Source organism: Ciconia boyciana, chromosome 3, assembly GCF_034638445.1.
Source record: "Ciconia boyciana chromosome 3, ASM3463844v1, whole genome shotgun sequence".
Lineage (NCBI taxonomy): Eukaryota > Metazoa > Chordata > Aves > Ciconiiformes > Ciconiidae > Ciconia > Ciconia boyciana.
The window spans coordinates 63,410,580-63,512,300 of record NC_132936.1 but is presented as its reverse complement, the minus strand read 5'-3'; the positions used below and the strand labels follow the sequence as shown (position 1 = coordinate 63,512,300).

The following is a 101,721-nucleotide window of genomic DNA, read 5'->3' as shown; positions in this document are numbered from 1 at the left end:
TGTTTACTGACTCTGGGACAGATAGGCCAGAGGAGGAGAATCAAATTAATTTATATGTAATTCACGTCAGTGACTCCACCTCAAAAGCTACTCCAGATGGTATCCTAATGAACCCCATCCTTTTCTGAGCTGGAAAAGCCTGCTCTTCACACGTCAATATTTCTTCCTTATACCTTGATGCTGGCCAAAGCAAACAAGACCCACCTGTCCACGGTGTCTCTGATCACACGGAGAGAAAAACAAGTCCTTAATAGATTTTATTGATGAAAGGCTTCAGATGAAGGTAGAAAAATACTGCGTTAAAACAAGTGTGATCCAAACCTTATGGCTGACTTGAAAGTAAGACTGGTAACAACTATAGGGAAACTTTAACTCTGAGTAAAATCTAATGTACTTTATTGTACATATTGAATTAAAGCAAGCAGACCTGGAGCAAAAATAGAGTGACAGAATCTTAATAATCTGGGTTTTTTTTAAAGAGAGCAGGACGCTACAGCCATGTCCTTGTACACATATTTTAGTGATCATGACCTCAAGTTATCCATTAAATAACGTGGAACAGAGAGGTGCAGTCAGAGATTGTGCAACTATTAGATCCAGTAACATAATGCTAAATGTTTATGAACAACTCATGTTATCATAGGCGAATTACTGGCAGTATGGGACACTGTTCCTAGGTACACAGAATCAGTGTAGTTACAGTAAGTGATAGACAGAATGACCATGACCTGAGTTTGAACTGAAGAATTCATTTCTAAATAACCAAGAGCCAAATTATAACCCCACCTCATCCAGTGTTTGCAATGTCGCCGTCCACCATCAGGGCAGGAAAGCTGAAAAAGAGAAATAACTTGCACAGGTCAATAAAGACAGCACCAATTTTTATAAAGCTTACCACAGCTAACAGAGGAATGCTTCCCAGTGACTTGTGATGGATTATGAGATGTCATGGAGCCCAGCAGAGAAATAATTCCAGTATACCTTCTAAAAACTAACCTCTCGACACCGCAGACAAACAGCATCTCCTACTGAAGCCAAGGATAAGCATAACAGCATTACCCAGTGTTGTCTACCTGTGGATCAGACACAGCTAGAAGTGATCAGTCTTGGTGAAACAGAAACATAGCATATTGACAACAGTATGTTAATTTCTTTTTCAGTTTAGAAAAGAATTAAGAATTAGCAGAAGCACTTGTAGCCTCCATGTGTGAAAGTATTAAAATGCTTCTTGTAGCTATTATTACTATAAAGTTGTAAGTGAAATACTCCATTGTCTGTTCAGATATTCTCATGGCAGCAGTAAATTTCCACTACAAATATGCACAATATAAAAAATGCATTGTAACTACATGATTTTAACTTTGCTTATCCACCTCCATTTGCTGCTTCTAATGTTAAAGTTAATTTTGGTGAACTTATAGTCTAGTAGCTGTGCTGGTGTCAGGATGCGAGGCAGCAAGGAGTGTAGGAAGCAGTAATATCTTTTAATGTCGGAAAAAACAGTCAATCTTAGGAAAGCCCTTTGCAGAAAAAAAGGAGAATAAGTACTTGCATACAGTTGGTTGCCCAGCTCACGTACTGCAAAACATAATAACATAAAACATTAAAAAAAAAAAAAATAGAGTAGAGTACCTTAGAGATAGTCCTCAAGACCAAGTGATGACTTTTGTAACAGAAATTTTTGAACATTTACTTCTAAATGAGTGTTAGGAGTATGAGACAGACTTGAATTTATCAGAATCAAATACATGGAAACATTAAAGTCATTTTTTACAGGATGGTTATTTTTCTGTTCTGGAACTCACCTTGGTGTGTTTTCCAGCCATTTGAGATTTATTTTTGTACACTGAAAAAGGACTATTCAGTTATAGTTGTGGGGTTCTTTAAGGAAAAGGCATTGTTTTTTTCAGGCAAAACATTCTTAGTGATTCATGTCAAATTTATGAATGGTTTTGAAAAAATCTAAACCTCATTCTGCAACATTTATGAAAATCTTAGGCAAAATACAATACCGATAAGCAGTTTTAATCCCTTAGCATCAATGCCATTAAGTTGAGCAAGGAGAGTACAGTGAACTTTAGGCCTACGCCATTGCTAAGTGACTTACAGACTCTTTAGGATACACTCCCCCATACTTGTTAGAGACCTTTCTAACTTTTCCATATAGCATTTATTACTGTGCTGGCCAAGTGCTGCTATCTAATACCTAAAGCTCTCTCTTTTCTTTTTTCATTTTGTCTCCACTAAGAGCCAGAAATCTTGACTTAATGCTCTTTTCATTGAGGTCCAATGAAGTCAAATGGGGGCAGTGAGTTTGCTATACTACTACTAAAATCAATGGTGGTACATCAGTTTACATCTGCTGATCATGCATCCGCAGAGACAGAGATGTTCTGCATTTAGTTGTGAATTCAAACAGTCGTATTCTGTGGTTTTTTTCAGCGTGCCCTGCATGGAGGATCTCACACCACTTGACTGGGTTTGGTTGGGGCTGGAAGTCATCGGCTCTGCCCAGGAGAGATCATAGAGACAGTGATCCATATAGCTCCCACCTTGGCAGAAGTCAGGTGCACTGGCCCTGTAAAATCCCCAGTATCTTGGTTTGTCACCCACCTGACAAACTGTACAAAAATTGATCAAAAATGTACAAACCTTTGTTTTCTTCCCATCCCCTACTTGGTTAGTAGTTGTCTCCTCCAGTTTTCTCAGAGATGTTCTTACACTGAGTTGGCTGCAATAGCTAACCAAATTGTGAAAACACATTATAATTCATTCATGGAAACTTATTGTTCAAAAGAAGAATTATGCTTGCCTAAGTAGAAATCAAATAAATCTGACACTGAGATATAAAAGGGAAGAGCAAGCCGTAAAAACGTGGCCATTAATGGACAGTGATGTACTTCCTGGTAGCTAGACTGAAAGACAGAAAGCTTTGGCAGGTGTGGGTAAAAATACATGTGTGGGGCCTTTCATAATAGATGTCATTTAGCTATACTTCAAGAGTATCAGATGGCTGTATGTATAAGGACCAGAGCTATAAAAAAAACCCAAACTTAAGTTTGATCAATCATCATTACCTAGCAACAGGCTTAAACATTCATTTTGTTGAAGACTTTCTGAGCCTATCTTTAATGTTTCACTAGGCATGTTAGATGATTGTTTATTCATGTTAACATTAGCCCCTGTTTGCAGGGATTTTTCCAAGTTCAGTGTTAGACTAAACAAAAAGCAGGCACGAAACCTCTCGCATTTGAGGGTCATGCAACACGTAATGTAACCTTCTTGTGTTTTGCCAAGGGAGTCTTACAATGCCAGTTGTTTTCTGATGAGTCTTTTCTTACAGATCATTGCTCTTCTATCACTAAGGATGTGACCCGTACCCCTCCTTGATTTGCCAAGGCTCATCATTAGATAATATCTTGATGTTTTACAAACTTTTGCAATCACAGCACGTCCATGAAGCTAGGAGTAATTTTTATCCTATTATGTACATGAAGAGATGAAGTGCAAAGAAACTGATGTTTACAGTAGACACTAATTTAGGCAGCTAACTTGAGATGCCAGAATAATTCGTATTACAAAAGTACTGTATATAGTCAAAACATGATTGTCACTGGCTTCAGCTTCAAGTGCTGACTACCTGTAAAAATCAAGTCCTGGCATGCACCCAGAAAATTAGGAGCTCATGTTCAGTGAAAGCTTCAAAACCTGTGGTATGATATGACCCACCTAATATCATGCGGTAACAGATGCATATACAGCATGTTAAAAAGGAGGGAAAGGAGGAAAGGGACCTGTACAAGGGGCTCTATTTAGGTCATTAGTCCATGTGGGCAGCTGGGGCAACAAGGCTTGCAAGGCACAGAAGGAAGAAGCAGCAAAAATTGCAGATAAGAACAAAATGGACTACAGAGGGAGGGGAAAGGGGAGGGGGAGAAGAAAAGAGAGAGCTACTAACTTTCTCTTCACCAACCCTCGCCTGCATGAACAAAAAGTTACGCAGGCTGGTAGAGGCACATTTAAACAGCTAAACTTCCTGTTGCTGCCATCTGTTCCCTTTCAGTCTCACAGGTATTGTGCAGGAGGTGGCTAGCAAGCAGGAACTTGATAATAAATAAAAAGTCAAATTCAGACTCCAGTGCACCCTTACCTCCCCTTCAGTGATCCAAAAAGCATATTCAAATGACATACAGAAGCTACTGAGAAGATAAATGAAGCTCTTCTGCTGAAAAATCAGGCTGCCCAGCCACGTCTTCCTGAGACTGGGCAGCGGAGGGTGGGCACGAAAGGGCACAGCCTCTGACACCGGTAGTTTCTGCACTAGTTGAGTTGCTGTTCCTGCAGTGCCACGATACCAGTGATGCTCATACACAGCACTCCCTCTTCCTGCAGCAGCAAACAACTGTGGAAGCAAAGGCTGGCTCTGGCAGGTCCCCCCCCTTAAAAATGGCCCACAGTGCAGCAGCACTGGCATCTGCAGTCTGTTGGGGTTGCAAATGGACAATTAGAAACAATCAAACTTGTTCAATATTTCTAGGAAAACAGCATGTGCCTATTGTAGTCAAATCCCACATTTGTGAAAGGCAACAGAGAGTAGGCCATGAGAATGGAGGCTCCAAGAGATTGCTTATTGACACATAAGCTTTTCTTGGCAATGTTAGGTTTCAGTGGCTTCCAGTAGAGTAGCCACACTTCCAGAACAGAATGTGACCATTTCAAGACCTTCATTTCACCAAGAGTAGTCCCTCCTGTTCAGCCTCACGTCCCCCATGCCACCTTGCCAGGGCCATGCTTTCCTATCTCCCAAGCCCGCCCCAATCCCAAATTCCCAGGGAGATGTTGCAACCTGAGCCCCACAGGTCCCACTCAGGTCTCAGAGAAACCTCAGGGGAGCAGGAGCGGGAAGGCATGGCTCTCCACCAGTGCAGCCCACCAGCTGATGCACACAAACTGACCCAAAGCAGGTCAGTTCATCTCCCTGCTGGGATTATTTCTGGATGGACTCTCTTCCTTGGGCTCCACAGCAATACTAAAACTCTTACTGTTTGAAGATGTGGATGCCAGGGAATGAGCTGTGCTTTAAAAAGCAACAAGTTGCAGTTTGGCCACTGATGATTTGTAATTTGGCCATATTTAGGTATAGTTCCCCTGGTATGGTAAAAGATATATAAATGGGCAGTCAACTCCTCTTAAGTCTCTTCTACAAAGCATGTAAACACCAGAGCATTGTAAATAAAAGACAAGCAGAATTTTTTCGTTAGGAGAAAACAGTATCTTTTTAATCGGTCTTGTTCTCTTCTTGTTGAAGTAATGCGGTTGGATTTTTTTGAAAATATCCAGTCTGGGATAGACAAATCAAATTTTCAAAGATAAATGAAATTGCTAAAGTTTGGCAATGTTACACAAAATTGAAAAGAGGGCGAGAAACATCAGGCTATCTTAAAAACAGTCCAGTGCTGTTAGCTCCATCTGTACTTTGACCATAATAAACTTTTGTCTTTATTTTGTATGCTTCTTTCCATGAGCCTGGCTTTAACTTAATTCAAATGTGGTCATCTTTGCATAGGCTTTAACATAATTCAAATGCAGTCATCTTTGCATAGGCTTTAACTTAACTCAAATACAGTCATCTTTGCATATGCTAGTGGCTTTTGTCAGAATAGATTTATTATCTGCTTATCTTTTCTGAATATTTAATATTTACGTCATCCTGTTGGTGAGATTTTTCCAGCAGGCTGTAAACTGGAGTCAGACCAAGCGTGCAGCCGCTCAGCTGCTGGATTCACATGGGATGAGTCACTACCGTGCTGTATCTGCAGGCTCCACAGGTTCGTGATGAGGAAATAACTCCTGAGCAGGTACTGTCTCCGTGTCACGCAGGCTGAAATACGGTGAGCTGCTGATATGCTAGTCTGGGGTATTCTTTTGTTTCAAAGATGAATCTTCTATGGTTAGCACTGAAGATAATAGTTGTTTCTCTGCACAGATCACTGCGTTCTTTCTGTAGTGAACAGCAATGAGGTTTTGGTGGTGGCCGAGAGGATGATTTAAAAAGCCATTAATTCCCAATAGCTGAAAGAGAAGCATTGCTAGGGGGCAAAATGCTTTTCAGCCACAGCTGTGAATTCAGAGTAAGACTCTTTACTTTCTGTGAAGGTATTCCAGGGCCATGAGGATGCAGAATGATGAAGCTGGGATCGTACCTGCTTACTGCTCACTGCCTCCCCACTCCGCGTTCACCTTCGTATTGGAGGTGGCGTTCGGAGCCCACCAAATAGCTACAAACCAGCCACAGTCCTAAATTCACTCCTGTGGGACTGGTGGGTGCACGGGAGCACTGAAGAGGCACAGGGGACCTGCCTGGCTGCGTGGGTGCCTCCGCACCCGCTCTACAGCTCGGGGGATTCGCTTGCCCTGCCAGGGAGAGAGGCCAGGGGCTGCTCCTGCCCTCCGGGGAGCCCTGGCGCTGCTGTCTGCGGGAACAGCTTTTGCTACCGAGCGGAGGCAATAGACTGCGTTATGGCGTTACTTACTAGGGCTATCAAGTATGAAGACCCCTCCCCTCCCACCCCTGTGCAGAGATAGTTTCTTGGCTTTGGATGGATGTGTTTTGCTTTGTTGTAAAAACATTATTTTGTTGGAATCTCTTAGTCTGCTGTGCATTTCAGAGATTTGCATTTATCTTGGGGTTTGGATTTATAGTCCTGATCCTAAGCACGACACTTTGGGAAAGAGTACAAACATCACATTACTCTGTATAAACAGCTATTTTTACTTGGCAAGGAAAAGTGATGGTTTCCACTGAAAAGTAAGAATATAAACCATGGGAAAAGATCTAGAGGTCAATCATTTCATCCGTTCTTCTTTGAATTCCTCTGGTATAAACATGGGCTAATTTCAGATTGTCTTCAGTGGAATTGCACCAGGTTTGCAGCAATAGCATTCAGATTAGTAGTTGGCACATCTTCTCGTTTAACCCATATAATGAAATATTTATGTTGAATTAATAGCTCATTGGGAATTTGTGCATTGTCCCCCAGATTTCAAACATATGAATGGAAACTTAAGAAGATAATTTTTTGTAATGCTGTGCTTTTTTTCCTGAGGACTGCATAAATGGTGAGTGGAGTTACATACTTTCAAAATTATTCTCCAACCATGGAGCCATCTTAGAGCCTCCAGTAGTTTTAAATCCACGGTTCCCCTCACAGAGAGACAGTTTTTAAAGTGAACCATATGAAAATGAGAAAATTTCCTCTGTCTAATGGATACTGTAAAATTATATTTTCTGTCAAATGACCAAACTGCACCCATAGAAACGCAAGACAAAAGAATCACAGTAGAAATCAATGCTGTCCTGCCTTTCATTTTTTTTCATGGTAACAGTTCTCATTCCCAAGCCCCATTCTGTTCCTTCCCATTTCCAGTGTCCCTTTCACAGCCTTGCCTAAGCAGGACAGAATAATTTTTTAACACATTGTTCAAATGGGTTTGGTGTCTGGCGAAAGTGCTATTTCCATTCCCTTCTGTGCTGTTTTCTATTTTAATTGTTTTATGTTTTAAAAACAAACAAACAAGAAGTGTAGATGACCCAAGGTATGCTAGACAGAGTGACAACATCTCTTTTTCTTGGTTTTCCAAAACTCTAAAAACTAATTATTGCAGAAATTTAAAATTTGCAGAAAAGAAAGCTACAGCAGCAATTTTGTAGACAAGTTTTTACTTTGAATTTTGATGTGTAACTGCTTTACTATATTACAGACTTAAAAGACTGTTGAATACGGACTATTTATAAGTGCCCTGAGGTCTTGCAAAGATAGAGCTTGACATATTTCTCTTTGATATTATAAATAGCAAGTCTGAGAATATTTTCATGATCCACATCAGCATTAAGCCGCAAGAAAATGCCTGTTTGAAGCATCTGCACCAACAGCATGAAAGCTTGTTACCAAAGTGTTCCTTGTTGCTCTAAATCAGTTGACAATTTGGCCTGCTTAATTACTTAATTATCTTGATATCTTATAAACTGCCATTTTACATTCATTTCAGTAAACATACCGTTAAATACCACCCTTCCCGTGCTTGCAGCTTCCTGTGGTTCATTCCTTTCCAATGTGTATGGGTCCTGCAGTGCAAGCTGGTGCCTTCAGAGATAACAAAGGCTAAGTGCTATGCCCATGGGTGGTGTTTGGTAGAAGAGTGAAGGGCATCTCCAAAAATAGTCTATACATCCTGCTGTGCCCTCCAGCAGCTCTGGCCGTGGGCAGCCTCCTGCTGCCGTGGGGCTGCCAAAGGCACCTGCAGGACCCCACACCGGTCCTGTCCCTGCTGCAGGCAGTCACACTCACCAGCCAGCCCCAGACCACTCTCTCCTCTACGCTTTGCAAAGTACATGGTAGGCGTTTTGCAGACCTTGGCTCCGAGAGGATTTTGGTAGCAGCAGGAAGGCTGGCCAGCCCCACAGATGAGTCTTTTCTTTAGAGGTGAAGTCCAGGTGAGAGCCCAGCCACACTGATATCAGGGACAAAATTTACCTTTAGTGGTAGCAGGTCCTTTCTCTGCATTTTTTCTTTTTAAAATACATTTAATTATTTTAAAGTATATAGGCATTGCCAGTAGTCAGCTAGAGAGCAAACATGGCCTGCCCTAGGCACCTCTGCTCAAACCGGCTGCTCTCAGATTTGTTATCTGAGCTTCCCCTCCACCAGCATATTCCAGTGATAAGTGCACAGTGCAGGCACAGCGCCCGCAGACAAGATATGACTGTCATACAGCCATCTGAAAAATATAACCCTACAACATATCGTTTCGCATTATCGGGTTTTGACTCTTCCTCTTCATTTTATTTCATCTCCCTGAGGATTCCTAACCCTTCCAAAGTCCTCAGCAGGCTTAAAAAGAAGCAGGTTTCCTCCTGGAGAAATGTCACATGTGAGAGGAAGAATGGCAAGTTGTTCTTGCATTCTATTGCAAGTCAGAAACTGGAGGGAAACGCTCCCTGACTGGACTCAAAATCTGGTCATGAAGGGAAACAGAGCAAAAACCCGGACTTCATAGCTGGCTGCTGCCTGCCTACCTGCAGCAGAGCAGAGCTGTTCAGTGCAGGGGAAGGCTCCCCAGCCTCTTGGCCATGATTCTGGTAGCACTGGCATCCCAGAGGGTCCCCCAGGGGTTCGGCTGGTTGCTGCCATGCAGCTGTTTCTGAAACAAACACTTCAAGCAGAGCTGCCTTTCCCAGTTATCACCTTGAGATTTGGCCACCGAAGGAGAGGCACGGCAGGAGAGCAGTGTGTGTGCACGCATGCATGTCCTTTGACTAATTCCCCATAATGAGCTGGCTGCCAGACTTCTTTATAACTATGAGTTTTGTACAGAGTAAGGCAATATGGGTTTGTTCCCCTAAATTTTACTTTCCTATAAATGTATATGCCAAGATGGTAATTACCAAAGCCTAAACCGTCACTCCTCAAAGAGAAGTGCCTGGCTCCAAGGACGGCCCACAGCTATGAATCTCAAAAGGGTGAAAGCCTCTCTCAGAGACCAGTATTTGGGTGCCTAACATCTCTTTGACATTTCTCCAACTCTGAGCAATTGGACCTGACTCCTGTCCTCGACATATCCTCTTGACTCTCTCAAGTGGTCTCTCACTCAACCTCATGGTTGCTTCTGCACTTTTTTTAGTTGGCAAACTCTCTTCCTATAGCAAGGAAAACCTTGCATTGCAACACCCCAGTCCCTCTATGAGTGCAGCCTCAAGAAAAATAAAAGAACTGAGTTTGCATTCGTTTTGATTTTTGTGCACATAATACAATAAAGCAGCTAACCCAGGTCATGCAGCATAGTTTGCAAGAAGTAGTATCTTCATCTGCCTTGTTGCATAGGTCCCTGAGGCATCCAGCAGAACCAGCTGATGGTCACCATATTAACAGTCTTTTACGTTCAGCAGTATCACTGTTTTAAAAGGCTGGCTGGTCCTTTGTGGAGCAAAAAATTGATGCTCCTCATCTGTGACTCCAGTACAGCCAATAATAGGTGTTTACTTTAAACACCTTTTTAGTAGCTGTATCTTGCAAATAGCTGTTAACTGATTAGGCTGTTAGATGAAACCTGTTTGTTCAGTAGAGTAATCAGAACTAGGCTCGTAAATACACATCATGTCACTCTGTACACAATATACCTTTTCAAGGAAATCTTACATGCTGCTGTAACCTACCCATACTTACGTATTTTCCTATATTTTAGAAGCTTACAGAAGGGAGACTACATGGCGGTTTTTGTTCTACGCCTAGATAATCTTAGGCTGCTCACAATTGTGACCATAATGTTTAATCAAACAAGTAAATGTACTTCAAATTCATTCAATTTACCTATAAATAAGGCCCGTTAAACAAATATGACTGTTACAGCCATGATTTTGTTCTTAAGTGGGTGACAAAATAAACAGTTTGAGCTACTATTCACATTAACAGTTGCTGCTGAGACAAGGGGCCAAGAACGCTATTCATTGCACCCAACATCCTCCAGCAATGTGCCGGGGGCTTCTGGAGGCTGCTCTGGCTGTGGATTAAGTGCCTGTCCTCTCAAAATTACCCAGAACTGTTATGATGGTGAAGAGGCTCAACTGTCTTTTGAGATGGTCTTTAAAAGGAAGGGGTGCCACTCAATGAGCAGAAAACAAATGAGCATCAAGAGCAGACTTCTACCCAGCGTGAGGGGAGAAAGGTAGGAGGACAGGTTTTTAAAAGGATGCTTCTTCATATTTCCATTTTATTGAATTTTAAACTTTGTAATTAATCACGGAAGAGAAGTGTTCTGCTTTCTTGTTGAAAACTTCTTCAGTGTTTAGCTCGTTTGGACAGTTTGCCAAATGAGTTTTGACTTATTTTGTTTCCATTTCACGCGAAGCCACGCACTTGATCTCAGTTTGCTCAATAATTTGGCTGGAGTTTCTTCTTTCTGTTTAAGGAAAAAACAAAATCTCCTGAAAATAAGATTTTTTTTTAAAGAAAAACAGTTTCCAGGGGAGATCATATTTCTTCAAGCTAAACAGTTTCTCTGTCAGAGAACAACAGGGAAGTTGTTAATCTTTTAAATAGAAAAGAAAACTAGAGGTAGCACCTTAATTCTTTTTTATTGGCTTCATAGCCTGTTTTACCATATTTGTTTAATTTATTTACACATAACACAAATGAAGGTTGACATCTATGTGACACATTTATAACCTAAATAAGCTTAAAACTTTTATAATTATGTCCAGTATATACAGTTAAATCAGTGTTTAATTCTTTCTGCTGTGAAAACTGAAGATTTGAGTTAATAAAGATCCATCTGTCTGTGCTTCCTCTATCTGGGTGTAAATACACCAAAAGAAGGAATGACGGGCAGGAAAAGAAACATGAAGAGACTGACCAAAAGTGAAATATATGAAGTGATAGTTAAAGTGAGGTGGAAAAGAGCAGAGATGGTGTTAAACATTAGTAGACAGAAAAAGGGGGAAGAAAGAGGCATGCCAAACAGTAAATAAATATGCTCAAATTGTGTCCTGTACTCCCGAGAGTGCCTCTGGATGCACCTTCTCCCTGGCACTCAGGTGCCACTGCCTGGCACTGCTTGAAAATCCCTCTGTAAACACCAGCAGCTAGTTATAACCCTGTAGCTGTCAGGGTTCTGCAGGCTATAGTTTTTCATCTATATTCAGCTTCTATTTAGCTTCTACTGGCATGGTGTGCTTGTAATAACATTTGTTTTAAAATGGGAAAAAAAAAATTATTCTGTTGTGTTCTATCCAGAATAACCAGAGGCAGCAAAGTCCTGAAGCAAATAGGTTAAATTAGTACTGGCTGAATTGCCATGCCAGTATTGTTCTGACTTAAACAACCACGTTACACCATGACGATAATGCTACTGAATAGCATACGTTAATGTTCTTTATTTTTCACAATAATACTATTTTTCTGTTAACTAAAGGAAAACCAGATCTTTCAACAATGAATATTGCTTGCTAAATGCTTAAGTACTTTCATAAAATGGTTTTGTAACGAGACTCACAAAGGGACATGTTACTGCATACATGAGAGGACAGCCGGTATTTGTGTCCTCAGTTGCAGACTAAACCAATGTTCAGTCTGCTGAAATACTGGCTAAAAATAGTATTAACATAATAAATATACAAAACAATGCTAAACTACTAGCACTGAAATAAACTAGAGCCCGACAGAAAAGATATTTGCTTCTACAGCAGCTAATGCTTCAGATTAGTCAGGCTCTTCCATTACATTTTGGCAGCAAAAGGTCAGAAAAGTATTTTCTCCTCTTAGATCTTTTCCTAACATCATTGTTTACAGCTAGAGCCTACAAGAATTTTGCAGTAAGACTTGATCTGGTCAGGCAGTGCCATCTGCCTAAAAAATTGAGGGCTCGTGGAAACTCTTTGGTTTTGCCAGGCTGTGCAGCGGGTTCACTTATTGCTATCAGGACAGGGCTGGAGGAGGGAGGACTCCAACCAGTTTTGATGAAGAAGACTAGGACTGTTTAAACAGAAAATAACAAAAAAGACTTCTCATCTATACAAGACGTTGCCAGTGCAGGCCTGTGGGAGCCACTGCTGTTCTGGTGTGAGGACACCCCATTATACAGTTTATTTCATCAAATGAGATTCCCATTTCAAGGGAATTCTAAAGATAAAAGTGTCATTCTGTTAAAAGTATAATTACAAAATAGTTTCATCCTTCCTAAATAATGAAATGTGAATTTCCTATACATCCAAATAAATGAAGGCATTTACAGTTGCCCTTTTTTTTCCTCCCTGCAGCTCTCCCCATATGGAAAAGAAAAAAACAGTTGTAAATGTATCTCAACATTAGGAAAAACAGTACCTGTGCTGCATAGCTACGTGGATTTGAGACCTCAGTAAGGATGCAACTGTGCTGTGAATCTGTAAATGGCTCTTGCATAAGGAGCAGCTGGTCAAACAGTATCCGTGTTTCCATGTATATCTTCATGGTTTGTATTATTCTGGCCACAGTGGTTGGAAATTTGACAGTTATCATCTCAATATCACATTTTAAGCAGCTCCATACACCTACCAATTTCCTGATACTTTCTATGGCTACAGTAGACTTTTTGCTGGGATTCCTCATCATGCCTTGCAGCATGGTGCGCTCTGTTGAGCACTGCTGGTATTTTGGGGAGCTCTTCTGCAAGATCCACACGAGCACGGACATTATGCTGAGCACAGCTTCCATCTTCCATCTTTCCTTCATATCCATCGACCGCTACTATGCTGTGTGTGACCCTCTAAGATACAAATCAAAGATAAATACTTTTGTTATCCTGGTCATGATCTTTGTAAGTTGGATGGTCCCTGCTGCTTTTGCTTTTGGGATGATCTTCCTAAACCTAAACTTGCGAGAGGCAGAAGAGATTTATAATCACGTACATTGTGCAGGAGGATGCTTTGTCATTTTTAGTGAAACTTCGGGTATTGTGGCCTCCATAGTGTCTTTTTACATCCCTGGATTTGTTATGCTGTACATCTATAGGAAAATATATTCTATAGCCAAGAGGCAGGCAAGATCCATTGATGAAATTAGCCAAAAAAAGATGCGATTTGAAATGAAGCACCACATTTCATTCTGCAGAGAAAGGAAAGCTGCCAAGACATTAGGAATAATAATAGGAGTGTTTCTCATTTGCTGGAGTCCATTCTTCTTCTTTACAGCAACCAATCCATTTATGAATTATGTGATACCTCCTATTCTCATTGATGCTTTGGTTTGGTTTGGTTATTTAAATTCTACATTTAACCCAATTGTTTATGCGTTTTTTTATATGTGGTTTCGCAGGGCATTAAAGATGATTCTGTTTGGAAAAGTTTTTCAACAGGACTCTTCCAGGACTCATTTGTTTTTAGAGTAACATGCTTTAAGTGGTTGGATTCGTGGCTTTGAATTCTTGTCTGGAGGCTGAACTCCCAGATGCAAGAGCTGAAAATGAAGGAAACACCTACTTGTTTACTCATTTACCAAATCTGGTTCAAGCAGATAAGCAACTATTGCGCTTTACGTCTTCTTTCATTCCAGATTGTATGTAGTTTTTTGGTTATAGCTATTCATATGCAATGCACAGGAGAGCAAGGCTTAAGTTTTAAAAAAATTTACAGCAGTTTATATCCCCGCTCTTAATCATTAAGAAATTATTCCAATACAACAGATTAATTTCTTGAACAAGGTGTGTTTATATTGCAATATTTGTGTTTATTTATTGTCCTCTAGAGAGAGCAGAAAAGCCTTTCCTTTTGAATTTCTAGACATCTTTGAGTAATAACCCAAAGCTTTTAAGTTTTGTCCCTTCCCTTCAGTATGTGTACAGAGGTCAAAACAGGCCCATATACAGCCATAACAGGACACTCCATGGAGGGAAGATGGGACAGAGAAAAGTCGTGCTGCTCCTTCTGTTTCCACTTCAACTAGTGCTTGTCACTTATGAGTTTGTCACCTAAAGGCTTTGCTGCTTAATGAGATCAAAAGCATGTTTAATGAGATCAAAGATAAGGAAGAATACGATGTACAGAATGAAAAGCAACAGTGAAAAGCAACATTGAACCTGACAATGCCAGAAAATGATGCTTGTCTAATGAATGTTTCAATGTAAAGTATTCACCAATTTGCATCTTACAGAACATTTTTTTAGCTTGGACATATCGTTATTTTGTCTGATGGCAATGCTGTGACAGCTGGTAAGGAAAATATAGAGAGAATTGTTATAGAAATGCTATGGTTGGCCTGAAAGGAGGGTGCATGGGGCAGGGTGAATGTGAAAGCACCAGGAGGAGTGGCAGAAGAAGGGCTATGGGAATGTCTTGGGGTGATGGCACCTGGGTGAGTGGGCTGTCAAGGTTACATCTGTGTGCAGCTTCTCAGGACACCCAGACTGGGACATGAAGGACAGGCGAGTAAGTCAAAAACTAGCACATGGTCACCAGCTGAAGAAGACCCACAGGCTGTCCTTTTTTTAACCTATGACCTGGCTTTGCTAGAATTGACATATCACCAAACAGAAGGAAATAATACCTCTGGCCTGATCTTGTGACATCTGGTTGGACTATGGACTAGTCCTGGGAATGGACGGAAAAGGATTAGTACCTGAGAAGAGACTATGGAGAGAAACTGATGACTCTGTACTGAAGTAAGAGCTGTGCTCAAGAGTAAATGATGTCCTCCATTCACATGGATGAGATAAGTGCACATCGTATGTGTATCTTGTCTTTCTTTCCTGTGCCCTGTAGAGCACTGAAGCACTCTACATTGTAGAGCATAAAAATTGAATGATGCTACGTTTCAGCAGAGCAAAATCAGGATCTGAGATTGTCTCTTTTACTGTTTCATTGCCACCTTGTAAGTTTGCACTCTCCAAAATGACATAAAAAGGAACAATGAAATACACACCAAATGAGCACTAATCCTTGTTAGTGACAATATGACTACTTTAATACTTTATCTCACAGAAATAAAGTAAGTTAAGATAAAAGAAATCTATCTTTCTGATAAGTGAATGGTTACTTCTTTTCTTCATCCCCACTGAGGCTGGCCTGAGGTAGTTCATTTTCTCATGCTCAGTGTTACCTTCTGAAATGAACTGTGTGATCACTTGGACATCTTGATCTCTCTTGAATTAGCAGTTTCAGAAGTGCTTCCAGGGGATACCTCCTTTCTTCTGGTGGTGTTATAGATAGAAGGAAAGTGATCTTTCCCTATGAGGAATGTTGCCCATCTGAGGCTTTTTAAGTATATTTAGTAAGTTCAGCACATACTAAGATAGTCCCTTCAAAAAGTCAATGGAGGTGTTTCTTTCCCCTCATCTGCTGCCTATCTATCTCCCTGAAAATCTGGAAACATTACTGTTTTTCCAGAGAACTTCAGCTCTACCAGAGTTCATAAGTGGTCAGTCTCTCTTCATAACGTGTTCTGGCATCTTTCTGGTATTTTTTTCTGGTTGCAGAAGTCTGTGAACGAATATGATCCCAGCTTGCTTGCAGGATGGCCTCTACTTCAAATAGAGCACAGGCCTCTGAAACCTGTGCCTAGACCCTAGTGCAAAGCTAATCTACCTAAAACCATAAAAACCAGATCCATACTCCTGAAGGCTGATAGCCACCTAACCTAAATTTAGACATCTAAAAGTTAGGCACTACATCTGCTCTAGTCATTGGTAGCTCTCTTTATACTCACTGTAGAAAGCCAGTCACCTTCAGGCTGTTTTATCTCACCAGCTTATCCATTTTTAGGTAAGATTAATTGTTCCTGAAGATGCTCTTTCTCTTACTACCAAGAGGGACCTTCCAGTCACTAGAATACATTTTTTTATGACTTTAGATATAATATTTAGGTAGCTGAGATGAGGATTACTCAGCATAGCTGAATCCCACACTATGGAAAAACTGGGATGATTCTGGGACTCCAAAAATGCTTGCATCAAAGGCCAGTTTTCTGGAACTAGCAGTTAGATGTCTTCTCTAACTTGCTTGACTAGCAAGAGACCTGAAATGAGATTTTGGATCTAGGCAGTGATCCATGGAGCTACTACTGAAGGTTTGCCTGAATAGCTGCAGCTGGGAGAGGGTGTGGGATGGTGGATTGTGGAGTCCCAGAGAAACACATGCAGTTCCTTGATGTCCTGTCCTGGAGCACATCAGGAGGGAAGCAGGTCGAAAGTTGTCAGCAGGCAGTAGGTCATCCTGAGGAGGTGACCTGCCAGGGAGGGCAGATAGGGGAGACCTTGGGTTAGGGGAGTCTCAGACATCCCACGCATGCTGTGCAGAAGTTGGGAGGGTCTCGTGGTTTAACCCCAGCCAGCAGCTAAGCCCCACACAGCCACTCGCTCACTTCCCCCCGGTGGGATGGGGGACACAATCAGAAGTGTAAAAGTGAGAAAACTCTTGGGTTCAGATAAAGACAGTTTAATAGGTAAAGCAAAAACTGTGTGCGCAAGAAAAGCAAAATAAGGAATTCGTTCACTATTTCCCATCAGCAGGCAGTTCTTCTGCCTCTTCCAGGAAAGCAGGGCTCCATCTCGCCTAATGGTTATTTGGGAAGATGAACGCCATAACTCCAAATGTCACCCTTCCTCCATCTTCCCCCAAGGTTTTATTGCTGAGCACGATGCCATATGGTATGGAATAGCCCTTTGGTCAGCTGGGGTCAGCTGTCCCAGCTGTGTCCCCTCCCAGCTTCTTGTGCCCCCCCAGCCTACTCGCTGGTGGGGTGGGGTGAGAAGCAGAAAAGGCCTTGACTCTGTGCAAGCACTGCTCAGCAGGAACTAAAACATCCCTGTGTTATCAACACTGTTTTCAGCAGAAATCCAAAACATAGCCCCATACTAGCTACTATGAAGAAAATTAACTCTATCCCAGCCAAAGCCAGTAGAGACGGCATCCCGACATCACGGCTGCACAAGATCACTACAGCCTATTTAGTGTAAATGGAAATAGTAGAAGAAATTTTCAGTGTATAGACCACCAACTCTCCTGCAAGCTAGTCTAGCCAAGATGCCACCAGTGTTTATTCTCTGCATAATTGACAAGGGGCTTCCACACTGTCGTGGTTTAGCCCCAGCCAGGAACTAAGCACCACGCAGCCGCTCGCTCACTCCCCCCCGGTGGGATGGGGGAGAGAATCGGAAGAGCAAAAGTAAGAAAATTCGAGGGTTGAGATAAAGACAGTTTAATAGGGAAAGCAAAAGCCGCGCACGCAAACAAAGCAAAGCAAGGAATGCATTCACTCCTTCCCATGGGCAGGCAGGTGTTCAGCCATCTCCAGGAAAGCAGGGCTCCATCACGCGTAATGGTTACTTGGGAAGACAAACGCCATCACTCCAAATGTCCCCCCCTTCCTTCTTCTTCCCCAGCTTTATATACTGAGCATGACGTCATGTGGTATGGAATAGCCCTTTGGTCAGTTTGGATCAGCTGTCCTGGCTGTGTCCCCTCCCAGCTGCTTCTGCACCTGGCAGAGCATGGGAAGCTGAAAAGTCCTTGACTAGTGCAGCAACAACTAAACCATCTCTGTATTATCAACACTGTTTTCAGCACAAATCCAAAACATAGCCCCATACCAGCCACTATAAAGAAAATTAACTCAATCTCAGCTGAAACCAGGACACACACACAGACTGCTGGTGACCTTCATCCACACCTAGAAGGTGTTTCTCCTTGTTCTTAATAACCTACAAGTGTAAGTCAGTTTTGTGCATGGCCCAGCTCAGAAAGTTTCAGAAATAACTCTTTCCTCTGGTGTCCTATTACCTAAAGGTGGCACTTTCCCAAAGAGCCTCCTTGCCTTCTGTTTACAGAGTGCCTTCTCTGGCAAAGCAACTTTAATGAAGTCCCGGGTTACTTTCTCTCATCAGCTCTAATCACAGGCAGCACAAAGCTATTTCTCACTGTGAAGGAGATGTGCAAATGAGATGTGTTAATGAGGCCACAGGGTCCCTATTTGAACCCAAGATTTTGATGAACTGGGAGAACATAAGAAAAATGCCTCATGCTGTTGTCCGATCATTTAGGTCTGGTGAAGCAGAATGTACCTGACTGCAATCTCAAAGTGTCGTGTAAATTAAGTGCAAAGGGTATTGTTAAATTCCTTATCAACACATTTAATTAGTCACCTTATTAAACACTTCCCAGATGGCTACCTTTTGAAAAACAAATCAGTCTCCAGTGTGTGATTTCATATGTTTTAACTTCCCTGAAAACTTGTGCAAAGCAATTACTCCAGCATTATGAAAAGATTTGTTTTACCAGTAAACCCACCTCTGTTCATTTTGCCACCAGTGAGCACACTTTGCAACGTCACCTTCCTCGCATGCTTTGTACAAAACTGACAGTAAGTTTCAGAGTCACAGACTGCCACCTGACCGCTCTGCCTTAGTGCCTGTAGCTTGTGTTTTGGTGGTTGTAACACAGTGCTGCAGCCTGTGGGATGCTACCTGTTGTGGCCTCATGCATGGTGGTCCCACCTGCGGCAGAGCCTCACGGTCTGCCCCTCAGTCACCAGATGCAGCAGGACAGGGGGAGAAGAGGAGCACTGACTCTCCAGGCAGGGCCTTTCCAGAAGGTTCACAAGGAAAGCCTCACTCCAAAACAAGTATTTTAAACAGCTAGATAAAAACATACATTAGTGCAGTGTTCAAACAGAAAAACTGAGTGCTCAAACTGTGTAAATATTGCAAAGTGTATGGCTTTCCTTAAATCATTAACTCAACCAGGTTGTGCACATTGTGCACTCTCTGTCCTCTACAATGCATTAATACCCATTCAACAAGGAAGAAAATACTAGATACAGTCAAACATAAGATACTTAGTGTTCCACAAAAGGCTTTTACTTCTGTAGTTTTTCTGACCATCTTAGTTATCTACAATGCTACTTCCATACTACTGCATCTAAAGACCTAATTCAGAAAAAGACTATGCTTACCTGTAAGCACTTTTTTGACTAGTCTGTTTCCATCAGACATAGCCTAAATTTGATAAACTTCTGTGATGAAATGACTGGCCTGGTAGATGAGGGCAAAGCAGTGGTTATTGTCTACCTAGACTTCAGTAGGGCTTTCAACACCGTCTTGCATAAGATCTTCAGAGAGAAGGTAATGAATGGGCTGGATGAGCAGACAGTGAAGTGCATTGAAAACTGGCTGAATGGCCAGGCCCAGAGGGTGGTGATCATTGGCACAGAGTCTAGTTGGAGGCCAGCTACTAGTGGTGTACCCTGGAGTCAATACGGGGTCCAATCCTGTTTAACATCTTCATTAATGATCTGGATGATGCGGTAAAGTGTACCCTTCCAACCTCAACCATTCTGTGATTCGATGTAATTTAATTCCTATAATATTTCCTTCTTTGTAGGTTTTTTAATAAGATCTTTTCACCTTCATGCTGACACTTTAAATCCAACCAACTGCATGGGTAATTGAAAATTATTCTTTGTGATGACTATGCTATAGCCTTTGTAAAACAAATTCATTTCCTAAGAGATCAGATCCACAGCTAACTTAGGCAGTGGGAACTCCACAATCCATTCCTAGATGTCTGAACTTATTTTTCATAGGCATAGGAAAAGTCAGTCTCCTTAAATACTGAGTACTCACAGCATACTGATTAAAAGATATCTATCAGCTAAAGAGAGACCACTGAAAATAGAGTGCATCCTATGCCCTTTGGAATTTCTCAGTTACAAACAGGAGAAAACAATTCTTTGAGAAAATTTGAGCTTGTCTTTTGCTCTGTATTGCTGTGATTTCTGCTTTACTGAAGCCAGCCCAGAGGAATAAGAGCAGTTAGTAATATGTAACCAAATAGTTCTCTCCAATCAATAATTAAGAACAACATGGAAATAATGAGGTGCAACATGAAGGGAACTCATAGGCTGTAATAAAACTAAACTGTTTTACCAGTGAAAATAATGACTACAACAATTTTCTCTCCACACTGCCTTTGCAGTACAGCAGTGCTGCAAATTATGCAAATTATCATACGACTAATTCTCCAAGACAATTTATCATAGAATCATAAATTGTTTGGGTTGGAAGGGACTTTAAAGATCATCTAATTCCAACCCCCCTGCCATGGGCAGGGACATCTTCCACTAGACCAGGTTGCTCAAAGCTCTATCCAACCTGGCCTTGAACACTTCCAGGGATGGAACATCCACAACTTCTCTGGGCAACCTGTTCCAGTGCCTCACCACCCTCATAGTGAAGAATTTATTCCCGATATCTAATATAAATCTACCCTCTTTCACTTTAAAGCCATTACCCCTTGTCCTATCACTGCATGCCCTTGTAAAAAGTCCCTCTCCAGCTTTCCTATAGGCCCCCTTCAGGTACTGGAAGGCTGCTATAAGGTCTCCCCAGAGCCTTCTCTTCTCCAGGCCGAACAAACCCAACTCTCTCAGCCTGTCTTCATAGGAGAGGTGCTCCAGCCCTCTGATCATTTTGGTGGCCCTCCTCTGGACCCACTCCAACAGGTCCATGTCCTTCTTATGTTGGGAGCCCCAGAGCTGAATGTGGTACTCCAGGTGGGGTCTCATGAGAGCAGAGTAGAGGGGGAGAATCACCTCCCTTGACTGCTGGTCATGCTTCTTTTGATGCAGACCAGGATACAGGTGGCTTTCTGGGCTGCCAGCGCACATTGCTGGGTCATGTTGAGCTTCGCATCAACCAAGACGCCCTAGGTCCTTCTCCTCAGGGCTGCTCTCAATCCATTCTCTGCCCAGCCTGTACTTGTGCTTGGGATTGCCCCGACCCATGCACAGGACCTTGCACTTGGCCTTGTTGAACTTCATGATGTTCTCCCAGGCCCACCTCTCAAGCCTGTCAAGGTCCCTCTGGATGGCATCCCTTCCCTCCAGCGTGTTGACCACACCACACAGCTTGGTGTCGTTGGCAAACTTGCTGAGGGTGCACTTAATCCCACTGTCCATGTCACCGACAAAGATGTTAAACTGTGCCGGTCCCAATACCAACCCCTGAGGAACGCCACTCGTCACTGGTTTCCACTTGGACATTGAGCCGTTGAGCACAACTCTTTGAGTGTGACCATCCAGCCAATTCCTTATCCAACGAGTGGGCCATCCGTCAAATCCATGTCTCTCCAATTTAGAGACAGGATGTCGTGCGGGACAGTGTCAAATGCTTTGCACAAGTCCAGGTAGGTGACATCAGTTGCTCTTCCCTTATCCACCAGCACTCTAACTGCACCGTAGAAGGCCATCAAATTTCTCAGGCACAACTTGCCCTTAGTGAATCCATGTTGGCTATCACCAATCACCTCCTTATTTTCCATGTGCCTTAGCATGGTTTCCAGGAGGATCTGCTCCATGATCTTGCCAGGCACAGAAGTGAGACTGACTGGCCTGGAGTTCTCTGGGTCTTCCTTTTCCCCCTTTTTAAAAATGGGGGTTATGTTCCCCCTTTTCCAGTCAGTGGGAACTTCATAGGACTGCCATGTGCCATTTCTAAGGTCCTTTCTGTACTCTTGCTTTAACCCGGTTAAATAGTTTCTTTTACAAAGGTTTCATTTCCTGTACATTTGTTAGCAGGTTTTAGCCATTTCATTTCTAAGAGGTGAGGTGTCAAACTGTTCCCCCATCACTGTCTTCTGTCCCATGCTGAAGGAGGACCAACAGTGAGGCGCATGGGACACTGCTTTCTGAAGGTAATGCTTTTTGAAGTGTAGCCTCTACCCACAGATTTATTTATTTTTAAAATCTAATATAATCATATCTGCACAGATTTCTGCACAGATTTAAGTTTTAGTAACTTCTTTTAATAAAGGATCATCTGTATGAAGCTTGCATATCTCTCACTTGATTACTTAAAAATAAAGTTACTAGATATGCCTGCCTCAAAAATACTGACAGATCTCAAAGATAACATATGTCTGCTATACACAATAACAAAATTTTACTATTTTTGGAGTCTGTAAATGATTCTGATGTAGATAATCCCAGAGATTTGCATTTTATTTCCAACAGAAAATTTCCTTGTTTGTCTGTAAAGTAGCTGCCATAAAGGTAGACTCCTTTAAATGTTCTTGCTTTTCCCTTAATTCATTTTAAACCCCATGTTTATTTTCTGCCCTGTTCTTATGACATACTGTATATCGCATTCAATAAAAATCGAGTCTCTGCTGAATAACAGTCATTTACCCTTGGACTTGTAATGCATCTTCAGTACACCTGCATAAGAGTCAGCATTAGGTCTGAACATCCACCTCTGACCTCAGAGGACTCCATTTATCCACATTAATAGTGAATTAATTTTGTCTTTTCTTGTAAGAAAATAAATACTACCTTTCCTATTTTTTATTTTTTTTAATAAATAATAGATTGTCCAATAACAATGATAGATTGACCTAAATTAACACTTCTTTTTATCTGTTTCTGTAATGTATGGGGAAGTTTTTCTGTACATTATGTGAAAGCTCCATATACAGCCAGCATGACAGAAAGTGCTGTTTCAGCCCATTAAATTACAAGATGGTAATCTTCTTCAAGGTTATTAAATATTTCATTTCTAAGTTTCATTAGAAATGGTAATTATTAAAAAATGTGAAAGAGAGAATGTATTGGCTACTAAAATATATAAAAAACCATAGCATCTTTTCTTCACCTTTACCTTTAGCCTCTCCTTTCAAAGACTCTTTTTGATATGACTTTTATCTACCTTAAGTCTCCAAAATAGCTCACCTATACATGAGGCTAAATGAATTAATAGAGCAAACAAAAATAATAGTCTTGGGAATACAGAAACTTGGCTTTGTTTATCTCCTGTTGATGTAAACCCCTAAATTACATATATTTTTTTAACTCAAAATCTCCTGGGACTTAAATGTAATGTCATAAAAGAAAAATAAATTTCCACCTTTCATTAATCTGAGCCACGTTACAAAGGGGTCTGCCTTTCACAAACATTGCAGTTTTGCAGGACAATAACAAAACAGGAAAATGTCTACTTAAAGAATCTGTTGGTGGTATTACTAAAATAGATGCAAGTAGGGTTAGCCTATAAAACTGACTTACAAGCATTCTTTTTAATCCTTTGATGCTCTGTTTCTGTATTTTCTTCATTTCAGGGTGATACCTATTGGAAAAAGTCAATGGACCAAGCTGCTTCCCAAGTTCCTTTAAATTGCTGTGGAGAAGAGTATCTCTTTCTGCTTCTATTCCTAAATATGCTCTTATTCCTAAACAAGTTATCAGGAAAAGAGGTGGCAGAAATGGGTCTGGTTCTCCCCAGATAAATGAAGGCAATTTTCTGACCCTTGAAAATATTCACAAGTGTATTCATTTATAACTACTGCAGCTGGACCACAGTCTGTTACAGGAGGCAAGACTCAACCTATCTCCAATCCATTTCAGTTAGTGGAATTATAATGATAGAAAACAAGTGTATATGTAGGGAAAGAAAACAATATTTATCATACCTATTTTACAACTAATTTCCATCAGATGTGTTCATTGCTAGTACTTCATAATCCACAGCAGGTGAGTTTAGCATCATAAATAATTTAGAAAGGGGGATTTTGGCAGTTGATTTGTGACTCTTAAGATGAGAATTTAGGTGAATAGCCATTAACTGAAATCTCCAAGAAAGCTGAGGTATGTGAGCTCACAAAACATTTCTCCTATAGAAAAAAGATCAACATTCTAAGATTGAAGAGACGAATAAATCCTATACAGTATTTACATACTGAAGTGATCTTGAGGGATTTCTTTGTCTATGCATCCTTTTCTTCTACCACTTTAAAATTACTAACATTATGATATATATAAAATACAAGAACCGTATTTTACAAAATGCTCCAGGTACAATAGAATGCACAAAATAAAATTGATGGTATCGTGTAATTTAGTTAATTTAAGAGGCAATTAAGGTTACTTTCAACTGCTTTGTTTTAAATATTATTTGCAATTAACTTTATAATAGCTTCCAGTTATCAGATTTCATGTACCATTTCAGAAAAATAATGGGTTGCAGTTGGCCCCTTTTTAAGCCAAGAGAAAGTCTGCCTTTGAATTACTGCATTTCACTCAGTAATTTAATTCATGCTCTTGACTTACTTTATCTTGTATTCTCACATTAGGATTTGGAGTCTTTTGGAAACTCGTGAAAATTAAATCTGCCTGTGGAACTGCATCTCCAACAGAAAAATCTAATAAAGGATTGATTATGCTTTCTCCAGATATCTTGAGGGATTTGACTGATTGCTCTGAGCTTGGAAATACATCCTGTCCTGAGAGCTGTAGGTCACCAGGAATACGAGGGGTAATGTATCTATTCATAACATCAGCCTTCATTCTCACCATTTTAGGGAATCCGACCATAATCATTTCCATTTTGTATTTCAAGCAGCTTCATTCTCCCACCATTTTCCTCATCCTACCCATGGCCATCATGGATTTCCTTCTGGGCTTTGCCGTTATGCCCTACAGCACGGTGAGGTCTATGGAGAACTGCTGGTAGTTTGGGAACCATTCTGCAAAGTTCATTACAGTTTCGACCCGATGCTCTGCTTAGTTTCCATTTTCCACCTTTGTTCCATTGCTGTGGATCAGCTTTATGCAATCTGCCACCCTCTGCATGACGCCAGCACCATGACTGTCGTGGCCATAAACCAAACGTAGCCGTGTGCTGGTCACTGCACGCTGCTTTTGCTTTTGGTGTGGTTTTCTCAGAAGATTAAGCTTCTGGAATTGAGGGCTGTGAAACGTTGGTTACACGCTCAAGCTTGTGCCCTATTGTGTTCAACAAACTGCGGAGGGCTGTTTTATTTACAGTTGGTTCATTTGCTTCTGCTTGCATTATGATAGGAATTAATGTTAAAATTCTTACAGTCTCCCAAAGGCACACATGTGAGTTGAGCCAGGCACACAGGCACACAAAAAGTGATAAGAAAAATGAGCTTTCTAAGAATAAAGATAGGAAAGCTGCCAAGACTTTGCGTATAGTTATGCTGGGTTTCTTAATATGCTGGTTTACTTGTTTGTTTGCAATCTTAATTAATCCATTTTTAAATTTCTCTACTCCTTTACTGTTGTTTGATGCTCTAAACTGGCTTGGGTATTTAAATTCTTTCTGCAATCCATTAATATATGGCTTTTTCTATTCATGGTTTTGGAAAACATTTAAATGTATCTTAAAAGGCAAACTTTTTAACCCACATTTTTGTACAATAAAATTTTTATCTGAAGATCAGTCACAGTAATAGATTCTACTACTGACAGCAGCTCTAGGAATGAATAAGAAACAGTGGATTACTGGATATTCATGGTTCAGTAAAAGCCTGAAATGCACAATATGAATTTTATGAGTCAGTCCTGTAGAATTATCTCATCAAATATTCCTTTAATAAAATCAGACTCATTTTATATTATATTTATTTACCACTTGTGTCCACTTTTAATGCCTTGATAGTGTTTCAGAAGTTTAAGTCTTTCTAGAATCTCTTAATGCATGGGGTTTTTTTTATTTCAGAAAGTATTTACATACAGTCCATAAACTCAATATTTCACCTAATCTTGTATGCATGCAGCTAATCTTTCTTGAGTTCACCGTCAATGATCTCCTAAACTGAATACGTCCCAGGCTAATAGGGTGACAGTTTTTGTCACTCTTTTGTGACTGGGGCATTAGCAGATGTATAGAGTCTGCTGTTACTCTCAAGCAAATAGAATTTGAGTGTAATTTTGGATTGAAGTCAATCTTTTCTCCTGAAAACAACAGAATTGGGTTTTCAGCCCTTACCCTCCGTGTGCTTTGTACTTGGGGAGGAGTACTCGGGAACAAGAGTACAGCTCACACTCAGGTATGTGCTTGTCCTTTCTTTGTTTAGACATCAGGCTCCAGATGTTATAAAATATGCTTGCTGGCAGCCCACCCCATCATATTCACCCCACCACACTTTCAGGGTGAACTGGAGCCTCTAATGGAGGTCCTTGCCATGCTGAGCTCCCTCTGAAGTCAGTAAGAGTCACTGCCAGAGTTCACATCAGTTTCATGCTTAAAATAAGGTTGGCTGAATTGTCGTTACTGAATGCAGCTACTGCAGTCTTTTTATTGTGAATTGTACCTCTAACTTACCTTTCACAGTATGCATACAGTGTATACTCTACCCTTATTAACGTCTGACTACCAAAAAGTCACTCACATGTTTATTCACTTCTTGGCTTATCGCATCTATATTAGTATGCAATCTAATTGCACATGCCAGAGATAGCTGCTCATTTTCTTTGCTGAAAACTTTTTAATGGATCTGTGATAACACGAACACATTCTATTTTGGATCTGGAGAATCCCAGTTTCACCTCAACCCTGAAACACTTGAGACAGCAAGGAACTGGAAGGTGACAGACTTGTCTGGGGTGGTGTGTAAGGCTCTCACCTTTTGTAATAAGAAACATAAAACCCAAGGTCTTCGAGTTGACGCAGGTACCCTCCCTGTACACAGTTGCCACTAGCTGAACAGCCAGAGCAGAGAACAATAAAGCAGGGAACAATAAAATGGATGCAATAAAGACTTTAGGCACCTAGAAATTGGATAATACATCATCCCATATCATTGCTCAATGCATGCCCAGAGAGACCCCTGGATTAAACACGAGGGCAGCGGGAGTGGTGCTCAGGGAGAGCAAGAAAACTGAGCAGCAGGTTGCCTGCAGCCAATGGCCCAGCTCTGGAGAGCTGGATCTCTAATGCAGCCCAGCCCTGACTTACAGAGCCTGTGCTGTCGCCTCAGGTTTGTCTAGACTCATCTTAATCTGATTTTGCTCCTGCACTGCTTTCCTGGGGCCAGCTCTCTGGAAGGGCCGGTGAAGCAGAGGGCAACCTTTGCACACATTTCACACAACACCTTACTGCCCAGGGTACCACCTGGGATGCTATCAGGAACTTTCTGCTTCTCCTTTTGGAGATGAGCCACATGAAATACACAGTGTTTGGGGGTGATATGGAGAGTGCGTGGTGTGCTGGTGCTGGCAGGGAGAGGGGAGCTCCATGCCAGGTGATGGGGGACACGGCAGAGACGCTGTCGCAGCCAGCTGTGCCAGGTCACGTCTGCATGTGGCTCAACGTGGCTTCTTCAGAGAAACTTGCGTGCCATCAGATCTGTCTTTGCGTTAAAGCTAGTCCATGAGGGGTTTTTATTGAAAGCTAACAAATGCTAAATGTCCCTGACATCCTTCCAGCAGTGAAACCATGAGTCAGAGGACGGACCATAAAAAATTAGATATAACACTAGACTTGGAGGCAACTACAGATCCTTTTTAAGTGGCTTCAAAATGTTTGCTGCCAGCAGTATTTGCCATGGTGCTCAACTATTCTGTAGAGTGAGTTTTAATTCCTTCTGTTAGTTACATAAGAATGTGTAATGTTAATGTTAGGTGCCTAATTAAGTCTCTAAGTACACATTTAGGCATTTCTGAAAATTCTTCTACATATTAAATATCTAGCTGGTGACACATGATACAGCTGGAGACATTTTAAGTAATGATTAAATTACTTCATTAACATATAGCATAAATCATTCAGAGTCAGCCAAATACCTTACATCTCCTACAAAAACAACATTTCTTCCAGACTGCAAATCTTCAGGGAACAATCCTGAAGTATCTGTGAGGCTTCAGTGTGTCGTGTTCTTGTGTGTGTCCAGCGTGTGCCCTTGGATGTTAAAGGAGTATCTACTTCGTCAGTCTTGCTACCCAACTTGCAGCCTGCAGCTAGATCTTCTTCAGTAGTTCTTCTGGCCAAGGGGACTTGCAGATCTGTCAGACGGTGGGATTTGGTTCCTGAACGACTTTATGGCATGCCGTACTGTTCCACCTGCTGTTAAACTTGATGTTGGTGCTAAACAATGCACTGCTTTGCACAAAACCTAGGGCATCAGAGTAACAGGGATTTTTTGTGGACCACACCTGCTGGTGCAGAGGAGAACCTGAGTGTCTGTGGGTTTTGCTATAGCATATTAACCACATTCAGTTCAATGGGGTACACCATTTATGTTCAGATGCAAGATCTCTTAATTTCTTCCTCTCCTTAAATATCATGGTAAGTTGTTTTGTATTATTTTTTCTGAAACACATGCTCACGCACTAATCTATTTTTCTAAACTACACAGTGAACTGCTTTAGTATGAATTCTGGTCTATATCAAATCCAGACCACGTTCTTCTCCTCAGGGCAGCAGCCAGAACGGTTAGGACTTCTTGTATCTTTTTTACCGTGAATGATTCCAGCAAGAGCTAATGTTGCCCTCAGAGGATATATTTCCAATCCTGGATTCAGGAGGGAATTCAAGCTCCCACATCTAGGTGGGCATCTCAGTCTGAGAGCATCCCCATGGTCCTCTTCCTCTCTGGCACATCCTGGTTTGAACATGCAGGACAGCAAGACACACTTAAGAGCATCCCAGCCAGCTAATCCACACTCAGCCTCCCTCTTGCAATGCCTCTAACAGCAACATTCAGAGCTGTCTTCAAAGCCAGTGATTTTTATTCAAACAATTGCTATATTTTTATTCTTAAATAGTTTGTGGTCAGAATAGTTAAGTTCAGTATTTTTTTTTATCTTTTCTGTCACAGCCTAAACTGTGAGAAAGGATTTCCTACCCTCTTGTGGAGTCCACAGGCAAAGGCAGCTTTAAAGAAAAAAGTCGACAACTTCTATTATTAAGACAGGGGTAAAAAAAAAAAAAAGTTAAATCCTTGGGTTGCAAAAACACCAGCTGAAAACTTTTTGAGAAATAGAGTGATTTATTGCAAGCTCTGTGCTGATTTTTATGTTATATCTTCATACTGCAGAGCACTTAAGTATTTAGCATGAAGTCACTATATTGTGACTATGTGATATAACTATGGTTCTGAAGGCAGGCATGCTCTGGAGGTGAAGGAATTGAGCAATAACATAAAACATCCAAATGGCAATTCTCTGGAGACGCTGCAGTAGCATTTCCAAAATACATTATTCAAGATTTAAATTAAAGGTTTTGGTTTACAGGCATTAATTTTTCTATTCAAAATGGAAATACGTCAAAGAAGTCAGATAAGTTCAGGTAAATTAATGCTCAATAGTCAGCATCCAATTTTCAGTTATAATGTTTTTTTGGCAAAAAAACCCCACAACATTTTAATCAGCTTTAGTGAAAATTAAGTAAATGAAAGTAACTGTTCCAAGAAACTCCTGACAAAAGGGCATATACAGCTGTAACTGTAATATATTAAAAGTATGTGTTTATTCTTCCATTTACATAACCTAATCAAATCATCTTCCCACTGGATCGGTTGCGTGTCAGTCTTCATGGCTGCAGCAGCAACAGAGCATCGATGAAGCATTACAGAGAAAACTGGCATAGAAAAGAATGTGCGGTTTCTCAAGAGACAGCCATGAGTCTTTTTAGCTATATATAAACCAAGACCATTCCAGTTTTTCTTGTAAGAAAGGAGGAGTACTTTCACTTGTATTTTTAATTACACATTTCCACCAAAATGCAGGGTGGAGAAAAAGAGCACTCAAAGCAGCTTTGGATTTTAATGAGAGAAAGGATTTTTAAACACACAGAAAAATTAATCTGGTAGTGCTCTGGGGTGCAGACCGGAGCAAGATGGAGAGGCAGGGGAAGGGAGCCTTCTGAGGCAGGAGGGGAGAGGAAAACAGGCAAATATGGGTTTGGCTCTGATTGCTCCTGCTCCGTGCCTGCAAGCAGAGGCTATAGCCGCAGCCGCTCACAGGCGAGGCCAGCCGGGAGGGGGGCAGCTGGCCTGTGCCACCAGCCCACATCAGCATTTTCATACCAGGCAGCGAGGGACATCTGAGCTCCGTCCCGCACTCAGGGTCCTGCCCTCAGACACTTCAATGTCAGCGCCTGTGCGTGACCGAAGTGCACTGACACTGTGGGTACCCGACATCAGCAGAGCTAAGGGACAGATTTGTCGCCTCGTCCTTCAGCTCAGATGCCAAGTGACAGAAGTGACAGTCACAGCACTCGCCACTGTCACATTTGTCTCTAGACCTGATGTAACACTGTAATCATGATGGTTTAAAGATACTTCTGAAGATATAAAGATACCTTTTAAATAACTCAGGAGAGGCAAGATTTGACCCAAAGAAGGGATTGTGTGCTCAAGAAAATCTTTTACCCCAAAAAACTTTCTCCCCCAGATCTTGTTCTTTAATGTTCAAGCAATTTTGTTTTATCTGGTTTTCTTCCCCAGGACTGGCTGTGTTGCAATATTTTGGCAAATACTTCATGCTGCCAAATCATGACTTCATCCAGCCTTTGGAGCTCACAGCTGGTGACTTTGTTAAGATTTTAACATTGCTTTTGACTTTGTTAAGATTTTGGGGCCTAGAAATGCAAGATATAGTTAACAATTTAGGGCCTAGAAATGCAAGGTATGGGCTTTGCCCCTGTGCTACGCACATGTACACGGGTGGAACCGTCCTGTCCAAAACAGAGGGAAATATGTCTGTGTCTGCTTCCATCTGTCATCTCCAGCAATCCATTCTCCCACCAAGTTTCTGTCTGCTCCATGGTCAAAACTGACTTTTCCTCAGCGTCATGTTATGCCCCACAGCACAGCGAGCTCCATCAAATCGTGCTGGTACCTTGCGGCTCTCTCCTGCAAACTCTACACATCTTGTGATGCAGTTGTGTGTAGCACCTCGCCTTCCTGTCTGATTTCTCTCTCTTGACTGTAATCATACCGTCTCTGACGCATTGCATTACATCACCAAAATGACCATCCCCATGAGAGAAGTAATTTTCTTAGATAGCTAGTCAATTTTATTCTTGTTCACCTTTAGCATGGTTTTCTCAGGGTTAAATACTGACATTATTGGAGAATATTCGGCACCTATTGCCTGCAGAAGTTTATGTGTTTCTCTCATACTTAAAAAATGCTGAGGAGTCCCGGCTTCTCCCTTTGCTTCCTCTTTTCCAGGCACAGTGATGCTAGAGATACAAGTCCACATATTTTCTGTAGCAAGAAAACATTGCAGAAGAATTACTAAAATTCTCCATGTGTTGCAAGAATCAAAATTCCTTCAAGCAAGAACAAAGTAAAGGAAACACCATGCGTAATCATGGAAATTTGGGGGGTTTTTTGGTTGATTGGTTGGTTGGTTTTGTTGTTGTTCTTGGCTGCCTTTCTTGCAATAGTTGATCTTTTTATTAACTTCCTGGTGCCTAAGGGCTTGTGCAATGCCACCTTCTGGCTGGATTATTTCAGCTCTGCCTGCAGCCCTAACATTTACGTTTGTTTTTTCATTTGTTTCAAAAAACCTTTGAAAACGGTCATTGCAGGTGCAATATTCAGACTCTGCTATTTTCAGTGTACTCTACTGCCTTCCTGTAAAAACTTGGTTAACTAGTCACATTCTTTATAAATGAATTAGCAATTCCTGGAATTACTTTCAGAAATATTTCTATGGCTTCTTTTATCTTTACAGTATTTGCATATACTGTCAATACAGTAATAGGTAACCTATGGGTGGACTTACATTCAGCAAGATAATACAATATCCTAAAAAATGTTGTGTCCGAATGCTAGGAAAGGACCCAGCACACTGACTACATATACAGGATACATTTTCCAGATTCTCTGCTGTGCACACAGAGACACAAGCTATGTGGCCACAACACTGAAGAACTATTGTGTCCACAGGCCAGCGTGAACTCTCATGTTTAAGCCGCATGAGGAAATTATTTAGATATCATCATCTGAAAATTAGCACTCTTGTCATCCCGACCTATTAGCCAGACTTTCCAAACAAACCAGGGGAGGAGAATGGAGCCAAAATACTTTTTCCAGCTGAAAACACTCCAACGTCTTTATCTACTCACTGGACTCCAGACACAGTCTTACAAGTGCTGGTAAACCAACCTCAGCCTGCTTTTATAAACATAATTTTTCATTCTGTAACTGAAAAATATTTTAAATGTGGGTTGATTTAGGCTATGATGGTCTAGCCTCTGAACAACTGTCTCTCTCCATGTGCTGCACTGCACTGCTTATGAAAATAAGTTATCATCAAAATAGTAATCTATGAAGGTAGGTACATTCCCTCAGAGGAATTAAAGGTTAGATTTTTAAACAGGGAGTAAATCAAATATAAACAAAGAATCCCCCCATCATATTTGTCAAAGGTTTCACGGGCAAAGCTTCAGTTCTGCCTTCCCAGTGGTTACTGCACTGTGCCCCTTCCCGTGGCCAGGACGCCCAAGTGGTGGCTGGGTGCTGCCCTGCAGCTGCTCTGTCGTGTGAGTACGAAAGGAGGATGCTCCTGTTCGGTGGTGCAGGACATTCCAGAGCAGCTGGCCTTTCTAATATCGTTATGGGCAGAAAAGTGATTCTTGTCCCTCGTCGTGACAATTTAGCAGAAATCAATACCTCATTCAAGGAAGGCTACCAGCAGTGCAACGTTGCCAGGTCAGACGGGAAGAAAATGTGTTTCTACAGGGTTTGAAAGTGATGTTTGATGCCCATGGAGCAGCCCTGGACCAGAACACCCCCTCTAGTCTCACAGGCTCCACACCAGCTGAGCAAGGAAGAAATCGTGGGCAATTATATTGGCCATTTCTGCTTCCTTTGGTGGAAATTGCAGGGAGTGAGTGATATCTGCCCAGCCTGGGACCAGTGGTCTGGCTGCAGGTCAGTGCTTCTGCCTCGAACGATGGGGAGACCTGCTTTAATCTGCCATGTGCTCTCCTGCTCCTTGCCCAGGGGGGTTCAGCCACCTCTGCCTACTTTGTGCCACTAAAAAATTGCCCAGTATATAAAGGCAACTTTGCATGGGCCACATCCAGATGGTTGAAGGCCATTTGATGCTTTTCACAGGCTGGACTACTTGGGGGCTTGTATTTCAGTATAAACTCTTCATTCATTTTGTTCTGCCAGTGCCGTGTGGTACAACACCTTACTTCTCCCTCTCCCTTCCTTTTTTACGAGCTTAAAATATCTTAAGTTTCTACTTCTTCTTCTGAAACGTGAATTAACAGGCCCTATTAACATATTGCTTGTTTTGGCTAGATTATTCCCAGTTGCCATGTGTTTTGCTCACTGCAAACAACAGCAAAGGGAATTGGGAGCTCTGGGGAAGGGCTATGTCGGTTGTACCTGCAGCCCTCTTTTGCAGTCTTGGGATTACCTTTAACACCTGTTATTAATGAATTCTTCTGCAGAGAACTCTTGAACCAGAGTATGTCACATTCAACTTTTTTTTCTGTGTGTATTTTGACTTTTTCTGTCGTATCTTTTGCAATTCCTCTGCCACCTCACTAAACACTAATTCACTGAAAACTGCACTTTGGGGTCACATTCAGAAAACAGTTTGGACAGAAAAAAATTATGAGAGGGAATGTTTTGAAGATGATGAACTATTGGGATTTTTCGCTTTATTACAATACTAATAATTACAAATTTGACATAAGTGGAAAAAAAAGACAATTAAAGGAAAACAAGATCAATAAACTGAAAGAAAAACATTTTATTTTGGGTTAAGACAATCCTAGACTGAAACAAATATATGAGTTGTTAATTTAAAAGATAACAGACAAAATATTTGAATTTATTACTTCTTTTTATTAACTTCCTGAACTAAAATATCCTTTTTTTACTCCTTCTCTAATCCACAATCTCCTCAGTTTTAATCCTTCAGCTGACTTATTTGGACAAAGATGCTACAGATGGGGACCACACCAGGGAATTCTTCTCTCTCTGTCTTCACTTTCACTTTTAACACAGTTTAAGCTGCCACAGTTAACTTACAGAGGTACTGCTTCTAAAACTGCTTATATAGGTGTGTCCTACATGAGCACTTGAATGGACAGAACACAGACCAGTGTAACCAAGAGCAGGAAAACATAAAAGCAAAAGTTACATAAAAATGGGATGCAGCAGGTGGAACAATTTCTTGTGAGTGCTGTGGACAATAATTTTCCATAGTTACAAAACCGAAGGCCAAATGCTGCTACTTGTGTAAGAAATATGAAGAAAAAATACATACGGCACCCTATGGAGACCCCTTGTCTGCACAGAGGTGGGGTGCGCTACACCTAGCAGAATTTTAAGCTGGACTGGGTGAGTATTTACTCTATAAACATTTCCCCCACTCTGCAGTAATGATAAAACACTCATATATGATACGCCGACTTCTTCAGAGATGCTCGCTGCTCACAACTACAAGGGAGAGCAAAAGGCTGCACTATAGGCTATACGGCTGTAATACACGTGATGGCAGATTTGAGGTTTAGGTTCGCTAGCTCAGTGTAGGTCATTTTAGTAAGCCCATAGCCTTCTCATACTATTATATTCTATTTAGGGATCCCAGACCGACTCTTTTGGAAGCTGTGAGGAAAAATTTCACGGTAAAGGGGCGCTGATGATGACCTGCTTAGAAAGTCTGTAATCCTTTGAAACTGTCTTGTTCTATTTTAAGGAACTCAGACTTAGAAGTTACTTAGAGGAATTTAGATCTTAGAGGTTACGTGCAGCAGTTTCAAAGAAAAAAGATATTGGCTATGCATGTTTTCACTGCAGATCGAACCATATCAGATAGCGCACTTATCCTTCTATTTTTTTGTGTGTTTTCCTGTGGATTATGAGGCTGCATAGTACATTCAACAAAAGTTCAGTTTGAGACTATATCCAGCACTGTTGTCTGAAGAAGGAAGGGTAAAGAGAAGGAACATCTTGAGTATGATTGGCATTTTTTATTTTATGATAGCATTCTTACTTTTGAAGTTGATACACGTTAAAAAGCTCTTCTTGTTCCAAAGTATAAAGACCTGAACCGGTCTCTTTTCCCATGACCAGATGAGAAGAGGGGGGAAAAAATGCAAAGCGATTCCAACAAGTAATGTGTGCAGGAAGGGCAAGCTGAGATTGTTTTGTTACATGTTGTTCCCTTTAGGGGTGGTGATAATCCCTTCAGAAACATCACGATAGCTAGCTAGCTAAACAGGGTAAGTATTTTGACAAGGACGTGATTTTACTTGGAATTTGAATGACAAAGTACTTGGATGAGAATAATACTTTATTGCATATAAAATACAGGAAGAATGAAAACTAATGAAGAATGAAAACTAGTGTCAGAGCACCAAGGACAAAAAAACTATTGTTAATATCAAGAGCTAACCAAAAGCCTCTGACAATCTTAATGTAAATGATCACTTATTAAAATGTGGAAATAGGAAAAGAAGAAACAAGTCTCTTTGAAGTTTTGCAGCAAGTCTCCAGCTAAGCACAGTGTTTCAGAGAACTATGCCAAATTTATACCTTTTTGCACTGGGATTTTTAATAGTATGGAAATGTCACCTTAAATTGTTGTTGAAGCAAAAGTGAAAAAAATAAAAATATCTTGCTCTCGTAGGAGTTTTTACATCCCTACAGTAATAGCTGCTACTTGTGTCCTGACATAAAACAGAATGATAGGGAAACTGATGCTGCCTTTAGCTCTTTCTCATATTAAAAATTCAGTCTAAACAATTGCCTCAGCCTTATTCTAACAGCCTTATTCTCTCTGCTGGTCGTCAGCAGCCTTTGGCACAGAGCGCCTCAAAAACATCCAGAGGGAGGGAAGGGGACCTGGGCAGCAGGCAACTTCTTAACCGAAGAAACTCAAAGTAGGGAAGATGAAGGACAGCGGTCATATTGGAGAGCTTGTAAAAAACTAATTGCAGAGCAGGGATGAAGAAGAGAAGCTCTGAGAGATGTACCATCGGACGCCCATAAGGAGCCGGTATAAGCTCGCCCTGACTGAGCAGGAGACGAGAGTGGAGGATCTGAGCACCAGGAAAACTTTCACTGAGAAGTGAGAAGCTTGTTTTAAAACCCCATATCCTGTCTAAGATGAAAAATCCAGGATGTTGCTGAGTGATATTTGTCTCTGTAATGTCCATGTTAAAACAGACCGTTCCACTGCATCAAAGAAATATTGCAAAATCATCCAGGAGTGAAGGCTGCTGTATCCACATCTTCTGCCAGCTTATACTGTGGGATAGAAATGGGGACTGCTATGGGGGAAGCAAGGAAAATCCAGAGGTACTCGATGTACCTCCTTCTGGAGTGAAAGACATGGTTTTGGGGAGACTGAGGCTCAGGAGCAGGCAAGGGAGGCCTCCATGGGGTGACGGTCACTGATGCCCCAGATGAGCTGGCATTAGCTGCATCTTCTTGCAGGAACACCCGAAGAAAGAAAATTCACAGCAAACTCTGATATAAACCTTCAGAGATTCAACAGCAGCTGAGCATGTGTGCATTTAAACTTCTTAGAAAATGGCAATTTTTGCCAAATACACAACAGTCTCTCTATGCCCCTAAGGTATATCAGTCACCTATAGGGACTCTCTCTCCATCTGGTTTATATAAGATCTCACGCTTTCCATTCCGGCAGTAGACATGTACTTAGAAAAGGATTTCAGTGCACTGCAGTACAGCTCCCATTCTACAAAAAGAGATATATTGCCGTAAGTATTCCTGATTTAAAAGTTTATGGAAATACAGTTAAGAGATATTTGCTATTATGTTTTGTTGCTACTGGGAAGGATGGGAAAGGTGGAAATAATTTCCAGCTATTATACCAGTCATTTCAAGAACAAAAATCATATAGAAAAATGTCATGTATTTAAGTGTAGTTGTCTTACTGGTAAAAATCATACCCTTCAGTTATCTGATTTATTAAAAAGACTACTGGAATAATCCATTATAATCCATTAATATCATGTATTTCTTACAGTTCAAATTAAAAATTAAATAACTTAAAACTTAAATAGCAATTTCATAAGGAAAAAGCAGGGGTAATCTTTAGGGCATATAACAATATTTCTGTTTGCCTTACTGAATATTTACGGCATCAACACAATGGATATCCACATATATCCCCATAGCCAGAACACTAAAAAAAGAGCAACTTGCCCTGAGGGGTTTTCTTTTGCAATCAGATATTGCTTGTTTTAGAATAATCACTTCACAGCTTCTACTTAATAAAAAGAACCATAACTACATTGGAACTTAATTTCCAGGGAAATTCGCAAGAACCAGTGTACCATTATACCAGAGTCAGCTTTGAAATCCTTTAAGGAGCTTTGGCGTGCAATGCCTGTTACTTAGCACTGTTTTTCCATCTAAGGCAGACTTTCTCTTTATGGACTGCTTGCTCACACACCTCTGGATTTGCTGCATTTCCTGCACTACTCGTGGTATTGGCTGAAAGAACACCAAAATACAATATGAAAAATTATGCCACAAAAATTGAATACACTGATCTGGAGCTGCTTTACTTCAACAGAGATATCAAACAGATAAATCAGGCTCATTTTGTCGCTTGAAATATGAAAACTGTCCGATGGCTTTAATAAAAGTATTTGATTAAAAGACATCTCTCCTTCTAACCTGCCTTTTTATTACCTTTTTTTCAGGTTAGTCATTTGGCACCTCTGCTGGAAGGTGAATCCTTTTCCAGGCTTGTGGCAGAGCCAGGGGAGGCAGCGGGACCTGCGCAGGCTGGCATGAGCTCAGCCCAGGGCCCCAGTGCTGAGGGGGGGATGCTCGTCACCTTGTGCTACGAGGCGAACGGCTCCTGCTACAGGGTCTTACACCCCTTTGGGGTCCAGCTGGCCATTTATCTGGCCTGTGCCTTGGGCACGCTGATCACGGTGCTGGGGAACCTGCTTGTCATCATTGTCATTTCCCATTTCAAAGCCCTGCACACCCCCACCAACCTCCTGCTCCTCTCCCTCGCCCTTGCCAACCTCCTCCTGGGGCTGACCGTGCTGCCCTTCAGCACCATCCGGTCTGTAGAGAGCTGCTGGTATTTTGGAGATGACTTCTGTAGGCTGCACACCTTTCTGGACACACTCTTTTGCTCGACCTCCATATTTCATCTGTGTTTCATTTCCATTGATCGGCACTGTGCCATCTGTGACCCTTTGCTCTACCCCACCAAGTTCACCGTAAGAGTGGCCTGCATTTACATTGGGGTGGGGTGGGCAGTGCCTATGGCTTATACCTCTGTCTTCCTCTACACTAAAGCGATTGCAGAAGGACTGGGCCATTTTTTGCGAGATGTGCCCTGTGTTGGTAGCTGTCAGCTGCTGTTCAACAAGCTCTGGGGGTGGCTGAACTTCCCACTATTCTTCTTCCCTTGCCTCATAATGATAGTTTTGTATGTAAAAATATTTACTCGGGCTAACAAGCAAGCCAGGCTGATAAACAACATGAGTAGGAGTATCAGGTCTCAGCTACATGTAGGAGCATCCAAGAGTGAAAAGAAAGCAGCAAAGACTCTTGGGGTAGCTTTGGGAGTCTACCTCCTGTGCTGGTTGCCCTTTACTATTGACACCATGGCAGAGAGTCTTCTGGATTTCATTACCCCCCCAGTTCTGTTTGACATCCTAATTTGGTTTGCTTACTTCAATTCTGCCTGCAATCCCTTGATCTATGTATTTTCCTACCGTTGGTTCCGGAAAGCTGTGAAACTGGTCTTAACTCATGGGATCTTTTGTTCCAGGACATCTACAGTAGACTTGTACCAGGAATGACCAGAGCCTTCATGTGCACTGTAGAAAATATTGTAGGCTATATCATAGCATTTCTCATTAATATTCTCCAACATCCACTTAGCTAGTATTTCTCTTCTTATTTTCTAATTTTTTTAAAACAGCTGGCTTGAGCAGATCCCCAGTTTAAATAGACATGCCATTCTGTGACTCACCTTCCACAACATTTGTCCCAGCACAGCCTATAAGTCTTGCATTTTTTATGTGATGCCGACAAGCATTTGAAAATTGGCTGTAATCAGCTCCAAAGAGGACCCTGTCCATACTGTTCCTCAGGTATCCTGAAATAGTTGCTGCCTGTTTCTGAAGAGACTTTCTTCAGAGGCAATTCTCTAATTTTTACACAAAGCAGGTGGTGCTGATTTAAAAAGTTACATAGTGTGTATGTCGGTTTTTAAATACAAAAACGCATAAGGATGCAACTACAGGTGAAATCAAATGTCTACCTAAGCTAGTGGCCAACAGCAGATGAGACAGCAAGGTTACACTGGTATTTTTTACATTATTTTTCTAGCCCACAGGGACGTGCCCCTGAGCCAAAGGCTACATATGGGAGACACAATCCTGAATTCTTCAGTAGTGTCCACTGAAACCCGTGGAATCTTTGCCTGTTTGATCCGTGTGTGCAAGGTGGCTGCTCCATACCTCTGAACACCCTTTTTGCCTTGCTCCGTATCTTTTCTACTCCTGCTGCATGAAGGGAGTTAGAAGCGGGAAGAGGGAGGACAGGAACTGCACTGGGTAGTCCAACTCCAGATATCAGTAGGTATTATGATGTTTTATGTTTTGGTCTTTTAATTTCTTTTCCCTGACAATCCTAAAATTCTGTACGCTCTTTTGTTTGCTTGTTTCCAAAGAAATGAGTAGGTCTGCTTACAGACATAACATATGCTTACATCCTTGGGCTGAGCAAAAAATGTCAGCGTAGGTTCTCAGTTTTCTTTGGCTCTGTTTATGCACTTCCACGAGGCGAGGCCAATTTTAAAACTGTAGATGCTGACAAGTTGAGATCTCTGTTCAGCAGCAAGCTGCATGGTAAAATTTTGTACTATTTGTAAGGAAGTTATTTTCTACCTCACTGTTATGAACATTTTATCAGAAAAAAAATTAAACTGTAGTAAGCGGTAGTAACTCTTCTATAAAAAATTAACAAGCAGCTAAATAACAATTCTAATAATTTTGTCTTTTTCTGTTAATGGTATGTAAAACTATTATTAGGTTTGAAAGTCATTAACATTTTTAGTGCCTTCTAAAGAAAGTAATTCCGTCCTATAGTCAGCTGCATATTTTCTGAGTGACAAACACTAAATGAACAAACAGCTACAGAAAGCATGTAACTAATAGTAAGAAACCAGCAGATGCCCCATAGCCTACTGAAAAGAGTGGTCAATTTTTCACTAAGTGCAGTAGGCAAATGAATCAGGCCCTACATGTGTAAGAACAAAAGAAAGGAACTGCACAGCAGATACTCTGTAGGAAAACAGTGCAATACAGTGACTGTTGTAGCAGCTGCATATTTTAATGTATGCAATAAACTAAATGATAAAACTCTTTTCCCTCTTTTTTATCTTATTCCTATGTTTTTTGCAAGGCAAGAACAGTTTCCTCTACTAGTACAAATGAGCTACAGCCTTGGGATGTTGTAATCTGTTCTGACATCTGTTTATCTCAAATTCTTTTTAGTTTTGTCCGTAATCTTAAGACCCCAGTCAGAAAAAATATCAGTATTCAAAATATTTAAAGCTAAAGCATATGTCTGGAGGAAGGAGAAGAGAAAGAGGGCTTATGTGTTATTTTCAGGGATGTCCTGAATAGAGAGTGACCATAAAACGTTGGTGTTTTTAAACTCAGACATTTATGAAGCCTTATGCCTGTAGCTGGACTGTCATTCAATCTCACTTCATTCTCCCAGTGTCTGATATACCCCCAGTTTGCTATATTAATCTTCATTGTTTCTTAGGATAGAAGCCAAGGCTGCTTCTACTGTTTCTCTGTCTACTCATGCTGTAGCAGAAGCTAAAAACCTGACCCCTACTGCATACAGCCGTAGACTTTCTACATTAAAGGTACCAAACCCAGGAACCAGGCTAGAGATCGAAAGGCAGAATCAGATTCTTAGAAAAATTCAGGTGCCAAATTACCATAGAAATATATAGGAAAGCTGTGGTACATCTTGAAAGACCTGGAGAGTGGGATGAGTTTCAAGATTAAGACTCTTAAATTTAATGTTAATGGGTAGCTGTTTATAATGACGGTAAATGTCTAAGCACTGATTATAGCTACAGCCAGAATGGCTGTTTAAACTCAGGCTGTAGTCAGCGGATATTTAGGATATGAATCATTTGCCCAGTCCTACCTAAGGTGCCTTAGGGAACCCGAGATGTCCACATGGGGCTAGCACCCAGCACCAATGAAGCAGAAGCTGGGAACCAGCTCAAGCTGGTTCAATGAAGCAGCTGGGCATCGAAAATGGCACTAGATACCCATCTGTGGGGCATCAAGCTTAAGCAAGGCATATAATAGAAGTTTAGACATTTAGCTATGTAGAAATCTGCAAGTTTCAAACTGAGTCTTGTCCTAGGAGCATCTTAACAACATCTTTCATTGACACCTTTTGCTCTGAACTCATTGCAGCCAAAGCAATAGAGAAAGGGAATTTCCACCGAGTTTCTAGTTGTTTTTTGACATATTTTCTACCAGTCCTCAACAGATTACAGAAGGTATATGCCATGAATGTATTTAATTGGCTACTTCTTTTTTGAGTCCCATTGCATAACCTGTCTTTATAGTTTTCTTTTCTTCTGCGGAAGTGGATGAGCCTTATTCCCTTGATGGGTTACCACTGTCTATGCCACATTATCAGGCCTATGCCATAACATGGTGTGATTGTTGCTAGATCTCCTTTTTGGCTAAGCAGCAGGCTGGAATGATGGAGAGAGGGACAACCCAGACTACCAATATGTACAGTGACAGTGGCAGAGCAAACAAGTGAGAAGGAAAAGCTGCTAAAACTCTGGAGTAGCCACGATTGCCTTCCCGATTTTCTGACACTGCATTTCGCAACTATCATTAAGTGATGTTTTCCTCAGCTTTGTAACTCCCCCTCTGTCCCCTTGCCTTTGACATCTGTTTGGTTTACCCATCGAAATTCTGTTAGGATCCCTTTGTGTGTTTTTTTTCCTCCATGGTTACAAAAAGCAATGAAGGTAATTATGAATTGTAAAATGATGATGATGATGATGATGAGGCAGAGCTGTAAAGTGATGAAGAGTGATTGCACAACAACGACCTCATTTTCAAAATGACAACCAGTGGATTCTATCAGAGCTAGCTGCTGACCTCAAAGTCCATAAATTTTATTCTTTGTAATACATTTCCTTCTGTAGATTTGTATTTCTTCATCAGAACAAAATATTGCTATTAATTTTATGCCCCTTAGAACTCTTCATCATTTTAAAACGGTCTGGCTGAAGTTAGAAAGATTATGTATTTTCAGGTATTTCTTAATTAAAGACTGGGCTTTGAAATAATAATATCAGCTCATTTCACTAGTGCAGATGAAATTATATTATGGTCTTTGAAAATTAAACAGAAAGGCAAAGAAAGATTTGAAAATAAGTTGATAGTAAACTTAATTTTCTTTTTTTTTTCTTAGGAAACATTATCGATGTTGGGAACAGTATTTTTCTCTGTTTATTTAAAATCTATGTTATCATGTTAATTACTGTTGCTGGAGAGTAAGTACCACAGTAAATAACATGTACATGGTCAATACAGTTTTTTTTAACAAATAGGTTTTACAGGCCATTCTGCAATATAATTAACCCATAAGTTTGTTCAGGCTGGAAACCGTCATCCATCATAATTTTGTACAGCATCGGGTGTAATAGGAACCTAATCTCATTTCAGGTTCTGGAGCGGATATTTTAATTAAATTAGCAAATGGAGATGATGACGACAATAACAGGAATTCTTCCAGCTGGTGGAATGCACCAGTAACAACCACCTGGGAAGCTCTGCCAGGTGGTTTGTCATCAGTACCAAATACTGGCAGCATTGCTCTTGCTATCCAAAGTTAGAGGCACGCAAGCAAAATGTGATAGCAGAGAATGAAATTTGCCCATAAGGTAAATTACGCACCACTTAGGCACCGCACACGCCTTGGAAAGAGGACACTCATCAGGAATACAAGGCCAGGGTTGGGCTGCTTCCCCCTCATTTCATCATGTGTCATGCAGGCATGGGGAGCTGCACGGGAATGAGTACCTCGTTCCTGCGTTAGAGGTGGCCCTGACGCTTGTGGCACCCACCCTGCTGGGCCGGTGTGCCTGCCGGTTCGCTGCCAGGGCAGGAGCAGGAGGTGGGAGGCAGAAATAGAGAGTCAGGAAGTTGGGTCAGGTTCAGACACTGGGCTAGGGGGAAGGCGTGCCCTTTCAAAAATCACACTGCTGGTTTTGGTTTAATTTCCAATTCTTTCAAACATCAGATACCATACTGAGTACAGATCCTCAAACAGCGTGTGTTTGAAGTGACATCCCTTTTAGCTCACTTTTACATACAACAGGAATATAAATGGTGTATACTCTGACCTTCAGTTAGTGAATATCCAGAGCATCCTCCATGGTACACTGTACCTATGAATAGCAGGGTCTCAACATTTTCCCCTTTCTTTCCCCAGAGCTTTCCCTGTTTCATTTAATCAACTGAAATCTGATCGTGCTCCAAAAGCAACATGAAAGGTCCATAAGTAGATGAATATATGATTCCAAACTCAAACCCCAGGGTAACACTGGTGTGGGAGCTCTAGAAATAAGCCCATTAAATGAGCTTAGAGACAGAATTGTGTAGCAGCACTCCTCTTCACCATCTCTGACGACAACACTTAGAGATGACTGCTTTACAACTCCTGTCCATGGATTACGCACCATTGAAAACATTCTTATTTTCTAGCAAAGGAAAGCACGCAGAAACCGAAGGAATCCTCCTGTGTATCTAAAAGGGTGAAACAGAGCACCTTCTCCCAGCCAACAGCTTTTCTATAGGAGTTAACAAAAACCTTCCTAGGACATACCATGCTCTTAGCAGTATCTGATCAATAAATAGGACTTTCTGGCTGATCTCTTAACTGTATCTTCATAATTATTTTATATGATTATATTAAAGAGGCCATTTAAATATTTTCATAGTATGGGCAACACTTTAATGAAAAGTTTCTTTTATGATCCAGCTTTTCCTCCCAGGCTGCAGTATCTTTGCTGCAACCGGTTACTTTAAAGCATCGTATCACAAAGATTGTTAGTTATTGAACAATAAAAGGTGGATGCTGATGATAAGTGAGCTAATAGCAGGTGAGCACCAGCATTTTGTTCATAAAACATCCAGCATCACTAGGAAACTGTTTGGATACCTCTTTTCCATAGCATGAGAATGAACATTGATCAGTGATGACTGTGTATTACCTCCAAGCTACAAAAAAAAGTAACCAAGCAGGGATCTCTAGATAAAGTATTCTCACTGCCGAAGGGCTGTTTCTCAATATTTTTAATGGGAAGTACCTGTTTGAAATCAGATAGCAAAAGATGTATTTTTTTCTAGAGAAAAACTGACAGTGGGCTTAATCAACAGTTTATATGACAAACACTTGGAGATAAAAATCAAGGCGAGGCCTTAATTCAGAAGGGACGTGCACTATACTCTCATTAGTGCACTGTCTAGTGGGATCATCTTGGATCAGCTTCAGTATATTAACAGCACGGGGACAAAGCCCTGTGCATGTAGCAGCGCTAAAATCATTGCTAATCAAAGTAGCCTATTAAAACTAGAATGAAGATGTATACAGAGTTACATGAATGAAGATGAATACAGCGTTGCAGCGTATGTATACTGCAGCAACTAGGCATATCAGAATGTCTTTTCCTTAGTAACTTTAATTTATGAAAGTGGGAAAAGGGCATTTCCAAGCATCAATTAACATAAGAACTATATGTAGCCATACAAGTCTCGGAGGCTATGTTGTCTCTCCTTTCAGCATGCTTTAAGACACATCAAGAACCACCTATGTAAAGGGTAGTCTGTCTATTTCAGGCCTTTAACTTCACTCTATTGTGTTGGCAGTCTATTGGACTTTTCTATTAGTGTTATTTGGTTACCACGTCATTAAGGTTTCCACTGCTCCAGGTATTTCTAAATCTTAGCGATGACCGAAATCTGTGATGCGGCAGAAATAAACTTGCACTTCCCAACTTCTGCAGCTCTTCCCTAGCCAAGGCTGGGCTTTGCAGAGGAGACAGCGTTCCCAGCAATCAGGTGCTGCAGGCTCTGTGGTATTTAATGCACACGGGGGTATCCTACAGACGAAGCAGCCCAGCCCCAGGGCTCCAGGGAGCATCTGGTCCTGTAATTTTCCCTTTAAAACACTGGGGAAGGTGCAGAAGCACCCCAGCTGCTATGCAGGCGGCCTTGAGGCTCACCTGTCGCTTCTTCTCAGGCAGCTGGGTCAGGAGGAGACCGGGTTTCCCCACGTCTCTGCTCCCATCGCTCCTTGGTGCCGCAGCTACTGCTACCCTCGCAGCCACGCGTGGCCTGCTCCCCCGACGCGCCGAACCCAGGGCCGGCAGCCTTCATTTTCTGTCGCTCCTGGCATCACTTGCCCCTTCTCTCAACTAAATACTGTAAATCTCTTCGTTTAAAGGCACCTTTAATTTCCCACTCACTTTCTTCTAAGTGTTCATTCCCGTTTAGAGACAAAGTGACCAAAACTGAAGGCAGTGCTTCAAAGCAGGAAATTAAGGTAATAACATCGTATTTTCACTGTAATATTGATTCCTTACTCGTGTTTTCCCCTTAATTCCTGATACAACAGCATTTTTTCCTTAAACTACACTCTCCCCCACACACCATTTTTTCCACTCGCGCAGGGCTGCGGCTCCCGGAGCGGCCGGCGAGGGGCCGGAGCTGCCCCGTTCCCCCTGGGAGCGCCCGGGGCCTGTCAGCAGGCAGCTGCGGGCCGCAGGCCCGAGCGGCGCCGGCCGGCAGGGGCCCCGCCAGTAGCGCCAGGCAGCCCGGCCGCCGCCGGCCCCGCCCCGCCCCGCCCCGCTCGCTCGCTCAGCCGCCGGGCGGGGCGGCGGCGCGGCCCCTCCTCCCCCCGCCTCCGCCGTCACGGCGGGCCGGGGCGGGGTCGTGCCGGGGCCTGTCCGCCCCTCCCCGCCCCGCCGCCGCTGCCGCCTGCCGCGCCCAGCGGGAGCAGGTTCAGCCGGGGCTGGGTAAGGGCAGCGGGAGCTGCGCTGGGGCGCCGGGGGTGGCCGCCGCTCGCCCGGAGGAAGGGGTGGTCAGGGCGGTGTCCGGCCGGCCGGGAAGGGGCTGCCAGGCGGGGGGGAGCCTGTCAGAGGGCGGCGGGAGGGGCCGCAGCGGGCCGGGGCCGGGGCTGGGGCCGGAGCCGCAGCGCTCCGCGGGCCCTCGCCGGGGTCGGGGCCGCCCCCCCGGCGCGGCGCTGCCGCCCGGCCTGGGGCGAGCGGGGCGGCTGTGGGCGGGAGGCGGGTGACCGGGCCGTGGGGCGGCAGGGCGGAGGCCGCGGGGCCGAGGCCGCGGGGCGGGCGCGGTTTCGGAGTGGGGTCGGTTGTGTCACCGCCACCCCCTTTCCCCCACACCCCTCCCCGTGACATCCCCCTGATATCATGGCTTTGGGCTTGACGCTGACCGTGATGCTCCAAGGAGAGACTCGGGGCCTACAGCTGGTGTTTCACAGCAGCTTATGTCGACTTGTGGGGTGGGATGGTCACCTTCGCCGTATTGAAGCACTCTCCGTGCTATTCCAGATCGGAGGTGAGCAAAGCAGGAGGAAGGGAGATTATAAAAATCACCTATGTAAATAGCAAGCCTGGGCCTGGCGCGTCAGGCCCCTGGCCCAATGTTGTCACTGCTTTCCTGGTGAACCACTCGCAGCTATATCGGAAATTGGCACTTCTTGAAACTGTAGAAGGAAGTGGAAGGTTTCACTTCGCTTTGCGTGAAATGCAGTGCACTGCTTCTTAACTGAAGCTCAGTGATAAAATCCCACGGTACTTATTGCCAGAAGCGATGCGCTTATGTGTTGTGACCCCCTCCACTGATGAACAAGCCGTGCAAAGGCAGAGAGCTCTGCCAGCAGGGCAAGCGGAGCCCTCCTGACCGATCATCGTCCAGACGTGTGCTTTGCCAGCAGCGCAGCCCTTCTGCTTGGAGCTTGGGGTTTTGTGCAAGTGCTGTTAAGAAGGAAGAGAGGAGGAAAAAAAAAAGTTAAAGTATGTTAAAGTTAGAAGAAAGTGATGCTAAATGGTCGCGTTGTTATAAACTGTATTTTTGTTCCCTTCATGAAGACATCTCTTGTATCAGAATGTTAAGTAGTGCTCTTCTTGGTGGCTTACATTGAAGTGAAACTCTTTGGGGGGCGGGGGCAGAGGAGAAAAGGGACCACGAGCTATATGTAGTCATTAGCATCCTGGTATGCCGCAGAGAAACTCAGCATCCAGCTTAATCAGATTTTGTGCAAAGGTAACTTCTCCCTCTATGTACTTGATCTGAGCATTTGGTTCAAAATGAACAAGCTGCTGTAGGGAGATTTGGGTGAGAACACGTAGCGCACTAGATGTCCTGTGGTTCTGGTCCATCTTCATTTTCCCATGAGACGTTGTTTGTCTACCAGCAGCACAAGAAACTTGGCACTTCAAAACGGTCGTCTCGGGTCCATTTTCAGCCCTCCTGTTCCCTCCCCTCCCCAATAGTTCCAGTACCCAGCATTCCTTTTCCTATTCCTGCCTCATTGTCAGGCCTCTAAACGCTTTGTGCGCTCCTAGGAAACATATTTCCCTTACTTAAGGCATTTCCCCGAGAACTAATATGTTCTTTTAGGCTTGTGAAAGCTATGTGCTTCCTTCAGCTAGTTCATTATAAGTATCAGTGTGGATGAATTGGACAATGATAAGCATATTCTTTTTTTTTCAGCCATATAAGCTGAGCATTGGTGATGCATTAGGCCTAATAGTATTTCAGGCTTCCATAATTTAGTTTTCCACACTGGGCAGTTCTAAATGCCACTGCTTTAAATTACATCTTTGGACAGAATAATTTCTGGGGAAAATGACTGAAACACTGACCAGTGGCACAAACTAATAATTTTTTTTTCCTTTCTAAAAAAAATACTTCTAGCTGTTATACGCTGTAAGCTTGATTTTGGTATGTTTCAGCATGACTAATGTGGCAAGGCTGAGAGAATTGGGCAGAGTGGAATAGAAAATTACCTTTTGACATCTTTTATGTTAGTGTTGCTACGTTAGAGCAAATAAAGTTTTAAATAAACTTTGCTTGCATTTCCCTACCCTATATTGATTTAAGTTTGATTTCTACATGAAACTAGATGATAAAAGAAAATCTGGAAACTTTTTTTTTCTTTTAAGAAGGCAGGAAGGAATTAATTTTACTGCTATTTCGTTTACGTGTTTATTATGCTCCATAGTTGGTTTTGTATTATGGAAGCCCCTAGCCTGCCTTTGTGGGCCAGGATTCCAGCACATTAGGAGCTGTAAAAGCACAAAGTGGAAAAAGTGATCTCTGTTTCTAAATATTTTAGTGTAAGTATAAGGGGAAAAAATAGATAAATCCACAAAAAACTTAACCTCCCTCATCCCCACTAGAGAAAATAGTGGTAGATTTAGTGCTCACCTATATATTACTAAGTCAGTTGCTATGAGTCGGTTACGAGAACCCCTCAGGTGCTGTAGCAGGGAGTACTTATCTTACAGCATACCGTCTGCCCTTTATACCAAGAACTTTATTTTTTTTTTTAGATTAACTTTACCTGCTGCAAGGTTACTGCTAAAGTCAGCAGCAGGTGCTGTCTGAAGATGGTAATGTGCTTTTGGTTGCCTTAGGTAGGTGCCAGAATCACTCCATAGATGCACCTTGTCTCATCTCAGTATTTGGGTGGTAAAACCTACTGAGGTGAAATAGATTGAGCAATGTTATATTGCAGAAATCTTACTACTCCTGGCTGTTACCGTGATACAAATTTTCTGTAGCTAACATTGTGGCCAGCTGCAATTTTTTTTGCCAATTTTTTTCAGCAGTTCATCAATTTTGCCTGTATATTCACCCTGCTTGAAGGATTTTGCACTTTTTTTTGCCAGTAGTTTACAAAGGAAGTCACATTTAGGAGTTGTTTGGGAGAAGCTTTGTTTTTGTGGCCTTTATTTAGAAAAAAAATAATCACATACAAGAAAGCCCCATGACTTGTCTCTGGATACTTAAAGGCATAAAATCCTAATTCAGATCAGATTTACATTTTCAAGCATTTCTATGGAATGCAGCATGTACTTTTTGCTCTTCGAAAGTTAAGGATCCATGTAAACATTTCTAGGTTCTTATGCTAAAACACTGCTTAAACAGTAACATTATTGCTTAAGTGTTCTTATTCTAATGTATATGGGCTAGATTTATAGGAGAAGGAAAACTCTTAGAATATCTAAATGAGAAAATACAAAATAGATTAGGTGCTTATTAACTATAGCTGACTTCTGCTGCAAGATAGTTAGGTGACTGCTGCTGAGATCTGACATGTGCTGCGCTTGTCATGTCGCATCGTTTTGTCCTGATGGAGCTTTCAAGAATGGCACTGGGGAGCTGCTCGGTTGTGGAGTTCCCACTTTCTTGCCTCTACATTCGGCAGTGATCTGACTGGAAATAGCCAAGGGAGAAGTGGGTTTTTTTCCATGCCTGAGAAACACCTTTCTAGAAAACAAGTTGATGCTAAGGTTCATTTTTTGCTTGGGTATGGAGTGACAGTGTGATCCAGGAACCAGTTAATGCAGAAATTAGGACAAATACATAGCAAACCTTTGAATTCTTTAAACTTCATGTATGTACAGAGAGGTCTTTCTTCAGTGAGTGTCGATGAAGTGTTCTGATTCTTTATTTCATTTGTGCTAGTAGACTCAGTTAGCTGGACTTTCTTCAGTAGCTTGACAAGCTGAGTTGCCACTAGGTATACTCCCATTCAAAGACAGAGATGTTGAGCAGAAGATAAAAGGTACAATCAAAAGCTCACACCTGACTGAAACTTTTAGAGGAACTGAAGACTACCACAGATGAAGCTCTGTTCCAGTTTGAATGCGAAGTGTACTTCCCTCAACTGCAGCAGATTATTAACTTCCCATTTTAAAAGTTATGCAGGCAGTAATACCAAAATATGTCACAACAGAGTAGTTAAATGCTGTGGAACTGAAAAAGGGTAATTTCTATGGAAATTCAGAGTCTTGATGAATGCTCCTATCACCTTGGTGTGGAAGGAAATGCTTGGTGCACGTGTCTGTGTTGTTTCATGGTGGTTGAAACCCTTGACCTCGTCAAAGCAAAACTCCTGTTGACTTCCCAAGGGCTCAGCTATCTGTGTTTTCAGAGGAGTTTGAGCAACTTGGTGCTAACAAGCAAAGGGTATGTGAGTGGAAGTAGGGTGTTCGTTTGGTTCAGACACCCATGTTGCTGTGAGAACTAGGATGAGGAAGAAGTTCACACCACCGTTTAAAAAATAATAATAAACAAATACAAAAACTTCCTTCCGTTTGGGCTGTTCAGTTTGGGTTTTTTTGACTTGGGGAGTTTATGGTAAAGATGGGGAAGTGGTGAGAGCTGATGGCTGACCACTTACCTCTCTTTCTGTCTGTTACCCAGACCAGTAGCTTACCCTGTCACCAACCTGTATTATTAACATGCTCAGGAGTAGCATTGCTGGGGAAGGAATTTGTATGGAGTAAAACAGCTGTGAATTTACACTGCTATCCTACAAATTTACTATAAATCTCAATTGAAATATGTGTGTTGATACAAAGAATTGTATCAACAATTAGAGAGATCTACATGTGCAGATGAAAAGCTAAACTATACCCTGTGAACTTTGCAATCTATCATCTGAACATCTCTCATTGTGTTGTGTTTGGCTGCCCACCTACATAGCTAGAAAGTTGAAAAGCTCAGTCTTACGTATTGTACAATCTGTACATTTGTCAGTATAGTGCAGTGTAACTTGTTTAAAGATACTTATGGTTAGCTGTAGAAATTTTCAAGACAAAGAAAGTAAGTCAATCACTGCTTTTGTCAAGACTTGGATGAAGTATTCTGTGTATATCTTGATTGTAATGCTGTTGCTGAGAACAGTGTTACAGGCAGCTGTCTGGTGAATACAAATATGAAGGGAGAACAAACAATCATGAAGGACTAGTTCACTTAGTCTACATAAGGTAATTTGGTCTTTTGCTGTCTCTTCTCCTGAGCAGCTGCATTTTAATGTTTAACTTTTAACATTAAATATAATATTTAACTAAAAAGCATTTTTAGCCAGTGCTAGTGTTGTAGTTAGCATGCTACTAACGTGTCTAGAAATAGTCATAACTTTTAAAAGAAACAAACAATGTCAACAGTTCTGAGAAATCATCTTTTCAAACTAACTTCTTTTAGGTGATTTCTTTGGATTTTATGCCTACAATTGTATTGTCCACTAAATTGATAGAATTTCCTTACTTTTCCATTTATTGGTGTATTGACTTAGAGCCATTTATTCGCTACAAATTTTGCATGAGTTTGGTCTTACACTACAAATTCAATGTAATATTGCCTAGAGTTTCCAAAAAGATCAAGGGTTGTTATGCCAGCCTTGGACCAGTTAAGGGGGATTTAAGCTGGCTGGCTGACTGACTTCAGACTTTAGTCTGTGACCCAAAATAACTTGAATCTGCATGTGGTACAGACAGACAGGAAACAATACTGCAGAGAGCTAGCATGACTCGTGGGCAATTGCACAGCAAGTACGTAGAAGAGCGCAAATACACTCCCTGTCGCCTCATCTGCAATCAGGTTGTTCATTGCTAGGGGATGCTTCAGGGCCTGAAGACTCCAAGCAGGGTTTGGGACCCTGGTGCAGCAGCCATTTCAAAATTATGCAGGATTTGTCTTCACAGTAGCAGCAGCGTATTCATCCAGCATAGGTAATGTAACCTGCAGGGCAGCAGGGATGAGCCTGACCTCTATAATTACATCCCTGGTGAAGTTCTGGTGGGATGTGTATGACCAGTGCAATGTCTTGGCAGCTCCACTAGAGATCGTTTCATCTCATAGGGATATGAAAACACTCATGTTTTAAAACAACCAGGGTGTTGCTGCACTGTATTAATACAGGCATTTCTGACGGTGAAAGAAAATAATATTTGGCAACAAGGACTGTTAATTGGGGGGTTTTTGTTTGTTTTTTTTTTTTAAAAAAGTTCATAAAGACTTGAGTTTGCAAACTGTAGCACAGCTGGTATCACACTTGACAAATCAGTTGGCCTTTTCATTTCCTTCTTTTCTGTTTAAACATTTAAATGTGCTTTCTCTCTCTCTCCCTGAAGTTGAGTTTTAGCAGTGTTTGTTAACCAGAAGCTGACAGGCCTGACAGAAGAGGACGTTGCTTGGAAGGCATGTGGTTTGGGTTGAACAGTGGAAGTGTGGGGAACTGGTGAGGTTAAAATGAACCTGTGAAGGTGATGTGTAGGAGAGTGGAAAGAATAAAGTTAAGACTAAGCACAGCCAGCCTGAATGAAATTCTGGATTGAGTTGAATGCACGTATGCTTGATTAGTCTGCATTCTCACTGCAGAAAAGATAAATTGCCAGTTTTGATTTGTGCATATATCCTAAGCTATGTCTTGTTAATTTAGATTTAGAGTATCTTTGAGCTCGTGATGAAATTTGGTCTGTATGAATGGAAAGCAGGCTAAGACATCTGTAGTAGTTACATGCCACATGATTGTATATACGTGCTTTTAGGGCGAGTGTATTTGTGAGTATTTGTGTTGTCAGATTTTGACCTTTTTAGATCAGATAATAGTTTTGGGTGCAAATACACCCCTAAAATGTATTTGTGTACCCAATTTGTTGAAAAATGAGTTCGTATTGAGAAACACAGTGGCTGAAACAGGACAAAATGATAGTTCGTAGAATTCAGATGAAAGTGGATTACAACTAAAACTGAAATTGATACAGATGATTGGTGTTTAGAGGGAGCTGGGTGTCTCCTTCAATCTGGTATCTTGTGTGATATCTGCTGGGTTTTTTTCCAGTGGTTTATATATGCAGGGTTTTATTGGTGGGATGGGTGATTCACAGTATGGAAGTAACCATATAATTGGTTTGGGACATAATTCATCAGAGGATTTGGCACTGGCAGATTAAATGTACAGTTTTTTTCTAGAATGGCAACAAAGGAAAATGCATACTTTTTCTTTGCTTACAGTAGGGAAAACATGTAAGAAGTTTGACAAAGGATGTAGTTTCTGTGATGTAGCTGCTATAGAGTAATTGCAGATCTTAAGCCATGTGTATTACTAAGAATCTCAGTAAGAAGAGTTATTGTAGGAAATTCAAAAAGGACATCATATTCTTATTTAATACTTTTTAAAGAAAACTTTCCCTTAAATTCTGCCTTTGAAGTACTGTATTTTCAGAGAGGGCAAACATTACTATATGGAGTTTTCTTCAATCTTTTCCTATGTATTCTTCTTTAAGATGATGAAGACCTTTGTAAACCAATGATCAAGACATAACTCTGTTTTCGGGGGGGGGGGCATTTAGGTGTCCTGAATAGGTGGACAACTGTCTGACTTGTTCCCATCGTGGATGAACTTGACAGCGAATCTACTCAGCCATGTCGTACAGTGCGGGTTTTGGGGATCCTAATCAACTAGCCCAACGCATAACTTCTAACATCCAGAAGATCACGCAATGCTGTAAGTTGCATTTATGCATATTTTATATAAAACTTTAATAATGGTGGCACCCCCCATCTGAGGTTGGTTTCTCTGATTCATTCATCAGAATTCACTCTTTGTCTTCACCTGTTCATTTTACAGGTTTGTGGCACCCCACACAGGAGATCTGGTCCTTCATATGTATGGTTAAGTGTGATCTATCCTGGGGAAGTATAGTATCACTCTGTATTCACCAAATGAATAAATAATTAGCAAGATGTCTGCTGGTAATAAGCCAGTTTTGTCCTGGCCAGTTGTGTGGCACCTTAAGATGGTAGGTTGAGATATTTGCTGAGCAAGGATTGCATCAAATACTTGCTGGAGCTTGAATTGTTTAGCAGGGATGGAAGCTGTGGCCTTGCAACTTGCCCTTGGAAGTACATGCTAGATATGTAAATAAGAAAGTGCAAGTTTAATATACCTGTGCTTAGATTCATGCCACCTAACTGGGGTATTCAAGTTAGAGGTAAGTTAGGCTGCTGGGGTTTTCAGTCCTTTTCCCTTTCCCCTCCATTTTCCATTATATTTTTAGTATGTGTGTGTGTATATATAAAGCAAATACAACTTGATCTCACAAATTACACAAAGGATACTGTTCATCAGAAGGGAGCTAGCCATGAACAGCATATGGCTAGGTTTTGGCATGCATATTTTTAATGTTGTGCAGGATGTAGTGTGCATGCAGAAATGGGTATTTTATTATTAAAACTTCAGATGAATTCTGATCAGTTAAGTATGTCAGTTTTAATAAAAACTTTGATCTTTGTTTTACAAGACAAGTTTTAGGAGTTGGTATTTGTAGCACAGATTAATGGCACAGATTGGGCTTTTGCCTGTTTTTTCAGCTACATTTTATATTTTCTTCTGGAAAGAATTTCTTTAAATCTCAAGAGACAGGAAGAAAAATTGCAATTTTGCTTTATTGAAAAGTTTCTGTACATCAGAGTTGTATTTCCTCAACCTAAAATTAACAAACTGGCTTTGTAAAAGCCCTTATGCTTTATTTCCTAAAATCTGCTCAGTGAATTCACTCAGTCTCATGGCTTCTAACCTGGTCTTCCAGAGATGCCTACCAACCTGTGACAGACACCAAGGCTTCAAGATGTAAAAAACAAGTCTCAGTTGTCAGGTGAAAGCGTGAAGTGAAATCAGTGGTTGAAACTGGAGCATTGTGAAGACAGTTGCTGAACATAATTAACCATCTTGTGCTGGACTCGGCGAGTCCTTAGTCTCATCCTGCCTCTTCCATCTCCTCTCTTGCTTCTGCTGTGTCTCCCCTCCCCTTGTGACAAACAAGGTGTACTAAAAGCAAGCTGCTCAGGCTTAGATAGAAGGAGCCATGCCACAGGGGTTGCCTGCAATCCTGCTCTCCTTTCTGTTTTGAAATTTAGATGGCTAAAGTCTGAGCAATGGACAGGTGCTTCTGCCATTCCAAGACCCAAGTCCAAATCTGTCTTAGCCCTACTGCTGCATGGCTTCAGAAACAGGAGCTTTGCCTTCAAAAGCTCCGGCCAAGCGCTTTTCTAGGCCTGGTAGGTACACAGCTGGATTCCATTCCTCACTCTTCTATGAGGGTGAGGGATCTGACTGAACTGTAACCACTCAGTTACGCTTGTAGTCCATTCTCCTCTGGTAGATTTTTATGAGGATCTGGATCCTATGGGCGTGCTGAACATGTTTCCTGGACTGAGCTCTCTAAGGGCTTATGTACACTTTTCTAGCTGTTTTGTTCCCATGTGTAGTACCTGTCCAGCTTTCTGTTGGAAGGTGTGAGCTGCAAGAACTTCCAGGTCAAATGGGGAGAAACCTGCAAGCTTAGGGACCTGTAGAGCTAGTCAGCTGCTGAGCAGGTATCTCTTAGACTGCAATTTATGATCTTGGTTAAGGAGGGAAGGGGAGAGAAAGAGGAATCTTGACCCTAAATCCATGTTTTTCCTTTTAAGTAGTTGACTTGATTTTGCACTTCTGTCCAGAAATGCTTAGCATTTGTGAGATGTGTCAACACATTTGAAATCTTTTTGGTTAACCTGGAGTTGTATAGATATTCTGGTTTTCAGAATGAGATTAATAGAGTTAAGAGACTTTCATTACAGATTACTGAACCATTTCAGGAGGTCCCTCAAAACTAATTCACACTTCTGCTAACATGCAAGCAAACTGTGAATACTACTACAGAGATATAGAGGAGATACAGATTAGTTGAAAGGAAGCTGGCTCTTCCAGATAGAAGCTGGCCCTTTAACTTGTGGGAGAAATACAGAAGAACTTCCTGAATTCGACAACGCTGTGTGCTGCTGAGATTTCATAATACACCAGAGTTTTATAGGAAGCAGCACTGGTCGGAACAACAATCTTTACTGTAACATTTCTTCAAGGTTGAATTATTACACACACCCCCTCCAAGTAATAAATTTGATCTGGTTCTTGATTAACTGTTTTTAATATGCCATACTATGCCATATAAAAGATAAAATACATATATTAAATACCTCACATTTCATAATGCATCCACATGATGCTGCTGTTGTATTAATACTTGTGATCCTTACCTCCCTTTTTTCCTAGTTCATGTAGCCCACTATTACTGATGGACAAGCAAAGCTCATCTCTGTGCTGGTTTAGCACACCACTTCAATAATTAAATCAGTTGCAAGATAGTATTCTTTTTGGTTTGGGTTGTTCTGTGTAGTAATGGAGAGGACCTATATTTGTATCAGGTAACAGCTGTGTTAGCTTCGCACCCTTTTAACTTTAAAGAACATATTTTATTGAGCTGTTGATTGAACCATGCAGTTGGTTGTTATGTTGAAGATGTGTTAAGAGCTGTAAATTGCCTCTGCCTTGTCTGAACGGCTAGTGAACTACTACAGCAAATTCTACCTGTAGTGGGCTGTTTGAGTTTCTTTGGAGGAGACTGTGTTGGTGGGTCATTTTTAGGACCTTGACGATATAATTGAGCTAGCTAATGGGAAGCAGCGTACACTGCTGTCTGGACTCTGAGCTCTCTTGGAAACTTAAGCCAGGAGGGCACCTATATGTGTTTAGGATCCCAAACCCCAGAGCATTCTGTGAAAAGAAGGTTGTTTCAGCTGTTCTTTAAACAAGGATCTGTGCTCTGTTTTGCATTTCCAGCATTTCTGCAGACATAAGTGATTATAATATCACTTAGCAACATCTAGGGAATGGAGTCTACTTTCCTCAGCCTGAAACTCATGTTTTTCTTAGCAGCGACATCTCCAAGCTGAGATTTAGGGAACTAGTCTGTGGAGCGTTTCTCCGTGTCTTTTGTTAAAACTGTTCCACTGAGCAGCTGGAATTGCAAAACTTAAGGCTCTTCTTGACATCCCATGCAGAGTGGCAGGAGAGGGAGAGTTAGGCTCTCAGACCCAGTCCTCGTGTTCTTAGAGAATCCATGTGACTCTCTTTGAGCAGTGCTGTAAAACCTGGGGAGCCTGAATCACATGGGCTTGAATGAGCTGCAGTGTTGTGTGCTGAACCTCGGTGAGGTCAGCGATGCCTGCGAGCTGTGTCTAGCTGGTTTGGTTTCAGGTCTGTGTTAACAGTGATGAGAAGCAGATCTGTGAACAGCTAGGGAACCTTCAGATTTAAATAATAAAACCAAAGAAGTGTATAATGAGCTTTGGCACGGCTTAGACTTAGGCAGCTGCTAAATTTCTGTGTTACTAGAACACAACTAATGATTAAGATTTGAAAGTCTGTCTATCTGGAATCTGGTCCAAAGTAACTGTAATTCTCATTCCAGGCCTATCTTATATCTGATTATAAAATCTAGATGACACACATTGTGTTGGACTTTTGAAATGTGAATTTACAGGTGGTTGAGGTTTGTCCCTAGCTTTCTGAATATGAAGAACAGGACTATGGAGAACAGAATATAAGGAATGATGCAGGGTGTAGAGCTCCAACCTGTCTGGTCTTTGCAGAAGGAGAACCTATTATCAAGGTGTTTTAATCAGTGTTTACTGAAGGAGCAGTAGTTCCAGAACTGGGTTTCATAGGTTGCACTCTCACTTATGTGGCAGCTTAATGACAGCTGCTATTAACTTGAGAGAAATCTCAATGCCTTCCTTCAATATTTCCTTGAAATATTTCCTGTTGGTCACTTCTTTACAGCAACTGGATAAACAAGGAATTAATGTGATGCTCAGAAACAAGATGAGCTAGCAAAAAATATTTCTTTGTGACTGAACAAGTCCTGCCTGCTTACAAATCTGTATTTCTACCAGGCATGTCCATTTACCATACTAGGGATATGCCTAGGATGATGAGAACATTGAGTCCATATTGTGATATTTTTTTTCTTTTTATCTTCTCCTCCTCTTCTTGAAGAGCATATAGTGAATTGTACAAGAGGAAATCTGATCTTTCAACAAATTGAAAGATTAAAGTAGAATAAGTAAAACAAACAAAAAGCCTAATTTAAAAGCTTTAAAATATGTTAATTTCAGACTTCTTGCAACTGTGAAGATGAGGGGGAGCAGTTCTTTGAAACCTGACAATTTTCTGCATTTTAAAGAATTGATTCTCTGTGTGTAGCAAAAAGACAGAAAGCATTTTGTTTAAAAAGGTGTTCCCAAGAAGGAGCAAAATGGGAGTTGCAGTCATCTACAGGGACAACTCCACAGTTGCAACAGTAGGAAGGATATATACCTCTTCTCCCAGCTAACAAGTGATAGGACAAGAGGAAATGGCCTCAAGTTGCACCAGGGGAGGTTTAGACTGGATATTAGGAAATTTTACTTCACTGAAAGGGTTATCAAGCATTGGAACAGGCTGCCCAGGGAAGTGGTTGAGTCGCCATCCCTGGAGGTATTTAAAAGACATTTGGATGAGGTGCTTAAAAGGGCTTTGGATGAGGATGAGGGACATGGTATAGTGGTGGTCTTGGTAGTGTTAGGTTTACGGTTGGACTCGATGATCTTAAAGGTCTTTTCCAACCTATACGATTCTGTGATTCTGTTAGAGGAGTAGGGACCTCTTCTACTCAGCTGGAAAGATTTGACTCGTATCTCTGACAGGAACTGTGCAAGAAGAAGTAACCAGCCGTGGTTTTTCCTCCCCCCACATACTTCTTCTCAAGTCTCTGTGCCATGTGTGGGTCATTGAGAAAGCAGACTTGTATGCCTTCATTTTGCTTTGCTCCTAATATTTTCTTTGTAGCTACCGAATATGTCACTCTGCAATCCTCTAAGACAAGCCAGAACGATACACGCTAGATAAATAACTATCGTGTCTCCACTGGCACCTTAAGCAGGGCTTTGGGAGCTGTTGGTTTAGAACCAGTTTGGAATGCTGCCTTTTGCTTGGGAACACAGAACAAAGCCTGGCGTTGATAGTGTACATCCAGTCTTTCAGTTTTAGAGAATTTCTGGTTTGCAAACTGTAATTAAACAGTTACAGAACCTACGCTAACTGAAGTGAGGCATTCGTATTCCCTCCCTACCTCTCCCTTCTCAACTCCTTCAATTTATAAAGGTCATGGCAGGATTTGTGCAGTGGTAGTTGCAAAGTCAGTATGAATGGCATAATCTACCCTTGCTCAGTATTGGCAAGGTCAGTGATAGAGTATTTGGCTTGTTCATGTACACTGAAAATCAGCCCAGCTGCAGAAATATATGCTCTGCATACTGCAAGATAATAAAAATAAAATAAAATTCAGTAGCCACAATCCACATATGGCTAGAGGGAGTCTGCCTGGCTTTGAGAGCTTCTTTCTCATAAGGACTCTTGCTTTATGCTAACTTCCTCTTCTGTTCATTAAGGTAGCACAAACAGCAATTCATATAGAGCACATTCCCAGAAGGTCAACTCCAGCCAGCGGAAATCCCTCTGTCATGTGATACCTCTCCTGTGACAGCAAGTTTGTCCAGTTTCTGTTGTATCCCAGTTTTCTATAAGCAGTATTTTCACTGAATGTTGTTAAAATGGGAGTTGAATTACATCAATCATATGATTTTCCCTCTCACTTTATATAACTGTAGAAAATCATAAACACAGATTAAACCCTGAAGAATATTAGAGTTCTGATATATGCCTTTTTGTTGTGGTTTAAGCCCGATAGGTAGCTAAAATGTTCAGCTAAAACAAGCTGAAACATTCATGAAAAACTATGTCTGCAACTATGTTTACAACACCAACAGATTCGCATGATTGTTCTTTAGCTAAAGAACGACACAGATGGGCAAGTGAAAAGTAAGTGAAATCGCTGAGGTGTTGAAATCAGAGCCCATATGAAAACAAAATTCTGTTTTGTCTATATTTAAAGTGCGGTTTTGTACAGGTGTGGTTTTAAAGCAAATAGGCTTAACGTAGAGCTTTTTGACACTTAACAATGATATTGTCAGAAATTTCCAGTTAGTTGCAGTTAATCAGAAGTTAACTTTGTGGGAACATACTAGTTGGAACAAATCTTTTTTATTATTATTGTTGCTGTTGTCAGGAAGGTTTCTTGGATTTAGGATGAAGTTTCAGTAAAATCTGGAAAAGGATGGTTATTCAGGGATTTTAAGCACCTATTACAGTCCTCCGTGTTCCATTTTGTGGGCTTTTTCAAGGCTGAGGAATTGAACTTGAATCTGCTGTATCTGATTCATAACCTGAATGTGAAGGATAATAGGAGGAGGAATTTAGGTATTTTGGGTCTTTCTAAATGCCTGTCTTTCTGCAACAGGGTGAAGTCATCAAGCCCATAGTTCTTTTAGAAATAAATTATTTCTGAAAACTACAAGCGTGAATTATTTGCATGCTGTTCCTAAAGGCTTTGTTCTATGTAAAGTAGCATATATATTTAAGGTAGTGTGCGTCACAGATTTGTTTATTAATTTGGAGAGTTTTGTTAATATTTTTCTGTGTTTTTTCTTGTTTGTTAAAAATATTTTGGTTCTGTGGAAAATGACATATGGAAGAGTGTCTTATGTGGATGACATTGCACGAGAGGGACAGGGATTTATTTATGCTAGCAGCAGGATACAGTGAAAAATGGGTCTTCCATGTACACCCCAGCATGCTGTTTGTGTTAGTATGTGCAGAAAAGGCAGAATATTTCCTTTTCCTACACTGTTTTGCATTACCTTAGTTAACTAGTCTAGGCGAGGTGGGGACAAAAGAGCTCTGTAAATTAAGCCATCTTAGTTTGGAAACAGTTTAAATAATAGTTGTAAAACCACTGTGCAATTTACAAATAGCAAGGTGACCAGTGAAGACATCCACAATTTTGCCTGCAACTGTTGCTTTTGCTGATGGAACAAATATAAATGAACTCACCTAGACAACTTAACTTTTGCAAAACAGCCTGCATTTGCAGCAGAGAGGGGAAGGGATGTGGCCTGGGTCCTCATGCTCCTTCCTATCTCTAGAGAGTTACATTTCAGAGCCTCTCTAAGGTACTTAAAATGCCTATTCCAGTTCAGTTCTGTTGGATTTTCTTCCTTGTGGACAGGAGAAGAGGAGATTGTATGTCAGTTTGATTATCCAGAGAGCCCTCTATCAAAGCTCCTATAAAACTGCTGTGCAGGAGGCTGCACTCCAGTTAGGGCTCAGAATAAATCCAGGTCAGTGGTTGATTGTGAGTGACCCCCAGAGTAACAGCTACTTGCTTGTGTTGACCAGTCTGTGATGTGTTGCATGTCTTTGCTTCTGTGTTAGCTCCTGAGTTAGCTTCCTGTATTAATGACCTGACCTCTTAAAAAAATACAAGCTTTTTTCATGTAGGTGGATTGGGTTTATGGTGTTTGCGCAGCTAGTGTTTACTGCAGAATCATGATCATTTTCATAACTTAATAACCTACTGGTATTCTTTAGAGAAACGTTCACACTTTGGGGTTTCAGGGAGTTACTAGGGACATTTTAGGATATGAATATAGAGTGATTACAGAAGTGATTACAGCTTAATGACTTCCCCTTGGCTGAGCTGTAATAATTGATCACATGATCAGTTATTGTGCACTTAATATGTATTTAGTGTGCTCTGCACCTGCATTAGAAGAACAGGCACTACTTCAATCCTACTTCCCAGTGTCCTTGGAAGACCATTGTAAATGATAGTACTCTAGTATGAAATAATTACAGCTGCATTGAAAAAACTGAAAGCAAGTCTTGAACTCCAGACATTGTTACTGATGTGCCTGATCACTTGGGGACATGATTCTATTTAGAAATGCTAGAAGCTCTAGTAAAGTCCAACAGGAAAGGGTACAAGACTTGGTGTTTTCCCGCTCTTAAGTACTTACCAAGTCTTTAGTCTTTAGAGCTCTGAGAACAATCTTCATCCCCATCCTCATTTTATTTTCTCTTTCCCATGCATACTTCAGTTACTGTTTCTCTGTGCCAATGTATTATCCTGTTTTAGAATAATCAGTGTTATAGATTAAGAAAGAATAAAGCAAATCACTTAAAATCAAATCACTGAAGTTTTTAGATACTTAACTCCAATTAGGTGAGCAATTGCCTAATTCCAATTAGGGCATGGGGCTGCTTTTTACTAAGTTGGGGTCTTTTGATTGGTGTCCTGGATTTGATTCCTCTAGTGAACTGTCACTCTTGGTTAAAGTAGGGATAGCAAGGCATACAGCACAGCAACGTTGTAATTTGTTTAAAATCTTTAGTGAGTGTGAATGACACTAGTAGCTTTAAAGAGGTACTTACACTCATACAGAAAACTCCAGTCTGCTGGATTTATTGCAACTACATTAGGTTGCCGTATGTCACAGCTTTTATAAAAGATTGATCCAGGAATGTTTTCTGCAGCATCTGTCCATCTTTAGTCAGGTACTTTCAGTCGAAGTGCAGAAGGAGAACACATTGAATTGGATTTGAATAAATTGAGGAAGCCTGTTGTCCCCAGGCAAAAGCAGTTTGAACTGGTGTAGATTTTACAAATAATTCTTCTATTCCAGTAACCTGCTCTGAAGTGACTCTGGAGTTTATTAGATTCCACACAACTTACTCTGTAACTGGATGTGCTCTTTGTTGACTCACTTGTTCAGCTGGAAACAAGTAGGAGATTTCTTCATAGTTACCCAACCGGTGGCAGCATATGTAAGGTCTTTGACGGAGCATTTCTGAATGGTGACTGTGCTGGTGTTGTATACACTGCTTATTTGTCATAGAAAGCCATAGCTGAGCCCGAGACTCATGCAGAGCGGACTTTGCGTTTGGTGCGCACAAAGGAATGCTTTGCTGATTCTGTTCATTCTGCTTGGGCTCAGGAACTGGGAAGATGACTGAAAATCAATGGCTTTAAATCCCCATCGTTAGTTTTAGTCCTGTGAACCTCAGGCAGTTACTAAAACCCTATCTGTCCCTTTTTAAGTAAAAGATGGTGGCATGGGGGGACCCCTACCATTACAGTTAATATTCAGGAGCAACTGTAGCTGCTGGTTGGAACAGTGCTCTGCTTCTTCTTCTGTGACAGATATGAAGCCTTGCTGTTCCGTAAGGCAGGTTTCATTGTAGTTGCCCTGCCTGCTTGTCTTGTTCTTGTCCTCTGCAGTACAATGCCTCGGTGTTTGTTGCCTCTGTTGCTGTCAGTGTTTTTTCCAAGCACACCCAATGGGTGCCGCGTTTCCTGTGGAAGCATTAGACTGTAGCTTTATGAAACCGGGCCATGTGGTGGGTCTGGCTTGCTCTGTAGCACTGAAGGAAACTGCTGCTGCGTGGCTATAATGCAATCTTGTGTGATCCAAGTAAGAAGTGAGGTTCCAGGCTGCAAAGGGGTAATAAGCAGCACTCATTAAACATTTCCCCCTGCCCCCAGTTCATGCTTCTATGTTGTGGCCTTCTTTTTAGGACTCTGTGGGTTATGTGTTGATTCACCTCACTCTCCAGCTTGGTCATGGCCACTTGTGGGTTCAAAGTTTGTTTTTCCAAATGTTAAATAGAATGGAAGTTGAGATGGGAAGACAGCTGATTGTAGGTAACCTGGGAAAGCTTCTTTCCTGTAGCTGGAGTTACTGATGAGTGTTCCAAAGTAAGACCATCCTCAGTTTCCCTTGTCTCGTGCTAGGGATGAACGTGGTGCTTGGACACTTCTCAGCCCTGCCAGAGAAGGTGGGTGACCTGCAGTCCACTCTTCATTTCCCTCCTCTTAGTTAGTTCTTTGCCTTTCAAACATTAGGATTTTACTCAAGGGTTTGGGTTTTTTTTTACCTTTTCTTCTGCAAAAATACTGTGGTGTTACAGCCTGTACAGTGATTACTAATTCTCAGTTGGGGATAACTTTGTTTGCTCCTGTGTTCTTAGAGGCAAGAAGTTGTTTATGTTTTGGTCTTAATTGTATTAATTTATTTATTTGGATCTTTATTTTAAGTTTGAAACTTCCTCTGTGATTGTAAACTTTTTCATGTTCAAGGAGCAAAACCAGCAGTTATGTCAACATGGATTTACTTGTGGTAACAGAACAGCTTTGCAGAGGCAGCTGAAAAACAAGGGAAGATGAGGAGAAAGGAGATGAAACTTTCTTCTTTCCCAGCCAGCTAAAAGCCAGCTGTTAAGCAAGGATGGTGTGTGTGATCCAATATGAAATATGTTTTTATCTATGGAAAAAATAGTATGTATTGCAGATCTGGCAGGAACATGTTTCTCAAATACTCGTACCTGTTAAAAAATGTAAATATTTCCACTGTAAATCTCACTACTCCTCTAACTCATGCAGAGAAAAGGAGGCCTTTTATATGAGACAGTATTACTATTTTTTTCTGTGCCTTTTTTTTTTGTTCTCTTTAACTAGAGGGAGAGCTTCCACTGACTAGAAATGAAACCACTGTTTGGCTTAGTAAAAGTAAACATGAGCTGACTCTTAAATAATTTTCTCTGTAGGAATTCAGGTTAGGTCTTAATTGTTTCTCTGGCTCATCATTAACCGTGTCTGACCTGTTCCTGAGCATGTGACTGGTCTGAGAGTAACCAAGTAGCTTTCATCATCTAATAGTTATGTATTACGAGATCTAGATCAGGAATGCCGCAAAGACGAGTGAAAAGTCGTCTTACTAATATGGTATTGTTTCCTTCTAATACAAGACTCATTTTCAGGTGGAAGAAGTTAGATTCTTTTCTTTTGCATGTACAACAGCAGTTGCTGGGAGAAAATGCATTTTCCTTGCATGTTGTCATGCACCTTGCTTCCTGTACTGCCCAGTTCCCAAGGGTGACTTGCCTTCTGTGGTGGCTCATTGCCAGCCCACGGCTGTCAAGGTGCTGCTCCTGCAGGGTTGCTGTATGAGCCCTGAAAGAGCTGTTGATCTTCATTATATGCAAACATCTACCCTGATCTTCAGTGTAGAAGTGTCTGCAGGAGTTAGCACCCCTCTGAGAGAGGCAGTTGCCATATCCTGGTGACTTTGGTGAAGAATGCCTGTGTACACATGGTGTGTGCCCTTCTGCAGCTCCTGAGCAAAGTCCAGCAGCTAGCTGTACGCACCCAAGGAACCTGAGCTAAAGTGCAGATTTTGCACTGAAATGGATTAAAATCATGCACAAGATCCAGTCAGGCTCTGCTACAGAACTGGTAATGCCCAGAAGGACAGGAAGGACCTCTGGTAGTTGTATTACTCCTGTCTTTCAGAGCTCCTTGGGAAGTTGGAAGAATCGGGAAGTGGGGAAAAGAGAACCATAAAGGGTGAGGTAACCTAGGAACTCGTCAAAACCATGCTCTGATCTTTGGGCCCTGACTGTTACCAGTATGTTTACAGTGCAGAGATAGGACTTTGTGAGTTGGGCCTAAGTGTTTGGCTCTCTGGGACACTTGAGCATTAGTGATGGATTGAGAGGCACCAAAGCAGCTGCCAGGTGCCTTGATGTGCCAGCCTGAACTCCCTGCAGAGGGGTGAAAAGCTGGTTAAACAAGCGAGGCAGTGCCATTATAAATACCACCATCAGCAGTGAATCTGGGAACTTAGGGGCCTCTGTTTTATGAAAAGTAATCCCAGGTTTCCAGCAGTTTTGCTCTCCTTCAGTGCCAAGACCCTCTCCCTGCTTGTTTCCCAGATGGGTCAGTGGAAGGAGCCAGCAGAGATGTTTCTACAGTCTAATCTTCAGGAGGAGAGGCTAAGGCTACCCTGCTTTTCCCTTGAGGAAGGGAAGAGAGAGTGACTTTTATCTAAGAAGTTTTGAAGCCAGTTCTTGCTTTGAATCAAATTCTGTAAGATCTCTGTGTGTACGTGTGAGGGAACAAGACACTTTACCTCTTTGATCTGGGTGGTAATGTCTTAAAGCCTATTTTAAAGTTTGTTTTTATCAGTAAAACTGTACGAGTTCATGAGTCTGGACAAACATCTGGGGTTTAGGTGGTTTTGTGATTATATGTATAATATTATATCAAATGTTTGAGTAGTAGCTACAGCAAGAAATCTGTAAAAAAACAAACAAAAAAACCCAAACAAACAAACAAAAAAAACCACCCCAAACCAAGCCAAACCAAAAGAATTATAAGACTATATAAGAAATACATTTTTAGCCTGTATACACTCTAGCATGTTTATATTAATATGAAGGAGTACAAGGGATGGATTTCTTTAACTCATCAACCTGCAGGTATGTACTGTATATCAAAATTTCAGGAAGGTCAGCTTCTCTGCTTCCTGTGTTATACTGGTCCTACCAATTTGCTTTTGGCTTTTTAATGAAGACAGCTTCAAGAGTGCTGCTGAAGACTGTTGGCCACAATTTACTTTTACTGCTCCACCTTTTTTCTGCTTGCTTACTTGAATAAGCAATATTTCACTTTTCAATGCAGTATACTTCATATGAACAAAGAAAAGAGAAATGCTGTTTGTTTTCTGAATAATATCCTTATTGTGAAAGGTTAAGGTGGGAAATGCTAAATTACAGGAAGCCCAGAAAAATTGGTGTCAGTTCAGTCCTTGGGTTTTTCATTTTTTCCCCTTGAGGTTTGAAAGCCTGTTAGCATTTTGCTATTTTGATGCATACTTACAGACTTCTTGGTAACCTGTGTTTTAATTTTGTGCTGAATTCTTGAATCACAAGCCCTGAACTGGGATAAACTTCCCTCTGCCTGGAATTGTATAGCTGACCAGCTGCGTGGTGCTGGCTTTTAATTTCCCCTCAATTATCTACTTGTGTTCAGTTTTAGAAGTAGGATAAATAGCTAATTATTGCAATGCAAATATTTTAAGTATAGGCTTTGTTTCAGATAATTTTTCAAGTGAGAGCCTTTATTTAAAACACAAACCTGTATTTTCTTTATTTGCAGTTAAATAATATATCTCTAGGTGGCGGTAGGACACACCGGTACTACTGTCTGCAAAACAGCTGTTAACAGAGTGCTTGCAGTTTGTTTTGGGTTTTTTTTGTTTTGGTTTTTTTTTTTTTAGTTCTCCCTGCAAAAGTACGTACAGAATACCTGAGCACCTTGGCTCATGAGTCAGAAGGGAGAGTGCCTTGGAACAAATAAAGGATAATTTGTGTTCAGTTTTATAGATATTAAAACTTCACGCTGTTGAAGAGAACACCAGCCAGTTACCTTTTTGTTTGTTTGTTTTAAAACAAAGCATTACACTGAACATAAAAAGAAGGCTTAATTACCCAAAGTCAGTATTTATCAGTACATGTGCCCAGCTCCAGTTGCTGAGGAGCAGCACGGAGGACCTCCTGGCCTGGCAGGTAGGAGATCCCCACCGGGCAGGGAAGGGCTGGTGCTCGGTGGCAGGTGGTGGCTGTAGTCAAAATTCAGAAATTTTCACTTATGTTTTGCTGCTTTTCAGCTCAATTAAAATACAAGCTGCGTGAAACCCATCTTACAGTGCTGTTCCCCTCAGTAATTCTTTTAGTAGCTCATGTCCACTCAGTTCCCCCAAAGGCTTCTGTCTTGAAGTATTTGATTTTCACTTCATGCAAAACCTGGGTACTGACTTTCCCCTTTTTTTTGATACCTTCGTTACCTGGGTGTGCACAGAGGGAATTGGCTATAGCAGTCATCGACATGGTGACATTTCATAAAGCAGTGTAGAAAAATCCAATCTGGAGACTTGTTATGAAGCAAAGATTAGAATTAATATTATTACTAAAAATGTTCTAAGGAATTCCAGTTTTATCTAACTGCTTAACATAAGTCACAGCTAACTTTCTTCTTGTAACTGAAGTTCTGTCTGTTACAGATCTCTTCCATGGTATATGGAAAAATACTTTTTTTTTTTTAAATGTTTTTCTTCATTACTTAGAGATGCCTTTTACTGCAATTTTAACTGTATTTATGGAAAAAAAAGTGTGCTAGTAAAGTGAGGATCCCACGTACTATCATACCGTTGTATCTTCTACTGACTGTGTGGTATACCAGTCTGCCTGGGGAGGGCCACAGACATACAGGGAAGACAAGTCTACTCCTAGCTGAGGTCAAGCAAAAAGAAGTTATTTTGCATATGTATTCTTTCAGTTTAGAAGATGTGAGAGTGTTAAGCTGAGATAAGGCACGTCAAGGATATTAGTTTTGCAGTGTGATAAACTGCATATCCGTTAAGTGTCTGTCCATTTTTCTCCTTGCTTTCTCATGTGACAGTAAAATATATTATGCTGAAAATAAGGCTGAAATGGTGTCTCTTTTTGCAGTTCAAAACTAATATATTTTATGAAATACACTTAAAAATCACTGGTGGCGTGTATCCCACATTTAAAAATGTAAGGATCTCAAAATTACAATTTAAACCTGGATACCTGACTTTTTTTTTTTTTTTAATGTACTGTAAGCCCATTAATGCTTTCTTGCTGTCTCTTCATTAATGCACTGGTTCTGAAAAACTTGTATATGATAATGTCATGGCAGTCTTTCATATGGCTTTCCAAAATGACATGCATAAAATATGATTAAACTAGAATAAGAATTGTGCTTCTTATTTTAAAAATTAATATTAAAAGGCCTGATTTATACTTATTATGGTGGAACTATTAACTGATCTTTAAATTGCCTGTTTCTACCTAGACACTTGAATACATTCCCATGCTTTATAAGAAACCTTGGGCTTTCTCTTTGACTTGGCAAAAACCATTCACTAGTTGTTCTAGGACTTAAGTGGAGTCTTTGTAGTAGGTTGAAAAAGTTGAGTTTCAGTTTCTGTCAACTTTTATAGCTTTAGAATTGTCAAGCAAAAATGCAGAAAATTAAGTGGGAATTTTCTGTGCCCCATTAAAATTTCTCTTCCTCTACACAAACAGCTGCTGAAATACAGAGAATACTACATCAGCTTGGAACACCACAAGACACGCCTGAGCTGAGGCAACAGCTGTGAGTACTTCACATGAAAATGTTTAATTTTATTGCATTGTAAACAGTCTCCTGGTAGGTGCTGAGGTCGTTTTTTGTTAGGCAGAGTGCTTGATCTCACCAAGAAAAGTGAGTAGAGAGAAATGCTTGAAATGTAAATGTTGCAATGCCCTTTTTAAAATTAATCTTGGGTAGTCTTTGTAAACTAGACTCATCTGGTTTGCCCATGTACATTGCCTGCAGTATCCATACATCTATAAAACCTATGCTGTATGTCAGCAAAGGGAAAAGGGCAGGACCAGAAAGCAATATCACTATTTTAAAAACAAACACCTGCAGCCCTCCACCCCAGTCAACCCTTCTAATCTATCTGTATAAGTTTCACAAGGTAATGAATATATTGGGGGGCGGGGGGGGGGGAGTTGTGAGGCATGATATTGGGGGAGAGAGGGGGAATGTCTTTTTAGTGATGAAAGCTACAGTAAGGGATGACATTATAGAATAAACATGTGCCAGAAATACTAAAATAGCAGAAGTGAAATAAGGCTCCAAGGCAGATGCTGTGCTGTAGTTCAGTCACCTGAAGGTGGACTTTCATTAATATGCCACTGGCAGAGACAGTCAGCTGCTCTCCACTTCTCTGCACAGTCTAATGAACTGGTATGGTTTTTTCCATTAAACTCCTTTACCACATTAATCTCGGCATCATAAATGCATGTTAGCGACATGTTGTGCTGACTCTGTGGGTGAGAAAGTTGGCAGTCTTCAGTGTGGTTAATGCCACACTGTGGCTGTTGAATAGTAGGAGGAGGTGTGTATTGGACCAAAGACATCACATTCATTTTGTGTGAACAGCCAAATTGCTTAATAATAGCCCAAGTTCAGGGCCCATAACATTAGCCAGGTACAATCCACAGTGAATGTCCTACTGGAGACTGTGAATAGGTGAAGATCAACATACACAGTTTATGCAATAACCAGACAGGATCTAGGCATAAATTCACAACTAATCAGGATAGAAACTGTTGTGAAGGACACGTTCCGGTCCCTTTCTGGAGGTAGTATATATGATAAGCTTCCTTGAGTTTTCATCCGTCCCTTTTTCACTTGTCTGAACATTTGGGCCTTCTTTTCATGTTGGTATGTATCTGAAGAGTTATTTGATTATTTTAAATATTGATGTTGATTGTTTGCTAATAGCTTTCCAGATAAAACCTTTTTATATGCACTGAGGAGGAGGATGCAAAAGCAGGTAAAGAATTTGAGTTGCTCCAGGAAAAAAAAAATATGAAAATTGGTAAAGGAGTGTGTGATGATATCAGAAGTGGTGAGACAAAAAAACAAAAATAGCCTTGCTGTTGAAGAAAAGGCTTTTTTATTAAGCACTGTTAAGGCTATTGGTAAATAATGACATTTTCAGCTAAGTTTGCAGCTATTGTATCATGGGAGAATATACATCTCTTTCGATAAGCTTCCCAGTAACTATCAGGAATTGACCTTTCATGAACTATGGTATTGGAATTATTTTCAAGTCACAGTATGTTCTTCCACACAGGAAAAACTTGGTCTCTTCTACGGTTATTTTGAACTTGGAAATGACCAGGTGTTTCCAACTATTGATAGCCTCAAAAGGACTATGAAAAGCATGTTTAGATATTCATAATAACTGGAAATGTATTGCTGCACATTAGGAAAATAGAAGAAACCTCAAAAAAAAAAAAAAGGTGAGTAATGAGATGCTGTCACACTGAGGAACATACCTTCTTCAGCATCTGTCCCCCCTGGAATCTATGGTGTCACACCTTGTACAGTGAAGAACAGAATAAAGACAGCTTTGTGCACTTTAAGAGAAGCATTTACTACTGCTGCTTTTCTGAGAATCAGTGGCATTCAAACAAAGTAACCCAGTGGTCTCTAATTAAACTTTGCATTTGGTTTTAGGCAACAGAAGCAGCAATACACCAACCAGCTTGCCAAAGAAACTGACAAATACATTAAAGAGTTTGGATCTTTGCCTGCAACAAGTGAACAGGTATAAAACCAAAGAGCATGGCTTGTTTGACTATCATGTTGGCTCATGTACAGTATTTGAGTGACTTCTGTTCTGCATGCCTATTTTTGTGCTCCTCACCAGGCTTTCAAAGCACTGTTTAGTTAGTCAACACATTTGCACAACAGGGCACTTACAATATAAGAATATTTTGTTGCAGTCCAGACTTGTTCCAAAGTTGGTTTTATGTATCAGGAATTAGGTGGTTTGACTGAAAAGGGAGGAATCAAGGCAGTGCACTGTGCCTGTGATTTCAGGTAGCTGGGCACTTTGTAATCCATTGTGGTGATGCTAAGTCTGACTCCACAGGCACTCTGACTGCTTCCAGGGTCAAGGAATTGTGTGCCAAAACTGCTTGCAGGGCAGGTGGCCAGACTTGTTAACCCACTGTCCAAATAATTTGATTATGCGTAGTAGGTCTGTTCTACATCACTTAGATCAGCATATATGCTATGTTTGTCCGCAGGCTTTTTCTTTCTTAAGAGGAGTGGACAGGACTTGTTACTAAAACTACTTGTGCAGTCTTTAAACTGCTGCTTTCCCAGGTCTGTGTAAAATCTTGGCAGGAGGTGAAGTGGCTGTTGTCATTAGCATGCTCCTGTCTGACATCCTATGGTTTCTTATCCTAGTGAAATCTGTCGCTTAAATAGGGGAAGAGCAACAGGATCCCAGAAAACATGGGTTCAGGTTATTGTCACTCAAACAACTTGCCTGGTCTGTGGCTGGTTACCAAGGAGCCTTTAGGAAAATGAATTCTTCTGAAACACTGAATTCAAATGGCAGGCCATGATCCACACGTGCTCATCCTGATCAAGTTGTAAACTTCTAACAGAGGTGTTAAAACTTGGTCTTGGTATATAACCTCTAGTTCAGGCAAAGTATGTTTGGTTTTGGTTTTTTTTAATGGTTTCTCTGTTTCTTTATCTTGGAGCTGAAAAGTTGGCAGTGAGATGTTTTACTGTTTAATTTTACTCCTTTTATTATGAGCATCTTCATCAAAGCCACCTCCCAATGAAATGCATAAATAACAGATTGATGAATGGCAAATTATAGCCTCTCAGAAATTTGGAAGGAAGGGTTGATGTAATGTATATATTTAGGGAAATATGGTGGAGGCTTTCCTGAGTGCCCAGTATTCCTCTTCCCTCCCCTACATTTGGAAGAAAAAAAAAAAAAAGCCTGAAAGGCTAGAACAGGCAACTTTGTACCAGTTCTTAAGCACTTAAGGGAGGATGTGAACCCACTTCTGGATGCAGCTCAATATGTAATTCCAGCATTTATGTAAAATACATGTGAAGTGCCCTGTTCTTTCTTTTCTGCACTCTTCTCCCCCATTCAGTCACCTTTGCGTATTTTAGCATCCATGGTATCAAAATATTTCACACTTAAACAGTAGGTTTTATAATCAACAGATAACAAGGAAGGTAGAAGCTTTCTTGTCCCTGCTCATTTCCAGCTGTTAAATGAAACTAAATGCATTGGTTTCCTCTTTAAACGCCTGAAATTGTGGCAGGGTTATGTGATCCCAGAGGGAAGGAAGGTTTGTCCATGCAAATGGTTTTGTAGACAGCATTCCCTTACACCTGTTTGAAAAAAAGAGTATATGCCTTAGCATTGAGCAGCTTGGAAATGGCAGAGCCCTGAAAAGCTTGAGCTCATCTGACTTGGTAAAACTTTTTCTCCTGTAGCGTCAGAGAAAAATACAGAAAGACCGTCTTGTGGGGGAGTTTACCACAGCACTAACAAATTTCCAACGACTCCAAAGGCAAGCTGCTGAGAAAGAAAAAGACTTTGTAGCCAGAGTAAGAGCCAGCTCAAGGGTATCTGTAAGTATCAGAAAATGAGCCATTATACTCTGATTACAATGGTGTTGGTGGTATTCGATGTCAAACTTGCCTCCGTAATACTAGTTACAAAAGCTCATATCTAACTCCAAATACTGCAGAATGTGTGCAATATGATTATAAGTATATAATTATAAGCTTTCTTCGCTCACTTTTATGCATAGCTGAATTACACAGTTCATTTTATAGTAAAGGCTGAATTAAGGTGTAATGAACCCCCACTGAAAACTGTTACTTTTCCCTTGCTTTTGTCACACAAAGGCATGAACTTCCCCTGGGTTCATGCTGTAATCTTGCAAAAGCAATTTTTAGTAGATTTTGAAATGCTTTTGCTGGACCTTTAGATATAACAGATTTTTCCTACAGAGAAGAATCACTTGCCGGATTTCTACGCAGTATTACAGTGAAGAAGTGCTGAGGAGCTTGGGATCTTGAGCTTTTCCTTGTTAACATATCAATTTTGCCTTTTTACTCTGTGCCAAATACATGTTGCTGTACTTGTAAATTTTAGCAGGCAGTTACTGAGCTGAATGTTTTTGGTTGCATTTCAGCTTTATGCATGCATAAAGCAAAATTGGGATGAGAACATGTTAAATCATGTTTCAGTTTGAAGTTGAATTACTATAAACCTTGTAATATTGACTCATAGAAATGCTGACAGTGCTCCTTTCAGGGCCATAATGTTTTTATTTTTTTTTAAACACTGATCATGTAGGGTGGTGCTCCTGAAGATAGCTACAAAGAAGGAACACTTGTCTCTTGGGACAGGTAGGCTGAATTTGTTAATAAGTCTTAACCTAGCTCAGAATAATAAATGGCCTGCAGGGAAGCCAGCTGCCAATATTTTTTGTTTTTCTTTTTAATTTTTTTTCTGATTAATTGCCTTTTCTTGGAGGGAGTTGGGATAGATTGTTCAGTCAGGTTTTCTTCCATAGGGCAAGTGTAGAGAAGAGGCTTTTTGGTGGGATAGGTGGGAAGAGAAAGGAGCAGTTCACATCATCTCCCCCTTTTTTTCCCCATGCTTTGGCTTCAGTCATCTCCTTAAGCTGCCCCAAGTCTGTATCTGGGCTTTGTGAGAGCCAAACTTAGGTAAGCACAGTCCAACCTGTGAACAGAGTAAAACTGTTAAGCTGTGATAAAAGGGTCCAGTGTTTACTGGGATCTCCCATTGCTTTCATACTCTCCAAGAACTGCTTCTCAGTCTCAGATTATGTTTTGTTGGCTAGCTTGCTTTTGCCTCAGATGGATATAAACTCTGCAGTTTATAATTCAGAAGAAATTTTGCCCTTGTGTTCATAGTTGGAATTTCCAATCAGCTAACTCAGTGCTATGTGCAACTTTGCTACAGCAGCAGCTTCCTATACTAAAGGTGTGATTGTTAGACCTTCCCTGTTAGCTAGGCAGGCAAGGGTAAAATGTGCATTTTGTTAACTGATAATGTAAAGTATGTGCTATGTATTTCACTGTCGTTGTATGCTTCTAAGTTATTTCTCATCGTGCCTGTTCAATTCTGGGTGGGTATTTTTTTGTTTGATAGTCAACCACAAGCACAAGTGCAAGATGAGGAAATTACAGAAGATGACCTCCGTCTTATTGAGGAGAGGGAATCTTCCATTAGGCAGCTTGAGGTATGTACAAGTGGTTTTACAGCAGAATATGCTTTTAATGTTTCCAGAGAAAGAACATTTTATAGTGGCATGAGCTTTAATTGCAGACATTAATCTCAAGGGGTTAGGGTGTGGTTTTTTTCCTTCAAAACTACAAATATTGCTTTTAGATGGTATGTGAAACGTGCATTAGAAATCTACCGTATGAAAGCCATGTTTTGATACTGTGTTTAACTTCAGTGGTTCAGTTATGGAATAAGAGAGTGCTCATGTGATTGCATGAAAAAATAGATATCCTTTTTTTCCAACATAGTGGTCATATTATGTAACCTTTTTTAACAGTGACTATAAAAGAAGCAAATTCATAACTTTCCTCCCAGGTATTCCCAATGTATTGTTCAGCATCTTCATTTTGTAAACAGCTTTTTTGAACACTTCTGGAAATACTGAGATGCTATATTTCATTCAGACTTCTGTAATTAAGGGCTTGTCAAACAAGTTAAAAGCATTTAAAAACAAGATGTAAACTACACCAAAAATTGTCACATGTGATGAAATACTGACATCAAGAGACTTCTGTGAAGACAAAATTAATTTTTCCAGCCAGTCTGGAATCCACATCTCTACCATCAACAAGAAATATGCTGGAACTGGGGTTTGTCAGGAAATCTTGCTGATGCATGTGGCAAAATCCATTCTATGTATAAAGTTTGCAATAATCTCTCCCTTGCCATCCATATGTTAACATACAGTGAGTTGAACTAAACATGTATCAATCATTAGTTGAGAATAGATCATATGTGCAGTGGTAATGTGACATCTATCACTTCATCATAACCACATGGTAATAGGATAATGTAATATAGGTGCAGCAGCCTGGCCATATTATAGAGGTAATTTCTGTAAACTGTGCTGCTTGTGAAATTTGTGTGTGTTTAATTTAAAAGATACACTAAAACTAATGCAAAATACTTTCTGCATATGATTTTATTCATTTGGGTTAAAGGTTTGTGCACATACTCATCTTCAGTTAGTTTGATTATAATAAACTTGCTCTCGTAATACAAAAAAAGCCTTCCAAATAAACATATTAAGGTGGGGGTTTTTTATCCTATAGTGTAGAGAGTCATGGATGTGTACTTGGTAGGAGAAGGAGCAGTATTTGTATCTAAGTGCACAGAGATCCTGGCATACGTTATGTCAATTAATGTGCTGCTTGTTTCCTTACAGGCAGATATTATGGACATCAATGAAATTTTTAAAGATTTGGGAATGATGATTCATGAGCAAGGTGATGTGATAGGTAAGTCCAACTCAATTTTTCTCTGAAAATGTTTTATTCTGTCTCTCTGTAGCAATGTAGAACTTACTTTTGCTGGAAAAAATCCTGTAATGAGAATATCAATGCTAAAGTAAATCGGGTGCAACCTGATAATGGGTAGACTGGCTGAGGTGACTGGGAATACACTAAGAAAGTGTGCTTAAAGTGTAATTTAAAAAAATTAAGTTGTTCTTAATGTGTATAAAATGTGTTTAAAAGTAGTTTTTAGAACTGTTTGTACATAAAATTGGAGTTCATGTGGAGAGTTTTACTGTATTGACTGGTGATATAAGTGTGCAGTTTCAGCAAAGGTTCCTGCTTTACCCTCCATGCAGACAGGTGTATTCTTTTAATGAAATATGATCGGAAAATACCTTTTCTGAGTCTGCTGTTAAGCCACACTGTTGTCTGTGTCCTGCATATGGGCACATATGCTGTGGCTTTTTCTATCACCTTAGCTCATAATCTGTTCAAGATTCCGTTATATTTTTCCATGAAAAAAACCATCTGTGTCAGTATGATAGAATACCAAACTCGAGTCATGCCTCTTGGGATGTTTTGCATGTCCGTTTCCTCTGATTTCACAGGTCTTAGGACTTTTTTTAATCTGAGCAGAGAGCAGTTAGTAGCAAGTTGGAGGACAGAAAAGTACTGAAAATTTCTACCCCGGTCGGTTTCTAAGGCTCAACCCTGCTTCTAGAGCAGGGGAGCTGTTACTGACAGAAATTCAGCCACTCATTGCTTGGGCGGTTCAGACGTTAACTCAGGCATGAGTATAGGATGGGTCAAACTTCCATAACGCAAGGTATAAAACTTCGGGTATTGATGAAGACACCAGCAGTTGAGGGGCAGCTATTACATATGCTCTCAAGTGTATTTCAGCATTCCAGACCTCTGGCTGGGTTATGACTAACCAAAATTTGAAATCTTTCTTTTTAAAATAAAGACAGCATAGAAGCCAATGTGGAAAATGCAGATGTACATGTGCAGCAAGCAAACCAGCAGCTGTCAAGAGCAGCAAACTACCAGGTAATGTCAATGCCGACTGCTAGTTGTGTGTTACTGTTCTTTCTCAGTAGTCCTGACTTCCACTTACTTACGCAGTTCAGATTTTGCTTATCGTTTTCCTCAAGGCTTGGAGACTTACTTAAAGGTTTATGTTAGACCACAATGGTATTTCTAGGTTACTATAAGACAAAAGTCAGTGACTTCTGAAAACTTTGGGTTTCCTGTAAAATTAGCCAGGCTGTTTCAGAGCACCTGGAGTTATACCTTTATTTAAAAACAAACAAACCCCTCCTTTTACAGCTCAAGAAGTAAAAGGTTCCTCTGTACAGAGAGTGAGGCTCTAAAGATCACTGAAGGAGTAGAGAAGAGAGGCAGGGAAGTCTTTTGAAGATGCTGCCAGCTAGCATCAATTTTTGCTGTCCAAAGTCTTCTCAAAGCTATATATATCTAGCTTCTGTTAATTGCTACCCTGATGCTAAAAATGTATTTCAAACTCTCAAACGCTTTTGAAAAGCCTTTTAAATAACTTTAAATGCCACTTCTGTATAACATTTTGGAACTTATTAGGAATAATCTTATTAGTAATAAATCTTCCCTCTTTAGTCGGAGTTAGTCCTTAAGACTTTTTTTTTTTTTTTAAATCCTCTTATGTGTGTTAGTAGTAGCCAGGACAGTAAATCAATGACAAAATATCTGAAGGATTGCCTGCTGATTTCAGAAGTGGGAGAGGGGAAGGGGTACATGCATCATTGAACTGTATTCTAGGTGGCACATTAAGTATGGTTGATGACTCCTATTTTGATACTGACAATGTTCAGGGGAAAAAAAATAGTAGTAGCCAAAATTTTCTGTGGAAGGTGTTTTCTGGTGAAAATGTTAAATGAAAAACTTCATGCTTTATCTTGAGGAGGAAAGGATTAATATCTTCTGATCTCAAAGGAAGGTTATCGAGACTTTTGACAAGCTTCTGTTCAGTGGGTCTTGCAGCAGGGACCAGCTACTCTGCAGGGTTGGCCTGTGTTTGAAAGGATTGTGTAGTTTGCTTCAGATTTGAACTTCCCTTTGCTTGAAAACTTATCCTTGTTCAGAGACACTGAAAAATCATTTCCAGTTTCAGCAGACTTACTTTAATTTCAGCAGCTATTATACCTGTATGCCCTGATGCCCTCAAGGAAGTGTTAGAGGCCCACGTGTGCTGGCGGGGATGAGGCTGCATGTGGTTGATACCCTCACAACTCCTGTTTGTGGCTGGATGAGGTATGCACCACCCATCTGCCATGTGGGGTGCATTCACACAGCAGAACTGTTTGGGCAAAGCCAGGCTTCTCTGCTTTCTTTCCCCCTTTACCACTGCTGCTTCAGCTGTCATAGAAATGATCAAGTGTATGAGGAAATAAGATCTCTGTGTCTTTAGTCCACTAGCTTGCTTAAGTAGTTACAGGGAAAATGTTTTGACTTCAGTGCAATGTTGGCAAGAGGTGGTCTCCAGGATGAAAAAGCAAGAGACTGGGAGTGTAAGGAGAGAATCTGGCTATGTATTAAATAAAAAGGAAGATACTCTAGCAAGTGGATTAAGTTCTAGCAAGTAAAATGATGAAATTAAGGAATCTTACCCTGACAGTGGGAGACGAGAAGTGACAGTGAGATACTAACCCTAGAAGAAGAGGACAGTTAAGACAAGAAACTTGGTAGTGTGGGTGGTACTGGGCAGAGAACTGGCAGCTCCAGTGAAGAACTGACACAGAGGTAGTTCTGCAGGGCAGGGGGGAACGAAAAACACCCAGGCAGAAGAACCTCTGCCAAATAAAGCAAAGTGTGGCTTTGCTTCTGGAGCTGAGGCTGAGTCCAGAGATTTGAGTGTTATTGTCCCTTGGGTATCAGCAAAAGCCTGTGAAAACTCACTAGTAATTTCCTTTCCTGTTCTGAAGGAAACTTCAGATTCCATATCCTTCAGATAAAGGATGACAGACTGCTGCTACTCTTGGGTGCTCTGGTATCTCAAGTTACAGACCTGTACGGGAGATGTGAAAGTTCTGGACATGCTCATAACTGACACTTTATTGTAGTGACACCTATATAAGTGGGTATCTAGTCAGGTCTCTTTTCCTTTTTTTTTTTCTTTTCCTGTCCTTTTTCTTTTCCTGTCCTTTTTCTTTTCCTGTCCTTTTTCTTTTCCTGTCCTTTTTCTTTTCCTGTCCTTTTTCTTTTCCTGTCCTTTTTCTTTTCCTGTCCTTTTTCTTTTCCTGTCCTTTTTCTTTTCCTGTCCTTTTTCTTTTCCTGTCCTTTTTCTTTTCCTGTCCTTTTTCTTTTCCTCTTTTTAAGAGAAAGTTGTACCTAAGAAACTTGACAAAAACAACTTTAAAATAACTCTGTGAATAGATGCAAAGTCAATCTTGCAGAAATCTAAAATTGCAGTCCTTTGTCCCCATCTATATACATTAATAGTCTTTAAATATTTTTTTTTCTAGCAGACCATTTCTACCTCCTCTACTATGCAGATTGATTGTCCATTTTTGTCTGTATGTGGTCACCTGCTCTGTCACATTTTCTTTCCCCCCGTGTCCTAATAACATAATTCATCATGTTACTGCATTCTCTTTCATTAGTTTATTACGTATGTCATAAAATACCACTGAAATCATTCTGTTGAATAATATAGCCATAAAAGTAAATCGTTGATAACTTAGCTCTTTTTTTTTTTTTCTTGAACAACTTTATATGACTTGTTGTTAGTAAGGACGCAATTTACTTAGATTGCACAAGCAGTAGGACCATAAAAGCGTAAGTAGTCTTCTGATGTGGTGGTGCAGTTTTCAATCAACGTGGTTTTTTTCTCTATTGGCAGCAAAGGTCCCGAAAGAAGATGTGCATCCTCATTATTATACTTGCTGTTGGAGTATTGCTTCTTGGAATCATCATATGGTTATCTACAAAATAAGTCTCTGGAGAAAGCATTGTAATTGGTATTTAAATTATGAAAGGAAATTCCTAGTCATGGTTTGCTTATTGTGAAGCTGAGTAAAATAATGGTTCTGTGCTTCATCACACTCACTTTTTTTATAAGACTTTTTGTTTTAACCTGAGAAGTAATGTTCTCAGTACTACTGTCAGTATAACTGCCTACCCTCTTGGATGTGGGTGCTGTCTTACAAGAAAAAAAACAGTCAAGGTCATAAACTGTTCCGTTAACTTAAACATAAAAACCTCTTAAGGTTTAGGGGGCTAATCAAAATCCTGATAATTTGTTTTGACGGGGTTGGTAATTATCTTTTGGGATATTGCTAAATGTTGCTGCCAAAACAAACTCCTGAATTCTTGCTTCAGGCAACGGATTCACATCTCAGAATTTATTTTTAAGTTAGAAATGTCTTTCTGTCTTTCCCTTCCATCCCACTCACCTGCCCATTTGATGTGGGTGGTTTAAAAATAAAATGTAGGTTGCTGAAGTTGGTGTGATCTCTTTTATAAATGAAGCTTTTGAATTAAGCCTTCAGTTTGCCTGAAATCTTTTAGATGCTTCATATATTTCTGTATCTGGCATTGAGTATGGTTATGCGTGGAAGCCTCCTGCAAAGGTAGGTAGGGTGGATGATGTAATTATGTGGATTTTTTGTTTCAGTTCTTGCGTTAAGAAATACTGTGTTTTATGTGCACACATCTGCTGTCTTTGCATCTGAAGTGTGCATCAATGAGCTTGGCTAGATGAAAATAAGCTCTAGTCTGTGAATTCTTAGATTTACTGGGAAGAATACAAATTCCCAACTTCCTAACTGCACTTGAATGTTACTGTTCTGAAACTGCTGTGATTCGGTTTCCAAGAACAGATCCAAAGTTGTATGCGAGGTCTTTCATACAGCTGAAGAAAAGAAGATTACAAGTTCAATTCCAAGTTTAACAGTGGTATTTGAAATTATGTTGAAATCGGTTGAACTGATTCAAACCATGTAAGGCGTTTGCTTACAGCCTTTAAAATGACCTTTTTCCTTCTGTGCCATTTTGTACTAATATATTAAAAATGTAACAACACTTTTTTGCCAATTAATCTATTTGCCTTTTTAATTGATCTTGGTGAACTAATCTGAAAAGTGTACAGATGAAAAAGTAACTTAATCTGTATTTTATAAAGTTCTTGTACACTAGACTGATAGAGAATGCACTGTTTACGTGGTGAGCTATGAAATATTATTTGGGAACAATCTAACTGTAAGCATAAATGGACTTCAGAATTGTAACTGTGCAAGAAAATAAAGGTCTTTTAAAGAGTATGTTTTTCTAGTAGTTCCTTTTTTTCAGAATCCGTCTCTACAAGCACTGCTGTCATCTTTGCTTTTATGTAAATGACTGAAACTTCTCTCAACAACTCCAGAGAATTTCAGCTCTGCTGGCTAATCAGCCCAGAGAGACCTCAGTTCCTGTGCTGCACTTCACATGGTTAATGAAAACACTCCTGGATCTTGCATTCCCACCTGTGTGAGCCTGGTCTCGGGAGGAAAGGTTGCTTTGCTTTGTGTGGCTGCTGACAGTGGGTGCTGGGGGCAGGCTGTTACTAGCTCTTCTTCAGCATAGCATGAAACTTTTGAGGGATGGGAATCCATGGTGCGGGAAGGAGGCCTGTGCTGCTGTATTTGGATTCCCAAAAGCAAGTCCTGTGAAACTGCATCATTATGTTCCATGTAACACGGAAAACACCACTGAGATTGAAAGGGGAATTTAATTTTCATGTAAATTGCAGTATGGACTCTTGTGCGTTGAGATCCCAGCTACTGTATTCCTGTGGCTGCCTTTGTGCTGTGAGTGAGGCTGGGACTCCATTACCCTTACTTGTTAAATAACCATCAGATATGCTTTGGGCCACTACCAGCCATGGTAAGGCTGGCACTAGTAAGGCTAATGCCTTTTTTTTGTTTCCAGACTGCACTAATCTAAACTAGAAGAGCAGTCAGGATTTTGGCTGAGTGGTTTTCTCACCAGTGAACTGTCTAATGTGACAGTTAACTGTCAGTGACAGTGAACTGACCTTAATGTTTAATAAACTCTTTATGCTATTGCAAACAGGCGCAGAGGAATGGCCTGATCCTGCTTGCCCAGGAGATCCGTTTCTCTGTGGCAATACCTAATACCTGCTTCTGTCCCTGACTGACTGATTCCACTGACATGCTTGGGATGGAAAAGCAGCACTTCAGCAGCAGATCTTCAGCCCTGGCTCCTGGCAGATCAGAAATTCTGTCTGTGCTTGATACTTGTCACATTTTGTATGCATTGCAATTTGTCTGTTTGTTTTTCTGCTAGGAGGGTTCTCTACTAAAAGGCTTAGCAAGTTGAAGAATATTGCTCATCTTAGGATGAAATGGTATATTTACTGATTGCCTATTTACCTTTTAAAGGGATTGATACCTTCCTTATTGAGTCTGTCCAGCAGTGACTGTAAAGCAGAATAGCCAGTACATAAAGTTTCATCCATCAGGAGCTGGTGAGAGTCAGACTGGGGCAACAATTTTGAGTGACACAGAAATTCTGTGAGTTGCACAGCATTGCATTTCCCAAACTCACGCTGCAACCTGCTACCTCTGTTCTTGTTCTGCATCTGATTTGTCTGCATATTTTTACTTCCCACATGCAGTCAGCTCTTTCTTTTTAGACAGTCGTGCACCTTATCTGTTCAGTTGCTCTCCGGTGGTAGTGGTTCAGGCACTGTCCGGGAGAGGAGCGCTGCTGAGAGCCATGGTGCATGCATTGCTTGCTTTCATTCATGATCTCCAACTCATAAAAACTACTTACGTGGTGGAGGGACCCCCACCCCATACTCTCAGATGATTTCTTCCTTTCTGGAATCCCAGTGGAGGGGAGACACTGGAGCCCTTTACCTCTGGGAGAAATGAAGGGCCAGCTGTCAAAAGTCATGGGGATGTCTCTCTCCACTTGGGCAACCAGATGGGGGCTGGCTGGTTCCAGCAGGCTAGGCTTGAGGCTGTGAGGCAGAGGGTGGTGGGGAAGTCAGCACTGGAGTGTTTATACACAAGCTCCTGTGCCTGGTGGAGAGACCAGCCTGCAAGGGCCTAATTGCTCATTAAGAGTCTTGGTGCTATTAATTTTCAGACTTGATTAGGCAGAAACAAAGTGTTGGGCTTTTTTGTATTTAGAGTGTCCATGTTGGGGGGCATAAATACTTCTTTTTAATCTGCTCTTAATGGAGCTCCTCTCCTATTTTTTCTCTCCCCTGCATGCGTGCATGCTTAACTATATAAAACGCAATTTCCAAGTATTTAAAGAAAGCTTTGATATCTGTTAAGAATCCGGTAAAACATCTGGATGTAACATGTATGAGTCAGTGTTTTTAGAACAAAGATTTTGGCTGTTCCAAATTATTCATCAATATCTGTCAGATTAGCGAGGCCAAAAACTGCAATCAAAGCACCCTTCATTTTACTGAAGGAACCTGGTAAGAATAGTTCCTTTGTAGTTCTCTTAACCACACACCAGGGGTGCTTTTCTGCTCTTTCTTGCTTTTTCAAACAGCTGAAAATCACAGGGGCAGACAGCTTTTTAAAGGCACTTCCCCCCACCCCCCTGCACCTCCCCCCTTGGAAATTGTTCTTGATAATCAGCAGGGTATACAATATCCCCAAACTAACTTCATACCTAAGAGCCTTCTTAAATCACCCACACGCACACTGTGTGCATATAGTTGGCAAATATGTTTGATGTCAGAGGTATGGGCTAGATTTTGGGCATCAAAACTGGTTTGAAACCATGAAAAAAATTTTAATCTTGGGAAGGAAGGGGTCAAAAGGTGTGGGGGAGGGAGACAATGACATAATCTGTTAGTAAAGTTTGAAAGGTCAAATACCCTTGTAGTTGATCACTGGTTTGGGATGTTTCAAGGACTGTTTGTGTTGCTGGGTATCACGTTTGGAAGAGATGACTTGTTTTGCTTTTGTTTAGTTCTGGTTGAACCTATTTGATGCTTTCAGGAGCAGAAGGTTAGCAGGAGAGGAAAGAGCAGACATCTCCTTGCTGCTGGATATCAACATTTGATTAATTTCTGTTTCTTATGATACCTACGGTACAAAGTGGTGTTTAAGTGCATAGCATGCAGCTTTCCTTTTCAGTTTGCAATTAAGTCCAAATCTGTCACGCAAAGCTGTTGTGCAGTGAGGAGTAATTATTCTCTGATGAGGTGCCCACCTGCAGAGCCATTCTAGATGCTACTGCAACATAGAGTTGCAAGAATAAATATCTGAAAGCGATCGGCTTTCAGACATCTTTGTCCTTGTACGTGTCTCCGATGGTGCCCCTGAAGCTGCAGAAGTTTCTACAGCTTAAGCATGCAAATAGTAAGGCATTTGTTTAGTTCTTTGTGTGTCCTGAACACATTTGGTGATAAAGGAAGCCAAGTGTTTGCACAACAGTAAGGAACTCTACAAACCCAGAAATAACCCAAAAACGTAACAAAATGTTCATTTTTGAAGGGCATGCTGTATTCTCTCAAGTAGAACATCATGAGAGCACCAAACGATGTTGTAATTTGCTATTTATACAATTGATTCTCTACTTTTCCCGTTGGCTATTTTGAATGTCTAGGCTTCAATGCAGCTGCAATGATTCTTTTTGCTCCTATTCCAAGTACCAGAAACTATTCCAAATATCAGAAAGGTACACGGGGTAAGGGAATGCATCGCACTTGTTGATATTTGCAAGAATATTCTGAAGAAGAAATACTCACTATAAGTGTCTGCTCGTTAATAGTCTTGCCTCAGTCCACAACACAGCACTTTTCTGCTACTGCTGAGAAAATAGATTTTTCTGATTTAAGACAAAAAAATAACTCAGATTAAAAGGCTTGTTAGCACAAGAAAATCAATCACATTGCAGCTTTGTTTTTATTAATGTAACATTTTAAAATATGCCTTGCAAAAAGTGGGGGGAAAAGTAAAAATAAAAAATAAAAAAATTGGCGTTTACTAGCAGCACTGTTCACCCTCATGCACACGCCTCCACACCCCAGTTCTTCAAGATTCATCCTGGGCTGAATTATCATCGTGCTTTTCCTTTATGTGATGTTTATGCAGAAAATGCTTGGTCTTTGGCAGTGCAGATTGAAGTCTGAAGACGTAATAAGAGTGGGAAGGAGCAGGCAAACTGTATAATCCAGGCAGTATAAATGATAATATACCTTCCCGCCTTTACTCACAAAAGGAAAAGCTGCTGGAGCTATTGCTGTCACTGCCAAGCTTGCAGCTTAGGAGAGAGGATTTGGCTATGCTCAAGACCCACAGCGAGTGCCTCAGCAACAGCTTCAGCTGCCCACTGGATGGACCTTTATCTAAAGGACGTAAGCGGGGACAAGGGGAGGATCTTTTCTCCTCTAAAGGAGGACATCAGCCAGCAACTTGCAGAGAGGGTAGATAAATATATTCCCTGCCATCTGTGCTCTGTTTGCTCCCTCGCACCCACCCTCGCATACGCCTGGATGTTCTCTCTGTAGAGGGAACTGAAAACCCAAAATTGGGTTCCCAGAGCCCAGCACAAGGGAAGAATTAGACCTTCGTATCTCATGCTCTTCAAGAACTTCTCTGCCACAGGGTGTCACTGAGATAGTGAGGAGCCTCATTGTCTGATAGGCCGTTCCTTGACAGCTCTTCTTCAACCAGATAAAGAATAAATATAATCTTGGAGACTAACCAGTGTGTTGTCAGGGAGAATTAGACTGAAGAAGCTTGGAGGATTAGAAATGCTTATTAAAAAGTAGATTTAAACTGTCTTTGTAAGATGACAAGAACAAGCTGAGGCTTTCTCATCCTGTGTCAGCCTTGGTTTTGATGTCTTCAGCAAATCATTATTTAAAATAATAAAAAGAGAACTTTAAATGGAGAAGGAAACTAGAGCATTTATCCCTGATCTGCATTGTTGCTATTAGTTGATAAACTAGTTTGTAAATTCCCAAGCAGGGAATTGCAAACCTTGAAGCTCTAGGGGGAGAGGGGCTGTCTCTGCAGCAATGAGCCACTATCCTTCTTCCGCTGCAGACCCACAGTGGCAAGGGCAGTCTGGCACCTGAGCAGCCAGGCAAAAGCACAGGGCATCATTAACTTCCGAGTCTTAAGGCAAAAGCAGGCTTTTCATTTAAAGGATGAAATAATTTTAAATGTCAGCTGCTGCAAGCAGAATAGATGCGTGCCCCTCTCTCTGATGCCTGAACACAGTTTTAGAGTCAGGGAAAGGGCTCTTCTGCAGCCTGGTCGGCTGTCACAGGCTGCAGTGGGATGTGGTAGTTATTTCAGCTTGTCTGGTTGCAAATAGGAATAGATTCGGGTGTTTGAACACGTGAAGAATCTGAAATTACAGTGAGAAAATGTGGCTGGATTATTTGTGAGAGCCACTTGGGTATCTCTTAATAGTTGCTCTGCAGATGAGTGTTGGGCTGGCTCTTGTTAAAGTCTGTGGTGCCTTGAGATGAGTGAAGAATTTCTTCGTTATTATTTTTTGTGGAAGTTTCTTTCACAGTTTTGGTATCTGGATGTTTCAGTAAAGGGTGGAAATTACCTGCTCCTAATCTGTTTTGAGGAGAAAGGATTTTGTTAAATATATTTGGAATATAAAATATATTTTGAAATATACAGATTTGCTTTTAGTGCTGTATAAACTGAGGGTAGTGGAGTATATGATATTTGAGATTTATTCAGTAAAAATATCAGTATGATTCTGTAAGATGTGTAAGATATTTTCTTGGTTGCTTGTTATGCTAAATTAAACGAGCAGCTACCTGGAAAGATGGGCTGTTTCAACAGGATTTCCATAACCCTTGGTTTGGGGCAGATCGTGACTGTCTGCATGGACTGAGACCCTGTCAGCTTAGCCACGTAGCATCCCCCTCCCTTTGAAACTGTCTCTGTGAAGCACCGCTTACAGTTTGTCCCTGCAGAAACTTAAGAGGAGAAACAAACACTGTTTTTTGCAAGGGGGGTTGTGTCTGATTCACAAACAGAGTGTGAGAGGTGCACAAACCAGCACAGAGGTGGCAACTGGCTCTACAGTACACTTCTCAGGCTTTGCCTGCCTTGAAGTGGTGCCCTTGGAAACCAAGGTCCCTCTCCAGGACTTGGACTTGCCTCCTTCAGCATCTTCCCTATGCTCCGCACACCAACTCACCCAGACAGGAGGCAATTTCTTTAAAAGCAACTCTTTGCACAATTTGTCCTGGTCTTGCCTCTCCTACTGGCAGCTTTTCCCCTGCTCCAGCCTTCGCCTGGCAGCCCGTACAGGCAGACCCAGCTCTGCTTTAAGGTTCTGCCTCCACCATTGTGCCGACTTCTTTTTGCAAATAAGGTCATTTAGGTTGGCTACATGATTGCTATGCAAGCCAGTAGTTCTAGGCTGAGAACAAACATTTTATTCACTCAGTGTCAAAGGCATTCAGTGATGGAGCAATTTGACATCATCAATTCAGTAACTTCCATGAACTTCTCAACCAGTTGTGGCCTTGATCTCAGTGTAGCTCTTCCTAGTGAAGAGGAAAATTCTGTTTGTTTCTTCTGGCAGACACTGGAGCGAGATTTATTTTTTTTTTAATCCCTACAGTTCTAATTCTATAATGGAACTGCACCTGAAAACAGACAAGTACCCAGTGATCCAAGCATTTCCTTGCAAGTCAACCCTCCTGTCATCCCCTGTGCCCGCCCCCCCTCCATTTACATCTGAACATTGCCAGGACAGTGGAAGTTTGACCTCAAGTTTCTCTTTTCCCCCAGACATAAGATATCCATAAACTCTCTAGCTAAACTGCAACTCCTCTGGATTTTCAGTTGAAATTATTTCTTAAAAAAAAATAAAAATATGAGGTTTGTGATTCATCCATTTGCAAACACAGCTCTGCATAAAAAGGCTGAAGGGATATTTTGTAAACCATGCACATAGACTAGAAGAGCTCTGAAAAACCAGAAATATTACATAAAGACCACAAGACTAAACGAAAGTAAGAAAAATATTTGAGGGGAGAGGACGAGGTAGGGGAGACAGAAAAGGATCTTTCTATAGCTTGTGCTATAGAGAAGGGCAGAAACAAATATAACAACTGTAGGGCTGAGAAACTGGACATGACTGTGGAGGGTTGTACTGACTAACACTATGCAGCATTGTTCTGGGCAATAAATGGTGGCTGACTGTCACCCAGTACAGATGACTCAAATTTTGGAAATTGCTCTTCTATGAATAGCCTTCTAAAGCTGGCCTTTTCTCAGCCAGGAAAACCATCTTTGCTGTTGTTGTTTTACAGCTTTGGGAGGGAAAAAACAGGAGCTTTTTCTGCATGTTGTGTTTTGTTTGTATCCTAAGGCTTCAGTAGTCTGGTGGAGTCATTTTTGTTATGAGTCCGGGGGAGCACTCGGATCCTTGAACTTTTCTTGACTTCCCAGTTATGTTCTTGTTTTCTGGGAAGGGTGTGTGCAGAGAAAAAAACATAAGGAGCACTGGAGCAGAGCCAGAATGTGTTAGAAAGGCTTGTAAAAGGATTAAGAAGACCAAAGTAATGGCATCGTAGTAACATCAAGAAATTGAGATATACAGGCATAATTCAGTTCGGCTTTGCGTGAGTTGTTATAAGACAAAATATATACCAGTCTCAAAAACTTAGACATTTAGCAAGTCAAATATTTTGTTAAATCATATTCAAAATTTCAGGAAGGCATAAATATATTTGCCTTGACAGCATCTTTAAGGTTGCAAAGGGTCCAAGGGTGTTGGTATTTTAATTACTTCTGGCTCTTAATTACTTTTGTGCGTCCTCATCTCTGCTGTTCTATCGCGAAGGTGCTGGTGAAGGAAATGGGCTGTTCCCAATGCGTATTTGTTCATTTCTGCTTTTCACCACGATTCCCCTGCACCAAAATCATATCTGCAATATTCCTATGTTATTCTGTTGGGATGTTTCTAGCAAGAACCCTTCCCGAAGCTGTGTTCTCCACTTGGATGCAGCAACTCTGATCTCCAAAGGAACATAAGGGCAAGACTAATTAAGACTGATTTTTTGAAAGGTGTGTTAAAAATACCACTGCAGGTACTGAAGATGTAGTAAAATCTTATGCTTATCTGACATGCTGCTCTTTGATGCCAAGGACACCTTGAATATTCTCATCTGGCAACTGAACTTTTTTTTTTTTTTTTTTTGGAGTCCCAGATTTGGGCTGGCCTTCAGTAGTTGTTCCTAAAGAGAGAAGGGAGTTTTTCCCAGCTTGGTCCTCAGTCTTTCCTGGTTAGGCTTTGCCATGTAGGTACACAGAGGATCTTGTGATGAGGTCCTTAACAAAATCAGCCCAGAAGCATTTAAGGAAGGCAAAAAGTACAACATCATTATCAAATGCTTTATCAGGAAACCATTTGTCTGATCAAAAACTCCTGAGCGCTAAAGAAAAAAACATATGGGATCTGTAAATCAAAACGGGAAAGGAAAATGCAACTTTAACAAGGTTTAACCCACCCTCTAACATGAACTCTTTTTAGGAGCTGTTTGTTGTTTGTTTTTTCTACTTATCCAGGGTTGTAAAATTTTCCGTGGATATGCATTACAGAATACTTCCCACTGTGCTGAGTAGTGCTTAATGACTATTAGTCATTACGGTGCTAATAGTACTGATTTTCTTTTAATGGTGCTAAAGTACCTTGAGTGTTTACTTTGTTAAAGATGCTGTGGGCAGGGGGATGAAGTAGACTTAAGAGGATGGCACAAGACTGGGGCTAGTCTGGGCTGGTGCATGGGTGTCATCTCAGATGAGAACAAGTAGGTGACAACTGCACCTCAGAACCGTGCTGTTTCTGAGGTAGTGATGGGGAAATAATTTATTAAAAAAAACCTCAAGCCAAACCAACAAACCCTAACTGCCTGCTTGAAACTCAGGCAACAGCCTAATGGTAGAGTCTGAAGCCTGAGATGCTGTGGCATACCTACTTAGGCTGTCTTTTCCCTCCAAGAGGATCAGAGCAACCTGGACAACCTGCACAATAGCAGCAGTCACCCTTCTGGTGACATTTTTCCACCACCTGTAAGAGCCCAGATTGGTGATATGCAGGGCAAGATCTGCCCAAGATCTGCAGTCCGAGATCTGCAGATGCTGCCTGGAAAACCCTCGAGGGTGTTTTTTAGATCATTAGTCCAGATGAAGATTTTCTGGAAGAATAAACAGGTGACTGTGGAAGTCTCTTGAACTAGCGGTGATGTACTTCACAGAGAAATCTCTGACAAGAGGTTGCGAGCACGTAAACTAGCAATTTGCAAGGAAGTCTGGGTTTGGACTGTAACCTCTCATCCTATCAGGGATAACAAGAGTATGGTGTTAAAATAATACAGAAGCTCCTGAAAAATGCTGAGGAGTCAGACTCTGATCTATACTTAGCACTGTGAAATTACAGTACAGCACCAACAAACCAAAGTTCATTATTTGTAGACCATCTATTTAATGGAAAACTGAGAGTTTGGCTGTTGCAATGTCAGGCTTGTAGGAATAGAGAGAGATGAATGAAGCTAAACAAAATAAGACATTATGATTTAAAGTCCATGAAATGGCACTACTTACTGAAAATGACACATTGTGCAACTAGGTTGGAAAGAAGTGGTCGACAACAGCATTGGTATTACATGAGTCTTCTGAGGTTGTGACCACAGATGGATGTGTACTGTGGAAGCTGGAGGAGGTAGTCACAGAGGGTTTGGGGGAGAGCACTGAATTCACTGCTTCCTCAAGGAGCTCTGCTTCAAAAGCAGAACTATTATGGGCCCAGATATGTGAACCCCAGAGCGTTATGCTGCCAGAACAAATCACTGTCTGCTGGCAATAGCAGTATTAGTATTTTAAAGCAGATCTGTAAAACACTAGCAGGGCAAGGGGCCATCAGAAAGCAATGCTTTTGGTAAGTTTTGCTGATAAGTGCTACTAGTGTGTTGGCTGGGAAAGGAAGATGTGGTATTGGGAACTGGTGTCTTTAAAGGGTTTAGCTTCAGAGATGGGAAGTCTGTGGAATGGTGGTGGAAGTGCAAGTTCCCCAGGCAGAGCCACTGGGACCAGTCCCTGAAGAATCACGGGACCAGTCCCTGAAGAATCACAGAACCACAGAATCACAGAATCGGAGAGGTTGGAAAAGATCTTTAAGATCATCAAGTCCAACCGTAGACCTAACACTACCAAGACCACCACTATACCATGTCCCTAAGCACCTCATCCAAACGTCTTTTAAATACCTCCAGGGATGAGCTTCTCTGTGCCCAGAGCGATTCCCTAACACTGCTGTCTCAGTGGCCTGTCTTCTAGTTTATTGTATATCCCTTCCCAAAGGAGAAAAGGAGATCCTCTCTAATGCAATTGCCCTTCCCAGCAGGGACTGTAATTCCCTGTAGTTTTCCCTGCTGAGCAATTCCTGTATCCAGTTGATCTCAGTAGGGTGATTTTTCTCTTATTGGAGGAAGGAAAAAGGGAAAAAAAAACCCACACCCCCCAAAAAAAGCTTATTTTCCTGCTCTGAGCTAGAATAGTGTATGAAAACATTACTTGTCTTCAAAATGATGTATCATAAAGAAATCATAGACTGGAAGAATTTTCTGTTTGCAAGGTGCTTCACAGGCCATATCATCACACAGCATCACCCAAGCCAGCTGCTTGAAATCTTGGCACCAGCATGGGGCATTTAAGGCAAAAAACCCCAATCCTTTGCAAAAATGCAGTTTGGGGATGCCTCTGACCTCCATTGGGAGGGAGGTTTGGGAAGATTGTTTTGTACACACATATTCCTATATCCAGATTGCACAAAAGCCACTGCTCTTGTATATGCACTGTTAATAGTTTGCTTGTGCAATTCCTGCAGAAGTCTTGCTTGCCCAGCCCCCAGCGCACCCCTGGAGACCCTGGCTTTGCGAAAGGAGCACTCCTGTTGATTTACAGCTTGTAGACCAGCCAGCTCTAACCCCCAAGCCTGAAGGAATGGGGACCAGAACTGTTTTCTTATCTTTATGACTTTTTCTCATAGAAGTCTTTTCTCTTTGGGAGTGGGGAAAGGACAGCCCCTGCTTTGGTGCTCCTGCAGCAGAGTAAGGGGGGGCTCCCTCTTGTCTTGTGCAACTTCTTCCCTGTTTTCCTCCACCCCAACCATGAAGTGACCACACAACCTGACCTGAAGTAAATTTAGGAATCAAGTAATCAGTCTTGATCCTCATATTTAAAAGTAAATGTTTTCCTAAATGAAAATAAATATTTAAGATTTTTTTTTTTTTTTACTTGTCAGCTTTTCATATTAAAGAACTGCCGCTCCTGGAAGTTCAAAGCAAGCTCGGTTAGGGGAAGAGGTAGTTTCTTTTTCCCCGTAGTCCAGAGATGTTGTGTCAAAATGGGATTATCTATGTATCTTGTTAATATCATGACTTGTGACTAATAGAAAAGGAATTAAAGCCTCAGTTAAAACAAAAGCCAGCAAAAAGGCAATCGCTTCTGCATGATCTTTGTTTTCCCCTCACACCCATGCAGCTTAGCATGCCTGGAGTCATCCGATGGCTTATAAAGCAAACAAGGACCCAAATTTGTATCACCAGCAGAAAGTGTTAAATACAGCTCCACCCAGGAGTCCCCACAAATAGTCCATGGCTATTGAGCTCAGCTGGTACAGTCACATGTAGAAAGGTTGCTTATGTAAGTATGGGTTTCAGGCTTCAGTCTCGTGGGTATATTAACAAACCTGTCATTGCCAAAAATTGAAATAACATGTATTTATACTTTGGATTGGTATTGTGTGCTCCAAGCAATTTGTTTAGTTTTGTTTGGAATACTCCAGCTTTGGTGAAGTGAAATTAGGAAGACTCCTAATTTGAAAATGTTTGTGCCTATGAACATTAGGCAGCTGCAAATCTGTACAGCAGTGCTCATATGGGAACATCTGACAGCTGGTTTTCTCCTGATGTTTAGAAGAAACATCTGTGATGTGCTGTGGTCTGGACTTAAACTTTCTCAGAAAGTCTAGAAATCATTCCATCATACTTACTGTTTATTCTGCAACACTTGCATAACATCTTTGAAAAGATGTCAGTGATTCATAAAATAATATGTACTGATGACACTGTATCCTCAACATAGCTGTATTATAAAAGAACAAGAATGCAAAACTATAAATGATTCTATTAGAGTAACTCTTAAATGACCAAACTGAACATGGGAGAATATTTTACCAGATATGGCATTCTCATATGGTTATAAACCATCTGTGCAGACCCCTCTCTATACAGCCAGCTACTGAGAAGGTGAATGATGTTGTTGCGTAGAGATTACGAGACTTCCTCGTACAAATATGGGGCAGGGCTGTATAACAAACCTGGAAAAAACCCTGATTTCTTGTCAAGACTATAATGAGCTAGGCTAGTTTAAAAGCTTTAAAAGCACAATTTTGGGTTCACTCGTTTGGAAAGCATTGGGTTAGGGAATGGTTAGGGCAGTAAACCGAGGAGCAGAAGCAGTGCGGGGAAGGAAGGGAGAGATGGGGGAAAAAGTGGTAACTCCTGACTAGGAAAGTGATGGTGATTACCTTGGACTTGGCTGGGACAGTAATCTTTTTACCCAGTTCAGATGCAGTAAGAACAGGACATGTGCGGCAGGCCAAACACACTTCAGATTGTATTACCTCAATTAAGATCTCTTACAATGATAATTTTCCATTAGCATTGGAATTTAGCTTTCCCATGAAGATTTTTTAAATTTAAAATTTATGTCCTGCTATCCTCTGCCGATGTAAAGGCCAGAACAGCTACTGTGATCTGACGTCTGATTAGCATGGAGTATTTCTGTATATCTTCAGTTCCTTAACTATCTTTTCAGCCTGTGGACCCTGGAACAGGGGGAATAGCGTGGCAATGCTTGCCTCGTTCCCTGGAGGCACAGCCAGCTCTCCTCTCTCTCTTCATTTCACCTAGGGGTTCCTGCTCAGTAGATTATTTAGAATGATGCCTCGGTGTCTTTCAGCATCACTGCTTCCAGGGTACTTTTTCTATCACACACCTGTGACTTCCATTTTTTTCTACACTTGATGTTATGGTCTTGCATTTTTGTGCTCCTTCTTCAGGTCTGCTTTGTGTCCCCTGAAGTTAGTGATTCTTTGCTGACATCATTGATGTCAAGAGATTATGTCATTTGTTAATACCAAGGATGTTAATTTTATTGCTTTCTGTCAGTTCCTTTTAACTTCATAGTAACAGTGCTTGTTATTCTAGGTTTGAAACTTGACAAAAGCATTTGTGACCATGATAAGGAACTCAACAAATCCAGGAGAAATATACAGACATTTTAATGATGACCACATTAAACACCATATTTTGGAAATCTTACAGTAAACTTACCTTCAAATCGGCAGGCAAGAATCTTGTTCCTCAACCTGTGTACACTTTATATGCAGACACTTTATAAATAAACTCCGCATTTCAACAAAACTTTTTTCTTTGCTTAAATACAAGCCATCTTGTGTGTGTGTGTGTGTTAAGTGTTTGGGGGTGTGTGTTATATATAGGAGCAAAATATATTGCATCAGTTCTGAGTAAAAAAACTTGGCTTGAAAATTTTAGAGATGGATATTTTTTAAAACACCAAGGAATGTTTTCCTTCTCAAAAGCAAGGTTACTTCTCCTGTTTGCATTGGGAATTTACTACTGACTTCAGTGGAAACAGAATTGGGTTCAATAGTTTGCTGTGTTGAAAAATTCTGGAAACTTTTATGTGATGGTGTAATTGCGAGCTAATCTTCATAATTCGTTGGGAAGACAGATGCTACCGTTGTCGTCCAAAGGATGCAGTACATTTGGCACCCTCTTTCTGCTACATTTTTGTTTCTTGTGTGTACTTATAGCTTTGACTGGCTATGCAAGTTGTTTGCACAGAGGGTAGGGCACGGGAATGCTCTCCACTTCTGCAGAACAACACATTGCCCCAAAGGCATCAAGTCCCACCTTCTGCTCTCCTTCTGTTTTGTGTTTGTTCTGCTAATTTTGACATAAATAAGAGAGGGAAATTAAACCCAGAGGTAAGTTATGCTCTCTGAATCCATCTGTCCAATTAGGGAAGAAGCAGACATTGTTAATTTAGATTTAGAAAACTGGATGCCTATCGAGCTTTGTGAAGGCTGCACAGCTTCTTATAAAAGTCATACAGGTTGAAAACCTATATCCACCAGCTGGTTTCTGAACTATACCAAGACAGAGAATGAGGCAGCGAGGGGTAGGGACCAGGAAGCGCCTTCCTCCCCTCCAAGAGCAGCCGTGTTGGCTTCCAGTCAGTCAAATCAATACATAAGGTGCAGGACAGCAGTTATGGGCTTAAACCGCTTACAGAGATTAGCCACCTAACAGAGCTTTCTATCGGGAAGAATGGTGATGGATCGGAGTTGATTTTATGCAAAGGGAGGAGGAAAGAGGAGAAGAGAAAAAAATCCAACTGGTGGACATCCTCAAGGGATGGACAGACATCCCTTGGACATCCCCAATGCTGGACAGACATCTCCTGGGTCTGACACAGGTAAAAGCTGATCCTGCCCTGGAGTCAGTGCTTGGCTTAGATGGTCTCAGGAATTAATTCTCACCGGGGAAGTGCATTACTCCGATAAAGACTTGAACTTTGATTTTCGACAGTCCGTCTTAAGAAAAAAAAAAATCCACCGGTCTACTCTCAATCTGACAATTATTTGACAACCTGCATGATCTATTTATTTTTAGTGAAAGATGTGTTAATATTAAATCGTTATAAACCCATTAGCACATACTGTGTCTCTTAGAAATTTAGTATTATGTGGAGATAGCAACAGACAATATTTAATTAACCAATAAAATCTATTATAATCTCCCTACAATCTTGTTATAACCAGTAAAAAAATGAGTTGTATAACCGTGGTTTTCTAGATTTCTACTTGTGTTTGAAATTATGAAGACACAGCGGAGACAGGCAGTTTGACTCCATTTTTTTCACTGGTGTCATTGTGGTGAATGACAGTTGTGGTTCTCCCTGGGGCCGCCTGGCTTCCTGCCCTCTGCCTCTGCTCCAAATAGATTTATCTGGCCATATGAGAGGAAGAGTATAGGAGGTGCTTCTTAGATGAAGAAATATTTAAAAAGAGGAACAATTTTATAGTGTTTAATCCATCCAGATGTTTTGAGTAATCCCCCAAATCTTTGAAATATTACTTAAAATTTTGGATGGAATTTTTAATGGGATTATGAGAAACCAATTTAGAGGTGTACCATATACCATCCGAAACCAGAAGCCTCAGACTCCTTGTTTGTTTTGAAAAATTCATGTATGCAACTCTGAATTTTGTTGTTTTAATTTTTCAGCTATAGTTTGTGTGCATTTAAAGTTAGAAAGATTTCTCTCCAAAATACATACTGTTTTCATATTCATTATACATAATGAGTTACTCATTAATTCAGGCCTACATGTTACGTCTGTAACACCTGTACATAAACTAAACGTGGCAGGGTTTAGTGCTGGGTGGAATGCCCAGGTTTGGCAGCTGGTAGCGAGTTCTGGGAAATAAGAGATGCACTTTGCCTCCTGGTGCTACCCTATTGAGGATGCGCCTAGGTGTTGATAGGAGCTGGGGAGTGAAGGGCAAAGAGATGATGCCTCTCTATTGTTCCTTAATGAGTCAATTAATTATGAAGATTTAGTCTAATTGATTATGGGTAGTGACCTAACACCTAATTTACCCGTGCTGGTGTGTTGTGGCATTGAGGCATTCTTGCTAGAGAGCAGCCCAGCAGAGCTGGCTGTTCTATTTACAGGCAACAGGATATGCCAGAGACATATAGGGGTTTGGTTTCAGCCTGTTTCTAATGTATCCTGTGCTCTGTGTGTTGGCCGGGATAGAGTTAATTTTCTTTATAGTAGCTAGTAAGGAGCTATGTTTTGGATTTGTGCTGAAAACAATGTTGATAATACAGAGATGTTTTAGTTGTTGCTAAGTAGTGCTTCTACTAAATCAAGGACTTTTCAGCTTCCCATGCTCTGCCAGGTGCCAGCCAAAACCAGCACACTGTGGCATACTTTGGGTTAGACGCCTGCTGGCTGTTCTCTTATGCAATTTAGCTTACGTGCAGGAAATCCATGAATATCGAACATTGACTATACAGTACTAACTAATGCAAAGTCTTTTATAAACGTTTTATAAACTACCTAGCCAACAGCAACACCATCTTGCTAACAGAGGGCAACAAGATGTCTGTTCTCACCTGTGAAAATGAAATGAAGCACCTTTTATTTACCCTTTTAATGTAATGATTTCTATGCCCATTGGAATGACCTACATAAATCCAGATTTTGACAGCAACGTGTTGCAAGAGGGTTAGAGAAGTAGCTTGCAGATCCAGCTGGAAGCTTGTTACAGTGGGAGAATACCTACGCAGAATAAACCCAGCTTCACTGGCAATCCTGTTTGTGTTCAATGTAGATGGGGGACCGAGAGCGGGCAGGTTTGTGGGTTGAACTTGACGCTGTCTCCGAAATGCTGAGCCAGCAGGATGGGCTCCTAGGGAACATTACCACCAGCACAAGTAAGAGGAGCTGGAAAACTCTTCTGTCTTGATCCAAGGCCAAGATTGTTCAAGAGGAAGGTGGAAATAAATGTTCCACCTGTGCCTCCGCCAGTGCCAAACATTTCCTTGGGCACACGCGATGATCTGGCTGCTCTTAAATATTTGTTTAAAGTATTTAACTTAGAGAAAAAACCCTTCAAGTTGGGAACACCTGTTTTGTCTTAACCTACGCGATTAAGATGGGAGAACAGAGCATCATGCTTATTTTATTCATGTTTATTGAAGCTGCACTTAGGAGAACAGCAACATGGCCATGTAAATACACCAGAAGTTGTGTATTTACCGTTCCTATGCACTCCTGTGTTTTTCTGAAAAGATATCAAAGGCATTGACTAGCTCTGAGAGGGGAATTATATGGCTCCATTGTGTCTTCTGAAAATGGAAGCCCTCTGAAAGCGAGATATCAGCCAAAGTGGGGATACAAGCTCTCCAGCATTTCAGTATATATTTTTTCTGGCATTTGCTCCATTACTTCCTCTTTAAAGTTTTATTTTGCCCCTTATCCTTTTTTCACCCCATTTCCCAAATACTTGAAAATTATTTTTATATTGTGAAGTGGAAAATGCCTACAATTTAATTGATAGCTGTAAACAGAGTAACTGCACGAAGGCTTTTATAAGTCTTTTTAATTCTCTTTCTATGCATTTTATGTACTTGTTTTGCATTTTTCTTTTCTGTTGCTGGAGGTGGTAGAGAAGAAGACACAGCTGTTTTTGCTTTCAGGTTGGCATACTGAGGTGATACAAATTCTTCTTATGAAGTAATATACATTAATCACCAGAGCTGGAAGCAATGTTTGGCACCAGTGGGTACAGAGGTGGAGCATTTCTACCCTTCTGTTCTTGAAGCAGTTTGACCTTGGCTCAAGTTAGGATAGTTTTGGAGCTCTCCTGTGCTACCTACAACCTATGTTCTAAATGTTCTGTTAATGTCAAACTAGTATAAATAGACTAGTATGCTTTCAGCTATTCTTACGATGAGTTTGGACTCATGTCAGTTGATGTTTTAAATGACTTGCCCAAGGACAGAAAAATTAAATCAATATTAGAAAAAAATTATTTCCCTGATCCTGTGCTCGGGGCATTAGCAGAATGATTTAGCTTTATTTTCCACCCTGGCAGGCTGGTTTCTGCAGACATTGCCAAATTTCCAAATACCTTGACTCAAGTTCATAAAAACTTCTTCTCTTGGGAGAGAAAATTGGAGGGCAAGAATTTTATTAGACCAGTTGGAAAAGCCGACAGGCTTTACAGCAAAGAGTCTCTCATTTCTCTTGGTTGTGGTTGTTGTCTTTTCCCTTCTTTTACGAGTACCTCTGCAAAAGGAGGCACTTAGCTGCAGCCAGTCGTGCAGTGTAATACTGGGAGCTGATTCACAGCAAGCGCCTCAAGGGGTTACCTCAGCCATGGCATTTTGACACGGTCTGTCTCCTCAGGTGCGGGGAAGAATTCACTCCCTTTCATTTGAATTTAACTCAATCTCAATTTTTTTACTTTTCACTGAGTGTACCTGTTCCAGTGCTGATGTTCCCTATAGTGGAATACCTTTTAACATATGTACCTTTAAGTGCAAGTGCCATTTTAAAATGGTTACTTATGCTTCATATATATATCTTTACTAAGTTAATGCACATGTAATTACAATTCTACCTGTCTGTCCAGCTACCTGTCACACAGGGCATACACAGATGCTCTTTGCACAGGTTTAATAGCAGAAATTTTTTACAGTAATTGCAATGTACTGTTCTTCACAGCATTACTCACAGGTACTTGGTGCCATGCTTGTATATCATGCATTTGCATGCGTTTCTTGCAGGACCCGAGAAGGTCCTTACACAGACAGTTTCAAATGTTTCTATACTAATTAGACAAGGGGTGTCTGGTGGAGGAGTGGTCTTTAGGTAAGCGGTGTGTTCAAGGGAGACAGTCATGTTGTTGCTCTGGATGAAACGAGGTGTCACTGTGGACTCCAAGAGATTTTTAAGATTTGTTTTTTTACACAGCTTAATTAGCTCATTGGCTGAGGGCCAGCTTTCTTCTGGATACTCACAGGTTGTTGTTTCAGCTGTGCCATGTTCGTTCTTTGCTTATGGTTTTGGGAATTGATGGGTGGAGTGTCTCGTACAGCAAAGTGCACTGGTTTCTATCAAAAGATGTCTATGTTTCTAGCAAGTTTTTAATCCTTTATAGATCTCATGCTTTTTTTCTCAAATATTTGTGATATGAACAAAAAATGCCATTTTTTAGTCAGTATTCTCATATATGAACCATGCTGTGCAATGGTGTGAGGGAGCAATTGGCCAGATCATCTTCAGTAATGGTAATAAGAGATTTTAAAAAGAATACCACTCACTGAATCTTTCTGTGCTTGGTTCGGTGCCTGCCTTCCTCTAGAAGAGAAGCAGTGCGATTGAGTCCAGCCAGGAGGAGGTGGTGATCTGATGTCGCCCTGTGCTCCTGCCAGCATCATTACTTCTAGGTCAAAGCTAGATTTAGACTGTATTTTCTTCATATGAGTTTGGTCTCTTAATGATGCAAAAAAATCTTGGTGAAGTCACCAAAGTCTTTTAATGTGAGTTTTGGGATCGTACTACTCTGCCCACAAAGTGCCTCTTCTAACTCTGCTAGGAAAGTTTTATTACATGAGTATTGTTCTTAGAATTATAAATAGCAGTGAGTTGAAAAAGGTTGGTTTCATCACAGTATTTGTAGATCAAGTGTGCAGCTCTGCAAAACTGTTTGGATGGTTTGTTTTAACGGAAAAGTATCTGCTGGAGATTGGAAAGCAATAGGGCTGCTGTTCCTGCACTTCTGCTAGTCTAAACGTGGCCAGCGTGGTGGGGTGAGCAGTGCTGCTGAGTGCGGTTCCATTGCTGGAAGAGAGGTTACCAGCACCCCCAGGTTTTGGTAAAGGGTCACAAGGGCTTTGGGAATAGAGGCTTCAGAGCAGCAGACTTTGTGGAGAGATGATCATTCAATCCCATGGGAGATTTCAAGAACTCAAGTATTGTTTCCATTCCAGCTCTCAGCTTCAAAATGTCATTTTTCTCCACAAAAGAAAATAAAGCCAGGGAGCAATCTGGGGTTAGCTCCAGAGCCGTGGAACAGGGATGTCCTGGCCACAGGCTCTGCCGGCACAGGACACTCGCATGCCAGGCTGTGCAGGGGCTGTCTACCCTCCAAGGCCCCTGCAGCTCACCAGAAACACCAGGCTGTTTCCTGTGAGCATTACCACTTTTATGAGACCCACTATAAAAAACCTCTGGCTTTTCTGAGATACTGCAGTTTGTCCAAGTCACTAGATGATCCTGCTGTCTTGACTTTTGGCTGAATTACTGGAATGATCTCAGCCGACCCCAAGTTTGAGTTCATTAGAGCCTGTTTGTCAGTTTTCTGTCTGTGCCTATTTGCTGCAAGAGGAGCGGGGAGTTGGATGGAGGTGCAGGGGGTGGAGGGCAGGCTTTCTGTACGGGGAGGTGTGGAGCTCTTACTGACGACAGCCTCTGCGGTGCACACCTACCTCCAGCTCTGCTTCCCTCATGGCACCCGCATCCCGGCTGGCTGGGGAACCCTGTTTCTGCTTGCTGTGCTGTACAGCACAGTGCGCTGTATGGGATAGTCCGTCATCCTTCCCTATATAACAATATCCCATGTTGTGTACAGGCTTCTAAAATGTTGTCAGTGCCATCCTTACCAAACTGAGACATCATGGAGTACTTTAAAATTATTATTTTCCATTCTTTTGTGCAAACACACAACACATGCTATAGAAACCACTAGTGAGACTTGGTGCCCACTGTTGTGGTTGAAAGGCAGCGATCCTCCTACCAGCTGTGTAATTCATTCGTTCTTTCTGAGAGTGAAGTTGCTGTACGAGCTTGTCACGTCCACATGATTGAAACTTTATCTCAGGGTTTCTCTTATGTAAGAACACATTATAGAGGCTTATAAGAAAACCAAGAAAAAAGCTAAAGTTAAGAAACATCCTTCATTCCTTCTTTGTCCCTGTGCCCAGAAGACATAAACATACTCTTTTGTAACTGTCCTAAGGATCCCCTCTTTAACACGCAGTTTTACAAAGGGTGCGGTCCCCCCAGTTGAGTGCTGAGGTCACACCTTTGGCCTTGAGAGGTATCGTGCACTTGCG

General features: G+C 41.1%; 4 protein-coding genes across 6 annotated transcripts; all 4 read left to right on the top strand.

Annotated features, from left to right (window-relative positions):
* Positions 1–12,915: 12,915 nt before the first annotated feature.
* On the top strand, positions 12,916–13,917 carry LOC140650044 (trace amine-associated receptor 1-like). Its single transcript, XM_072857912.1, has one exon. The coding sequence runs from the start codon at positions 12,916–12,918 to the stop codon at positions 13,915–13,917; it is 1,002 nt and encodes a 333-aa protein (XP_072714013.1).
* Positions 13,918–24,726: 10,809 nt separating this feature from the next.
* Positions 24,727–25,762, top strand: LOC140649885 (trace amine-associated receptor 2-like). The gene is given in 3 exon segments (XM_072857722.1): positions 24,727–25,024; positions 25,027–25,173; positions 25,176–25,762. Coding segments are annotated over 3 exon segments (1,032 nt in total).
* Positions 25,763–38,091: 12,329 nt separating this feature from the next.
* LOC140649884 (trace amine-associated receptor 5-like) lies at positions 38,092–39,087 on the top strand. Its single transcript, XM_072857721.1, has one exon. It carries the CDS (start codon positions 38,092–38,094, stop codon positions 39,085–39,087), a length of 996 nt encoding a protein of 331 aa, XP_072713822.1.
* A 7,150-nt stretch (positions 39,088–46,237) lies between these two features.
* Positions 46,238–81,241, top strand: STX7 (syntaxin 7). 3 transcript variants are annotated; one of them, XM_072855879.1, is made up of 10 exons: positions 46,238–46,367; positions 53,739–53,893; positions 69,098–69,167; positions 71,088–71,178; positions 72,885–73,022; positions 73,756–73,808; positions 74,578–74,668; positions 75,878–75,950; positions 76,915–76,997; positions 79,822–81,241. In XM_072855879.1, exons 2-10 carry the CDS (start codon positions 53,812–53,814, stop codon positions 79,912–79,914), a joined length of 774 nt encoding a protein of 257 aa, XP_072711980.1. In that variant the 5' UTR covers positions 46,238–46,367; positions 53,739–53,811; the 3' UTR covers positions 79,915–81,241. The 3 variants fall into 3 exon arrangements, with proteins under 3 accessions (XP_072711980.1, XP_072711981.1, XP_072711982.1); XM_072855880.1 differs by lacking the exon at positions 46,238–46,367 and adding an exon at positions 46,909–46,926; XM_072855881.1 differs by lacking the exon at positions 46,238–46,367 and adding an exon at positions 54,017–54,060 and having other exon boundaries at positions 53,764–53,893.
* Positions 81,242–101,721: the final 20,480 nt, after the last annotated feature.

What these genes read in the sequence shown, in the direction of transcription:
- LOC140650044 (XM_072857912.1), top strand. Translation starts at nt 12,916, where the DNA reads ATGCAACTGTGCTGTGAATCTGTAAATGGCTCTTGCATAAGGAGCAGC.
- LOC140649884 (XM_072857721.1), top strand. Translation starts at nt 38,092, where the DNA reads ATGCTCGTCACCTTGTGCTACGAGGCGAACGGCTCCTGCTACAGGGTC.
- STX7 (XM_072855879.1), top strand. Translation starts at nt 53,812, where the DNA reads ATGTCGTACAGTGCGGGTTTTGGGGATCCTAATCAACTAGCCCAACGC. An exon ending in CCAGAAGATCACGCAATGCT is followed by an intron (nt 53,894 to 69,097) that starts GTAAGTTGCATT and finishes CTACACAAACAG; the next exon opens with CTGCTGAAATACAGAGAATA. An exon ending in ACACTTGTCTCTTGGGACAG is followed by an intron (nt 73,809 to 74,577) that starts GTAGGCTGAATT and finishes TTTGTTTGATAG; the next exon opens with TCAACCACAAGCACAAGTGC.